Source organism: Dipteris shenzhenensis, chromosome 21 (assembly GCF_047967505.1).
Source record: "Dipteris shenzhenensis isolate YYH24624 ecotype China chromosome 21, Dip_SZ_1.0, whole genome shotgun sequence".
Taxonomy (NCBI): domain Eukaryota; kingdom Viridiplantae; phylum Streptophyta; class Polypodiopsida; order Gleicheniales; family Dipteridaceae; genus Dipteris; species Dipteris shenzhenensis.
The window spans coordinates 34432083-34576261 of record NC_141616.1 but is presented as its reverse complement, the minus strand read 5'-3'; the positions used below and the strand labels follow the sequence as shown (position 1 = coordinate 34576261).

The 144179-nt window shown below is 42.7% G+C and overlaps 2 protein-coding genes across 3 annotated transcripts; both read right to left on the bottom strand.

Annotated features, from left to right (window-relative positions):
• Positions 1-56954: 56954 nt before the first annotated feature.
• Positions 56955-104037, bottom strand: ATNUG2 (GTP-binding family protein). The gene is made up of 11 exons (XM_087392248.1): positions 103584-104037; positions 103144-103277; positions 102797-102926; positions 83873-84030; positions 83675-83776; positions 83439-83543; positions 59191-59319; positions 58811-58951; positions 58438-58538; positions 57831-57888; positions 56955-57700 (listed from the first exon to the last, which is right to left on the bottom strand). The coding sequence occupies exons 1-11, from the start codon at positions 103816-103818 to the stop codon at positions 57110-57112; spliced, it is 1884 nt and encodes a 627-aa protein (XP_087248374.1). The 5' UTR covers positions 103819-104037; the 3' UTR covers positions 56955-57109.
• Positions 104038-121026: 16989 nt separating this feature from the next.
• On the bottom strand, positions 121027-143658 carry LOC147888776 (eukaryotic translation initiation factor-like protein). 2 transcript variants are annotated; one of them, XM_087392252.1, is made up of 7 exons: positions 143350-143658; positions 142551-143261; positions 140297-142301; positions 139971-140209; positions 122345-122381; positions 122099-122175; positions 121027-121963 (listed from the first exon to the last, which is right to left on the bottom strand). In XM_087392252.1, exons 2-7 carry the CDS (start codon positions 142649-142651, stop codon positions 121294-121296), a joined length of 3129 nt encoding a protein of 1042 aa, XP_087248378.1. In that variant the 5' UTR covers positions 142652-143261; positions 143350-143658; the 3' UTR covers positions 121027-121293. The 2 variants fall into 2 exon arrangements, with proteins under 2 accessions (XP_087248378.1, XP_087248379.1); XM_087392253.1 differs by having other exon boundaries at positions 139971-140206.
• Positions 143659-144179: the final 521 nt, after the last annotated feature.

Here is a 144179-nt window from a genome sequence, read left to right as displayed (position 1 = left end):
ATCAATGGAATGAGGAAGCATCCTTTAGGCAATCTAGAAATTTCTACTAAGAGAATGAAAGGAGAACAAATCCATGGTTCTCATGACCAAGAAGCCACATCATCTAGGCCAATGCCAAAATGGTCAAAAAACATTCGTTTAGAAGGCAAAGGACATTGTCAAGGACATGAAACCTAGATGATATTGAGTGTGGCATATGTTAAAGAGCCTATTTATTTCATAAAGGTAGTGTAACCAGCCACAAGGATGAAGATACTTTACCTAATCTCTTTATTGTATGTATTTTGGGGTTACAGGTATATTATGTTTGTGTTAAGGATGCATCCCTTAATGGAAAACTACAACAAGAGATGTCTATGGAAAAATTTGAGCACTTAGTGTGCTGATTAAAGAAATAACTTTATCATCTCAAGTAAGATCCATAGACTTGGTACACCAAGATTGGATCATGTTGACCTTAAGGAGGGCTTGGAGACATAAGAGCATGAGATATGGGAGTATATTCTTCTTCATGACATTTAAGCAATATTTGATTTGAGGGAAGATTACACGTTGGCATTGATTTCCCAATCCTGCCATTTGGATTTTGAGATCATTGAGGAGGGTGACCCTTTCCACAGCATGGAATACAACTTCAACTCACAGGAATGTTCTATCCATGTGCTTTGATGAAGCTTAAAATGTATGGGAGACTATGACATCGATGACGAGACATTCATGAAGATTCAAAGCGACTTTAACTTTGACAAGATCGGAAAAAGGGAGGAGAAAAACATAGTACCAGAAGATATCATTGAGAGAAGCATCTTCCTTTGGAAGGACAAGGATCTAGAAGAAAATGAGAATATGAAGGTCAGTGATCTGACAAAGTACGGATCGTACTTAGCCTAATCTATCACTCAATGATCATAAACATCATGAAGGATTCAAACCATAGAAGAAATTCATGAGAGACACACGGTAGGCAACACTCAATCTATTCCAAATGTGTGTTCAACAATACATGATAGGTCTCTTATATAGAGAGTGCCCTTTGAATAGTCAATGCCTATGGGATCCTCTGATCCACATCTCTTATTATGCATATCCTCGATCCACATCTCCACATCATGCATTCCACATCCTAGCGTGGCTACTTTAATTCATTCCTATACCATACCTTAGCCTTTCATCTATGTGCTCATGGCACCATATCTCAACACCTCCCCTTGGTGCCATGATCCTTTGGCTAGTGCAAGGTGGTCAAATGTGAGTTTACATTCCATCACGTCCCCTTAGTGCATGCATTGATACTTAAGGTGGTCAAGTGTGGCTTTTACATGTCAATACCTCTCCTGGGTGCTTTCATAGCTACTCTTAGGTGGTCAGGCTTGATTTACAAACGTGTGGGCTGAAGGTGGTAAGGCTTTTGCTTCTCAATACATGTTGTCGATGTTGTTGTCTTCTTTGCTTGATGTAGCTTGATGCATGATGCTTTTTTTCTTCCATGTGCCTTAATTCTATATGTGTGGATGCCATGTTCTATGCTATGGTCATCTCATGCACTTGTGCTTTTGGCATGCTTTTTGCATTCATGCGTTGTTTTTCCATTTGTTGCAAAGATCTTACCATGAGCTTAATTTTGCTTCAATGGCAGTGTCTAATTGCATACAATGATTTTGACTTGACAATCACTTTTCCTTTTTGGAGTGTATGCAAATTCTTTCCGGATTGGAAGTTACGCCTTATCAAAGTTTTGATCGAGAAATGGCCCTTGATGATGTGGCACAAGTACTCACATGCTACAAATACACTGTTCTTAGTAAGGGCCTCTGTCCTCAGGTGGCACTTATCTTCTGGCATGTCTTCCATACCTTCATGACAAAGATTTAAAAACACAGCAAAAGCAAGGCTTACCTCCAATAGCCTGCATCCTTCATCATGAATATTGCAAACTACTTTGTATTTTTTTGGAAAGCTATCAAACCTCCTATTGATGGGAATCTAAAGCTTTTTGTCTTCTGTAATCAAATCCTTGGCATGAACATACAACTTCCTAGGTTACTTTCTGTTTCTCTGAAATTTCTTGAAATTCTGCTAGCTCGTCTATTGCTAAAAAATCTTTGTGGCTCTCAAAATTGTAGCATAATCGAGCTCTTTAATCCACATGTCATAAAACAAATGGTAATCATACTGAGCATCACACTTCTCAAGGAAATAAAAAAGTAACAAATTTGTAGGCTTTTGTACTTCTTTTAATGTCTTCCCCTTCAACGGCACTATTGTTTTTACAAAAGACATCCCTGGAACACTTGCTAGCTCGATTTGATCATTTCTCTCCTTCTTGCTTGAACTTCTCTCTCCCTGAAAAGGGAAAGATTGTCCTTGTAACCTTCTTTTCATCGACATAATTGGCAATTATTCCGGTAGCCCTTGCAATTTCAATAAGTTATACAAAACCAAGTTATAAAAAGCAATTTACTGTCTCTCTCCACAATCTAAATGAAACACTTTTCAATGAAGTTCTACAATCCAAGTTATAAAAGCAATTTACTATCTCTCTCCACAATCTAAATGAAGCACTAACAATAAAATTATGATTTCCATATCCACGAGAAGAAAGCTAAGTTCAACACATCACAGAAAATATAATAATGCATAGTCCATTTAAATGTTTACAACATTGTTGGAAGTTAATTTTATGAAAAGCATAAAGAAAGTATACTGGCTACATGCTTTCCGATTGTCAATTATTGATAGGAAATAGTAATCGGAAATACATTCTCTTTACAAAAAGTGCTACTTTTTAGAGCTCTTTTTGCCACTCTTGCTTGACTCTACCTTGTCTTTCTTCTTTTTCCCTTTCATTTTTGCCTCCACTTTATTTTTTCCATTTCCTTTTTCCTCGTCCTCTTCTTGCTTCATTTCCAAAGGTGTGTGTTTTTCTCGTGTGATCCAAAATTTCATCTCATCAATTGAATCTTCTAAATTGTCAGAATTTGAGACATAGAGGTCAACGCCATCTTGTGTGCTAGGGATGAGAAATGCTCCAAGCAGAGTTTTCATTTCAATAGGGGGGTCTGACAATATCTCTGTATTGGAGATATAGTTGTTCTAAATATGTTTTCAGATCCTCTTTGGTTGGAGCCATTGGAACCTATGAAAATGCATCGTAATGTTAAAAAACACATCAAAAAATGAATGGGACAGAAAGGGAGTGAGAGAAAGAGAGAAAGCACCTTGAGAACCTTCTACAGTAGGCCAAACTTGATCACACCCGTCATGGACCAGACGAACTGGATTCCTACTCTTCCTCTCTCTCTCTCTCTAGCTCTCACTCTACCTCTTTCTCTCTGCTTCACGAACCGGATTCCTACACTTATCCTCTCTCTCTCTCTCTCTCTCTCTCTCTCTCTCTCTCTCTCTCTCTCTCTCTCTCTCTCCCCCCCTCTCCCTCTCTCTCTCGCTCTCTCAATTTCTCTACATAAAACATTGGGAGGTATATTGTGAAAAAAACAAGCGTTACAGCTGAAGGAAAGTGATCCACAACATAAAGTATACAAAAAGTGAAATGAAGTATCGACCAAAAGTGATTGAGGATGACTGCCTCAAAGAGTGTGCTTCTTTCACTTTACATAATTGTATGTTCCCTCACTTTCTATCACTCTTGAAGGAGGGGCGACTCACTGTGCATCCCTCACTATCACTCCCTCACTTTCCTTCCAAGACGATGGCCAATTACTACGTGACTACATTTACTGAACTAAAATTCTATCTTAGATCCCTTTTATATGGACCCATGAGCAGAAAATCATTCGAGGAGGATATGTTATGAACATGGTTGCTTGATTTGGACTCGACAGAAGAGGTGAATATTTATAGCTTTCTTTTTCGCTTCATTGAATCATGTAACTCTTATGCTTACGAACTAAATTTTTGTACAGGATATGGCGGTGGCTAGAAGTTGTATTAGACAAAACACTGAAGATGAGAAAAGCCAGGGTGAAAAGAGGAGTTGTTGAATGCTTACAAGTCAGTGGAAGATTCAAAGCAGCTAGTGAGGAGAGTCTATGATGAGATTGCAGATGCCAATCTTGGTCATCTTGTGAATTTAAAGTACGCTTATTTTTACAAAGCTTATGCCATAGTAGGAACTTTGGAGGACATATGCTCTCTCTAATAGTGTAATAGACGAGTGATGGAAATATACTTCCATAGAGACTTGTGTTTTTCTAAAGTTGTAATAGACAAGAAATGGAAATACACTTCCACAAAGACTTTTCAGTTCTCTAATGTAACAGAGAAGGGATCAAAATATATTTCCCTCTCTCTTACATAGACTCTGTGTGTGTGTGTGTGTGTGTGTGTGTGTGTGTGTGTGTACAAAAGAAAGTGATTAGGAGGGTTGGGAGCTTCTCAACCATCCATATCGCTTTCTTCTGTACACTCTCCCCTCTCTCCACCTCCACCCCCCCCTCTCTCTCACTCCAGCTCTTTTCCACACACACCCCCCTCCTTCTGTGTGTGTGTGTATGTGTGTGTGTGTGTGTGTGTGTGTGTGTGTACAGCTAGATCCCCCCTCTTTCTCTGTCTCCCTCTGCTACTAGACCCCCCCTCTCTTTATCTATCTCCCTCTCTCTCTCTATCTTCCTCTCTAGCTAGATCAACCCTCTCTCTCTATCTCCCTCAGTAGCTAGATCCTCCCCCCTCTGTCTCTATCTCCCTCTCTCTCTATCTCCTCCAACTAGACCCCCCCTCTCTCTCTCTCTCCTCTCTCTCTATCTCCCTCGATCGAGCTAGATCCCCCCCCTCTCTCTCTATCTCCCTCTCTAGCTAGATCCCCCCCTCTCTCTCCCTCTCCCTCTCCCTTTCTTTCTATCTCCCTCTCCAACTAGATCCCCCCCTCTCTTTGTGTCCCTCTCTCTCTATCTCCCTCTCCAGCTAGATCGCCCCTCTCTCTATGTGTCCCTCTCTATCTGTCTCCCTCTCTAGCTAGATACCCCCCTCTCTCTATCTTCCTCTCTCTCTATCTCCCTCTCCAGCTAGATCCCCCTCTCTCTCTATGTGTCCCTCTCTAATCTGTCTCCCTCTCCAGCTAGATCCCCCTTCTCTCTCTATCTTCCTCTCTCTTTATCTCCCTTTCTAGCTAGATCCCCCCCTCCCCCCCCCCCCTCTCTCTCTCTCTCTCTCTCTCTCTCTCTCTCTCTCTCTGTCTCTCCCTCTTTAGCTAGATTCCCCCCTCTCTCTTTGTCTCCCCTCTCCATCTAGACCCCCCGCTCTCCCTATCTCGCTCTCTAGCTAGATTCCCCCCCCTCTCTCTCTCTGTCTCCCTCTCTCTCTATCTCCCTCTTTAGGTAGATCCCCCCCCCTCTGTGTCTGTGTACACAGAGTGTGTAAAAAGAAATTAATCTCTCTCTCTCTCTCTCTCTCTCTCTCTCTCTCTCTCTCTCTCTCTCTCTCTCTCTCTCTCTCTCTCTCTCTCTCCATATATCTCTATCTCTCTCTATCCATCTCCTTTTCCCACCCTCCCACCATGAGAGAGGACTGTGTGTGTGTATGAGTGTGTGTGTGCCTGCATGCGTGCATGTGTGTGTGCATGCATGCATGCATGCATGCGCGTTTGTGTGTGTGTGTGTGCGTGCGTGCGTGCACATGTGTAGTACACACACACAATCATGCCTTGTTGTAAAATGGTTACAAAAGGGCATTGGCTCTTTTCTCGAGCCTTGCCCTATTGTGTAAAATAGTTATTTCATGATATAATGTTCATAGTTTCACCCAAAAAAAAGTGTGTGTGTGTGTGTGTGTGAGTGTACACAGAGTGTGTACAAAAGAAAGTGATGAGGACGGTTGGGAATTTCCCAACCCTCCACATCTCTTTCTTTTGTACAAACCCTCTCCCTCTCCCTCCACATCTAACTCTCTCTTTCCTTCATGATTGTCTTATATTGAACAAAACCTGTCTTATATTGAATGAAACCTATACACAAGAATGTGAGAGAGAGAGAGAGAGAGTAACATCACATACACACACACAAACACACTGAGAGTTAGAGTGAGAGAGGGAGAGACAGTAGCATGACATACACACTGTGAAAGAGAGAGAGAGAGAGAGAGAGAGAGAGAGCTTTCTCTTCCATTGTGGCATGAAAACTCGACAACGGGTGTGGCATGATAGCATGACTCTCTCCAAGAAAGCTGAGGAAGATAGGATTAAAGCAAAACTCGTGACCATTTATTGAGATATCGAGTGCTCCACTCGTGATATGCCAGGGTGACCGTTGTGCATTTATGTCACCGACTTGTTAGCTGCAAATGCGATTGGTACACTGCCCATGAATAATAGCTGGATGACAACTATCCTTATGTACTCTAGTTCGTGGCTTAGTTAGTATGCCACCTTAGTTAGCTAACTTTGGTTTGAGACCCACATATAGGTTTCTTCTATTTCTTTGTACTAGAGTTCTTTTGGCTTTCACAACTAAGATGAGGAAAACTATTTTCAGCCTCCACCTTTGTGTGTATTCCCCCATTGTGTATGTGAGAAAGATGCAAGTGAGACTCCTTCCTTCTCTCCCACTATCTTCACATGGTATCAGAGCCTGGTTCGTGATAAGGAGCTCAAGAAAGCAAATCAAGTTCGTGGTGTCCTGGTAAAAGGACCAGTGTTGCTTTCCTTTTTCGAGTTTGGGAGTAAATCTCTGTAGGTAGCACAGCTGAAAAGTGCAAGAGTGCATTGTCACAGATTGAGACGCCCTTTGCGATGTAGCGAGAGGGCATTTTCTGATTCGAGGCCATTTCGCGGCCCATTTTAGAGGCAGAAGTTCTCCGCAAGCACTGAGAAAAAGGCCCTATTTTTACCGTGCGACCATTGCTCTGTAGGTCGGTGAAAAGTTGCCATAGAAATTGCATCATATGCTTATGCACAAAGATATTGGGAGTTAAAGAATCATCTTTATTGCATGTTCATGCAAAATTGTCACTAGGAAGTGACTGTGTGGTCAAATACCACTTTCGTCAGCTTTGCAGATTTGCCCTTGTGAGGCAGAACTTGTGGTTTTTTGCAGTGGCAGAATATTTTGCAGTGTTCTTAATGGCGTCTGATTCTCTTTCACAGATTGTCACTGAAAAGCTTGACAAGAACAACTTCCAAGCATGGAAGTTTAGAATGACGAATTTCCTTATGGGAAAAGGCTATTGGGAGTTCATTATAGGAAATGAAGAAGAACCAGTTCTTCCTAATGTTCCCAATCAACAAGAAATGCAGGCATTTAAAGGATGGCATGAGAGAGCCAGAAAAGTTATGTACTGGCTATCTATCAGTATTTCAAATTCTATGATTATGCATATTCAAGATGCAAGTACGCCAAAGGAGGCATGGAATACTTTGGCAAAAATGTATAGCACAAATACACAAGTCAAGAAAATGCAGCTCAAGCTGGACTTGCACAATGTGCAGAGAGAAAATATGAGCATCAATGACTACCACATGAAGGTGAAGAAAATTGCAGATGCACTTGCTTCCATTGGGTCGCCAGTGGAAGATGATGATTTAGTTTCTATGAACTTGAATGATCTAGGAAAGGATTATGCACAGTGCCGGACATCCATTGCCGTCCATGAAAAATTTCCTGATTTTGAGGAGTTGTTTGCTCTTCTAATTTCTAAAGAGCAGAGAAATGGTGGTGTATCTTCTTCAGGAGGAACTTCAAAAGAAACTATCTTCTACTCAAATGCTAGAAGAGGTAGAGGCAGAGGTAGAGCAGGCTGATCTGGAGGCCGTGGTAGAAATCAGAATATGCAATAAACTCAAGAAAACGAGTCCTGTGGAGGAGGACGTGGTAACTCTAGAGGTAGGGGGAGCCAAAGAGGTTGTGGTGGATGGCAGAGAGGCCAAAATGCAAGCAGCAATGTTGAATGCTACTACTATGGTAAAATGAGGACAAGGGACAAACAAGTGTAAGATGTCTTGTTGGTGGTTTGGGCATCTCTTACATTTACCATTTCCTTTGCCAATTGCCTCACCCCTATATTTGTCATCACTACCTTGTGAAGAATCAACCAAAGAAGGACTAACTACTTCTAAGGTGACCTCTATGTCTAAATTTTTTTAACCTCATTTTCCAAACAAATTTGCCATGTAAGTTAAATACTTGCTATTAGTGGTTCGATGCATTGCTACAATCTCAAGGTGAATACTTACTATTATTGGAGCACTACATTGGTATCATTTCTTCAAGATAGTCTTATGTCAAGATGGCTATTACCTATGTTTTTGGACCTTCAATATGCAGACATTGATATATTTGCTAGTACTAACGAACTTGGCCCACAATCTAGAGACATGTTGCATCATTATCATGGCATAGAAAATGATGACGAGTTACTATATATCTTTGAGGATTTACAATGTGAGGAGTAGGATGTGTGACATGTAGATATGTTTTGGAAATATGCATTTAGACTATGCTTTGAACTATGTTTTGAATTATGCATTTGGATATTGCCTCAATCCTACATGTTTCACTTATGAATAGCTATGCTTTTTGGATGTTATATAGTTTCAAAATTTGACTTGGTTATGAGTTTAAAGCCACAAAGGATTTACATGTTATATTGGCTCATTTGTTCATATTGAATGGGGCATATGGCTAAAGATTGCTATAAAAAACAGAATGACATCATGAATGGAAAATTGCAGCAAGGGAATTATGCATCTTCTAGTAGACAGGGTGATGACAGAAATGAGCATCTGTTTATGGTGCAGCACATGACTAATTTTGTGACAAGTGCAGAAGAAAGCAATGATGTGTGGTATGTTGACTCAGGTGCATCAAACCACATGACAGGTCATGCAGAATGGATGCAGGATGCAAGGAAAATAGAAAGACCAGGATTTGTGGAGACTAGTGATGATACTGCACATCCTATTATGTAGATTGGTAAAATTCCTTTGTCTATGCAGGATGGGAAAAAGAAATATCTGTCTGATGTATTTCATGTCCAAATATCACCAAGAACCTAGTTTCTATTGGTCAAATGGTTGAGCAGGGCTTGTAGGTCAGATTTAATCCTCATGGATGCTTTGTTGAGGATATGAAAAATAATGGTCGCTTGATAGCAAAAGGAAAGAAGAAGGGCAGGATGTTTACGTTGAATGTGGACATGCCTAAATTGAGTGCAGCAATGTTTGCATATGGGACTGGTGTAGTTGCAGATATTGATATCTGGCATAAACGCATTGGTCATGTTAATGTACAGCGTCTTAAATCAATGTAGGCCTAAAATATTATTGCAGGATTGCCTAAATTCAAGGTTGCAGAAATGCATAAGGTATGTGAATCTTGTCAATTTGGAAAACAGGAAAGGAAACCATTTCTTAGACATGTTCAAGAGAGTAAGAAGCCATTGGAATTAATCCACTCTAATGTGTGGACTACTAAAGCTGCATCTATTGGAGGCTATCATTATTTTGTCGCTTTTATTGATGACTACAACAGAAAAGTTTGGGTGTATTTTATGAAAAAGAAAAGTGAAGTGTTTGGGCATTTCAAAGCTTTTAAAGCTATGGTTGAAAAAGAAACAGGCCTGCAAATAAAATGCCTAAGGTCAGATGGAGGGGGAGAGTACCTCTCAAATGAGTTTGCAAGGTTCCTGCAGGAGCATGGCATAAAGCAGCAATATTCATTTAGTCATACCCCATAGCAAAATGGACTTGCAGAAAGGAAAAATAGGCATATTGAAGAGGTATCTTGGGCCATGCTAAATGAAAAAGACCTACCAGATTATTATTGGGCTGAAGCAGTTGCTACAGCAGTTTACATAATGAACAGGACTCCCACTGCAACAATACATGGCATGACGCCAGAGGAGATGTATACTGGTAGGAAACCAAATATTTCTCATTTGAAAATTTTTGGTTTCATTGCCTATGTTCATGTGCCAGATGAGTTGAGTTCCAAGAGTTGAGAAGTGCATCTTTATTGGTTATTCTCTGCAACAGATAGGGTATAGATGCTACAACCCTTCTACTCATAAGTTTATAGTGAGCAGAGATGTTGTTTTTTATGAGATGAGCAGCTGGTATAAACCAGTAAATGTGATTGATGATGTAGATGCACAAAATGGTAATGCTAAAGAGAATTCACAGTAGCAATCACAAAATATTAGTGGACCTATAGTGTCCTCTAGCAGTGGTTCACATACTTTGCCATGGACAAGCAGATTGAGATCAAGAGAATCTCCTCAAAGCAATGTAGATAGTGGTATGCAGGTATCACAAAAAGGAAAAGAGAAGGTAGATCAGCCCATGTTTGATGTGAATGTAGGTCACTCTTATGTGGATGGTGAATACAGTGGCTCAGAACAAAGCATTGATGATGAGTTGGGTATTCCTTCTGTTGTTACACCTGGAGTAAGGAAGACCAGGGATGTTTTGACAGCACTTGGAAGTGAGCCTATTTTGCACAGGTCTACCAGAGCCAGGTATCCTATGGATAGGCTGAAATATGATGGATTTATAGCCATTCACTATGCCTATATGGTCAAAGTGATACATGAACCAGAACCCACTTCTTTTGAGCAAGACATGGGAAAAGAAAAATGGGAGAAAGGCACGGATGAAGGAATGGATGCATTGGAAGCAAATGCTACATGGGAATCGGTGCCTTTGCCTAAAGACAAGAATGCAATTGGCTGTAAGTGGGTTTATAAGGTGAAGCACAATGCAAATGGTTCTTGAACAGATATAAGGCAAGATTAGTTATCAAGGGGTATGCACAGATATATGGCATTGATTATGAAGAAACATTCAGTCCGATTGCAAGGATGGCAACCGTAAGAGCAGTCATTGCTATGGCTGCATCAAACAGATGGTCTTTACATCAGATGGATGTAAAGAATGCCTTCTTGCATGGTGATTTGCAAGAAGAGGTCTTTATGGAGCAGCCACCCGGTTATGTTCATGCTGTTCATCCTGAGTTTGTTTGCAGGTTGAAGAAAGCCTTGTATGGCTTGAAGCAAGCACCTAGAGCATCGTCTGATAAGATAGGACAGTATCTTGTCACTATTGGCTTTGAAATTTCCAAGGCAGATTTCTCACTTCACGTGAGAAAAATAGAGAAAGGTATTATGTTGCTTGTCATTTATGTTGATGATTTGATCATCACATGTGATAGTGATGAAGATATCCTTCATGTGAAAATGCTATGGAAGCAGAAGTTTGAGATGAAGGATTTGGGAGAGCTGCATTATTTCTTGGGCATTGAGGTGATTAGATCACCAAGTGGGATACGGCTCTTGCAGAGGCAGTATGGATTGGACATGCTATCCAAATATGGGATGATAGGCTGTAAGCCTATTTCAGTTCCTTTGGAGTAGAATATGAAGCAAAGTACAGATGCAGGTGAGCTTCTGGAAGACCCTACTATGTACAAACGCATAGTAGGAAGTTTGATTTAAATGACTAAATTTACTAGGCCAGATTTGAACTATGCTGTTGGATTGGTAAGTCAGCTTATGCAGGCTCCAAGGAGACCACATTTGGATGTGGCTAGACACATACTCAGGTATGTGAAGTCCACATTGTAGTATGGACTATTTTATGAGACTGGGGTTCAGATACAATTGCATGGATACACTGATGCTGATTGGGCTGGTAGTATTTCTAATAGACGATCTACTAGTGGATATGTGTTCTCTTTTGGGAGTGCTGCAGTCACTTGGAGCAGTAAGAAACAGCCTACAGTTGCCTTGTCGAGCATAGAGGCTAAGTATAAGGGTGCAGCAATGGCTGCATGTGAGGTAGCTTGGTTGCATAAGCTACTTTATGATATGCATCAGTCTACAGATGGGCCATTTGTCATTTATTGTGACAACCTGAGCAGTATACACTTGGCAAATAACCCAGTCTATCATGCTAGAACAAAGCACATTGAGGTGCATTATCACTATGTGTGGGAGAAGGATTTACTAGGTCTTATTGATCTAGTTTATGTCAGCACAGAGGATCAGGTAGCTGACATATTCATGAAGGGCATTGGGCACAGATAAGCTGTGCAAGTTCAGAGACCTACTTGGTGTGCAGGAATTGGGATTGAGCTCGAGGGGGAGTGTTGAGATATCGAGCTCCACTCGTGATATGCCAGGGTGACCGTTGTGCATTTATGTCACTGACTTGTTAGCTGTAGATGCGGTTGGTACACTGCCCATGAATAATAGCTGGATGACAACTATCCTTATGTACTCTAGTTCGTGGCTCAGTTAGTATGCCACCTTAGTTAGCTGAGTTTGGTTTGAGACCCACATATAGGGTTCTTCTATTTCTTTATACTAGAGTTCTTTTGGCTTTCACAACTAAGAAGAGGAAAATTGTTTTCAGCCTCCACCTTTGTGTGTATTCCCCCATTGTGTATGTGAGAAAGCCGCAAGTGAGACTCCTTCCTTCTCTCCCACTATCTTTACACCATTAGCGGGTATAGGGTGACTTTTGGCACTACTTTTGAGGTGATACATTTCACACGTGCGATTATTAAATACAATTTAATAGACGCAAAAAATGAGGTGCACATACTATTTATATCTAATGACTCCTTGATTTTAGTCATGAAATCCGCCTCCTCTCCATCCATTCATGCAAGGAGCTTCTTGATTAGCATAACATCAATTTTAGTGACGAATTCCACTTCCTCTCCATCCATTCGCCGCCTACACCACGTGATTTTTGTTGGCTTCTAGGCTCTCTCTCTCTCTCTCTCTCTCTCTCTCTCTCTCTCTCTCTCTCTCTCTCTCTCTCTCTCTCTCCCCCTCTCTCCCTCTCTCTCTCTCTCTCTATATTCAAATGGGAGCAGGTCATTGGGGGGGAGGAGGAAGAGGAGGGGAGGAGAAGAAGAGGAGCAAGAGGGAGGTGAGGGGGAGGTGAAGGATGGGAGTGGAGAAATGGAAGGAGTAATATTCACTGTGGTATAGCAACATGGAATATAGAGAAGGAGCTACAACCATTATACAAGTAAGAGCTCATAAGGGATTTGCTCTTTAAGAGTGAAGAAGATGAAGAATATTGATTTGATAAGAGCACAAGGGACTGGCTCTTTAAGTACACGCTCTTTGGTTCTCGAGCTGTGTGTGTTTAAACAGTTAAGGTGCAATAGAGCTTAAAGGGGAGAGAGACACAGAGAGAGAGAGAGAGAGAGTAACATGTGTACAAAAGAACACGATTAAGAGGGTTGGGAAATTCCCAACCCTCCTAATCGCTTTCTTTTGTACACTCTATATGGTGTGTAGAGAGAGAGAGAGAAAGAGAAAGAGAGAGAGAGAGAGAGAGACGCACACACAAAGGGAGGGAGGGAAACACACACACACGCACACATACACACACAGACACATAGATAAAGGGAGGGAAAGAAACACACACAAACACACACACACACACACACACACACACACACACACAAAGAGAGAGAGAGAGAGAGAGAGAGAGAGAGAGATTAGGAGCACTGGGAATTTCTTAACCCTCCATATCGCTTTCTTTTGTACACTGTATATGGTGTGTAGAGAGAGAGGGAGAGAGAGGGGGGGAGAAAGAATTGGGAGAGAGAGAAGTGAGGGAGGGAGAATGAAGAGCGAGAGAAGTGAGAGAGATAGACAAATAGACAGAGAAGTGACAAACAAAGAAGTGAAAGACAAACAAACAAATAGAGAACTGAGAGAGGGTGAACTGAGAGGGAGAGAAGTGAGGGACAGACATAGAAATTAGAGAGGGAGAACTGAGAGGGAGAGAAGTGAGAGATAGACAAAGAGAGAGATAGATAGATAGACAAATAGACCAACAGACAGAGAAGTGACACAGAGAGACAACTGTGTGTGTGTGTTTTTAAAATAAAAAACCTTTTAACAACATGGCACACAAAGCTCAGATAAGGGCAGATAAACAATTATTTATTACATGGTTGTTCATACAAAGTGTAAAAAATTATAACACCGGTGTAGCCTTGACAAGCATCTTACTTATTGAAGAGGAGAATCTGCATACCTGCCACCATCCAACAAGAAAATATGATAAGAACCAAGTTAACCTCAGTTGGGAAGACAGGTGTCATAAACCCTCCTCCCTTGTTATTGAGGTCACAATAAACTAGAAGCTTAGTCATAAACTTATCCAGCATGATGTTTGAAGGGAATTTTTTGAAGGGCGATTATAAAGGGATAATGTAAAGGGAAATTCTAATGAAAAAAGTACAAGGAAAATTTGAGGGAATTTTATAAAGAGAGAAGGGGGAGAAAACATAAGAAGGAATGTAGAAGAAATCATGATTAAGGAGAAGGGGAAATAAAATGAGGAAATAGAGAAGGGGGAGGTGAAAATAGAGAAAGGCAAAGGAAAAGTATATATACATATATAGAAGGGGAACGCTATATGTATAGAGAAGGTTATATGTCTATAAAAAGAAAGGGGGGGGGGGGAAGAAGATATGAGGGTAGTGGAAATATAGAGAGAAATTATGTAGATATAGAGGGGGAGGGGGGGTTTAGAAAAATGAAGAGTGGGTTTTATGAATGAATTCGTCAGAGGGGGGAACTAAGAGGAGGAAATATAAGATCACTTTATAAAGGAACTTATTATAAATAAAGAGGGGGGATTAAAATTTAATGGAAAAAGAGAGACAAAGTGAAATTAAAAGATGAGGGTAAATATGATGCAAGGTGGGAACTAAAGAAAAAATTAGAAAGGGTTTTAGAAAAAAACATATATACGTAAGGGGAGGGGAAAGGGGGATGGTGGGGGTTGTTTTCCAAGTAATAATGTAAAAAAATAAATTAGAACTACAAAAGAGAGGGGGAGGGGTAACTATGAAAGGACTAAATAAAAAAGGAACCTGAGGATCCGGTAACGGATGGGGACACCATGCGAAGGAGAAAACGAGGTACGTGTCAGGGAAAGGAGTTGCAACCCAATGATAGGCACATGCGTAGTACATCTTAAGCAAGAAAAAATTAGAAAGGATTTTAGAAAAAAACATATATACGTAAGGGGAGGGGAAAGGGGGATGGTGGGGGTTGTTTTCCAAGTAATAATGTAAAAAAATAAATTAGAACTACAAAAGAGAGGGGGAGGGGTAACTATGAAAGGACTAAATAAAAAAGGAACCTGAGGATCCAGTAACTGATGGGGACACCATGCGAAGGAGAAAACGAGGTACGTGTCAGGGAAAGGAGTTGCAACCCAATGATAGGCACATGCGCAGTACATCTTAAGCAGCCACAGCAATGATGGCATCCACCGGTGATGGGTAGCATAGAGCAAGGGGGTAGATCTCCATTCAACCTACGTGGAGGTAGAGAGCAATTGTGCAACACTGAGGTTTTGACTATAAGAGAAAAACATGAGGTTGGAACCAATCTACCGGAGTTCCGTCAGTGGGGAAATCTAAGAAATATAACTTTGTGGTAGACTATAGGGGGGTTGCAGGGCAAGCGTAGAAAGTATGAGGGAGTGAAGAGTACTGTAGGTAGAGGAAAGAGGTCAGATTGTTCAGAGGGCCTACAGCTAGAGGTCTTCAGCCCATGGGATTTGACGCAGGTAAAGTAGGCTTAATATATAAGGGGGAGGGATGGTAAGTCAAGAGGTGAGTAAACATTGGGAGGCGGGGGCATTTGCCCTCATTCCACATAAAAATAAGTGCTGCTTGGACTAGCTACCAGGTAGCAAACACTAACTAGCTAGGACTAGCTACTCCGTGACCTAGCCACTCTGCCTAGACTGTCAGGTAGCAGACACTGACTATAGCAAAGCAATAGGAGAGAAGAGGGGGAGCTAGGTCCTTTAAATAGGAAAAAAGGGGGGGGTTAGTTGGGGGCAAGCGAATAAAATAATAGGCTGGTTTTTTGGAGACGCGTGCTGGCGGGAAAGGCGAGGTAACTACTAACTAGTCGATGGGTAGAGAGTGCGGGGAGGGGGACCTTTAATTAAGGTAGCTTAGCTAGTTTAAGTAATTTTTAAACCTTAGACATTAGCATAAAGAAATACCATTATTTTGTAAGTAGATTTTTAGCAAAAAATGGAGCGGTTTAGAAAAATAAATTTGAGACCAATTTGGAAAACATAAAATGAAAATTTAGAATATATAAAGTTTAAACAAAAAGGGAGGACAAAAATGGGACAGAGAGAGAGAGACTCAAAGCAATCAAAGATAGAGTAGGAAAAGTTACCAATATAGTTATCCTTGCAGGACTCGAGTAGGTTTTTCTTTTTATATATTGATTTAGACAACCACTTATTTTGAACACTATTCTCAATTCCTCTGTTGATTTGTAGCTTACTCAAAAAAAAGTTACATGAGGAGATTCAAGGTATGGTACATATCATGGACCTAGCTATCTCCTTCAAAATGAGGGATCCCACGGAGCCGGTGGACCAGCTTGCGAAGTAGTTCACATACTGCATTTTCAAATCTATGATACTAATTGTCATCCCTTACCATTCAGAGTAAGTGATTAGTAAGTATATTGCATAAGGAACTAGATTTTATTTTCAATCCACAAATGCTAATCTTTTCAACATTTGTCAAATGAAGTCGACATTGGAGTTTAGCTATAATACATCTGCCATCAAAAGGATGCTTCTACTTCAATTCAGTTACACATACTCATCGAGAGATCGATCTGTAAGTGAATTTTCAATGCTTGAAATAATTATTGTAATTTTTTAAAATAACAAATTATTTATTTTGTAGAAAGTTGTTCACACTCACATATGCAACTTGTAGTGGTCTAAAGAGACTATGCAATCGATTTTTGTGAAAAAAATTCATCTAAGTTGGGTGCAATTGGACCGCTGCACTTGGATGTAAGACATAAAATATTTTGCCCTCTCGGTACTTTTTAAAAATTAATTAGAATAATTTTAGGCTTACAAGCAACTAGATGGTTCATAGGCACCACAACAATACAATGCCCACTCTTGAGGATGGAGGGTCCTTATAAATACCAAGTACATTTTGGAGGCTTATTTGTCAAAAGATACAGTGGGTCCCGTAAGTACCATTATTGATGCATTTAAAATTTATACATAACATTAATCTTAACACAAGACTTGAAACTAAAGTTTTTTTTGTGTTCTGCAAATGATAAAAGAAAGCTATGATGATCAATTTGTGTTAAACTTCAGAGCTAGGATGATCGTAGATCTTCTTCAATATGCCTCCTCGTTACCACAAGAGAAAAGCAGGGAGGAGGAAAGCTCTAAGAAATTAGATGAGGGACAGAGCTCAAAATTGATGGAGGACCTCACTCTAGAGCAGGACGCGGACCCTTTGATAGGACTAAAGGACCCTAAGGCCCAACCTCAGATGCCTCCACAATCCACTGAACTTGGACATGAACTTGGACATGAGGACCCTCATCCAGCCCCTCAAACTACTGAGCTTAGACGTGAGGATTGTGAGCCCCTTCCCCATTCATTAACTAAGCTTGGACCTGAGAATCCTTTAACTACTTTAGAGCCTCCTAGTTGAGTTGAGGCACATTGTACTCTTGGAAGTCTGTAATGCATAATGACGTTTAATGAAATTCATCTATATATGAGACTCTAGTTTGTAATCCATAGAGCGAGAGAGGGAGAGAGAGAGAGAGAGAGAGAGAGAGAGAGAGAGAGAGAGAGAGAGAGAGAGAGAGAGAGAGTTGACTTATGAATATATGTATCTATTACAAACTTTTAATGACAAAATACCAACGAAACTAATTCTCCATTTTTGTTTGTAAATGATAAAAAATATAGTTACAATGCTGATTACGGCTGTAACTTTAGAGCTAAAACTATTGTAGAGCTTCTCTAATTCCAACAATACGAGCCTAGAAAGCTTCAACTACTGCGAAGGCAAGATCAAAACATGGAAGAGAAGGTGGTGGACAAGGAAAAGGCACAACAGAAGCTCCTTGGTCAACCTTCTTCATAGGATCATCCTAGGCATTGGATGCCAACTCTCGTCATAGCATCCAACATCGCTTGAATGGCAATGATTGTCTGAGAATCACCAGTCTGTTTGACATTATAATATATAATTTTTATCCATTGCCTCATAATTGTATACTATGTAAATAATCATTTTGTACCTGTAATCATGAATTTTGAATTATCTTAATAATTCCATTTGGGATATCTCTACACAGAATTCTCTTTTCCTTTTGCTGCTACAATACCCTATTCTAGGAAACATTTTGATGACAAACATTGATATCATCATAAGATATTATTTCATCAATAGTAGTTTCCATTTTTGAAAGGAGTGAATGGGCTTTTATTGTACTCTTACGGCTAGTAGCAAGGATCAATGTCCATTCTTTAATGCCTAGAGTGTCTAATAGTGTATTATTACCTAATTCCTTATCCACCAAGTCATGATTGATGACCTTCTGATGAATCTCTTTATTGTTGATAAGATCAAGAGTAGCTTGCATCATGGGACTAGGAATGGGGAGATTATCAAAGTATCCCAAGTCCAAAAGATCAGTGTGCTATTATAGAGCCATATGAGGAGTAATCACAAGATGTAGTGTTAGTCATATATTCTTACAATCAAGGTGACCAAGCCCTAATGGCAATATTTGTGTGTTGTGTTAAGATTATATTAGAACCCCTCAAGAAGGTCCAAGAATATATGCACCACACTTCATGAAATGATTATAAAAAAGAGGTATTTATAAAGAGTTGATGTAGCTGAATCCTTTTTTTTTTTGGATTGATTTACAAAAAAATATGTGGCAGGACCTTTGCACAAAGCCTCAACTAGCAACGCTAATACCTGCTGCCACCATCCAAAAAGTTAAAGTTAGGACCAAAACAAAAAGGGAAGATAGGTGTCGTAGCATTGCTGGACTTGTTATTGATGTCCAAAGTAATGGACAAGAATAAATCATAGAAAAAACACATGGATAGAGAAGTTCCTAAATCCTCATTCACATATGTTGCTTATAGTACAACTTTCCATACGTCAGAGCAAGAAGATCAATACCAAGATATGCCTTAAACCCTATGTGTGGAACCTTACATATATATGTCAAAGCATGTACATATACAAGAGTGTGCATATGTATATTAAAGAGAATGTACATATAAAATAGTGTACATATATAAGAGCACGTACATATAAAAACATCATGTACATAAATAAGAGCATGTACATATACTAGAATGTACATATGTACATATGAGAGAATGTACCTATAAAAGAATGCACATATATATGCTCACGTACGTATAAGATGTGTGTGTGTGCGCGCCTGCACGCGTGTGCATGTGCGTGCATGTGTGCATGTGCGTGTGTGCATGTGTGCGACACATACTAGCAGCAACAATCCCACAAGAGATGTAAGAGTTAGCAAGACACGACTAGCAAAGAAAACCTCACAAATGAGCTGCATGAGACACACCTGCATAAACTGTTAACGTCGCACTTTATGAGGATCTAAATAAATAAGGTTGCAAGACTATCCTGAAAACAAGGTGGCCGCCATGCAACAATGACAGTAAGGTATAGCATCCTAGCATGCCACAATCCTCCAAAATATGCGTAGCAAACAAGGAATCAAGACACGTAAAAAACCATTGAGAGTGTTGCTCTAAGACCACCGCGGAATACAGCTCCTACAATAACAATCCCAGAATGAACAAGGAGTAGATCAAAGCTTTCAAAATGCGATGCTGGTCTTTGCTAGTAAAATGATATCCCACGGGAAAATGCCAGGTGGTTGTGTGGAGGAGTGCACATCATGCCAGTGAAGTCCAGATCCGCTACAGTACGAAATAAGTTTTAGCCGTCCATTAGGAAGCATTGTGCATGCAGAGCTGCGCGTAGGCACAAAATCACGAGCCAATTTGCTTGAAACTCGAAGCAGCATTCGAGCAATCCCAAGGATAACTAGCCAAGATCCAAGGGCAGGAGGAAAGCAAGTGCGCAAACCCATATAGGTCCGCCTAATATCTGCCTCCATATGTTTACTAACGTAGAGAATAAGTGACCAATAGAGAACGACGCCTTAAAAACAAGAGCCAAAGCCACAAACCAGAGAGGCATCCATAGCTGAGTGAATCGTTCATGAACGTAACCGTAATAGAAGTCTTCACACATGCTCAGGGAATCCAGCATGGTAGAAGTACGGGGAATCAACCGGAGTCATTGACTGAAAGGTGACTAAGGAGCATACCTTAGAAGACGCCATAGGTAGCTGCACACTCCACACAGCGTAAGGGATATCCAAGAATGAAGCCAAGGTTGTAAGGCACCTTCAGAGTTTGGATTCCATGAAGAAGAGGTGCTCAGCAATCCAACATCAGCAATTGACGGTACAGCAACTCGTACAATCTGAGTGGAAGAGTTGCACTGCAAGCGCTAGCTAGTTTGGGAAGATGAAGGAGGATATTGAGGACCATATTTCCCAAGAAGAGAACTTACCAAATACATCCATAACCCACCGCTTCTCTATGCAGCAGCACATGGCCATCATTATGACCATTATTAGCTACATTAACTCAGATGTTAACCATTAGATAACTAGTATTAACCACCTTGGGAGATCAAAAGCCAAGATTGAATGATAACTAACATTGTTAACCATTGTGCCCATATTGAACGACCTTAGTCACATATTTAAGATTTGAAATAACCAATATGTAGCTACTATACCAACCAAAGTAAATTATTACAAATGTTAGCATGAATACTCTGATAAATACACGATTGGAAAAAAATTATACGAAGCCAGTCGAAACAACAATTAGCTACTACCAGGGCATAGTGTTTCTTTAGAGTAGTGGAATTTTATGTGGCCATGATATCATGCTTAATTACTCAAGTGAAAAGGGAAGAATCAATTCCACCATAGACCAGCAAATAACATGCAATCATCCCCAAAGTTGATAAAAAGACTAGAGAGAGAAATATTGGTTCTCTAGTAAAAGCATACAAATCCACACCAAAAAACCAAAAACATGAACTATCTCAATATCCATAGTAGGACAGCATCATGTAGCTTACTACCCACAGTACATTTATTTCCCATCACGAAAATAGTGTCGCTCAAAAGAGCCAGATGCCATTAGCATATCAACTTTCCATCAAGGAAGTAGTTCCCTGTCATAACCAACAAGTGGACCAAACACGGTAGCTGTGAGTACTTAGATGTCATTAGTATTTCACACTACATGGTAGTAATTAAAGATGTAATGATGCTCTGTGTGTGTGTGTATGTGTGTGTGTGTGTGTGTGTGTGTGTGTGTGTGTGTGTGTGTGTGTGTGTGTGTGTGTGTGTGTGTGTGTGTGTGTGTGTTTCAACCTATATTTCTCCTACTCTATTTTTCATCTCTTTCCAACATCCTTGATCCATTCAAAATCGCATACCTTTAATGTCTTTGAATCTATCATCTTTGTATTTCATTAACAACCTTCAATTTTTCTATTTAAATCTCTTTGTAGGAAACACACCCTCAAATCCCAAGTCCTACTGTTCCCCATTTTACTGGATCAAAGAATAATATATATCATTAGATTGGCATTGCAGCAAGTAAAGGTTCCATAATATTAGCAATTGAACATAATTTCGAAAGGGGGGTTCAAGATGTTCCAATTCCCCCACTATCAGTCCTTCTTCATTATAACAACCTTACACCATTAAATCTAATGAAAGGTGTTAAGGTAAAAATTAATGTCTTCCCCAAGGGCTTGTAAAATCACAGCAATAGTTATGCATGACTGAGTTGACTTAAAATTTCATGTTCATAATTGACTTATACAATGGACAATCTAATCCCAAAATTCTCAGTCTTAGTCAAAAGTTGCATCCAAAATATCTACTATTATCATAAGATGAATATATGCATCCATTTATTCCGCCAGTAGTATAAAGTGTGCCAGTGTCATCTTTAGCAAATGTCATCCGCAAATCTGGTTGAGAAGTGTGCCAACTCACCTGCATCCATCCACATGAAGGGCAAGTTAGAACAAAGACCATTCAATGTGGGACTGCAGGTCTCCATGCTAGCACACAGTTGTCATCCATGTCACATAACCTGATTAGCAATAATCCATATTTTGGCACTTGGTATTCCAAAATTAAATAATGAATAGATAGAAAATTTGGTCAAGGTATGTTCCTTAGTATTTCTCAATTGTTGTTTTTACTGGTATTGTGTAAGCAACATCATGTATTCAACTCAATAACATCTCTCAAACATAAATAATCATGATTATTACAACACAAAAGAGACTACTGTCATTCCTGTATCCAAATTATAATATTACAGTTGCATATATGGTACAGATCCCAACTAGTCTGATTCGTATTTCTTCAAGTTTTTGCATACAAGTGAGCATGGAGACAGTCAATATTGTCCCTGCTTTACACTACTAATCAGGGAAAAGGCAGCTCCGTATTTAGCTTGCATCTCAGTGCTTATCAGAAACCTTCATAAGAAAACTTATACTCAGTATAACAATTCCATGTACTGCTACTATCACCTAAACATCCCGATATCTATAGTCTCTTTTCCAAAAGAAGAATCAAGTGGGATCTACTGATTAAATTACTTAAAAAACAAATGGTACTGGTTGCAATCTGCCAAATCTATTTCGAAAAATATTGTGGCTAATGTACAAGGTGGGATATAGTGGGTCCCATTCCAATTGGGGGTGATAAATAGTTCTGGGGAAACGATCCTTCTGTGGTCCACCACATATCCTAGTAATCAAACATTTCCTTTGTTAGAAGCATCTCCTATCTGAGTTGACAATAGAACCAACAGCAAGCATCTATGAACGAATCTCTCGCCTAGTGTCTGAGGACAGATTTCCTTGTATGTTGTAGAAGTACTAAGCTAATGTGCATCTCATTCACAGCAATAAGAATATAGTGGCTCATGGGCCCCTCAATGTTCTCATAGAACCATGAATTCACTGGTTCACGAATCCTTCATGGTGCTATCACGTACTCCGACTTGTGATTTCTCTAGCTCATATGCTTCCGCATCATAGCAAGGGATGAGAAAAACGATGCATGAGCTCCATGGCTCAAAGGCCTTTCCTTGCTCAAGCCACAACGGATAGTTAAATGTAGTCAAGTTCAAATGAACGACTTGTATGCGCGGTCGGCACAGAAGAGATGCCACGGGCGTCTAAACCATCTTGGCCATGTAAACGGTCTGCATAGACCTTACTGGTGTATACGTTTACTACACCTTCTATTATACTCATGTATGAAGGCAAAGGATCATGTAGGCATGTTCTTCTTGATAATGTATTAATCTATTAGTGCAAGTGCTCTCGCATCTTTGCCTCGTCATCCTATACCACTATCGTTCGAGATGTTGAGTCTCTATTTCCTCTAAACACACATGAACCTTCAACTCGAGTGGAGCATTCTGGCTTCCCTGTGTCTCTCAAAGACACTCAGCCATTCCTTATTCTTAGTAGCAGATATACCAGCTACTTTTATCGAACGCGAGATATATAAGAAGGTCAACCATATAAAGAAAAAGCGAGTTCGCAGTTAGACCAGTTATGGCGGTGTCATGCACTTGAGAACGTGGGGCAATGGCCTTCAGGGTATAGATTCTTGGTCGCATTTTTAGGGGGTATAATTAAGAAGAGGGGTTAAATAATTTCTTATAAGAAAATATATATATAACAAGGGGGGGGATAATAGATCCATGTACTTAGATAACCCCACAACATAAAGAAGTAGTAGGTGAAATTTTAACTTTAAAGAGAGTGGGTTAACAAATTAATAAGAGTAAAATGTGTACTTAAAAAAGGTTCATAACAAGGAAAATAGCGGATGTAGACTATAGAGTTGATATTATGACTAATAAATTTCTAAAGAAAAAAGAATCAAATAAAGTAAAGGAAAGTGTAAGCGAAAAATTTTTTATCAAGAATATAATTGAGGATAAGGAGGGGGGGGAAGATTGGAAGAAAAAATAAAGGAAGTTCATCAATCATTTATACCATATATATATATATATGTGCACACATATATACATATCATGCCAATATATAAATAGAAACGGGAGGGGTATGGAAGGGGTGAAAAGATAATTAAATTTAAAGAAATTATATATTCTAAATGAAAGAAGAGGTTAAGGGTTAATTAAATTCACGGGTATGGAAGGGGCGAAAAGATAATTAAATTTAAAGAAATTATATATTCTAAATGAAAGAAGAGGTTAAGGGTTAATTAAATTCACATAATTATAAACAATCTAAGAAACATAATTATGAACTGTCTAAGAAAATATTAAAAGTTACTTGTATTATTAAGAAGCTTTCAAGGGGGGATTATTTTTTGTAACTCATAAGTGGGGAATGAGGGCAAGGGTATGGGGACCAATAATATATGGGTACCTATTCTACCAAAGAAATGGAATTTGTGTGTGTGGGTATGTGAAGTGTGTGTATGTGTGCATATGTTTGTAAGGTATGGAAAATGTGTGTGTGTGTGTGTGGCCCATGCCCAACCCAGAGGTAAGACCATGACAAAATATGAAGAGGGGAGAGGAGTAGAGTGGAGATGAGGAGAGAGGGCATAGCTAGAGAGCACACCACAAATGACTAACTGTACGACTAACTGTACACTAGATTTAGTTTGAAAAGATAGAATATATACAGGAGTGCAAATGGTGCTCAATGATGATGTGTTACACTGTGGGTCACATGTAGTGATGATGTGGCACTGTGCTTAGCAAGAGGTGTGCCAGTGGAGCCCTGTGCTGAGGTGGCAGGAGTGGTCACATGCAGTGACTGTGGAGCACTATGTGTACCTGTAGAGGTCCAGTGTGCCAGTTGATGATGTCATCAAGGTGATGTGGCACTGATGATGTGGCCTTGGTGATGTGTCCCTGATGATGTGGTAGTGGTGATGTGTCCCTAATGATATGGCAGTGAGTGGTGATGTGTGACGTGTCTGCTAATGTGGCGAAAGGATCAGATCTGATGACATGGTAGATCAGATGAGTTGATGATGTGGTAGCCTCACGGGGCTACTGACGTGGCAGCTGGTGAGGATAAGAGTGCCACGTGTGAAATTCTTAACCACACTTCTTTGTGGTGACCCAACCGCAGGTTAACATGACCCAAGGTTTAACTAATCAACCTTATCCAACTCCAATCTACCACGTGTTGACTTCTCAGCCAATCTTGACCACTGACCAATTAACCTAGGGTCAACTGCACCTGACCCTAGTTAAATTCTATCTTCCATGTGGCTTTCAAAGTGAAGAGCTTCACTATGTGCACGGGCTATGGCAAACGTGGAGAGGCGACGTTGTTAGAGGAAGAAGGTCAATTTGCTGCTGGGTAGTCTGCGTATGCGGGTCGATTTGCCCGTTTGCAGCTTGCGCCATTTTGTTTGGAGAGGCTTGGGAGCAGAGTCAATGGAGTCAGTCGAAGGTCGTTGTTATGTAGGTCATTGATGGCACACACGGAGGAGCCGCTGATTGTCTTTGTTGAAGGAGGCAACTCGCTTGAAGGCACAGTCCGTTGGTTGAGAGGCTATGCGTGAAGGGAGCTGCTGTTCGTGCTGAAGCTTGTTGGTGACCCGTGTTGAAGAGTTCACCTGGCATTGAAGGAGGTGATTGCCTTTGTTGTTTGGGGAGCCTGTCAACTGTGAGGTCCATTCGCTATCATAGAGCCTGTTGCTGGTCGTCGAGGAGCCCATAGAAGATGTATAGGCTGCTAGCAAGCAATCGCTCAAAGTTGGCTTGTGAGTTCTTGACTTTACTGCAGGGTCCGTTGCATGCGCTTGAGGATCGATTGGCTATAGATTGGCGTGTCTTTTGCTTTTGGGATAGCTGGTGTTGGAGAGAGCATTGGAAGCTTGTGGTGCCAGTTGCATGTAGGAAAGGCTATGCATGTCGATCGTTTGGCCGCCTTTGGAGATGCTTAAGCCTTTGAAGCCTATGAGCAATGCTATGGCACTATAGATCAAAGGAGTCGGTTGGAGCTATTGGAGAGATAGCATGATATTTCGAAAGAGCCGCTTGTGTTGCTATGCCGGGAGTCACGTAGGTGTTGACACTGCAGAAGTCGTTGGTGTTGCAGGGCTTCCAAGAGCTATGGAGTCCTTTTGAAGACTCATTGCTCTTGTTGGACTGGGATTAAGAGACCAGTCTTGACTCTCAACCCTTTCACTCTATCAAAAAAGCAGAGACTCTCTCAATATTTTAGAATGCAAAACACTCAACCTTTCTTTCTCTCCCTATCTCTCTCTTGCAATAAGAATGAACGGAATTCTTAGACATGTAATGAATGAAGTTCTCTCAATGGAAGAGAACACAAATCTCTCACAAACTCTCAAAGGAGATGAATGGAAATATCTCACCAAATGGACGGAAATTTTTTATCACTCAACGGAAGTGAAAGAACTCTCAATCTCACACACTTTCTCGCACTTTCAAGGATCACAATGCCTGAGCAGAAGGCAAGGGAGCTCTAATACCATGACAAAATATGAAGAGGGGAGAGGAGTAGAGTGGAGATGAGGAGAGAGGGCACAGCAAGAGAGCACACCACAAATGACTAACTGTACACTAGATTTAGTTTGAAAAGATAGAATATACACAAACCCATTTAGGGTTAGGGTTAGGGTTAGGATCTAACCCTTTCCTTATAGCACTCTATAAGGTTAATGCTATGCACATATGATTACATGATGGTGCTATGCACACGTGATCACATGATGTTGAGCGTGAACTCTCAACAGACCACATGGTGGAGAGTAAGCCCACCATGTGGAACTCACTCCCCACCTGATAGTAAGTGCCTTAAAAAATGGATCTCTATGATAAGTGTCAAAAGTGATATAAAAGCACGATGCCATTAGTAGATGAATAATCTAGCTTTTGGTACAAATGTTTTGGCACATAAAAAGTAATCATTAGTACCCAAAGGAAAGGGACTCAACATATTTCCAATGACAACAATTTAGCCATGCTTTAAAATCATCCTATGCTTATGAATTAATTGTATAGTACTAGCTCGACCAAAGGCTAGTTGGGAGATCAATGTGTGTGTTTAGATTTAATAATCCCATAAATAAATGAACCATACAATTAATTCAATCATTTGGATAACTATAAAGAGTTGCATATGATAAATGGATTGAAATTTTTAACAAAATTGGCATAACTTTTAACAATATTGCAATCCAAACAATTTTTTGGTAAGGACCTGAGCAGCATCTTTGGCAATAGAAAATTTCTTTATATTGAGTTTGCATATTTAAGAAAAGAATAACTACATAAGTGTCGAATCCATCAGGTAGTCCAAGCTCCGAGGTCAAGGTCCACTTACCTCCACCATCCAAACCAACCATTTGTTAGAACAATAAAGTTGAGTTTGTGTAGATAGGTAATGCCTGTATTCCCTAGCTTGTTATCACTTTACCTAAGAACTTCACCTATCCTTTCGAATTCTAAAAATGAATCAACTCTTAAAACAACTAGAAAGGGTTTTTTGTTCATAGAGAGAGGAGAATTGAGTAGAGTGATAAAATGTACTTAAAATGCTTGAATGGGAAATTTTTAATTAGAGAAAAAATCCAAGGGGGGTAGTCCACACCCTTAACAACTTTAATGGTGGATATTCCACACCCTTAGACAATAAGATTGGCATATATATTAACAACAAAAAAAAACAATGCATTACATGAATAAATGCACATCTAAGAAGTTTGAATAAATGGAGACAAACTTAATTTTAATCTAAAGCAAGTATGTATATATTAATCTAAAGTAAATTAATATACATTCTAGTACAACATTTAAATGAGTTGTTAATAAGTAAAACAATCAAGAAGGTATTAGTCTACTAGTAAAGTGCATGCAAGTATAAATTACTTCTTGATAATAATAAACATGAAGGGCATAAGCCAAAAAAAAGGAAAAAACTAAATAAATTGAATGAATAATTGACAATGGATAAAGTAATTAAAACACTATACAAGTAAAAGGGCCAAGATGATAGAAGTGTTAAGAAAATAAAAAATACATTAAATGAGAATGACAAAATAAATGTTAAAAGAAAAAGCTTGCATAAGGCATATAAATTATAATATATTTTATAATCTAGAACCAACATACATATCTATATGAAAACTTTAATCAAAAAGTTATTAAAAGAACACACGCGCTTTGTATATAAGCGATATATAAGGGAAATTTTTTCTGATTTATAAGCATATAAATCAACAATGAACCCAAAAAAGGTTACATTACATATACATATGTATGTTTAAGTATATACGCAAATATAAAAGAGTATATATATATAAGTATATAAGACGTATACTTAGATAAACCATAGTCAACAATATGGTCGACTTGGTAAAAAAACAAGTGATTGCCATGCAGCCATGGCACCAACACGTTGCAAAGAACGTTTCACACAATCAACACCAAGAAATGAAGAGCCGAGGCGCAACAAGCTAAGTGAGGCCACTATTGAGAGATCACGCTCAACATCATGTTATCATATGTGCATAGCACTAACCCAATAGAGTGCTATAAAGGAAAGGCTTAGATCCCTAACCCTAACCCTAAATGGGTTTGTATATATTCTACATTTTCGACTAAATGTAGTGTATAGTTACTGATTTGTGGTGTGCTCTCTAGCTGTGCCCTCTCTCCTCATCTCCACTCTTGTCCTCTTTCCTCTTGATATTTTGTCATGGTATCAGAGCTCCCTTGTCTTCCGCCGAGACATCACGATCCTTGAGAGAGCATGAGAGAGAGATTAAGAGATCGAGAGGTTCTCTTGAGTGATTCTTCTTTCATTCCAATGATGAAAGGTTTCCATTAAGTGATAGAGAAATTTTCGTCCATTTCCGTTCTATCATTGAGAGATTTGAGATTTTTTATGAGAGATTCATGAGTGATTTCTTTGTGAAGATTGAGGGATTTCAGTCCATTTTTCATTCTCTTGTCTTGAGAGTTGTGAGGCACAATTCCATTGAGTGGTTGTGAGAGAAACATTCTCCATTCATTTCATTCCTCTTTAAGCATTTCCATTCCTTCTTAAGATGTTCTTGTAGAGCTCCATTCACTCTCCGTTAACAGCTCAGAAAGTTTCTGATTCCGTCATTCCAAGCTTCTTCTAATTCAGATTAAGTGATCCATCCTCATTATCATTTTTTTCATGTCTTGAGGGGTTTTCTGGTAAGGTGAGAGAGAGAGAGAGAGAAAGAGAGTTTGTTCATCTTTCGGTTGTGACCACCCGACTCCTACAACAACCTAGCAGACACAGGCGACATCAACAAGACTCGACTCAAAAAGCAAAAGACCGTGACCTAAGCCATATAGATGGAGGTGGACACAGCGACCTATCAGCCAATAGCAAAGCCTATCAACAAACCTCCAAAGTGCATCTACTTGGCCTCTACAAGCTAGCAAGAAGCAACGCAACCCTACAGCCGGCAGACAAGCAAAGCGACCAGCAGCTTCAGCGATTCCAAGCAAACACCTAAGGACGGGCATCTAAGCGGACTCTACAGCAACCTCAGCTCTAACAAGACATAGCCGACTAAAGCAGCAAGCTCAAGCCCATGCAAAAGGTCTCCACAAGCAAGTGACCTCATGGGATAAGTAGCAGCACGGTGCTCCTAAAAGGCCCAACTACGCTGACGAACTACGAGCGACTACATCGCTGACGAGGTAAGACACTCACGGCGGGCAGTCCAGCAACAACCTTCAACAGCGCGAGCCAGCAAGCAACACCAACTATGAGCTACAGGCGACCCTCCAACAGCGCCTATCCTACAACAACAGGCAGCATTGAGAGCCAGGAGCTTGGACGCCGTCCAACAGTGCCCGCATGTAATGCCTCTGCTTCATCTACAAGCAAACAACACCTAAGCTGCAATGTATCCATCGGCCAACCTCTGCTTATCCTCCAACGTGAGCGACAATAGCTGCTCCACCCCCATCTACAACAGTTGTGCCATCTACAACAGCTGCGCCAACCGGCCGCTCCAACTGCACCATAGTTCTCCATCGAAATCTTCCAGATTTTGTCAGTTGACCCTTATCCCCTCACCCAAGGTCACAACAGTGACACGTGGCAAGATAGGGCACCTAGGGTTTGGTCACAATTTTGCCACGTGATAACCCAATCTGCCACATCAGCAGCCAGGTCACCCTAGCCACATCAGCTAGCCCAATCAATTGCCACATCAATAGGTTGACCAGTCAACATGACACATCAGCAACCACATCATCAATTGACCTTGGTCAACCTAACCTTGGGTTAGTCAACCTGCATGGTTGGATCAGCATGACCTTGGGTTAGTTCAGCCTATGCCACCTTAGCTGTCCAGTCAGCACTGACCCCCTGCAAGCACAGTTACCCCCTGCAAGGCACACGCTGTGCATTGTGCACCCCGTTGCCACATCATCACTACTCCACTGGCACATCCCTTGGTAGGCACACCCCTGCATGTGACCCTAAGTGCCACATCATCATTGAGATCTTTGCACCCTGTTTTTGCCCCTCCACCTAGATCAAGTAGTATCTCTTGATCTAGGAAGAATTTGAGGGCCCTCCAAAAAGAAAAATCGCTTGTTTTTTTGTGCCCTACATGCTCGTCACATCACGCATACATTTTGGTGCAAGTATCACTCACTTTTAACCCTCGCCACAACAAATCCACTTCCTACACGTACATCAGCCTCTACATTGATGCATCTGACCCAGCACATAAAAGGAACCAAAGAAAAGAAATTATTTGTTGTTCTTTCATCGATCGACGATTGGTATAGATGTAGATCAGAGTAGACTAGATTGCCATAGAGGAGACGCTTTGAATTTCTCCAAGTTGCCAATCAAGGCCATGTCCAAAATTCTTGACTAGTTCCTCCTCGGAGTCAATCCCTATGTTAGAGGCATTGCCGATTGTTCAGTGAGCAGCTAGCACATGATTTGATTTCACACACACATGCCATCATTGTAAAGCCAATTTGGCTATTTCACAACATTGTGCACTTTATTTCAACCTTGTAAAGCCTCTTGGCTATTCTCGGCATCATTTGCCACAAGCCTTGTAATTCAGATCGGATTATATATTGCAATTCTACCTTCACCAACAGTTCAGATCTCACTTGGTACAGTCAGTGTTTTGCAGTTGATTCAAACGATGCTTTTCACGCCACTTTGAGTACATTTCTTGCACCATGTCTACGACTAGCAACCTCAATCTGGAGGCATCTGCTAAGCTAGGCAACTCCAATTACAGCACATGGAAATATTAAATGTGGACCATTCTTCTACTTCAAGACAAATGGGAGTATGTCGATGGATCTACACCTAGACCATTGGACACTCCAGCCACAGTAGCTCTACTCCACCTGTTGTCACAGCACCAGTAGCTGGATTTACAGTGGGATCTCTAGCTACACCAACAGTTTCCGCACCTGTAGTAGATCCTACCATTGCCCGAGCATAGGCAGAATGGAATAAGAAAGACAAGTATGCATATCATCTGATCAAGTAGAATGTGCAAGATGTCATGCTAGGACGGCTCAACACTGTCAAGACATCAAAAGAAGCATGGGATATGTTCGCAGCTTTTTACGAGTCCAAGAACACTTTCAGGATTCTCACAGCAGTGAGAAACCAAATCAACTGGAGTTTTTGCAATAGCAGCGAAACCGGTCATGCTTACATACTCATAATCAAAGACTACAACAATCAACTCGCAGCAGCAGGAGAGACTAACTATGAATCTAGCAGAAATGGTTCAAGTCATCATGAATGTGGACTAGGAGAGGGATACAAGAATCTAGTCGAGAGTATTGCCATCCAACAGCAAATTCCGACACTGGAACAACTTCAATCAGTGTTACTTGGTAAAGAACTCAAGACTCAATCCATTCATGCACGCAAAGGGTTATTTGCCAAGTGTATACTGCTCATGTTGTCACAATAAATGACAACTGGCCCATCTATAGACTGATGCATATCATAAAGCAGCTTATGCAACCAAGCTGCCTCACATGTAGCCATTGCTACACCCCTGTATTCAGCCTCTGTGCTCGACAAGGCAACTGTAGGTTGTTTCTTGCTACTCCAAGTGACTGTAGCACTCCCAAAAGAAAACACATATCCACTGGTAGATCGTCTATCAGAAATACTACCAGCCCAATTAGCAGTGTATCCATGCAATTGTATCTCAACCCCAGTCTCATAAAATAGTCCATACTGCAATGTGGACTTCACATACCTCAGTATGCATCTAGCCGCATCCAAACGTTGTTTCCTTGGAGCCTGCATAAACTAACTTACCAACCCAACAGCATAGCTCAAATCTGGCCTAGTAATAGTCATATAAATGAAGTACAATTCAGGGTAGTATTCAAAGATACAAAGCCAAACTAGTTGCAAAAGGATTTGCACAGCAATATGGTCAGGATTATGATGAGACTTATGCTCCAGAAGCAAAGATGGATTCCATACGTTTCTTGATATCACTAGCGACACTCAACAGATGGAATGTGTATCAGCTCAATGTCAAGAATGCATTTCTCGTGGTTACCTAGATAAGGAAGTCTGCATGCAACAACCAGCAGGTTATCTTGAACCAGGAAACGAGAATCAAGTTTTCAATCTTAAGAAGAGTCTCTACAACTTAAAGCAAGCACCCAAAAGTTGGTATAGTAGAATCGATAAGTATTTTGCTGATCTGGGATACATGAAATCCAATGCAGATCATACTCTCTACTACAAAGTTCAAGGGAAAGACAGCACTATTGCACTTTTGTACGTAGATGATCTAATTGTGATAGGAACTAAGGATAGCTTCATTAGAAAGCTAAAACAAGACTTTTCTACAGAGTTCGACATGAAAGATCTTGGACTTATGCACTATTGTCTTGGAATTGAGTTCTGGAGAGATTCGGATAGCACCTTTATGAGTCAGCTCAAATATGTTGACAGTCTCCTGAAGAAGTTTCATATGGCAAATTGCAAGATTGCAGCCACTCATCCCATGGAGCAGAACTTGAAACTTAATAAAGATTCAGAAAAGCCTATAGTCAATGACAGGTACTACAGGCAACTTATCGGATCTCTTATATATTTGACTATCACAGGGCCAGATATTTGTTATGCAGTAAGTTCACTTGCATAATTTATGGCAAATCCAAAACAGTATCACTGGAATACAACCAAAAGAGTCTTGAGATACATCAAAGGTACAAGATAGTTTGGGATAGAATACAGAGGAAGTCATACAAGGTTGCATGGATACTATTTCAGTGACTATGTCAGAGATCATGAGACCAGGAGATCCACACAAGGATATGCATTTTTCCTTGGTCAAGGTGCTATATCATGGTTGTCAAACAAACATCCAACTACTTCTTTGTCTTCGACTGAAGCAAAATATACATTAGGGGAGAATTGGGGTCTCCAAAGGACCCCCCATTAGTGTTCCCTAATTTCAAGGGATTAGTGAGGTATTTGAGGTGTACCAATGGGAGTGCTCCTTTTTGTGGGGCAATGCCATGTTGAGGTGGAGGGTGGGCAAACCTGCAAAAACCCCTATTGGCTACTCCTCTTACATTGGGGACCACTCAAACCATCCCCCCCCTCAACCCATGCTTGACCCTTCTCCCATATGCACCTCCCCCAAATAAACCTACAAGTCATTCAAGAGGCGGCGAGCCCTTTTGGGCAAATTTTTTCCCCCTCTTAGCTTGTTACAAGCCTGCCCCCTCCTCTTCTCTGGTCCAGCTCCATTCTCCCTCCATTTTTCAAATGTGGGAAGTAATTTGGCATCTTCTCTGCCCCCTCTTACACTGGTCCAATGTGTTTCTCCCTCTCCAGCACCTCCTATAGCAGCTGCTCATTCTCTCTCCATTCCTAGCTATAGCACCTCCTACAACAGCAGCTGCTCATCCCCCTCTGCTCTTTCTCCCTCCATTCCTACCTACAGTACCTCCTGTAGTGGCTGCTCATCCCCCTCTGCTCTTTCTCCCTCCATTCCTAGCTACACCACCTCCTGGAGTAGTTGCTCATCCCCCTCTGCTCTTTCTCCCTCCATTCCTAGCTACAGCACCTCTTGGAGCTTCTCTCAACCTTCAGTTGCACCCTCTATACCTTCTCCCTCTCTCTCCCTCTATCAGAGCTACTCTCTCCCTCCAAGCTGCACTTTCTAGTCCACTATTGCTGTTGTGACCTCTGTACAAGCATGGTGAGGAGACCATACATGTACTCTATGTCCCACAGGAGTAAAAATGCAATGGGTGAATGGGTGCCTTGCATCTACAGCTTGAATGATTGGATAGTCATGAGAGGATCTGCCAAGGGTCCACATAAGCTTCCCAAGAGCAAGAGAGGTGATCTTTTGCATGAATGGAAGGGCCGCATCATGAAGTTCAAGCTTGGGAAGACAGGATGGCTTGCAAAGGTGCAACACATCTACATGGGGAAGGACATGTGCCTTCCTCCATCAAGCAATCAATCGACAATACCATTGCATTGTAAGTTTGCATTTTGTGTAAGATTTTCAAGTGTAATGAGTCAGTTTGAAATTGTATTTTGAAATAGAACCAGTGTAATGAGTCAGTTTGAAATTGTATTTTGAGATAGCACTTGTGCATAGCAAATGTATTTCCTTCGGACTTTGAGGAGTGGGAACCAGTTGAGTGCTTCTTAGGTAAGTTTATTGCTACCATTCATGATGAGGATTTAGGAAGTTTACAACAAAGTCCATCGAGGTAGCATATTAAGTTACAACAAAGTCCATCAAGGTAGCATATTATATGTATATAAAATATCAATTTTCTTCAATCTCTACCTAGTCTAGTTGATTCATAGGTTGTGCCTCATGTTCAAAGAAACCTGAGTGATTTTCAAGTCATTGCTTGCATTCAACATTTATGTTCTATGTCGATTACAATATGAGTTGTTTGGGCAATATATTGTGGCAAATGCATGTTGGAGAGAAGTCTTCTACTTTGAAACATAGAAATATCTACTGGTATAATGCCAAGTACATTACTCCAAGGATGCATCGGGCTATGGCCATCTTCAATGCATTGCAACACCACAACTTGAAGACATGGATTGCAGCATGGTGGACACAAGAACAATGCAATCATACAACGAAAAGATTGCAAAGGATGTGGGCATGGCCATGAAGTTTACATTTGGCTCTAAATGGGTGAGGTTGTCTTGGTTTATGCCTCTACACATTTTTTCTTGTTTTTTTCATAATATCTAGATGCACAGAAACAAAAGCATGTGGTCATGCAAGTGCCTACATGAGAATGCCCTTGAGTAATTGCTTGGGGTGAATTGGGAAAGCAGGTCAGGTGAACAAAAGGGTGATCTATTTCAATGCCATGTATGTAAGGACAATGCGGTTGTCAAGTACCACTTCTCTTGCCAAATGTTATATTTTGCTTTCCAATATAGGCACTAGAAGAAAACAGGTGACAATTGGCTCCCCCTTGACTCTAACAAGGATGATGATAATACAGGGGTAAGTTTATGTATTGGTTCTCATTTAAGAGATGTCAAGAATGTGACTGTCACATCACAGTGGACTCTCAAGGATGTGCAGGAACGCCTATTGGTCATGGAGGATGGCATGTCTGAGTCCTTTCACTTTACCTTAAATGGGTGAAAAGGTAGGAAAGCATGCAAAGAAGCTCATGCATAGTGCCACTTTTATCCCTCCTGCAATATTCAAGATTGTAAACAATGTGGGGTGGAACAATTGTGGATTTTAACATTTTCCAATTAATAGTGGTGCAATTAATTTTGATGTTTTGAATGGTTTTGTTTCATGTCAATGTCAAGTTTTTCCCAAAAATTTTATAATTCTTTTTATTTTTATATTTAGAACATTTGGGTATATATAGGTTATGAAGTTACTTTAGTTTCAAAGTTTCACTATCATCGCCATAGTTCTCCTAGCTACCAAACTACCATGGATTTTGCTAGGTCTACCTTCCACGATTTCATCTCCCATACTCCATTAATTGATAGAGAGGAGGAGTTATTTCCAGTCTTTGATAAGAGCATAGATGTCCCAGGCACCTACTTGGGATCCCGAGATGATTTTGAAGACCTCATCAAGTACATGCAAGACTACATCACGAGTTTTGCATATCAACTTGATGAGTCTACAAAAAGATGGGTCCCAATTGATTATTTGAAGTACTGGTTCAATCAAGAACCCAGGTTCATGAAGCGTTTAGATTGCTTTTGAGCCCAACTCACACCCCTAGGGTTTAGGGAGGTGGACACTGATGACCTCCTAGCATGTGGAGTCATCGAAAAGACACGAAATAGGTTCCTATCCTAGGAAATGACCTTTATTTTCCTTCTCCAAGAGGGACAAATGGAAGAAGCCTCGACCTCAAGCCCTGACCTTGCCCCTGCCCTTTCCAATCCTCTTATTTCTATAGATGAGCCCAACATCTACAATGAAGAGCCCATAGATGAAGAAGCTGAGGAGCAAGAAGCTGCATTATCCCTAGAAGTTCTCCAGCGACCTCCTAAACCCCATTCTACTTCTCAAATTCCATCCACCTCGGGCACCACCTCTGTTGACCCCGCAACAATGATATGGTTTCTTGCTCCCCTTCTTGTCGATCGAGAATAATACCTCTTTCTCCATGACATAGAGGTTATGTTTGGTCTCCGAGAGGATGAAGCTCTTGGTGTCCTGTGTGGATATGAGGTGGACACGACTATGCAAGAACCTAAATTTTTGGGAGCAGATGATTCAATAGAAGAGGCTCTTGCATTGACACTGGCCCAAATCAAAGATGCATAGACATCAATCTACTCCAACCTACCTGATGTTCCAGAAGAAGCCTCCACATCTCAGTCCAGATAGCAGGAGTCCTCTGGGTCCATCCTCATTAACAAAGAGGAAGGGATTGAGCATGACTTCTCCATAGTGGTAAGAAACTATGAGCTTTGAATTTCTTCTCTCTTGGTATACTTTTACTTTAACGGAATTCTAGTGCAATGTTGGACTGTTGCAGGAGGCATTTGAGGTCGACCTATTCTCATCTCGGCAATGCCTTGTTCGCAATAGCTTCGACCGAGATCACTCACTGGCACATTACCTTGGCCAAGAAAAAGGGCGCTTTGTGGTTATCCACAAAAAGTTTTGTGCACATGGAACTTATGACCTTCTGAAGTACAAAGCCTTGTCACGAGTGATTGGTCATGCTGACATCAATCGCAATGCTGACAAGGTCATTTTGGTGAACCGCATGGCTGCCCTCAATGCCTTTGGAACCAATTTTCAAGGTATGGCATTGACGGCAGGTGCAGCCATGTCCTTGGCCAGCCAACGACAATAGCGTTGACTCTCTATCAACTAGGTTTAGAGCTAGGAGTGTATTTGGGAATTCAAAGCCCGATGTTCTCAGCGTTTTAGAGAAGAGAGAAAGGCTCTGAGGCCTTATTGTATAGAAATTTAATTTTATATGAATACAGATATAGTTTTTATACAGTGCCCCATTTTGTGTTCTTTTACAAAATTTATTTTATACTGTCATTGTATTTTGTAACTTTAATTGTTGTTGGCATTAATATTTTCATTCACTATCCTGTTCAAAAGCATGCTATTAGATAAATATTTGCGCTATAATGGTCAATTCTAAGCAATCCAGTAAGAATCTCACCGCGCGATAGAAGGGAAATGTGTTCAGCATCATGCAGGGAGCCCAGAAATGCCAAAATCTATGTATGCACCATAGAAGATTTTGGCATTTCTAGGCTCCCCGCACGATGCCGAACACATTTGCCTTCTACGCCACAGTGAAAAAGCATCATTTGACCACTCAAATTCACATTGAACTTGCATAAACTGATGGAAAGCATCATGCAACATGTATAATAACATGGGAATAGTAATAGAACATAAAAATATATTTTATTCATTGGCCTCAAAGGGTAGAGATTTACAAAATGATTCAGGTTACACCAAATGAACCTAAACAACATCTAGGGCCTAAGGGAGGAATCGGAGAGGATGCGCTTCGTGAGTGCAAGTTCCTTGTCCATCACTGTTACTCTTTTGGCATGGATAGCACATAAGTTCGCGTCTTTAAGAATACCTACTATCATCTACTTCGTTGCCTCCTGAATTGCTCCCATTGCGCCTAAAGTGAAAGGCACATCATCCTTGTAATGCTGTGCTATTTCACATACAACACGCTGGAAGGGTGCATGGGGAATGAAATTGTCCACAGTGATTTAGAACTTGCGGATCTCCTGAAGTGCTTTCACACCTAATTTTTTGCACCTCTTAATCTTTGGGGGACCCTGCACTGGACTCTGGACATGGCCCCATGGCTGCTTGTCTGCTTTAAACTTCTTTCACCTCTCCTCCCTTGCAACCACCTCTTCAAACTCTTCCTATGTCTGGTGGGTACTTCGAGGTGGCTTGTCGTGCCTAGGGGTCTTCTTTGTCCTTGGTCTCTTTTCCTTTTCATGAGGCTGTGAGACTCTTCCTATGTCTGGTGGGTACTTCGAGGTGGCTTGTCGTGCCTAGGGGTCTTCTTTGTCCTTGGTCTCTTTTCCTTTTCATGAGGCTGTGAGACAACAGGCTGAGGCTCTTGCTCAGGTCGTACTAGAGGCTCGTCATATGTGATAATATCGAGGCACAGAGGTTGATGGTGCTCTTCCATGCGGTCTACTTGGTTGGAGGATTGGGGCCAAGGTTTATTATATCTGTGAGCCTACCAAATACTTCCTTTTGTTGTGGCCCCTGTAATCTCTCCATCTCCTCTCTTTGCCTTTCTTGCTCCCCTTGTTGGTCTAGATGCTCCATGCCAAGACCCCACAGAGGAGGGAGGGGCAATTGATCATGATTGACTGGACTATTTTTCCCTTCTTGGGAGACCTCTCTACTTGCATGATTAGTTGTGTGGAAGGACTGAGAGGACCCTTGATCATGCTTGGACCCCTGATCATGCTTGGATCCTTCATCGTGCTAGGATTCCTCATGGTGCTGAGATCCCTAGGATCCCCCATGAGAGTTAGATGGTGGGGACTCGCGTTGCTTGGACTCCTGATGATGATGAAGACCGCCTTTAGAACCCTGCTGATCATTGCCCTCTTGGCCACTGGAGCTTATAGTGTGTTTGGAGGCCATGGGTAGTGTCTAAATGGCATCTAGTGGGTCTAGCAGTTTGTTTAACTCATACCATAGAAATGAGGGATTTTAGGGTTTTGGAGTGCTTTATATAGTCTTTTTTAAAGTGACTTTAGAGTTTTTCTTTTAAATTAGGGTTTTTTGAGTGCACCCCCTCCCCCCCAGCCTTTTGTCGCTACTTCGGTAATACTTAATCTTCACCACCCTCCCTCCCAACCCACTCACCCCTCTGCCCTGTCATGTTGCACATGCAATTTTACAATTTCCAAACAAATTTGTGAATTTTGGAATCTATAATTGACTTAAAATAGTGTTAACTTTTTGGAATCTATAATGGACTTAAAATTTGTGAATTTTGGAATCTATAATTGACTTAAAATAGTGTTAACTTTTTTCATCAAACATTTTATATTTGGGGCTCTCTTAGGACCCAATGCCTCCCCTTTCTGACTCTACATTGCAACCAAAGCGCAACCCCTTGGCTCCCTATTGAGGACTTAGCACATCTCCTTGTATTCTTGACATGTTGAACCGCTTTTGCGAGACTTGAGACCTCTACCTTATCGCGCTTGAGAGTCCTGGCCTCTAGACATCTATAAAACCAGTTGAACATTTTGTGTAGTGCATTGCTTCACGTGATACCACCCCCATGCCTTGTATTCTTGAAGTATGCTCCCTTTGCTCTGTAGTATGATTTCTCCATTCCTTGAGTATTCCAAATGGACAGAGGGCCCCATTGCTCCACAAACCATGGTGCATGTGCGTAAAGAATATGCTGTAAAGAAAAACATTGTATTAGAAACATAAACTGACTCAAGTTTAAAGCACAAAATTTCAACCTAAGGAGGATTACCATGTAATGTGTAATATGTGACTCCCCCCATGCTTATACCATCAATGATATGAATTCTCCCAATGCTGTCCTAAATCTCTCATAATAATAAAGCTCACCTGTTTGACCTTGTCTAAGCAACTTTATAAATGCATCAAGCTTTGTCCACAGTTTTGCTCTCAAAGTAGCAATTCACGGATGTGAAGCATGATTTGTAGTGCACTCACACAAAGCTTTCCAGTACTCCCAACCTAGGGTGCTTCGAACCAATCTATGTTTTTCTTTATCAGCATTGTGGTTGGACAAGATCCTCCTTGCCTTTCCTCCACCCATGGACACTTTAGCAAGAAGATTTTGTGTCTTTTCTGATTGTTTCTTGTCCTGCTTAAGCTTCACATTGCCTCCATGAAGTCCCATTAGTGAGAGTAGTTCTTCAGCTTTTGCAATGCATTGTGTAGATACTTGCTGTGGCCTCAAATTTCAAGCATAAACTAGATGGAGATAGACTAACTTATCAAGTATATGCAGTTCAGCATGCAAAGTACACACGTGTACCCGCTCCAATGGAATTGGTAGAATGGGGTCCCACTTAGGATCCTTTTTGTGATGATCAAGGGCTGCACTTTGGTTGCAAGAAAGGATGCCATTTTCCCATTGTAGGCTTCCCTTTTGCATCTTCTGAGAGTGGGTGTAATACAAGCATGTCCATTTTGCATCTGCACCTGTATCACAACCATACAAGCACTTGAGGGTCTTCAAATCACCAACTAGATGCCATTCAACTTGAAACGTTCCATGCCCATCCACTATTAATGTTTGCCTTGCCTCTTGTCTTTGAATAATCGACGAGATGCCGGTTCTCTCCAAAACCCACTTCAATGTCTTGTGGCACTCCTTTGGGGCCTCAAAGGCTGCAAGCCACCATATGTCCTTCTTAGATTGGACTGAGAAACCCTGCTTAACTTCCTCATCCCCTTGAGCAAAACGCAAGGCATCATTCATAATACAAATGCTCACCCTCTCTAGCTTGTGCTCTTTTACCAAAACTGAGCTTCATCCATTTTTATAACAAATACTAGCTTGCCATCTGTACAATGATCCTCCACAGCAGACTTGAAAATTTTAAAAATAGAATTGTAAGCTTCATGACTTACACCAGCAGCATCACAAGCTCCAAGCACCTCTTTGCTTGCACGAGGCCCTTGAAATCCTTCATTACCTCTCTAGCAACTTGTTTACGTAGCCCTTTTTGTCTAGGGTCCTTCAACACTTCCACGACATCACTTGGCTTTATTAAACTTCTTATAACATATGAAGGATCACGATCATCCATTTTTATTGTTCCCATCACATCCTCCATGAAATTCCTAAAGTAGAGTACAAATGAGTCTTAGTGGAAACAATGCAACACCACAAATATTTTGGAGTAAGAAATTTCATTGAAAATTTGGGGAACTAACTTGCAGCCTGTATTCTCCTCTTTCGGGCACCACTGTTGGTTGACAATGCATTTATAGATTGCAATTGTCTTTTCCTCTCCTTCAGTCCCAAAGGTGTTCCCTTCAACTTTTGTACTCATTCTATCGACTTCTCTCATTCCTTCTCCACAGCATGTTGAACTTGGCCATAAATAGACCTTTCCAAATCATGTTTACTTTCAGCGAGCTTCTGGATTGATTCTTCCAATTCATGTCGCTCCAAGTCCAGTGCATGTGCTTTGTCACTGAGTTCTTTGTTTTGCAATTAGAGATCCTGCATACTATTATGCATTACCACAATAGTAATATTTCCCAAATGTGCAAGTTCTTCTACTTGGGCTCTCTGCACCTCGCTTGCTTGCATAGCCAATGTCTGAGAATGGTTCAATCGATTGTAATAATCGAGCAATCCAGCATGTCCCTTGCCAACAAATCGAACAACATCATGCACTGTATGAAAAGGAGGACTCTTTTGGGTGGCAGGGTCTAAAGGATACAAGTTTCCATCCACCCAAAGGTCAAGATGCTTCTCCCCTTGCAATCAAAGACTGTGGAGCACACTTTGAGGAGTTCCACTATATCCCAAAGAGCGTGTGCATGCATATTCTGCCTCCAGTTGTAGGTTCACATGGTACTTGTTGGATATGTCCTCGAATGGTGCCATGAGTACTCAAAGAGAGGCATCAATGATGCACACTAAAATGTAGGGAAGAGCTGGCAAAGATGGAGCAGTGAGAGGGAGAGAATAGCAAGGAAGAGGGAGGAGGAGAAGTAGATGAGGGCAAGAGGAAGACAAGGAGGAGAGTAGGGTGACAGGTGTAGAAGGGAGGGAAGGAGCTGCTGCAAAAGGGAGGAGGAGGGGAGAGATGCTACAGGAGGGAGAAGGAGGGGAGAGATTTTGCAAGAGGAGGAGCAGAGGAGAGGGCGCCTGGGCGGTGGGAGAAGGAGGGGAGAGGAAAGAGGGAGGAGGAGCTAGAAGGAGGAGGAGGAGGAGGGGAGAGGGAGGAGGGAGGAGGAGGAGCAAGACAGAGGAGGGGAGAGGAAGAGGGAGGGGGAGGGAGCAAGAGGGAGAGGGAGAAGGAGGGAGGGAGGGAGGGAGGGAGGGAGGAGGGAGGGAGAGAGAGGGAGGGAGAGAGAGAGAGAGAGAGGGAGGGAGGGAGGGAGGGAGAGAGAGGGAGGGAGGCAGATTCGAAATTTGAAGAGAGAGAGAGAGAGAGAGAGAGAGAGAGAGAGAGAGAGAGAGAGAGAGAGAGAGAGAGAGAGAGAGAGAGAGAGAGAGAGAGGGAAGGAGGGAGATTCGAAATTTGAAATTCGAATTTCAAAAAGTGGCCCCCTCCCCTCATTGATAGGGGGAGAGGTGGGCTCAAATGTGGGCTTAACCCACCTAGGTTGGGTTGGTTAGGCCGCTTTGGGACCCTCCAAGCCCCTTGCATTAGCCCACTAAGCATTCCCTAATCCATTCCTTATGAGGCCCTTTTGAGACCCCAATTCTCCCCTAATGGAGCACTCACTACAAGTGCATGTGAGGCTATATGGCTCAAAAGACTATTGTCAGAAACAGATTACTTTGATGAGTCAAAGCCAACAACAATATACTGTGATAATCAATTGGCTCAAGCATTGGCCAAGAATCAGGATATCACTCTAGGACAAAGCACACTGATGTCACAAAGCACTTCATCAAAGAAAGAGTGTTACTTGGTGACATCACACTGCCGTACTATGATAGCAAAGAGAATGTTGCAGACATCTTTACCAAACCACTCAGTAAAGAGATTTTCGAGAAACACCGATAAGCTCTTGGTTTGATCCATAGGAAGGACATTCCCATTAAAGAGGTGTGATGGAATGTAATGCTCAGTCCTTCTTCGATTCCCCATAATTATCATCTTGAGGGAAGGTCTACTTCATGATGTTGATTTCTCAACATCAAGTGATCATATGTGTATATCACTAACCCAATAGAGTGCTATAAAGGAAAGGGTTAGATGCCCTAAATGGGTTTGTATATATTCTACATTTTCAACTAAATCTAGTGTACAGTTAGTCATTTGTGGTGTGCTCTCTAGCTATGCCCTCTCTCCTCATCTCCACTCTTCTCCTCTCCCCTCTTCATATTTTGTCAGGCACAATGTGACAAATCATGGAGCCATAGAAACTCGATAAAAACCAATTACAGTTGGAAGGAGAGGTCCATTCAAGGGGAGAAGAACTCTGAATTCCACGTTCAAGAACAAAGAATATCTTTGAGGCTTGTGCCATACCGAGAAGTAGAGATACAAAAAAAGGGACTACGAGATCTTTGCTTGTAGGGAGACAAGAAGGTAAGCATAGAAGGCAAAGCGCGAAAAGACCCAAAGAAGTGGAGATAACATGAAAGTTGGGCTACTGAGCAATAAACGTAAATAAGGAACCAAAGGGAAAATGGAAGCGGAAACAAATACAAGGAAGAAACGGAATCACAACTTTACTTAGTTGCATGTTAGTTCAAAGGCAACGACCGAGAGAGAAGAGAAACCAAGCATAAGGCAACCTAAGGGTGGTTGACGAGCTCCATAACAGGTTCACACAGTGAACAAGAAAGGGAAGAGGAGTCTCAATAGAATGAATCAATGAATGTGGCTCAAGCATAAGGAAAAAATGTACCAAGTAAAGTTGTGAGCAAAGATCAGAGGAAGGAAACTTGTAGAAGCAAAGTAGAGTAGCAAAGGCCATCGGAATCAAGGAGTCAAGTTGGCAAAACCAAATCCTAACGATGTCAACCCGAGTAAGGTGCAACACAGTAGAGAGATATAAAGTATTGTACAGGTAAAGCAACTAATGTAAGTACGAAAAGCAAATGAAAATAAGAAACAATGTTGCAAGGATTGTGGGTGGACCTTAACAATAGAGGTGACTATGATAAAAGGCTAGCGACCAAGAGAATAGGTTGGTGGAATGTTGTGCCAGAGGTAGGTGATGAAGCAAGAGAAGATGACGTCATAAAGAAGATGAAAAGGAGTAAGGGAGGGTAGGATATATAGTAAGGGGAGGGTTACAAAGAAAAATCACCACGTAAGAATGTGAGTGGTGGTGTGAAAGGGATTTTTAGGGTTCACTTAAGATGGTTTTAGTGCTTGTAGTGCATTTAGGGGGTTTAGGGGTTTGTTTGAATAAGTTTAGGAAGGCTTTTATTGATCGCAATCAAAAGGATGGTAAAAAGAATTATTTAGAGAGGTTTAAGAAGAATAAAGAGGATAATATATATATATGAGGTTGTTAAGTAAAACTAAATTAATGTAAAAGAACAAGTGCCATTAATTTAGGGATAATAAGTTAAATTAAGTGCCAACCATTAAGAAAAAAGCCAATCAATTAAAAGAAAAGCTTACCAAACTTCACAAAGGTTACAAAAGCAAGGGGTTAGATATATAAAAAGTATGATTCTTTAAAACATTACCTTTAAAATAACAAGAAAACTTAAAGCTAGTCCCATAATTAGGGGGTAGTCGAGTTGTACATATTATTAAGAGGGGTGCGTGTGTATCTAGGGGGGTAGTCAAGTAGTAGTTAATGTGGCATCTCTACTATTGATTTTGAAACTTATTTGCATCGAGAACATGCATTGAAAGAGAGAAATGTTGTAAGAATTCAGGTTGAAGCAACATCGATAATATTAGAGTCCAATAGTATCAATTAACTACTTTATTGTATCGAATAAACAATCACTAGGGCTGTGTTGATAACGTAGGACACCGTCAATTGAGTGCTGGTTTTCAATACTAGGTGCAAGATCTAGGCCTGTAGTAGTTGCTACAAGAATCATAACATCATCATCGAATTGAGTTGTCATTTCAACATTTGGGTCAAAGCGGTAAGGGTGTATAGAACTTCCATCATACAAGATCCGTAATGGGGTCAATACGTTTTCAATGCTACATTGCATACATATGTTTCCGACTGCAGATGGCCACACTTGAATTGGTCTTTGAAGGAACTTTGAAAGCCATGCAATGACAAATCTATATCCCCAAAGACCACCGTGTGATATTGGAACACTCATTCGTGTAAGGTATTCATCATGACCTCTAAACAACTGTGGACTATAACAATCCAAAATTTGTTTCGAACTTGCACAACAATGATCAGCACACAATAAACTATTTCAACACATATTTGGATTTTAGCTTCATACGTGAACAACATGGAGTTACAACACATCTTGTTTTTCAAAAGGTATGCAATGACTGCGTTAAATAAATAATCATTTGATGTGTAACCATAATGCATGACACGGCTTAAGTTCTATTTGTGCAAGATGTTATCAATTGATTTGTTTGGGTCTATTGTTGTTGTTTTGAATGCCAGGCTCACCTTTTCTTTCTTAAAAGAGAAAAAAACTGTCAACAGGGCTACCTTTACAAGTTTTAAATGACTCACTTTGATGTCCTTCTGGAAGCCATGCATAGCTTAGTAAATCAAATAGAAAATAACTAAAACAATGAAGGTTTTATAAATGATATCTCTTAGACCAGTAGTTATATGCACATTGTATTAATTATTATATCTCCTAGATTAGTAGTAGTTATATGCAAATTGTATTATAAATTATATCTCCTGGACTAGTAGTTATATGCAAAGTGTTGATGGCAACTTTCCTTTTTCTTTGCTTTATTTGACTTTCTTTTTCCTTTTATAGTCTCAGTAAACAACAATCTTTTCACCGGTAGGCATAAAGCCTGTTAGGCAGGCATGAAGCCCATTTGGTAGGCTGGCATAAAGCCCATTTGGTAGGCATAAAGCCCGTTTGGCTGGCATAAAGCCTTTTCAACAGGCAAACATGTGCACTGGCTTTGCAAACGCCTTTTTTTCTCCAAGCGAACCGACTTTTCTAGCAAACGGCTTTTTGGATTGCAATTTTTTTCCTTTTTTCCAAACAATAGCTTTAGTAGCATACTCACCCTGAGCTTCTGAATTTTGCAAGGCACATTTGTCTTGAGGACCTATTATTGGTACATAGGAAACCAGTACATTCCAAAATCATCATCACTTAGGACTATTCAAAAGTGCACTTAATCGTACATTGATAGTTAAATCCCATGCGTTATCTAAGGAAACCCTTTCAAAAAATCATGAAGCAGATGGTACCAAAATGCTCTCTATAACGGAATATTTAATGAAAGAGAACGGGTACATTCATTAACCAGCTTTGTACGAATCCCATGTGCCATTTGAGCAAACCCTTACAGGGATACCCCAAAGCAGATGGGATACACAAAAGCAGAGTACAACAAAAACATTCCACAATTCTTTGTTTTTATATATATGAAAATCTAGAAAAAGGACAGCATCACTGACCAGCATCTATGAATTCCATGTGCCATTTCAGCAAACCTTTGCAGAGCTACCCCAAATAAGATGAAAACATGCACACTTTTGAATGCATAGGAGTATTTTCAAAAAATCGATTGGAAGAAAATCAAGACCATCATCACTTAGGAGTATTTAAAAGTGCACTCAACCATACATATACAATAATGCTTAAATTACGTGTGCCATCTGAGCAAACCCTATCAGGAATACCCCAAAGTAGATAGGACTAGCACTCTCTCTCTCTCTCTCTCTCTCTCTCTCTCTAATGAAACATTTAATGAAAGAGAATGGGCACATTCATTGACCAACCATACATATACAATAACGCTCAAATCCCATGTGCCATCTGAGCAAACCCTTCTGGGAATTCCCCAAAGCAGATAGGACTAGCGCACACTCACTAATGAAACATTTAATAAAAACGAATAGGTGGGATGCATAGAAGCAGAGTACATTCCACAATGTTCTCATATATGAAATCGAATGTATAGAAGCAAGCCTTGCTCCAGACAGAAAGCGTTTTCGCAAAGTGCAAAGGATAAATTCAATTCATAACATTCACTTCAAGGCCTTGGGCTCTAACAAGCATACTTTTCACTGGTTTTGTTTATCTAACCAGCCTTTCAATGACACTAAATGGAAATCTCCAAGCATTGAAATCACAAGAAAATACAAATTTGAATCATGAATGAAAACCGTAGCTATATACGGAATAAATCATAGTACCCTCGAAATCCCGAACTCACAACTTGGTCCTCAACAAAAGAGGACGCAGATCAATGTGACAAGCCTTGTACTAGGATGACTAAGGTGCTCACCAACTATAGGTGAATTACCGTTCATCCAAGTGTCTTACACTTTGATGCCACTGACTCCATATCATTGTTGTTCAAGGCAATCTTGGATGGGCCTATATGCAGCAATCAGCTTATGTTGCAATTGAGGATGTTTATAGCTTTCAAGAACTAGCTTTCCTAATTCCATTGGCAAGTAAATCGAGCGGGGTGCATCTATCACTCGCAGCTCTCATAGTCATTTCAGTTTTCCCATTGTGGTCAGAATCTAGAGAAAAAACAAAATCAAACATAGTAGCCAAAAACACGCTATTCCTCAACCCAATACTATCAATCCCAAGTAGCTTTGTATGGCAATTTAGACGGGAAACACCAAAGGGCTTTGCTGGCTATGCAAAAGGTTCTATCATACCAGTAGCCAAGGAATTGTGCAACAAGCCAACGAGGGAATCCATAATAATAATTAATAAAGCGTAAGTTCCTGAGTGAAGAGGTTGGCCAACAACGGTCGAGGAGGAAGCAAAAGAGGTCGCGCACCAAGTGTCAACCCCTTCCCAACGTTTAAGCAAAGCTCATCGGTTCCAGTGGTAATGCAAGGAAAAGGTGAAAGAGACGAAGGGTTGGCCACGAAGGGATGGCCAAGAAGGGGGAGTCAAGTCAACTCCAAAAGCAAGTAAACAGTTTGGAGGAAGAAGAACGGGGAGTAGTAGTCACCATAATGCAGGGTGTAGAGGAATAAAAGAAGGTGGCGATCCGTCATGAAGCACTTTAAGTGGCGACCTGCCATGAAGATCGACCGAGACAATCCATCAGAAGAGCAGTGTGGGGAGAAAAGAAGAACAACAATGAGGGAGCTGAAGGCAAGGCGAATCAGAGAAATGAGGAGCAGAGAAATAAAGAATCCATAGCGGAGGTGCACAAGAAGAAGAGGGAGTAAGCAGACCACCCTCCACGCATGCCATTCTTTAAGTGCAAGGCCATACAACAACGAAAGGGTGTTAGACAAGGTGGAAACAAGGCTACACGGCACGGCCATTAAAGAGTTTATGGGACAAGGAGAGAAGATTTATAACGTGCAACAAGATAAAGGAAAGCGTAAGGCAAAAAATTCAAGGAGACAAGAAACCTCAATAGCAAACGTGTAAGTTGGTGGGAGGGCAATGATAAGGGAAACTTGGGTTAGGTAAAGTAGGATTAGGGGTAGGGGTAGGTTGGAGTTAGGCAAGAAAGTGTTAGAAGCAGGTTAGAAGAGTGGGAAGTTTATGTTACTAGGGGTTGCTCTTAATAATTTAGAGGGTTTTTCTTAAAAAGTAACAAATAAGGGGGTGTTAAAGGGGCAAAGTAACAAATAAGGGGGTGTTAAAGGGGGGTTATTAAAGGTTTTGGGGAGAAGGGGGGGGGGAAGGGTTTCGCCCAATTAAGGAGGGTTTTTCCTAATATATAAAATGAACAAATTAAAGAGGGGGGGGAATTACAATCGATGAGGGATTAGTTAGAGGGGATGAAAAAGGGTAGAAAAAGAAGGTAATAAAAAAGAGGGGGTTTGAAATGTAAATAGTAAAAGTAACTAAAAACTTAATACAGATATATATATCTTAAATAGAGTCAAATAATGAATTTATAAATGGGTACTAGGGGGTTTAGGATAACACTTACGTATTAAAAAACGGGGCTTATTAGGTAAAGAAAAAAGAGAGAGAGGGAGGATTTTTTAATTGAAAAATTAAACAGGGATTGTTTGGGGGGAAAAGTTGGGGGAATAAAGTCAAGGAAAAAAGTAACACTAAAAAAGGAGTATTTCCACCGTAAATAATAAAAGTAAATAAAAAAGGTTAATATACCTATATGTGTGTGTGTGTGTGTGTGTGTAACTTCATAAATGGGGACTAGGGGGTTTAGAGTAACACTTAAGCAATGAACAAAGGGGTTAGTAGGTAAAGAAATATGAGAAAAGAAGAAGGGGGGGGGGTTGTAAGACTCTTGCAAATTGGATATGTGTGTGTGTGTCTGCACATGTGTACATGCATGCGTGTGTGTGTGTGTGTGAGATTGGGAGTTTAGGAGGGGGAAAGTTTTGTGGTCATCATGAGTGTGTATGTATAGGACATGGGAAATGTGTGTATGTGTGCACACGTGTGTGTGTGCATGTGTGTGTGCGTGTGCATGTGCGTGTGCGTGTGTGTGTGCATGTGCGTGTGCATGTGCATGTGTGTGCGCATGTGCGTGTGCGTGTGTACGCATGCGTGCACACGTGCGTGCATGTGTGTGTGTGTGTGTGTGTGTGTGTGTGTGTGTGTGTGTGTGAGTGAGAGAGAGAGAGAGAGAGAGAGAGAGAGAGAGAGATTGGGAGTTTAGGAGGGAGAAAGTTTTGTGGGCATCATGAGTGTGTATGTATAGGACATGGGAAATGTGTGTGTGTGTGTGTGTGTGTGTGTGTGTGTGTGTGTGTGTGTGTGTGTGTGTGTGTGTGTGTGTGTGTATGTGTCTGTGTGTCTGTGTGTGTTTGTGTGTGTCTGTGTGTGTGTGTGTGTGTGTGTGTGTGTGTGTGTGTGTGTGTGTGTGTGAGAGAGAGAGAGAGAGAGAGAAAGAGATTGGGAGTTTAGGAGGGGGAAAGTTTTGTGGGCATCATGAGTGTGTATGTATATGACATCGGAAGTGTGTGTGTGTGTGTGTGTGTGTGTGTGTGTGTGTGTGTGTGTGTGTGTGTGTGTGTCCACCTTTGCCCAAGTAGGGAGCAACACACTAGGTGAGACATTAGGTCACCACCTATTATGATGACCTACTATCTACCCAAAAAGGAAAGAAGTTTATGTAAGTCGAACTTAAGGAGAAGAAAGGAGTTGGAGAAGATGTAGTCATGAATGATTTTTTTGAACTTTGTGGGGGAGGAAGTGATTGTCTTTACATATGTCAATAAGAAAGGCAATGTGAAGAAAGGCCTCAAATTCATCAGAACTAAAGTTAAGAATCAGGAGGATGAAGGTTAGGCATACTTTATAGGAAGGGGATAGAGGATGGTTGCTCTAATGAGAACAACGGTGGGAAACTCAAGGAGTTTTTTCTTCCAAATGAATATAGAAGAATTTTCCCCAAGGAAGGGAGGAGAGAGAGAGATATTTGTGTTTAGGAAAGTGGTGGAGAGCAGATTTTGATTTGTGTTGACAAAGGAAGAAGATAAGCTACATTTAAGAGAGATGATATGTGGTGGATAAATGGTTATCATTGAGTGATATATAGGGGTGAAGAAACTTAGTAATGATGGGGTTATTAAGAAGAGGATATCATTGGCATATCAGAAGGTGAGAAGAAAGAGTAAAGGAAATGGGGATAGCCAAGTCGTCCAATTTTTTAGTGAATTTGAATCTGAAAGAAGTAAGATAAAGGTGGCACCAAAGCGGTGAACAAGAGAAGCCCATAAGGATACCTTTAGTGTGGATCCAACAATGGGATCCAACTTGTATGATACATGAGTTAAGAAGGAGGTGGTTGTAACTAAGAATAGTGTCAAAATGGTAGAGTTTTTTAACATCATCTCTTTTAGTAAGCTAGAGGCTAACGTTTTTAAGAAAGAAGCCATTGAAACCTACTTTAGAAGCAAGGTTGCAAAATTAATTGAGAGATTCCATGAGGCTACAACTACCATGGTGTGGAATAGCTTCATAGAATTAGTTATATTGGCAAAGTAAAGGGAGTGGATTTCTTGGGACAAGTTGATGAGGAAATGTAGGTTTGAATCAATGCCCCAGAGAATGTTAGTGTTAACATTGAGGAAGTTTTTGTAAGTGGCATGTAGTTTATCTCCTTCAATAGAGACGTTTTTTAATTCTTTAAGTCGTGAAGCTATGAGCTTAGTAAGTGAGGAGAAAAATAGTTATGAGCATTTGTAAGCCAACAAAAATTGTGTTTATGTGCCTTATAGGTACATATGAGATAAGGGAGGTTATTGAAGTTATGAGAATGATTAAGAGAATCACGGGTGCTAGAAATGGATTTGAGTGTTACAAACAGCGGTTTATGTATTCAAATGAGGGTAAGATTTTGTACTAAGAATTTGCAAAGGATAATGGGATTTTGAGAAGATTTGTCAAAGCCATTGATGAGCATGTGGTTTGAAAGCCAATTTACTTCATTGAGGACTATCTTATTTTCTAAGATGGATTTAAGGAATCTATCCTAGAAGAATTGGGAGGGTTGCGCAAGTGTGGTTCAAATTCAAGGCAGGGCAAACGCTCTAGAAAGTTTGTATAAGTGATTGAAGGGCAAAAATCGGATCTGAAGGGTGATGGGAATGTGGTTGAGGCCATATTGTATGTGAGAATGGAGAAATGGGTGACTAAAAAATTTTGGTTCCGAGGTACAAACGTGAAGTTGATCTTCAAATGATTTGAGGAAAGGTTTAAATCTTTTAGGGGAGGTACAAAGACACGTGGTGTTAAAAGTTTTAGCTCTAGGAATGTAAGTTTGGGTTTGTAGAGAAGGTCTCTAAGTTGTGGAGTGTATTTCTAGTAGCTAAAGGAGAAGGAGTCAAAAGTTTGGATAGTGCCAGAACAAGTGCTAAAATGTAAACAAGTGTGTCTCTATAAAGAAATGTAGGGGGAATTTTGGTTATGATTTTGTTAGCATAGAGAACATGAAAGTACTTCAAATTATTTTCCTTTGGAGAAGGTTGAAACTAAAATAAACATTGTTGAGAGATTTAGTGGTTTGAGCGTGTCTGAAGGAGTAACTTGCAAAAACCAAGAAGCTAGAGAAGATCAATGTTTGTCCCAATCGATGGAGAAGTGCGAGATATCATCATCCTTAGGTGCTTTCTCCTTAGGGGCAGAAGTGACAAAAGAGTCTAGTTGTTGGGAGGCTTTAACATATGAGAGGTAAGAGAGGGATTATTGAAAGGAGTTGAAGGGGAGGTTTTTGGCAATTTGGGGGAGCATTTTGGAGGAGATCTGAGTCTTCTTTTGGGGGAAGGGGGGGGAGGAGGGGTCGGTTTATATGTAGAGGAGAAGGAGAGGATTTAGAGGGCTAGAGAGGGTCCAAGGAGGTTAAGACAGGAGGAAGGAAGGGAAAAGTTAACAAAAGGCGGACTTACTATTTCAAGAACCAAGATTCTGAAGTGGTAGAAGGTGATGAGGGAGAAAACGACCTCTTTGGGCAATTTGGGGATCCAATCTAGGAAAGCCAAAAAACTTGGCTTGTAAGGAACCGATGGGGAAGAAGGTGTCAAGGTGGTTGAGCATGTACCAGATGACATGATCAAGCTAGAGAATGGAAGACTTATAGGACATATTTATATTTTTTATGAGAAAAATGCATTTGATATAGGGTCGAAAGACATTCCAACAATTTTAAACATAGGAATTATCATCTTTGTTTGAGGTGCCGGGGCCATTTCCATTGGCACCTTTTGAACAGAAGAAGATTTCTTTGGTGAGGCTACACTTGGAGTGGTCAATGGATTTCAACAAACAATGGATGATGAAGAAGTACTTAGATTTTAGATGTTGTCAACCATAATAAGCATCTTTCTTGCATTGTTCAACCTCTTTAGAGGGAAGGTTGCCAATGAGAGCAAGGGATTGTCTAGGCACCAAATTTTGTGATTGATGGAGTGAGCTTCTATTTCAATATGTCTCGGGGAGAGGAGAAGCACACAAGAAGTAAAGTTTCTCAGTTCTCTACTATCTAAGGGTTTAGGAGGTTGTGCAAGAGATTGGGAAAGGGTTTCAAAAGAGGCTTTGTCATCAGGAGACAGAAAATTGAGGTTGATGAAACTGTGAACATTGTTGTTGGGGGGGGCGAGACCAGTAGGGATAGGGAGAGGAAAAGCACCATTGAGAATGAGGATGTCGTTGGCAAGACTAGGGATGACATAATGATACTCATTTAGAGAATTAGTATCATTAAGGTCAATGGCAGTGAGATTGGAGGCAACTCTCTATAGCCTAGCATGGGCACCATCACTAACACTACTATGAGAGAACTTCAGGAGTTTAATCTAGTCTTTGAGAGAAAGTGTTTTGATAAGTAGAGGAGTACTTGTAGTAAGCGCTTCAAGATCATGCGTTCTAATAAATGCAAAGAACTCAGATTATTCAAAGCAGGTAAGCACCACTTGGAAGGCGGGATAGGGAGCCAGAAGCGGGTTATTGAGAGATTTTGATTGGAGTGAGATGTCCCAAGAATGTTTCTAAAAAGAGAGGAAAAGAGATTAGAAACAATAATAATAAGATAGTGAAAGGAGTTAGGAAGCCCAAAAGAGGCTTTTATGACTTAAGTGTACTATGTGCAACTATCCATGCAAGGGAAAGAGCATGTGTGTGGAAGACTTTACAAAACCTCTTTCCATAGTGAAATGAAAACAATTGTGGAAATAGATGATGGATTCAAAAGAGAAAACTGTAGTGTTAATATGTAGGTAATCTTGCCTACTAATGTTTATACAAAAAAACTAGCAATAGGTAAGAAGTCTTCTACTAAAGCTCACTAAATGCATAATTGCACAAAAAGGTTGAGCTTTGACAAGTCATAGCAAACATCACCTTTATTGAATAGGGGAGTCTGCATACCTGCCACCATCCAACAAGAAAGACATGGTGAGAACTAGCTTAAGCCTTAGTTGGGAAGACATGTGCCATAAACACCCCTCCCTTGTTATCGAGATCACAATAAAAATCAACACTTGACTATAAACATTCAAACCTTTAAAGAAATAATTGTGTAGTTGACTAGAGTAAGTGTGTGTATAAAGGAAGGCAATTGTATTAAAGACAAAGAAATTTGAAGCATGATAGAGGGAATTTATATTAAGAAAAAAAGGGGAGAAGGGGTTAATGCTAATGAAGAAACTAAACGTTAGGTTAGTATTTGAGCTATCTAGAGTTTTTGCTAATAGTATATAAGACAATGAAGTGTAATATAATGTAGAACATTAAAAATTTTAATGGTCGTGGGAGAAAAATAAAGTTTAAAACCCCAAATTATAAGACATAGAAGGTGCGGCGGGTAAGCCTTGGAGACATTAATTAGAAGGGTTAGAGTGAAAAATAGGGAGAGGGCCATGTTAAAATTTGACAAATGAAATTTAATGGAAAATTAATAACATTAAATGTAAGGGGGGAGGGGGATATAAAGGTAAAATATAGCGTTAGGACTATAGAAGGTGGGGAGAGTAAAAGAGAGTATTAGATATTGTAATTAAAAAGATTAAAAGGGTTAGGAGGGGTGGTAAAAATAAAGGTTAAGGGGAAAAGAAATAAAAAGTAGCATTAAAGAAAGGAGAAAAAGAGAGGACGGGGGGGGGGGGGGGGTGGAGAAACTAGGCATAATAGTACCTGAGAATCCATGGTCAAGGGTGTGCAACGCCATGAAAAGTTAGAGGTGAGAAGGTGATGAAGGGAAGGAGAGCACAGGGTAGGTAAGAAGATGGAGTGGCAGAGAGTGAGTAGACAAGGCTATCGGGAGAGCAAAGGAGAGGGAGCACCATAGAGAGATGGGAGCAGTCACTAGGCAATGATGAGCGAGGCAACAAATCGAACGAGATCGCGTAGATGGGTATCTAGAGAGCCATAGGTAGCAGATGGGTTGGAGCCACGAAGAGCGATAGATAGCAAAGTGTAGTGGGTAATGGTAGTGCTAGCGCAACTGTGTTCAGCGAGTAGCCAGAGAGCAGTAGTAAGCAGTCGAGTTGGATCTACGGCAAGCGTAGGAGAGGCAGAGGTTTAAATAGTTAGCAATTTTGGGCTAGTCAGTAGTCGGGGGGGATAATGCAAAGAAACAAGTGAGTGCAAGTACTCATGAGCACTGCCTTCAATTGGTTTTATCAAAGGAAAACAATTATCAAGATGAATGAATGATTAATTTGCAACACCTATGATGGAAGCCTGTGTATAGGAAAGTTCAAATGATTTGCAAACTCAGAGAGAGAGAGAGAGAGAGAGAGAGAGAGAGAACCAAAATAGTAGGGGGCCATGTGGCAAAAAATGGTGTGGGACACTTTTTTAAGAAAAGTGTAATGATAGCGCTGCCTGGAAGGCAGTGCTAACAAATAGTCAGGGGGAGTCAGTCAGGCAGAATAGTTAGGCTAGTTGGGGAGTGTAGTTAGGGAAAAGTTGGGGAGAGTAATTAGGGGGTATAATAAGAATTTAGAGAGAAAATTAAAGAGGGGGGGTGGAGAGAGAACAAGATAGAGAGAGGAAAAATAGAGAGAGAGAGAGAGGGGGGGTGGGGAGGGAGGGGGCACTGGTTTGGAAAGTGAGAGAGAGATACAAGGAGACTAAGGAGAGAGGAAAAATAGGGATAAGAAATAGATATGTTTTTAGGACTTTCCCTTCTAGTGGTAGCATGCTCACTCAGCTAGTAAGATAGGGTAGGAGATTTTAACCGTGATTCCTAGCTCTTCAATTAGAAACTTCTCTCTCCGCACTTTTCCATGGGCCTTTCAGCCTTGGAGCCCAAGCTTAACAAAATGATGGTCTGCGTGAGTGTATTGTATAGAGGATTTTGCATTTCCATATGTTGTACTTTTTACATTTGCTTTGAAGGCTGAAATTTTTCTTTATTCGCCCTAAGATCCTTCTCTCTACACAGATGTTCCAGTTGTGGTTGTTTATGAATTGTAGACCCAGGCACCTATAGGGCTGTACCGCCTCCAAGTCCTCTCTCAAATGTGAAAGAGGATTGTATGTGTCTTTTCTCTATGATCATAACCTTGGTCTTTGTGATGTTTACTTGCATTTGGATAATCTACAAAATTCAAGTAAAGCATCCAAAGGCCTTTATAGTCCATGTTCATCCTTTAGAAAAAGGACCACGTCGTCTTCATATAGCAGCAAGAGGAGTGTGTAGCTTTCAATTCATGACCTTAAAATATTAAATCACATTTAAAAATGCAAAAGGCCTAGTAGCTTGGATTGCCTCTAGAACTTCTAGATCAATTTGAGAATGCTTGTTACACAAGTTGACCAAGACCTCCAAGATTTTTATGCCATTCGGGCTCAACTTGATGTCAAGGATGTTATTTCCAATGTTTGTTTGGATCTTCTTGTTTCACCTTTCGAAAAACATACAGCCCTATATGAGATGACTGTGTTGTTATCTATGAGTATAAAGGAACTTTAATGGCTTCCCATTTTCAAAACTCAATGTTGTGCAAGACAGAAGATTCTGTGAAGTTTCTAGGCTTCTCCATCTACAACAACAACAAAATTAGTCAGAGACTTGTGGTCAAAGGTAAACGAGGACATGTGTTAAATATAGGTCTTGTCATATCAAAAAGAGGAGTCACATCTAACAAAAAGGAAAAACACTGATCGATAAAATTACTGAAAGAGAGAGTCTGAAAAGATGAGATGTGCACAAATGTGAGACTGAGACATGGAAACAAGCCACCAAAAAAAAAGAGTGGCGCACATGAAATTACTAGTAATTTGGAGCAAGACGAAGCTGATGGAAATGGAGGAGTGAAACCCCTTCCAGCTAAGCTATATAAGATTGTAACGTCGACAAAACTACACTAAGCATCACATTTTTTGTTTCTTTCTTTGTGGTTCGATGGCTCCTGTGTCTGGCCTATTGACAGCAGGCCCTGCTACGAGGTCAATACCCATTTCAGATTGTACACTCTTCAAAACATCCTCCCATGTCAAATTTTCATCTTCATCACTATCTTCTTCGTTTTCATTTTCATCAGTATTGCCAACACTAAATGACTTCACTTTTTCTGACTCAGTAACAACAAGGTTACCAATTTCAGCCACGTCATCAGTTCCCTTTGCACTCCTGCCTTCTTGATCTGCCAAATCGTCTGAAGTTTTTATCCCTTCATCTTCTTCATTGAAAAAATCCTTCTGTACAGGCACATGCTTTAGTTGCTGTTTTTTAATAACATTGTCAATGGCAGCAAGCACAGAAGAATCCTTTTGTTCATGATTCGGTTCCGTCAAACTCTCCTCCTTATTTTCTGCTTTCATGCCTACCGTCGAATGTTTACCATCCTTCATATTTTGATGACCCTGATCTAGCCGTGGTGGCGGAGTAAAGAAGGGAATCCTGCCCCTCTGCCAATCATGAAGTACCATTTTTGCTGCAGTGATAACGTCTGGCTCTCCACCCTGCAATTAAAGAAATCATGCAATCATTGTCAAAAAATATTTACACACAGTATAATCCTGAACCAAACAAAATGGATAACCATGTCGTAACAAGAAGATTTCAGTGGGCATAGCTGCTAAGAGTGCCTACCTTCAAAAGCTTGCCTGTCTGCTTGCATAATTGGGTCAGAAAATCATTGTCGTCAGTCCTGCAGAAACCATACCGAAGCTAGATGCATCCATAAGGAGGTCAAATCTTAATGTCCACCATGCCATCATAAATAAATTATGCACAGTATCTTCTTTTTTCAAGCTCTCTCAAAAACCTTCAAACCATAGAATCGAACAAGCCTCCCACTGCAGCATCATAGCAGTGAAGCACAGAAAGACAAACTCTATTTCTATCACGCTAAAGAATGAAACAATTAATAAAAATACCAGGCTGAAATTGACAAGCATGACTCCAGAGTAGAAGTAATGCTATCAACGCAAAACAAATCCAGCAAAATACTAACACAAAATGCCTGCTCCGACTTTTGTGATACAAAAAGACCTGCGTATAGGACTTTATTTATGTACAAGGGAGGAGAAGTTCCAACATATCATCTTATTTAAGTAAATCATCACAAAAGATTTAATCCCTTTAATTGATCCCAAATAAAGCATACAGCCAAACCGGGACTTCAAGTTCAAAGAGGTACACCAAATATTTGTGAGGCAGAAAACAATGCTTAAAATACTAAGACAAAAGAGTTTACCAATCTTGAATTTTGTAAGCCCTCGTCAGGTATTCCTTTTTCACACGGCTCAAAACCTCTCTAATATGTTCCGTAGGATCCTCTAGGTTTCCCACCCTGACCTGAAAGCACTCATCTGCTAAATACATTGATGGGGGGCTTTTAACACAAAACAAAAACTCCTCTTGAAATAAATTTTGCAAGTGGAAGTGTATTACATGAAATTAGAAACATTTGCTGGTTTATCAGCAACATTTTCTGAAAAGACGATAAAAACAACTCATGCTGGAAAACCATTTAAGTACTGCAGACCTTTCTTCTTGCACAACCTCTTTTCAAAATAGAGCAAAGATGGGACAATATGTCAGAAAGAAGTAAGGCAGAGAAATAATACCACCCCTTTCAACACAATGTCGGTTTCAGAATCATTATTCTGATATACGACGCCTGGACAATCAATAAGAAAAATCCTCTTCGTCAATGTGATGTATTGCCATACTTTTGTCTCACCAGGTATAGGAGCCACCTTGCAAACCTGTTTACAGCACAGCTTGAGAACTAAACAGGAGTTTGTTTAAAACTGACATGCGTCAAATAAAACATTGAGAGAACGACACAATGTCAAGTTTTCCCTATAAGAGATGAAAGCAAAGGAACTATCTTGCTTAACAGAAAGCTTTTTTCGGCCCGAAAACAAGAGGCCAAAAATGGGACGATACAAGGACATGACACCATAAATAAAGTGGTCTGTGAAAGAAAGGGAATCGATCATACTTTCTTAGTGCGTAGAGTATTGATCACAGATGATTTCCCAACATTTGGATACCCAATAAATCCAACAGAGATTGCTTGTTTGTCACTCTTCAGGCGAGCTAGCTGTCGTAACAAGGACAGAAGTGACCCCTGGAAACATTTATCAGAAAACACCATGACAAAACAGGTTTACACCCCTCTAATAAGACAAAATAATGTTCCTATTATTTACAATCGACGTGTTAATTGGCATACATTAGAGCAAGGTTGCTTTTAAAGATTACAAACCCAATAGTGCCAAACATTAGAGGCGTGCCATTAGGATGATTAGCATAGAAACAATCCTCTAGACGTTGCACATGTACTTGAAAAACCAAAATGAGGTCAACTTTTTAAGAGGCTTTATTTTATGTTAATGAGTCTGTATATATACCTTTGTAAGACTAGAATATATCCAATCTTACAAATTTAAACTTTTTGTTGTTCTAAAATCCAAAAATCTACACAGAAAATAAAAGAGAAAATGAAAGAGAAGAAAAAAGAGGTAAAGACATACTTAGCAAGCAAAGCAACACTTATGTCGTCATCGGCGCCCAAGCATTAGGAGCTATATTGGGTTTCTAAAGACCCGGAGTCTCTTGGGCAAACCCAGTTCTTACTAAAATACATCAAATGAACAAAAGATAAAGAAAACAAGAAATAAAGAAGAATGGAAGAAGGTGACTAAGCAAAAATAATGAGTCTGTATATATGGTTAATATTCATTATTACAAGTTTAAGGAGAGCACAATTACATAATGAGGAAGTGTGTGGCACACACCCTAATTTATGTAATTGTGAGGCTTGTTAGAGGGAAGAATTGAACCTACTATAATTAAGAAAACTCATTCCTACTATAATTAAGAAAACCCGTGGGGTAATGACATTGTGATCTAGATAATTGGTGATTTTGTACAAGAAAAATAAGTCTGAAAAGAAACATAAATGCATACTGGACTTGACTCTTCACAGTTTTTTACACGATCCCTTCCCAATGCCAATGAAAGTTCTCATCAAAAGACAGCCTTATGACCAAACTTTGAAAGGATCTGGTGTAATATCAAACTTAGCATCCTAATCCAACTAGAGTATTAAGAATAGATGATTCCTGAACAAGAACATAAACTAAGCCTATTTCTATCCAAAATTGTTCAATCAAAAGCCCAAGTATGGAACCACAACCCCACAGGACCAGGTCAGAAGGACCCAACTTCAACACTTCAAGATGAGATGGGCCAAAATCCACTCAAACCCCATTCAAGATTCTAGAGATGACCACCTCTCCTTCCAAAGAATAGCTATTCCAAGCAAAGCAAAATCGACCAAAAAACAGGAATAAAATCTCTCTCTCTCTCTCTCTCTCTCATGCAGGAATGAAAGAAAGAATTTACAGAATGAATGAATTATTTAAAACATTTATTTTTTTCCCCCCAAAAAAAAATAATTAATCCTACAAAGATGCAAAATTACATTCTTAACTTAGAAAGCACATGCATACTCAATCTAACTCTCCTTTGAAACTAAAAGAAAAAGGGGCTATTCAGCTCTCTGCTTTTTGTTTTCAGCTCAAGTTCAATCATTCTAAACATGCCTAAGGCCGATACACCCTTGATTATCCCAAGGGGAAAACATAATTGTTACTCGTCAATAGTTGACACATCCCAGCACTCCTGAAACCCCTCATCTGCAAAACAACCACACACAACATCAGATCTGAGCAGGCTGCTCACCACCCAACCATGACATCTACGGGATGTGATCCCGAATCAGAAGATGTCCCCTCCGAGCCACGAGCTGAGCTACTGGCACGAACCCCCAATCAGATCCAAACCAGCCTGGTGTCCCATACCACCAGGTGGCGCTGTGAAGCCCTGGATCTGCCACTGGGCCTTGGGCTACGCTAAGATGCAGGCGCGCGTCCGCGACTCAATCCAGGAACAGACCTGGCACCTGGGAACGAAACTTGCTCCCAACTACTCACTGAGAACTGAACCCCTGGGCCCCTTTTATAGACTCGGGCCCCGGCGCCAAAAATAGCGAAGACCTATAAATAGTTCGTACCCTTGCCACTCAACCCGAGAATCAAGCCTGCCTAGCTCTAAGCCTCCCCAGGCTAACCTGAGCTAGTTCTGTGTACCCAGTACACGTCAGATACCAATCTGTGCACATGTAAATAGTTCGTACCCTTGCCACTCAACCCGAGAATCAAGCCTGCCTAGCTCTAAGCCTCCCCAGGCTAACCTGAGCTAGTTCTGTGTACACGTCAGATACCAATCCGTGCACATGACATACTCCCCCTCCTCTAAGAACTCACTCCTGAGTTCGCTAAGAAATCTGGAAATGTTCTTTGGAGGTTTTGTAATGTCTCCCATGTTGCATCCTCCTCAACACGATCCTTCCACTTAATCTTGTATTCCGTGATAGTACGATTACGAATCTGTCTTTCACGAAATTCAAGAATACACTCAGGTTTGTGAGGAATAAAAGTCAAATCTGTAACTTCTATAATCTCATGAGGAGAAACAAGTTGATCATCTGCACCCAAAACTTCTTTCAGTCTACTGACATGAAAGACTGGATGTACTTTAACATCAGGAGGCAATTCGAGTCGATATGCAACTGGTCCAATTCTTTTAATGACCTTGAAAGGACCACAGTATCTGGGGGATAATTTCGGAACCAAACCAGTACTTAGGCTCTTGGATTCCTTCGGAATTCGCAAATATACCATCATTCCTTCAGAGAACTCTCTAGGTGAACGATGTCTATTAGCATAAACTCTGTCCCGATCTTGGGCACTTCTAATAGACTCCTTGGCAAACTGCAACATTTCCTGCATATCTAGCAAGAAGTTCTTAGCAGCATCATTTTGAATCCCTTTTAATCCAACCATAACTGGTGACTTAGGTTGAAACCCGTACATAAGCATAAAAGGACTATAACCCGTACTAGAATGCTTTGCACTGTTATAAGCAAATTCAATCATAGGTAGATAATCTTCCCATGAAGACTGTCTCTTAGATACATATGCCCGAAGCATGTCTTCAACCAACTGGTTGACCTTTTCTGTACTGCCATCGGATTGTGCATGATCCGAGGAACTCATACTTAGAGTAGTTTCCAACTTCTCAAACACAAGTGTCCAAAAGTTACTTGTAAACTTTGAGTCCCTGTCACTGACTATGTCAGATGGCAAACCATACAGCTTAAACAAGTGGTCCACAAACTCGTGAGCCAGCTGAACAGCTGAAATAGTTGTTCTAGTAGGTAAGAATCTAGCCATTTTTGTCAAACGGTCGACTATGACCCAAATGGAGTCATGACCCTTGCGCGTTCGAGGCAAACCAGTAATAAAATCCATGGAAATACTTTCCCATTTATTACCTGGAATCTGTAATGGCTGTAATAAACCCGCGCTTCTAAGGCGTTCTGCCTTAGTAACCTGACAAACCCGGCAACCTACTACATAGTTCTCAATAAATGCACGCATCTTAGGCCAATAAAAGGTATGCTTCACAAGAGACAGAGTCCTATGTATACCCGGATGTCCAACACTAGGAGCATCATGACACTCCCAGAGAATCTTGGATTTAAGGTCCAGAACATCAGGCACACAAATCTTTTCATTCCGGAACAGCAAGCCGTTCCTAATCATCCACTGATCTCCCGCCGCCTGTACCGTAGGTGGCACAATCCCTGAGTCCTGGTCAACCATGGAGCTCCCATCCTCGACTCTCTGCCAATAAGAACTGAAATGACTATCAGTTGCGTATAGCCCTCTCAAGGATTGAAATAGGTCTGAGGATATTTCCGTAAATGACAAAGCATTTACAAACTTAACTCGACTTAAGGCATCTGCTACACTATTCAACGAACCGTTACGATAACGTATTTCAAAATCAAAATCTTGCATTAATTCTTCCCATCTAGCTTTCCTGCCTCTCAATTCTGATCCATCACACACATACTTAATTGACTGATGATCAGTCAATACAAGGAACTTCGAACCATACAAGTAGTGTCTCCAAACCTTAAGAGCATACACTACAGCATAAAGTTCCTTCTCGAGTGTGGGCCAACGATATTGAGTGTCGTCTAGCTTCTTACTCTCGAAAGCTACAGATCTGCCCTCTTGGAATAGAGCTGCCCCAATCGCATAATCGCTCGCATCGGCCTCTAAAACATAAGGCCGGGTAGGATCGGGTAATGCAAGAACAGGTGCTTCCTTGATAGAAAACTTCAAGGTTTCAAAAGCCTTGTTCATTGCATCATTCCAAGAGATCGGCTGGGTAGATCTGCGTCCACGACCTTTCAATATGTTTGTCAGGGGTGCCGTGATATGTGAATAATCACGCACAGACTTCCGTAGAAATACCGTAAATCCTAGGGAAGAACGAAGTTGTTTCACAGTCTGAGGGATAGGCCATTCTAAAACCTTCTGGATACGATCCAGATCAATGCTAATACCTTCAGAAGAAATCCTGTGTCCTAAGTAAATGATCTCCTTCATAAAGAAGTCACATTTACTCATCTTAGCATAGAGCTTATGCTGTCTTAGAACAACTAAGACAACCCGGAGGTGTCCAATGTGATCCTCAAGCGTTTTACTATATACCAAGATGTCATCTAAGAACACTACAACAAATTTGCCCAGAAAATCCCTGAACAAATCATTCATCATCTGCTGAAAAGTAGCACGAGCATTGGTCAAACCAAAAGGTAATACGAGGAACTCGTAATGACCATACCTAGTTCGGAATGCGGTCCTATCTATGTGTTTAGCATAGATACGGATTTGGTGATAACCCGTCCGCAAATCAATCTTAGTGAAGTACTTCGCTCCGACCAAACGGTCTATCAAATCATCGGAACGAGGTAGAGGGTATCGATTCTTAATTGTCACTTTATTTAATCGTTTATAATCTATACACATTCTCCAGGAAGAATCTTTCTTCTTTCTTAGGAGGACAAGTGCACCCCAAGGTGATTTACTTGGGCGTATATAGCCCATATTCAGGTAATCCTGTAGCTGGGTAGCTAACTCATCCTCCTCTACCTGGCTCATCCTATAAGGTGGTACACTGATAGGTTGAGCCCCTGGGACTAAGTCTATGCGATGATCTACTGCCCGTTCTGGAGGTAAACCTTCCGGCAGTTGAGCTGGGAATACGTCCTTAAAATTATCTAACAACATTCTCAATTCACGGTGTTCAAATACACTTAATTTATTTTTGTTAATTACAGAAACAACAAATGAAGAAAGTGGAATCAAAACACACTGATAGACATCATAATGAGAATTGTTTAATTTATTCCGAAGCTGCATCGCAGATACAATAGGCCCCTGAGAAGAGGGAATTTTATCACACTGAATACAAAATTGGGTGTCCTTATCTACAAAAGAAAGCGTATGCTCCGTCCATCCGATCTGAATATTGTGGGTTTTAAACCACTCTATCCCGATCAACAAGTCTACATGCTCCAGATGCATAACATGACATGTAAGAGCTCCCGTGTAGGCCTGAATCCGGATAGGAAGCGCTTCAACCTTGCGATCCCAAAACTGCTTCCCAGCTGGAAGCTGCACCTCATAGGTGTGGTCGCTAGGTACTGTGGACAACCCCATCTTCTGCACAAATTTGTAATTAACAAAATTGTGAGAGCTGCCCGGATCAAAGAGAATGTGAATCTGTTGGTCCCTAACTTCTCCATAAACTCGGAAAAGATCATGGGAACCAAAGAACGAAGTATTGAAAGTACAATTATAAGAGAGTGGGCAGGTAATGACATTTACTGAAATACATGTCATCGCGACTTGGTTCGCTCCCTTGGCTGCGGTACGTGGATCCGCCTGGAGCTTCGGTCCTAGCACCAACTTTTGGTTCTTCCGCTTAGGACACTCATTCTTTGTGTGGCCCCGCTCCTCGCAATAGAAGCATCGTCCTTCTTTCTTGAGCCTCAGAGTGCGAAGGAAACGGGCTTTACCATTCTTGGCTGGAGTCAAGTTTTTCTTGGAGGCGTTGTCCGTAGACTTCGTCTCCCCAATATCAGTCGTATGTCGTCCAAGATATTCTTCTTTTGAACAAATCTATTTGGGTGTCAAATAATGTTGATTTGGGTGTCATGACCTCAGCTAAGATCTTGTAGATTGTGTTGAGTAACATGATCAGCCACTATTGTCATGTGCACGGATTGGTATCTAACGTGTACTGGGTACACAGAACTAGCTCAGGTTAGCCTGGGGAGGCTTAGAGCTAGGCAGGCTTGATTCTCGGGTTGAGTGGCAAGGGTACGAACTATTTACATGTGCACGGATTGGTATCTGACGTGTACTGGGTACACAGAACTAGCTCAGGTTAGCCTGGGGAGGCTTAGAGCTAGGCAGGCTTGATTCTCGGGTTGAGTGGCAAGGGTACGAACTATTTATAGGTCTTCGCTATTTTTGGCGTCGGGGCCCGAGTCTATAAAAGGGACCCAGGGGTTCAGTTCTCAGTGAGCAGTTGGGAGCAAGTTTCGTTCCCAGGTGCCAGGTCTGTTCCTGGATTGAGTCACAGACGCGCGCCTGCATCTTAGCGTAGCCCAAGGCCCAGTGTCAGATCCAGGGCTTCACAGCCCCACCTGGTGGTATGGGACACCAGGCTGGTTTGGATCTGATTGGGGGTTCGTGCCAGTAGCTCAGCTCGTGGCTCGGAGGGGACATCTTCTGATTCGGGATCGCATCCCGTAGATGTCATGGTTGGGTGGTGAGCAGCCTGCTCAGATCTGATGTTGTGTGTGGTTGTTTTGCAGATCAGGGGTTCAGGAGTGCTGGGATGTGTCAGTTGGTATCAGAGCCAGCTCCTGAGGTAGGAACTTCTGACGCGGGAATTTTTGACGGATTTTTCCTCCAGGTATGCCCTAAATTTCGAAATCTGTTGCTGCGTTTTTTGCTGGGTACCTGGGATAGGAGGGGTGGACAGATATCAGGGAAAAGGAAGAAGAAAAGGAGGGAGAGAATTCGAGATCCCTGAAAAGGCCTGTAAGAGAAGGCTGTAGGAAGTGGAGAGAGAGCAGAAAGGTAGGAGAGAGAGGCGAAAAGGCTGCAAGGGAGGCGTAGAGGTGACGCCCAGGGCAGTACGGTAACAGGCGGGTGCAAGGAGAGGCTCAAAGGGCAGCGAACAGGGCTGTGTACAGCCTGCGTAGAGGGCTGTGTGCAGCCTGCGCAGAGGGTGCTTTTTTCAAAAAAGCACCCCCTCTAAAGCTAGGGGAGCTTGGCCTTTTTTGGAAGCAGAGCTTCCAAATAAGGCTGCCCTGCCCCCTATATAGATGGGGCAGGGTACCAGCCTACCCACAGCCTAGCCTAGAGCCTTGAAGCAGCCCCTCGAATCACGAGCCAGCCTGCGCCAGCCTGCATCATCTGTACACTGCTCGCACCCAGCTCTGCTTCTGCACCGTACAGCCTGCGTCAGCCGTACACTGCTCGCGCCAGCTCTGCTTCTGCACCGTACAGCCTGCATCAGCCGTACACTGCTTGCGTCAGCAGCCGTACACTGCTCGCTCCCGTACGGTACCTGCAGTAGCGAACCCTGCGTCAGCACCCCCTGCTCCGAGCCGGTACCCGCAGACTGTACGGACGCCGTACAGTCCACGTCAGCATCTGTACGGCCCCCGTCAGAACCTGTACGGCCTGCGTCAGCAGACCGTACAGCCACATCAGCAGCACGGTTGCTGCAGGATTTCGTACGTGCATCCGGTAGCGGGTTCAGCGAGGTCCCGGGATTTGTGGGCTTCCGGTTCGCCAGTTTCCAGCATCTCCTTCCATCGGCATCTCTTGGGACGGGTTTCCTCTGCTCCATTCTCCTTTGCGCTTCGTTTCAGTCAGTTATTTCTCTCAGTTCGTATTCAAATCAGATTTCAGTCATGTCTGATGCTGCAAATCCCGAGTTCACCATGGGAGAGCAGGATTTGGATTACACTCCTGTGGGAGAGGAGGATCAGGGTCTCTATGATGACCTGATAACCAAAAAGGCCTTCAGTGAATTTACGACTGCTCTAGATGGAAAATTTGAGCAGGTCAATGCAAATCAATCGGGGTTGACACAGCAACTCCAGGGAATTCAAGCAACTCTCACCCTTCTGGCTAGCACTCTGCAGGCACTCACACATGTGGATGCCATGGCTTCAGTGCTAGGCCCGAATATAACTTCAAACCCTTTTCCGGGCGACCAAAAGTCGAGAACAAAGGAGGTAGTTTACACTTGGTTACACAAGTGGCAGGTACACTTCCAATTCCACCCATACCCAGATGAGAAGAAGATCCAGCTTGCAGCAGGGTTCATGTCAGGTAAAGCCTTGCTATGGTGGAAGGAACTCCAGCCTAAGCCCGATACATGGACAGATTTTGAAGGGGTCTTCAGGAAGGAGTTCCTGAAGAAGGAGGATGATTACGATATCGTTGGCAAGCTCAAAGCCCTCAATATGTCAAAATTAAACTTGACCTTTGAAGTTTATCTTCAAAGATTTCGGGATCTGCAAACCAGGGCCACTAAGATGGATCCAGTGACCTTGTTAGGTTTCTTCATGGATGGTTTGCCAGACTCCTACAAGTTGCAGATAAAGAACAACAAATGCACAACGTTGCAGGAGGCCATGACTTATGCGCGCATATATGATGATACCATGGCCAATACCAAAGCAACCACAGTTACCGACATGAGTGGAAAGAACAAACGCAAAATTTCCCTTTCCACGAGGCCACGAATTGGGTGCACTAAGTTGATTCAGGCTCTCACGCTGATCCTCCCAAATTTCAAGAAGATGCAGAGTTGATTGGGCCTTTATGAAAGGCACTATGTTTGCATGGACTTCTCAATAAGCCTTTGTTTGCTGAAGTTAAAATAAATCGTGGATAGTTCAATAAACACGTGGATTGAATGCATGGCTTTGCATGGAGTGTTGGTGGATGTGCACTTTGCATGGGAGATAGATTTGGGGCTTAGCCTTGAAGATGTGTAAGCATAAGATCCTCCAACAAGCCTCGTAGGGATGCTGTAAGAAATCCTAGATTTACTATATTTAGAAATGTGCTAAGGAACAGAAAGGAGACTGAAATAGCAGAGAACAAGAAATAATTGTATTGCTTGAGTGTCTGTAGTGTAGCTGTAGTGTGTCATCCATACAATTGGGCCTCTCTTATATAGAGAGTGAAGAGTCACACATGAAAAGGTGTGTACTCCAAAGTGTATGTGCATGAAGAGGTGTGTACCCCTTGTGAAGGGTGTGACCCTTGATGAGAGGGTACATTACAATAGGAATGTATCTTCAATAGAATGTCTCTTGTGAAGGGTTGTGCCTCATAGGAAGTGTCCCGTTGAAAGGGCATACCCTTCCACAAGTGTCCATTCATCAAACCATCCATAAGTCTAGATATAGAGAAAGGAATACGTCACAGATCGTGACATCCCCTCCCACTCAAAAGAAGACCCTGGTGGAGATAATGAACTGATGTAGAAAATATCACGGTAAATTTTAAAAATACTGCTGTAAAATGTCAGGGTACTACTGTAAGTCTTCATCAGATTGCCAAGTAGCGTCGGAGTCGTCCAGATCTCGCCAAAGAACAAGGAATTCTGTGATAAGTCGATGTCGAGTCTCTCGCTGTCAATGGTTCAAAATACGCTCAGGAATAAGGAGAACATAATCGTCTTCCATTTTTGGGGCATAATCACCTGCAGGAGGAACTGCTTCATCGCTTGGAATGTACGTCTTTAGCCAAGAAATATGAAATGTCGGATGAATTTTACCCCATGATGGTGGTAATTCCAATTTGTAACTTAAAGGTGAATTTTTCTTGACGATCCGGAAAGGTCCATAGTATCTTGGTCGCAACTTAGGAAACACACACTTAACTGTCTTATAGCGATGTGGGGCTACAAATAATAGCACCATGTCACCAATGTCAAATTCCAGGTGACGTCTATGTTTGTTGGCAGACCGTTGATATTGCTCTTGCGCTTTTCGCATATGATCCCTGACTTGGAGTAGAATGTCTTGCATTTCTTGAACCAGTTGATCAGCTAGGGCCACTCGATGTTGAAGTACAAAATTCATTGGTACAATCGGAGTGTGTCCATAAGCTGCTTGGAATGGAGTCATGCTGATGGCACTATGGAAAGAGTTATTATAAGCAAACTCAAGGAGTGGTAGATACTCTTCCCAAGCTGCTAGGCGTGACTGAATATAATGTCGAAGCATTTCTTCCAAAACTTGGTTGACTCTTTCACTCTGGCCATCTGATTTTGGGTGGTAGGCTGAACTGAACAGTAGAGTTGTTCCCAAAGATTCGAACAGTGAAATCCAAAAGTGGCTGGTAAACTTAGGATCTCTGTCGGATATGATATTCTTGGGCAATCCATGGTGTCGGAAGATGTGTTGTATGAAGAGTTTGGCGATGTCCGGAGCCTGTGCACTGCTTTAAAAAGCAACAAAGTGTGCCATTTTGGACAATCGATCAACAATTACCATAATCTGAGTGTTACCTCGGGAGGATCGTGGTAGTGTTGTAATGAAATCCATGGAAATACTTTCCCACCTTTCAGTTGGAACTGGAAGAGGCTGAAGAAGTCATGTTGCAAGTCGTCGGCTTGCTTTCATTTGTTGACAAGATAAGCAAGATGTAACCATTTTGATGACGTCGCTTTTCATCTGAGGCCAGTAGTATGTTACACTGAGTAACCTATAAGTCTTGTTGATGCATGGATGGGCAGCATAAGGAACTACATGATGCTCTTTTAACAAAAGACGTCGAACATCCTTGTCATGTGGTACACAGACGCGATCTTGATAGTACAGAAGGTCGTCCGTATAAGAATAGGATGAGAAAATCTTCTGTTCGAAAGTCGAAGGTTGATCTTTTGAAAGAACTTGTACTGCTGTGCCGAAGTCTTTATCATTGAAATACTTCCCTTTGAATGAATTCGAAACATCCACAGATAATGTAGAGATTACCATAGCTGATGCTAGAGTTACCCTGCTGAGAGCGTCTGGAACTACATTGCGTAGTCCTGGAATGTACTCAATGGTCATGTGAAAGTTGGCCAGAAACTCAACCCAGCGTGCTTGTCGAGCGTTCATGACTGGCTGAGTAAAGATATACTTTAGAGAGTGATGGTCTGTCTTAACCACCGAGTCGGCTCCCATGAGATAATGTTTCCAAGAGCGATAAGCATGTACAACGGCAAGAAACTCCTTATCATAAACCGGGTATCGGGTTTGGATATCAGAATGTTTATGGTTGTCAAAAGCAATAACTCTGCCTTCTTGCATCAAGACTGCTCCTGTAGCGATGTCGGAAGCGTCGGTCATGACCTCAAATGAAAGGTTTGGGTCAGCAATAGCCATAACTGGTGTGGTAGTGAGTGCTTGCTTAGGTTGTTGTAAACTATACTCTGTTTCGGGAAGCCACTGAAAAACTGTTGTGCTTTTCAATAATTCGGACATAGGAGCTGCGATTTCGGAAAACTGATAGACCTTTGTATGATAGAAGTTTGCCAATCCGAGAAAAGAGCGGACATCATGAACATTCTTAGGAGTAGGCCAGTTTCGGATTACCTCGACCTTCTTGGGATCCACAGAGATGCCTTGAGCTGAAATAACATGTCCCAAATATTCGAGTTGGGTCTTGAAGAACTCACTCCTCGCAATGTTGATGTAGAGAGAATTTACGCGGAGAACTTCAAAAACTTGATGAAGATGTTGTTTGTGCTCATGTAGGGATCTGCTGAAAACGAGGATGTCATCGAGGTAAACGACGACGAACTTATCGAGGAAAGGCCTAAAGATGTCGTTCATTAGTGTCATGAATGTGGCCGGGGAATTGCTTAACCCAAAAGGCATGACCAAACATTCATAGTGTCCATACTTTGTTCGAAAAGCTGTCTTGTACTCATCGCCTTCTCGTATGCGAATTTGATGATAACCTGAACGAAGATCAATCTTTGAGAATTGTGTTGCGTGTAGAAGTTGATCGTAGAGGTCATCGATGCGAGGCAATGGACACTTGTTTTTTACAGTGAGCTTGTTGAGGGCTCGGTAGTCGATGCAGAGGCGCACTGACTTATTCTTTTTTTCCACAAGTAGTACAGGAGATCCGAAAGGGCTGCGACTAGGCCGAATGTGACCTTTGTCGAGTAGTTCGGTCACCTGTCTTTGGATTTCTTCATTTTGAGTGTAAGAAACCCGATAAGGAGGTTTCGACGGTGGATTACTTCCGGGAATAAGTTCGATCCGGTGATCCACTGGTCGTCGAGGTGGTAACTGCTTTGGCAATTCCTATAAAAATATCCAGGTAGGGCTGGAAAAAAGATTGGTTGAGGTATTCAGGAGGATCCTTTGTTGGTGTCTCCTCTACTGCCGTAACCAACAGAAGTAAAGTCTTTACTTGACGTTTACGAACCCACTTCTTTACTTGTAGGGCAGAGGCAACTAGGATTGAAGGAGAGTCCCTTAAACCAGTTAGCTCTATAAGTTTTTCTTGGTGGACAAACGGGATAGTATGGCTGCGAAAACTGATTGATAGATCATAGTCGTAGAGCCACTGTTGTCCAACTATGACATCGTACCGAGAAAGAGGCATGATGTCGAAGTTCAACTTGTCCGTATAATTTTGGATGCGAAAAGACAAGTTTTTGATCCTGGTGTTGCACAAGAAGGTAGTTCCATTTGCGAGTTCAATCTGATAGTCCATGAGACTAGGACTGGTGGTCAACCGAAGTTTGTCGACCATAGAACTAGCTAGGAAGTTACGAGAGCAGCCACTGTCGATGAGGATAGTGACCGTTGTTCCACGAGTCGATCCTTGAACACAAAGTACTTGAGTGGTCAAGGAAGGTTCGGGATTGCTGGCAAGGCTCAGGTGGATGGTATTTGCCATTCGAACAGCTTTGCCTTTCTTGTCTTGTGCTGGGGTAGCATCTTCTGTTTGGGAAGTGCTAGGTTCCATATTGGAATTTTGCTTTGGTCGCTTGGGACAATCGAACCATCTATGGTTGCCTCTGCAGATGGTACAAAGTTCTTTTGTGATGGAGTTGTTCTTCTTGTCAGTGGCCGCACCTTTATGTTGGAGATGTCAGTGATGACTTTGTGAAGAAGAAGAGGCGCAATCCTTGGAGGAGTACTTCTGTTGGAATCCAGCATACAATTTCTGAGACTTCTAGGGATCTTGAGACTGTCGCTGGCCTTGATTACCGGAGTTTTTTCGAAACCTGGTGTTATCTTGAGGACGAGCACCTTTGGCCATAGTAGAGTTCTGTGTGCGATTAGCACTCTGCTTCCCTGTGTTTTGAAAATCTGTAATGCGCTATGCGTAAGCAATAGCACCAGCTGTGGTGGTGATTTTTGCTTTAAGGACATCAATACGTAACGAGGGATTTAGGCCTGAGATGAAAGCATGAAGGCGATCATCCTCAGTTAAACCATCAATCTCCAGCACCAATGTGGTGAACTGAGAGATGTAGGAAGACAGGGAGCCTGTTTGCTCCAACTCTCAGAGTTTTGAACGTGCTTGGAAGTCCGCATTGGCAGGTATGAACTGCTTACGGAGCACGTGTTCAAAACGTTCCCAAGTTAACACACTTTTGCCGTCCTTTAAGCGTCTTTGCCACCATAGGAAAGCTGTATCCTTAAGGAGGGAGGCTGCCAAGGCGATCTTTTTAACTTCAGTGAGGTCAATAGTATCAAAGTACATGCGCAATTTTGCGAGCCATTGGTCAACTGTTCGGCGATTTGGTTGACCAGTGTAGGCTTCCGGAAGTTTAATGTCAAGTCTTTTAGTTTTGGAAGCTTGGAGTAAACGGTAGAGAGCACGGAGTTCAGTGTTTTCTACCTTAGGTGGGAATGAATCCGCATAGTCGTCTAGTTGCGTCACGTCATCCTCTATATGTGTGGTACTGCGAGAATCTTGGAGTTGTTGGACTTTTCGGACCAAGTCGGAGATGCTGTCCTGAAGCTAGGAAATTTGAAGTTGCAGTAGTGTTTCGCCTTGTATGTTGGCTTCAGGGGTCTTTTTTGGACTTGATTCTTTGATCTCTGGAGAGGCTGCACGCGAGCGTTGCGACATATCTGAGGTCCTGGAAGAAGATTCGGGCTGCTCCCTGAGGTTGCTCATGTTGGAGGGGGTAGGCGAGGCAGGATGGAACCACCCGTGGAAATCTGGTAAAGGAGGTCCTGTCTGAGGTAACACTGGTGATGCCGAAATGGGTGTTACTGCTCGTGAGAGTACAAGAGTAGGTTGCAGAGTCCACGGATCTGAGAAGGGATAAGGAGCTGCTGTCGGAAGTGGAGGATATCCAGGAGAAGGAGTGCCTTCAAAGTGTAAATACGGTCTTGGGGAAGGTACAACCTGTATAGGAGGATATCTGGGAGCTGAAGGAGGTGGAGAGTACCCTGAAGATGCCGAAGGTGAGGGGTAAATTTCTCTCCAAAGATGGACAGCAAACTCTTGAGGAATATCGGGTTCTGGGTATCTTCCTGTCTCGTGGAACACAACGTGGACTGTGCTGAGGAAGTAATGTAACTGAGGTGCCTCACGCAGAAGGTATAGGATGTGGTCCAAATCACTAGGAGGGCACGTGACACAGAAGACCCACGATGCCAAAGCTCCGAAATGGGCTGGTTGTGCAATCTGAACACGATATTGTGTGGTAGATGATGCCTGAGGTGTGGCCGGGTGAATTATCAGGGGTTTCCATGCTTTAAGGGAGCGTCTTTCATTTGCTGTAATTGGATAATGACAAGAGAATCCTTAAAAGTAGAATGGAAATAATCCACCTAGCATTGATGTAATCTGCCAATTTGTTGCGTAGAAAAGGCCTGCAGATTTCTGTCCGGAGGTCCTTGTTGCAGTGGGTTGCGAGGAGCAGATCTGGGCCTGGCTGGTCCGGATTGGAAAACAGGAACAGGGCGCATTTAGCAGGCTGTCTTCTTCGCGAGAGGAGGGCTGAACTGCTGCTGATCTGGCAGGTAATGTAGCGCAACAAAGGGGGGGGCAGGCTGTCTATGACGAAACAGGCTGCAGATGTCCAATGCTGGATCGCAATAAAGACTGGCGAAACAAAGGGGGGGGAGGGCAGGCTGTCAATGGCGAAACAGGCTGCAGGCTGGATTGCGATAAAAGGCGTCAAAGGCTGCAGGCTGGATCACGATGGAGGCTGGCGAAACCAGGCTGCAGGCTTTGCAGGGACTGGCGCTGATCTGGCACTGCAGGCTGGCAGGGAAACAGGGCCGAAAAACTGGCGAGGGCAGGGGCTGCACATGGCGAGGGGGCAGAGCAGCAAAATGGCGAGGGCAGGGGCTGCGCAAGGAGGCCAACCTGTTTGACGAAATAACTGTACGGGCGTTGAAATTGGATCGTCCCTTTTGTCTTTTCGTTTGTGCTGCCTTAGGTTGGGTGGTTGCCCAAAAAAATTAAAGGGTGGGTTTATTTAACCCTTGGGTATCTAGGGTAGACCTAAGGTTTGGGGCTGGGTTTTCCTTTTTAACCCCTCTAGGTACCCTTTTTATAAGTGCTTGGTGCCAAAAGGTGTGCCTATTCGAAGGGGTGTGACCCTTGGAATAGGTGCACCTTTTCATGAAGGGGTGTGTCCCTGTTTTTAAAAGGGGTGTCCCCACATGAAGAGGTGTGTCCTTTTTTCCACGATGGGGTGTGTCCCTTGGGTGAGGAGTCAAGACTCTTGATCAAAAGGTGTGTCCGCTGGTGGAAAAGGTGCGTTCCTTGGTTTTGGGACAGCCCAAGCACATGAAAAGACACGATCTTTGTCGTGTCCATTCACATCAACTCGTGATGTGTGGGAGATGGAGAGGCCATTGATGACTTTAGGCAGGGTTGATGCTAAAAATTTTTACGCTCATTCTCTCCATCTCTTCCATGCACAATGTGCACAGATATCCTTCTAGCGGAAAGAGATGTATCAGATAGGCGCTAGAAGGTGGGGGGCATTTCCTACAGGCAGGAGCAAAATTTGCTCTGATACCACTGTAAGAAATCCTAGATTTACTATATTTAGAAATGTGCTAAGGAACAGAAAGGAGACTGAAATAGCAGAGAACAAGGAATAATTGTATTGCTTGAGTGTCTGTAGTGTAGCTGTACTGTGTCATCCATACAATGCCTCTCTTATATAGAGAGTGAAGAGTCACACATGAAAAGGTGTGTACTCCAAAGTGTATGAGCATGAAGAGGTGTGTACCCCTTGTGAAGGGTGTGACCCTTGATGAGAGGGTACATTACAATAGGAATGTCTCTTCAATAAAATGTCTCTTGCGAAGGGTTGTGCCTCATAGGAAGTGTCCCGTCGAAAGGGCATACCCTTCCACAAGTGTCCATTCATCAAACCATCCATAAGTCTAGATATAGAGAAAGGAAAACGTCACAGATCGTGAGAGATGCAGAGGAACCTCTATGAGGTTCTATGACAGCCCTCATTCATTATCACGTGGAGCAGCCCTCAAGACAGCAGACAGGAGCAGCAAAGGGGGAGCCTTAGGCCTACATTCTTGAGGACAAGGTGACCTAGGAGAAGCTGCAGAGTGAGCTAGAGTGGCTGCCCACCTAGGCTGGCTTCCGGACGGCAAGGTGGAAGGGATCTAGATAGAGAGTCTACATATGCTCGAGGTGGAGCACGCGGGCTTAGAGACGTAGAAGTGCATGGCTTGTAGTTGAAGAACCTTTTGGTAATGTATCCTGTCCTAGTTTCTGGACGGACAGAAATATAAAGTGTTGCTTCTATATTTGTCTCTGAGCATTGTCTATTTACTGGCTTGCACATCAATGCACGTAAGTTAAGAAGTTTGTGATTCAACACCCCACATCACACTGTGTGAGCTCCTCGGCATTACTATTAGTCTGTGCGTACCCTCTGTTGGGTCATTTCTAACACTTCCTTGATCGGAGGTTGGTTCACAATGGAGACCAGAATTTGGTGAGGCTCATGCGGTGCGTGTTGCTCTAACCGCAGTCTGCCTTGTGAAAATTGCAAGCGTTTATCAATGTAGGAGAAGGGTTAAACTAGTGATCCTCTCAAAGTCTTAGTCCGACAGCTAGCAAATTGGAAGGAGCATCCCTAGTAGGCCTACCTCCTGGGAACGCAAGAAGTATCGAAGGGCTTCCACTACAAAAGGGGGCCAATTGATAGTCCTATCTCATTGAGCGTGTGAGGGAGAAGGCTGAAGAAACTATACAGAGTTCTACACACGCATGCGATTAACTAGAAGAAACTCAGAAGGAACCCGAATGCTGCAAATAGAAGGAAGCTTGAAAACTTGGAATACTTTCTTATTTCATATGGGAGAAAATACTCAGAGAACTACATAGAGGAACCTCTGCATTCCTACCGGGCTTGTTGGAGGATCCTAAGCTTACAAGAACATCTTCAAGGCTAACAAGAGAAGCTGCTAACAAGCTCATGCTACTATTGCTCACCACGACGATGGGCCATTGCTTAATCTCAGAAGGACGAGTCGTAGCCGACTTTGTAGATCCACAAATCATGCAAGAATCACGAGCACTAGCTAGGAGTAGCCGAGATGATCACACCCATAAAACCCGGAAGAGATAAACGCCAAATTTGCCTCCCATACAAAGTCGACGTCCACCATAACACACCATGCAAAGCCATGCATTCAATTGACGTGTTTATTGACCTATCCATGACTTATCTCTAACCCATGCTGAAGGTCTCCTTTCTCCAACACACCCCTCAAACTGAAGTAGGGGTAAAGGTTCATGAACATTGATAAAAAAGTATCCGACAAACTTTGAGAGCACAAAAGCAAGAGTTTCCACCAAACACCTAGGTCAACAAGTTGCCTCAGAATAGCTCTCATCCTGCTCAAGTGCTCTAGCAATGATACATTATTAGACATTTTGAGACTAAAAACTCTAGACCGGAACCGATTAAAGTCTCCACCATGGTCCAATTCTCACATGAAGACCTCGTCTGGTCTAGATGGTGAATGAACTTTTCAACGAGATCTCTCCCCAAGATGCCAAGAGCTTTCTCATTACGATTCTCTCACTGTGCGACCTTGTCAAGTGAATCTTGAGCAGTCGGTTTTCTCTCCATTCCAACAACAGCTAACTAGAGCCCTTTCTCCATAAAATAAGCGAACATTCAATTGCCAGGCGGGAAAGTTTGCACCAGTGAAAGTCATGAGCTTGGACGATTCAGCCTTGTTTCCATCTCTGGATCAGCAGCTCTTATACCAACCGAAGAAACTAAACAGAGTTATACAATTAGCTAGAAACTCGGAATGGAACCAATGCTGTGAATATACTACTTTATTATTGCATGTGGGAGAAAATGCTGTTAGAAAGGACCCAACAGAGGGTACACACAGCGGAAGACTAATAGAATAGCCCAGGAGCTCACACTGTGGTGTGGGGTGTGGAATCACAAACTTCTTAAACTTAAGTACATAGAATAGATGTGCAGACTCATCAATAGACAATGAACCAGCCAGATAGAGAAACCACCAAAATAATATATTTCCGTCCAAAGCTATGGACACAATACAAAAGAGATAGATGCAGAGTCCCACCAATGGTGTGGTCCTCTGCTCTTACCACAAGGGTCCTTCTCCTATCTGCCGGTTATCTCTAGACTCGAGCCCGCATGCTCCACCTTGAGCGTAAGTAGACTTTCTGTCCAAAGATCTTCTCCACCTTGCTGTCTGGAAACCAGCCTAGGTGAGCTGCCACTCAACCTCAGTCTGCAGCTCCTTCAGGGTCACCTTCACCTCCTATGGATAGGCCCAAGGTTAGCCTGCTTGCTGCTCAAGGCTGCTGTCAGAGGGCTGCTCCAGATGATGAGTTATGAGGGCACAAAGGCCCTCCTTATATCGGGCACAAGGCCCTCCAGATCCAACCTACCAGCCAGCCCTAATTGGACCGACTGGCTGGTCTGTAGCAGCCCTAACCAACCGACCAGATGGTTGGCTGCTTGGCTGCCTATCCAGCCCTATTTAGGGCCCTTTGCCAGCCCTTTGTTCCATGCAGGGCCCAGCCCCTTTGGACTGCTTACCCCGCCACCTGCCAGCCCTGTTTGCAGGCCATAGACCTGCCCAATACCTGCTGCAACAGTGCGACTCCATGCTGCTACTGATCCGCCTCTGCTCAGCCCTTGTCCGGACCCTGGCGCACCCTGCACACCTTCCGTACACTGCCCTGCAGCAGCCTGTACTGATCCGTACAGTGGTTGTACCCTTTCTCTGGGCATACCTTGCCCTAGGTCTCCCTCCCCCATGCTCTCCTCATTTGGTGGCTTTCAGATGGGGAGGTGACCTTTCCAACACCCCCTCTTACCGACACATCTTGGCCAAATGCCAACACGTCGATGACGATGCTCCAGTAACTCCCTGATCGTAGTCCTCTGGATCATTTCGGTGTCAATCTTTTCCTGACTTTTCATCCAATGGCTCCTGCTCCACCAAGTTTGGTTCCGCTTCCACACACCATCCTGCTACACACGTCCATCTTTGGTAGCGCCTCCTGGCACCACCTCCTTCAGTCACGTTCCTCCCTTCGAACTCGAGCAATCCAACCATCGTGATCTTCTAGTTGTCCCCCTCATAATGAGTAAACAACCTGGAGTCTTCCAGGCACCATGCTCTGAGGGTCTGTTTCAACCCGTCCTTCCTTTGGCAAGGTCTGCAACCAATGAATATTTCCAGATAACCTAGACCATGAACTCTCGCCAAGTTCTCAAGCAGGTCCTTTTCTGGCTTCAGTACTCTTTGTCCATCACCTTCTAGCAATCTACGTCCGAGATTTAAAGAAGCACCAATACCTTCCCTTCTGCCTTCGAAGAAGGCCAATTCCTTCCAATCTCAAATCTCCTCAGAAGAATGAAGAGCAGAGTCTCTCCACAGCATGCTATAAAGGCTTAAATGCAAAATACTAGACTAGTGTACTGCCTGTGTGTTTGCTCTGAAAGCAAACCCTATACCTCATTGAGGCACCCACCAAGAGCCTGTGTAATCGTGTATTGTCCCCTTCTAAAGTACAGCATCCATCTGACCATGAGAACCCAGGGCCCTCCATGGAATCCACCCTCGTGTTAGTGTCAACAGCCACGCACCTGGAAGGTACCAAGCGCTCCATGCTGTCCTTCACCTTCACAAAGGCATCTGACTCCTTGTCGACCCACATCTCTATGTCAAACATCCTCACTATGATTTCTTGGTCAACATATCTAACCTCAGTATCACTCGGTGATGTCACCAGGAACAACTCTTTGATTACCACATTTGCTTTGGCCTCTCCCTCTAAATCTGAGTCGAACTCCTTTTTGTTTTTCCAATCCGCCTTTTTCTTTCTACAGTCCTTTGCAAAATGTCCTAGCGTATCACAATAGAAGCACTTCTTCTTCTGCTTCATCTTCGAAGTCTCCTCATCGTCAAAGTCGTCTTTCTTAGACTTGCCACCGTTAGGCTTGCCCTTTCCTTTGCCAACGTAATCCTTCGCTAGCATTGCCTTGTCGTCTTTGTCTTCATTGTAGAGCTTCTCCCGAGCTTCCTCATGTAGTAATGGACCCAACTCCTCAAACGTCAGAGGTTTGGTCCTCTCTCCTGCTGTCACAGTCGTAACAAAGCTCTTGAAACTCTAAGGTAGTCTCCTCGTACCATCAAGGCCAAATGGCATGAGTCTGTCTTCTGACCAACTGCTGCCAGCTGATCCCTCGCCACCTTGACCTTCATAAAGTGGCTATGTACCGTATCTCCTTCTTCCATATCAAGATTGTAGAGTTGATGTTGAAGAAGCAAAATCCGAGAGGTGTTGTCCGTCTCGTATAGATCCTTCAGAGTGACCCACGCCTCTACTGACATCTCAGCCATCTGGATATGTGGAAGAATAGAGTCTGCCATAGTCCCTATGATTAATGCCAGGGCATGGGCATCTCTGTCTTCCCGAGCTTCGAGCTCCTCTCCTGCCATGAATATCTTCCCTTGCCTATCCACTACGTCCTCTGGCTTCGCCTCCACTCCCGTTGTTAGTTTCCATAGCTTCCGAGCCACTAAATGACTCCGGATCTTCACTTTCCAGATCGGGTAGTTGGTCCCGTCCAGTTTCCCAGACTGTCCAAAGTTAGGGATAGTGAATGAGAGAAAACTGGGGGAGGAGCAAGGGAGAGCAGGGGCTGAAGAGGCTGTAGAGGTCGACATCTCTGCTGTTTATACCACACAGCAAAGTCAACCAAATTCAATTTTCAGTAGACTAGAACTTTGAATGCACCTGACTGAACCTGAGTCACCCTCCTTCTCGCAAGGGCACAATCCTCCAGTCGTGGAAGTCGATTCCCAAGAGCGTCTAAGTCAGGGTCGTCCTTCAGCAAGGTCCCTGCCTTCAGGTTCCCACACCTAAGAGCCTCCTACTTAGGCTCTGATACAATGTTAGAAATGACTTAACAGAGAGTACGCACAGTGGAAGACTGATAGAATAGCCCAGGAGCTCACACAGTGTGGTGTGGGGTGTGGAATCACAAACTTTTTAAATTTATGTGCATAGAATAGATGTGCAGACTCATCAATAGACAATGAACCAGCCAGATAGAGAAACCACCAAAATAATATATTTCCGTCCAAAGCTATGGACACAATACAAAAGAGATAGATGCAGAGTCCCACCAATGGTGTGGTCACCACAAGGTCCTCCTCCTATCTGCCGGCTATCTCTAGACTCGAGCCCGCATGCTCCACCTTGAGCGTAAGTAGACTTTCTGTCCAAAGATCTTCTCCACCTTGCTGTCTGGAAACCAGCCTCGGTGGGCTGCCACTCAAGCTCAGTATGCAGCTCCTTCAGGGTCACCTTCACCTCCTATGGATAGGCCCAAGGTTAGCCTGCTTGCTGCTCATGTCTGCTGTCAGAGGGCTGCTCCAGATGATGAGTTATGAGGGCACAAAGGCCCTCTTTATATAGGGCACAAGGCCCTCCAGAACCAACCGACCAGCCAGCCCTAATTGGGCCGACTGGCTGGTCTGTAGCAGCCCTAACCAACCGACCAGATGGTTGGCTGCTTGGCTGCCTATCCAGCCCTATTTAGGGCCCTTTGCCAGCCCTTTGTTCCATGCAGGGCCCAGCCCCTTTGGACTGCTTACCCTGCCACCTGCCAGCCCTGTTTGCAGGCCATAGACCTGCCCAATACCTGCTGCAACGGTGCAACTCCATGCTGCTACTGATCCGCCTCTGCTCAGCCCTTGTCCGGACCCTGGCGCACCCTGCACACCGTCCGTACACTGCCCTGCAGCAGCCCGTACTGATCCGTACAGTGGCTGTCCCCTTTCTCTGGACATACGTTGCCCTAGGTCTCCCTCCCCCCTGCTCTCCTCATTTGGGGGCTTACAGATGGGGAGGTGACCTTTCCAACAGGCTGGAGGCCCTCCTTTTATAGGCCCCAAGGGGGCTCGCAAAAACCGACCAGCCTGCACCAAACTGGCTGACCAGACTGGCCAACCAGTCTGTGGCTGGTCCAGCCCTATTAGGGCTCACAAACCAGGGCCTTTTGGGCCCACTCTTCTAGGGCCTTGGCCCTCCAATCAAGGCAAGGGCCCAGCCTATATGAAGGCAGGTCCCTGCCTCATGGCAGCCTCCTTTGCTGCTCCAACAGGCCTGATCCAGTCCCGTACTGCTCCGTACAGTTGCACGCCACCTGTCCCGGGTCTGCACACCCTCTGTACTGCTCCGTACAGTTGCGCTACCTATCCGCCTCTATTCGGGGCCTGTTCCAGCCCATGCAGACAGCCCTTGAAGAGCCTCTGAAAGGCTTCTGTGCTGCCCACATGACAGTTCATGTGCTGCCCATGTGGCAAGTCCTTTCCCTGTGAGGTGCTGCCCATATGGCAGCCCCCTCCCTTATCTTTTCTGCCTAGGTTCACCCCCCATGCTCTCCTCATATTGGGGCTTACAGATGGGAAGGTGACCATTCCAACATATTTCTTCTTGTTGAAGGCCTCCCTTAGGTCCTTAGCAGGAGCAGATAAGGAGAGGTGGGATATGCCCTTGTTGCATGGTAGGGGACTTAGACACGAATTGCTATTGCCTATGGATCTGCCCCATCGCGCAAAAGATCTGGCCGTGCATGCTTCAGATTGTCAACAGGCAGATTGACGGTTATCCACATGGGGCATGGCAGCGAGGCTAACAAAGGGGCAGTATGCCTTTTGTTAGAAAACAAAAGTGCAGGTTGCTTCCTATAGGTAGCACTCCCACGGCGGAAGATTACGTACACATTTGCCCAGAAATCACACATTGCTAGCTCAAATCTTACTCCTTTCCTTAATGTGTACACACGTGAATATAGAAGATAGACATCAACTTAGATCCTTGAATAGTGCAACAATGGAGTAGAACAGTAGATCATATATTAAGGATAGCTTCAAACAAATGGACAAAACCTGATACAAAAGGGTGTGCTCAGTGTGCCACCATCTAACAGATAAGCTATTGCCTAGATGTGGACCCCTAGCCACTCAGAACTGTCATCTACCTCCTCCTGGCAACTTAGCTCTGTCAGCCTGTGTGCTCTCTTAGAGCTTCAGTGGGCAGAGTAGTGATGCAATTCTGGACACTCCTTGCTGCTTCTGCAGGCTAATGCTCCACCAACCTCTGATCTGCTTACAATCCTGAGATCTTGTAAACCCTCAAACGTTGCAGCCTAGTGATGGGAAAGTAGTAGGTTTGTCCTGCTACTACCCTTGTCAAGATTTGGCTTGACGCTGAGAGAGGTGCGAGCATTTCTGCAAGGCTAGAGCAGCAAACACTTTTAAGACATCATGGATCGATAAATCCGCGTCTCCAGGTAGCTCACTCTTTATATTGTTCTCAAGTTTTTAACACAACCTTTTTCTTTGTTCTTTTTTCTTCTTCTTTTTTTTTCTATTTTTTTTTTGTTGGGGGGGGGGGGGGGGGGGGGGGGGGCGCAGGGGACAGACATACATGCATAAACATCCATTATACTAAGGTATATGCAATGCGTTTCTGCCAGAACTCTGCAGGTGAAGGGCAGGCTTAATCATGACACAGGCTAGCAATTAAGGAGAAGGCTAATAAATAATAATAATATCTTTCAAAAGCCTTTCAATAGTGCCAATAGAGAAGGATATGAATTCGCATGTTAGACAAATAATACCAACTGCAAGCAAGAATTGGAAAACAAATTAGACAAATAATACCAACTGCAAGCAAGAATTGGAAAACAAACCTTGCCAAAGGGATTTGTCACACTTGCATGGAATGCAAGTGTTGGATACTCCCGCGAAAGAACATGAAGCCATCCTTTTGTGGCCCAAGCTGGTACAAGATCACACTGTGGAACCAGAACATAGTGAAATCGCTCAAAAAGCATGCCAGTATCTACCAGGCCTCGAAATATTAAAAGAAAAGAAATCTTTTCATCACTCTCAAAGCATATGACGAATATGAAAAAGAGGAACCAACCTTATTCAACAAAAAAACTAGGTGCTTGTGCTTGCTGTTTTCTTTCAAGTGCTTCTCAAGATGATGGCATCTAGTGCCCTGAGGATCTCTTGCATCCAAGACCTTCATCAGAAAGAACATTTTCCATCACCAAACAACCGTATTGCTAACAAGCGGAAAAGAATCTTCAGTACAGAGGACTCAGATTTAAAATAGTACCTGAACCACCACATCGGAGGAGTCTATTACTTTATAGAGCTCACCCCAAATGCGCTTGCTTTGGCCCTTGTCAAACATTGTATGCCGAACCTGTTGACGGGACCCATCATCATTCTCACCTAGTCCAACCTGTATACTTCCTTGGTCCCCAAATTTTTCTGTGAGACAGAAAGCTCAACCATTAATGTGCAAAAAAGCTGGAGCAATGAAACATTTCGGGCAAATGCCAATTGTGTGCAGACAGCCTCAGTTAAAATCTGCCAAGAAGTCACGTGTTGGGCTTCAAGAAGATTATATCCCTGTGTATTCCTCTAAAAAGAGAAACATGGCAAAGAGCTGAAGGTGAGACAGCTGCAAATGGCATTGTAGATTAAAAAAGGTTGAGACTGTGTGCCTGGGGCATCTGGCTGATAGTACCTAGTAGGCATGCTCAAGAACAGCTGTTGACAATCACTCTTCCCAAGGACGACGACCCTACTCAACGGAGTCAGCCACTACATACTTTTCTTGCACCTATCATGGAACCCCCGTGCTTCTAATTATTGAAGCATGAGTGGCATAGTTATGGTATCATCTAGATAGTGGTCAATCATTGGTGCATCTGCTGCTGTACCTTCACTTCCTCACGTGTCTCCCACCTCCTTGTGGCTCATTCATCTGCTGGAGGAGAAGACACGTGTGTACAGGCATGCACACGTGTGTGTGTGTGTGTGTGTGTGTGTGTGTGTGTGTGTGTGTGTGTACCCTTAGCGTCAAATACAAGGCGTTGCAAAGTCATGAGTTCGAGGTTGTTAGATATACAAGGGTCCGTCGAGTGATTTTTGAAATTTCCAAGTCATTGTCACCTAGAGTTAGGGATATGTGCAGTGTAAGATCAGGGCCAGAGTCAGGTTAGGTTAGGGTTGTGCTACTTTATAAAAAGCTTGTATCAAGTATTTGGAGTTTGCCGTGTCATTTTCACATTGACCCTCTTGAATTGAGAGATGTTTGTGAAAGATACTAGAGAAATACATTACTTTTCATATTTATTCTGGTTTGCTCTTCTCTCTCTACCTAGATCTTGGTGATGAGAGAAGAAACCTTGGGAAGGAGCCCACATGGACATACCCTGAAAGGGTGGCGAACCCTTGCTATGTACACCTTCCACGTGCAAGACTCAGCATTTGGAGCAGCAACTGCTTTAGTCAGCAGGCACCAAGGTGGTACTCGTGTGGCCATTTAGCCTCAATTTCTGAAAACACCTCAGAACTTCAGAAAAACAAGAAGCAACTCTTTCCATGAGCAAAGGAAACTGCATACCAGCTGAAATCAGGACTGTGGTTGTCCATTAACAGCAGCAAATCAGTAAAACCTGCAATGGTCGGATTTCCACACCCCTGGCAGCAGCTAGCGCTGCAACCCCTCCTACAGCAAGAATCTCAAGCGTGACATAGGTGGGGCACACCACAGCAAGGCAGTAAAGTCAGCCGGCAGACAAAGCTCGGGTCAAGAGCCTTTGGCCACATCTAGCCCTCATAGGGGGTGAACTGGAGGCAGCCTAAGAATGCATAGGCCCTCATAGGCCAGATCCTAGCCCCCATAGGGGGTGAAGTGGAGGCAGCCTAAGAATACATAGGCCCTCATCTATGCCCATGAGCAGTGGGAAGCATCAATTAAACAGCTACTTGAAGCAGACCTTGGGGCAATAGTTGGGCATCCAGCCCACTCCTCCCAGCAGCTCAGTCCACACAGCAGATCAGCCCCTGTGGGTCGACAGTTCATTTGTAGCACTTGTGCAGTCCTTTGGAGAAGCTAGTTGGGCATTCCACCCACCCCAGCCAGCAGCATGTACCCATAAGCAACATATAGCAGGCAGCTGGGGCATCCAGCCCTTAACACTCAACAGTCCTGAGGCACTTTCAACAGCAGCAGATAGGCGTCTTCATGAAGGGCACAGGCACTAATTAGATATCCGCATGGAGGTCTACGCTCAACAGATCAGAGAGAGGAATCTTCATCTAGCCAAGGGGTGCAGCACAGCCATATAGAAGGCTCTTGGAGATGACCCGGCCAGTAGGAGTACAATAAAGCTACTTTAAAGTTTATCCATGAAGCCTAAGGTTAGCCAGTACCAGGCCAATAAGTATGAGCCAGGGGCTCCGAGGGTTGGAGCCTCCCTTGAGGCTTGGACGTAGACCTATTGGCCAAAGAGTGGCAGCTAAAGGAAGGAGCATGCGGTATAGGACGCATGTTCTAACCTCAAGGCTGGCTGGCTTCCTGCAACAGTCTAGATCCCAGGCTCGGAGGGTGATACTTTATACTGGATCAATGGCTGGGAGGTGAGCTGATAGCTCGACCCCTAAGGAATGTCTTGCTGGATTGTCCCATGGTCTTGAGGACGATCGACTTGTTTCAAACATGGTGACTATCAACAGTCCAAAGGCTCTTTACCCCTGATATCTCCAGCAAAAGAGTCACAAGGCAGGCCGGCAACAACCAAAGGCAAGGAACTGTAGTGCATAAGGAAACAATGGAAAGGACCTTCAGCCAGCCAATTATTAGTACAACAAGCCCGCTACCGATCAGCTCCCTGGACTTGCTCTTATTGCAATCTTCGGACCACCAGCTCACTGCAAGAATGCCTCTAATGTGTGCTGCGTCCGAAGGGGATGCGAGAGGGAAATGGAAAACAATAAGAGAAAAAGAAGGGAAGGGAATGTCAGGGTGTGTGTGTGTCAGAAAATTACCCAACAGAGGGTACGCAAAGCGGAATGATAGTATTGCCCAGGAGCTCACACAGTGTGGTGTGGGGTGTGGAATCACATACTTCTTAACTTATGTGCATAGATGTGCAAGACAGTAAATAGACAATGCTCAGAGACAAGTATAGAAGCAACTCTTTATATTTCCGTCCGTCCACAAAGTAGAACAGGATACAATACCAAAAGGTTCTCCTACCAGATGTCAAGCACTTCTAGATCTCTGAGCCCGCGTGCTCCACCTCGAGCAAATGTAGACTCTCTGTCTAGAGTGTTCTTCTCCACCTTACTGCCTGAGAATCAGCCTAGGTGGGCAGCACCTTGCTAGCTCAGTCTGCAGCTCTCTGTAGGTCTTCTTCACCTCCTGAGAGTAGGTCCAAGAATGCCTTAACTGCTGCTCCTGTCTGCTGCAGGTTTGCTGCTCCAGAAGATGTATATTGATGATCACAACACCTCACTGCCCTAGAAGACAGCCAAGGTCCAGCCTCTAGGGAACTCAGCCTGCAGCACACTTTCCACTCTCCTTCACCCCCAGTGTGAGGCCCAAGGGAGTGGCTTCTGGCTGCTCCTGTCTGCTCCTGCTCTTGCTGAATGTTGGATGAATTATGAGGCCCAAGGCCTCTCCTTTTATAGGCCCAAGGCCTGGTCAAAATAGCCGACTCAATATGGGGATGAACCGACCCCCTCTGGCCGACTTGGTTGGCTGGCCCAACCCTAACCAGCTGACCTGCTGGTCGGCCTGGTTGGCTGGCTCAACCAGCCCTATATAAGGGCCCTAGCCAGGCCCTTTTTGGGCTGCTGCTAGGCTGCCCTTTGCTGCTGCTGGAGACCCTATTGCAGGCTGTACACCTGCCATGCTGCAGCCCTTTGCCGGCACCATGTCCTGCCCGTACACGTCCGTACTATTGCTGACGTCATCACACCTTTTTACCTGGGACACCCCGCCATGTCTGCTGTTCCAGATCCACCTCTTCCAGGCCAGATCCTGATGCTGAATGCCTCGCCATCTGCTCCTGTTGTTGGTGCCATCTGTTGCAGCCACCTTGACTACAGGTGTGTTCCCTCTGCTTGCTGCCCACATGGCAGCCTGTGTGCTGCCCATGTGGCAACCCCCTCACTGAATAGCACCCACATGGCAGCCAGGATGCTGCCATGTGGTACTCCCTCAAACCCTAGGTTCACCCCCCCCCCATGCTCTCCTCATATGGAGGCTTACAGATGGAGAGGTGACCTTTCCAACAGTGCGTGTGTGTTTGGGAAGGGGGGGGGGAGGAGGGGGAGGCACTCATGAGGCATTGTAGGAGAGAAAGGTAAAGAAGGAACTAGAGGAGAGGTCAGGCATCGACTGGCATTAAATCTATCGCAACTATAGTTGCCAAAATTTAGGAGTGTCAAATCCTAGCTAGAACCCCTATCATCTGCATCGGAGCCATACCGCTTTTGCATGTTGCAATGCAAGCATTCGGGTACTCTAGCTCCATCAAAGAGTCCTGCTAGCCTGAAACAATACCCCGAAGTTAATCTCCAAGTGTCTCCACACGTGTTGAAATCTCCTCCCTAATCTAAATCACAAAAGCCACTGAGAATGTCCCCTCAAGCCATATCTAAGTGCTTTAGAGCACGTATAGCAGCCAGCCAATGGTTCTCCCTTGGTTCTATTGACATCTGGCTCAGCAAATCAATTGCAAAGCTGATGTCACATCTCATATTAGATAGGTAAATGAGGCTGTCAATCGACCTGTAATACCCATTGGTGGGGAAGGGTCCTCCTTGGATAACTTAGCACATACTTCCATGGGCATTGCATCTAGTCTGCATCCTCCGTCCTGTATGACTCCAAAATCTCTCTACAGTGTTTCTGTTGTGAGGAAAAATTCCATCGCTGACTTGTTGTGCCTCAATCTCAAGAAGATAATGCAACAAACCTTTTGCATCCCTAAGAGTGCCGTACAGAGTCTGCCCACCTTGTTCCCCAATATTTGAAGCTTGAGATACTGTTCCACATAACGCTCCTCTCCTCCTCCATTATTCAAAAATATTGACTCAAAAATATAGACTTCACATCCATTGAAGTTATTGGCCATTTTTTATGCATAGCGAGTGCAAGAACCATTTTGATGGTGGTCAAGCATTAAGGTGATTGTCACGGGGGCGTGAAATTCTAAGTACTTTAATGTACTACAAGACCGTGACAACTTTGGTTTTAAAAGTCCAAGCATGGGTTTAATAATGTGTAATTAAACGCGGCATGGTGCCTAGCACATAAGCGTAATTAATCCCTAGGCCCAAAAGCATTCCAAGGAATTAAAAGAGTGGTTGTTGAGAAATGATGATGTGGCATTTTTAATGGGCCCCCTAGAGAGCCATGTACCTTCAGTGGCCCCCCTAGAGTTCCAGGTGGCTCTAGTGCCTTCTACATGCTCCTTTGCCATTCCTAGACCTTCCTGGGCCTTCTAAACTTCACATGTGTGGTTTTCTCTCTCATCTTCTCCCTTTGTTGAGATTTTCGACTGGTTTTTCAGCCTCCTTCAGCTGAATTCCGTTTTTCTTCATAACTCCTCACCCGTTTGGATTCCTCGACTTCCGTTTGGCCCGATGGCTTCCCCTCTGCCTCCCCTTCGTGGTGATATGCTTTTTCCTCCGTGCGTTTGGTAGAACGGGCAGAGCTGAGCACTTCTTTTGCTGGTCGAATTTGCAAAAGTGGCTTTTTCTCGACCTTTTTGCTTCTACCGCCTCATGGGCCTCTCCTCTTGCAAAGCTATAGCTTTCTGTTGAATTTCAAGTGGTCCTACGCGCTGGTTGACTGGTTTTTCTCAGTTTTGGAGGACTTTCCGGCGATAAAACTTCTCCAAAACCTTCTCAATGGAGCCCAAGAACTCCCATTTCTTCACGACAAAAGTGCTTCTTTTTGCATTTTTCAGTGGAATTCTTGCTGGTCGGCTCTTGTAAATGCTCTTTCTTCATGCTTTTGCACTCCTCTTTGGCTGAGAATGCAATTGGGCATTGGCTACTATGTCCTCTTGGCAATTGAGGACTTGGTTCGAGTTTTCAGGGCTTGGTGAGTTGTGATTTTGCTGTTGCAATTTCTTTTTGCCAAAAGCTATTGGTTGGCCTCGTGTGCCGCCTCTTTCTTGGCTCATAGGTGCCCAGGCAGTGCTACATGAGTCATTCTTTGGTTGGGTACTTTGCTGATTTTATTTTGGAGCTTTGAAAAGCTTTGTGAATGCCATCTGGAAACCACTCAAAGAGAGTGCAGCTGGGGTGCAGTGTGATTGCATCTGGACAACCAATGGAATTGCACTCGAAAAAGAGAATGCCTTTGGATTGAGCCTATGGGTTCAGTGCACTTATGTGATGGTGTTCTATGCTTGAAATCCTTGCGAAGGCTTAGTAAATTGGGGCTGCGTGCTCAGTTGCAGGGAAGGTCTCCCAAATGCAACTTGTAATCATTTCACTGTGAAATATAAAGAAATACCGAAAGGGGCGCCACGGTGTTTGGGGCCAATCGGGTGCACTTGTCTATGTTTGTTGAGCAGGGGCATTCTAGCCTCCATCCCTTTTTCAGTGGTTTTGTTTGTGAACAAATGGGTAAATGCCAAATGGTGATCATGCAATGGTTAATGGTTATGATATATGCTTTGTGAGCTGTAAATAAGTGCTGAAGTGATTAAAGATTTAGTTCCACTGCCCTCTGAGTGATTAGAGGCCGGTTTCATTGGTTCCATTGCCGAGATACCACACACTTTCTCAAGAGGTGGGCCTCAGTAGTTTGGTGGAAGGATATCTTTGCTGCACTTTTTGATAGCTGAATATTACAACCATAAACATGGTACCCATGAGCAAGAGAGCTCCACAACTCCTCAAAGGAGAAGGCAGGAAAGCCTTAATGATCCAGCTAGTGTACAGCTGCAAGGAGCACAACAAATGCCTTTTTAGCAGGCCACACATGAAGCTACAACTGAGCTCAACGGTGATACTAGTTCTAGCAGTGAGTCAGATGATGCTACTATGTTGAATGCACAGCTTGCAAGTGCAGTGACTGCTTTGACTCAGCTAGCTCGAAATTTGGCTCAGATTGTGCAAACAAATGCCAAGAAGAAGAAGAAATCAAGAAAGCACAAGCACAGAAAGAGTGAGTACACACATGCATCAGCTTCTCATGGCGGACCGCACACTCATGCATCAGTTTCCCATGAGGGACAGCCATCAAAAATGACTCAGAAAGTGACTTCCAAGAGAGAGGAATCACCCAAAAGAGCACTTGAGAAAGAGGTACAAAAAGTACAGCTAGTGCAACAGTATGAGCAGCCAGCACAAGGCCTTGGTTTGGGTACTTCTACTCCTCAAAATAATAATGTGCAGTCCATAAATGTGGCTCAACCACCTCAGCCATATTTGAGGCAGCAACCTGAATATTTTGGTACGGATTCTATCTTTGATGCTATGTTGATTTCACTGCCAATTGGGCATAGAAGGCAAGCCATGTATGACAATGTGGGAATGCAGCCAGGCATGCAAGCCACAGCATATGCTCCCATGCCTAATGTTCAGCCAAGCATGGCTCTCCCTAGTGAAGGGAATGCTGCAAATATACAGCCATCTTTGGGACAGCCAATATCAAATGTATATAAAGAATTTAAGGACGGTGGTTCTCATGTCAAGTTTGATACATATAATGGAGTACAAGACAGGTACAAAGCCCTCACATTCCTTCAACAGTTTGATGCTGCATTTCTTGGGGGTTTGTTTACAGAAGCATCCAAGATGAGGAAGGTCACCACATTTTTGAAAGGCAATGCACTTAAGTGGTACACCAACCTTATGCTTCATGGAGATCATAGTTGCACGAAACGCACGTTTCGTGACAGGAAACGGAAACGGCGAAACGGAAACGCCGTTTCGTCAAGAAACGACGTTTCGTTTTTGCTGTTTTTTCCAAAAACCCTAAAAACGGGTTTTCTCTGTTTTCTTTCAAATTTCGCCGCGGCCTGCTCCGTTTTTCGCCGCCTCCCGAGTCCCGCTTTCTTTCAGCCTCCTTCCAGAATCCAGCCTCCTTCCAGCATCCTTCAAGCTCTCTCCATCCCATCCTTTGCTCTTGGACCTGCCCTCACCTCCATCCGTCTCTGAGCTCTCTCCATCCTCTTCATCCTTTGCTCCATCTTCTCCATCCTTGGCAGCCTGCTCTCCTGACTCCATCCCTCCATCCTTCTTCTCTCCATCCTCTCTTTAATCTTACCTTCTACCTCTCCATCCTCCTCCTCTCCATTCTCCTTCACTTCTACCTCTCCATCCTCTCCATCCTCTTTTACCTCTATCTCTCCATCCTCCTTCTACAGTCTACCTCCCATCCTTTCTCACAAGTCACTTGTGACCTCTCCATCCTCCTTCTCACCTCTCCATCCTCCTCAATGCCGAGAGATGCTTATTGGGTCCATGTCTCCCTCCTGGATAGTTATAAAGGAGGCGGTGGCTCCAAGAAGTGGAGATGCAACTATTGCGGCATAAGCAAGACGGGGTCTGTCACACGGGTGAAAGACCATCTAGCAGGTGTTCCCTGCAAGGATGTAGGACCTTGTGAGTTCGTGCCTACTGCAGTGAAAGGTGGCCTAGCAGAATGGAAGCGTGCGCGTATGGCAGCCTTGGCTGCAAAAAGTGGAGGACAAGGGCTGCAAGATGAAGAAGAGGCTGCTGACACTGAGCCATTGGATGATGCCAGCACATTGGGTTCTGCAAAGAGAAGTAGAGGGGCATCAACTACATCGAGCGCAGGTCCTAGTGCCACAAGAACACCCTTGCCACATGGATCAATTAGTGTGGATGCTAGTGCGGGGAAAAGAGGATCACTGCAAAGGTCTAGCATTCAAGCACGCTTGCAAAAGCAAGCAGTGAAGGAGGCCACTAGTGAGCTCACAAAGCTCTTCATACAATGTGCAATACCCTTTCATGTGGCGAAGACTACACGATGGAGGAAGGCCATGAGAGCCGTAAGCCGCATTGGGTATGAATGGGAAGGGCCTACATATGAGGCCTTGCAGACAAGAGAGCTAAGAAGAGAGAGGGAATGTGTGGAAGACCAAATAAAGCCCTTGAAAGAGACTTGGAAAAAATATGGATGCACACTCTTATGTGATGGATGGTCAGATGCACGCAAGAGGAATGTGTACAATATTTTAGTATCTTCTTGCAAGGGAACCATGTTCTTGAGAGCCATAGACGCTTCCACTGCAGGTACAGTGATTACAGGGCTGTATATTTGGGAGCATTTACGGGCAGCCATTATGGAGATAGGTGTTGAGTATGTGGTGCAGGTGGTGACAGATAATGGCAGCAATTGTGTGTCAATGGGTGCCATGTTAGAAGATGAGTTCCCTAAGATTGTGTGGACACCCTGTGCCTCACATTGCCATGATCTTTTGATCGAGGACCTAGGGAAGATACCTTGGATTGATGCCATCTTCTCCACAGACCGCAGTATCCTGAAGTTTGTCACGAAGAGACCCAAAGTCCTCAGCATCTATCGGGCTTACAGTGACCTTGAGCTATTGAAACCTCCAACCACAAGGTTTGCTTACATGTTCATAGTGGTGGAGAGGCTTGTGCGAGTGCGCCAGAGCTTGTTGAGCACGGTTGTGTCTCGGGAGTGGGGAGATTGGGATGATAGAGGCCAAGCAAAGTCTATCAAATTTTTTCGCATGATCATGGATGAGTCTTGGTGGAATGAGGCGGAGGCATTAATCAAATCGATTAATCCTATCTACACGGTGCTTTGCATCACAGACATGGAGGGAAGCACATTAGGGCTCTTGTACGAGTTTATGGACAAGATTGGAGAGGCCCTCAACAGAAACACTTCCCTATCGCCTGATAAGTAAGACTTTTTACTTTTGTAATATGTATAATTATTGCAGTTACTAAATGGCAATTTGTTATCATGAAGCCTGGAATTTTCAGATATATATTATGTATGTACTATTATCTATAGTCTATGAATTTTGCATGCATAATGCATTCTAATTTCTTGTGGCATGATTTAGGGTTGAGTCCATCCGTGCTATATGGAATAAGCGGTGGAATTGGTTCCACCGCCCAATCCATGCGGTGGCACATGTATTGCATCCACTCTGGCGCAGTCAAGAGCAATATGAGAATGACGAGTTGGAGGAGGGGATGCAACAGTATCTACAAAATTGGACGGGTGGTGACTTGGAGATGCAACGAAGACTGGAGGATGAACTTCTATTGTTCCGCAATCATAGCCTCTCCTTTGGTCGACCTACAGCTAGGCTCCGAGAGACACAGTTGCAACCTGTCTCCTGGTGGGAGAAATATGGCAACTGTACTCCTACTTTGGTAAGAGTCTAAGAGACAAGTTCCAACGCCACTAGTTGGAGCTTAGTCGTTAAGTAATTTGAAGTTTTATCTACTACAAATATGTTTAAAGTTATCAAGTTCCTGATACTTATCTCGGCTTAATTGGCTTATGGCAGAAACGCCTTGCTATACGTGTTCTCTCACAGGACTGCAGTTCCGGTCCTTGTGAGAGGAACTGGAGCACTTGGGCCCTCTTTCACACAAAGAAGAGGAACAGATTGAGCACGGCTCAATTGGAGCGGTTGGTGTTTTGTCATTGCAACCTCCGTCTCCTTGAGTTCACCGCCGGCTGCCCCGAACCTCGCCAAGTGAATGTAGACAAGGTGGACGTGGAGAAGATGGAGGTCATACCAGATATCCCACGGGAAGAGCTGGACATATACACCATGTTGTATGAGGAGCTGTCAGCACCAGCACACCACACACGATCATACACTCAACCATCTGGAGATGGTGCTAGTACTTCAGTTGCATCCGATGGTCCTGATCCTGATGTTGATGATTCTTCTTCAGACAGTGACACAGATGCCTCGAACTTATCTGAGGACGCAGAGGATGACGATGACGAGGAGGCCATGGATGATGCAGATGATCAGTAGTCCTGCTGTTTTTTTATATCATCCATGAGTGCTTTTATTTTGAGTCTTGCATGACTCATGAGTCATGAGTCATGAATCATGATCATGAAATTTGTGGACCATGAATCATGATCATCTATGGAGTCTGGACATTGAATACTTTCAAGTTTCAAGTTTCAAGTTTCAAGTTTCAAGTTTCAACTTGTGTGCTAAGTTTAAACTTTAAGTACTTCAAACTTCTAAATTTCAGATTCTTGTAATGCCAAACTTGTTAGTCATGACTCATGATACATGTTGATTTCAGATTATTGAAGCATCATTCAAGAATTTAGAATCATAGAGGCATGAATCATGAATGATGCATTGATGCTTGAAGGCTGAAGCCTGAAGCTTCAGCCTTCAAGTATAGATAATTGTAATTTGTATTATGTATGATTTGCACTCTATTGATAATTATATTATGTATAAAAAATAAATTTTTATACATAAATTGTATCATATTGCCGTTTCTTCCGTTTCCGTTTCGGCGGGGCCCAGAAACTCCGTTTCTTCCGTTTCTTCCGTTTCTTCCGTTTCGGCTGGTAACTATGATGGAGATGCACCTGCTACTTGGCTGGAATTTAAGCAAGTGTTCTCTTCTCCTTGGCTTACTCCAACTTTTGAAGTTGAAGTACTTTCACACTGGCATGACTTGTCATACAAACTTTGCAAGAATCTTGATGATTACACCAAAAGGTTTTGGGATGTTTTGCTGCCATTGAGCTCTTACAGGCATGTTTCTTTGAAAGAGCAAATAGAGAGGTACTGTTGTGGATTGCCTGGTGAGCTACGTGATTATTGCATCAAAACCAAGGTGGGTTCTATGACTCAATTAATTGAGAATGCAAGGACAGCATATGCATGGATGCAGGAGAAGAATTTGGGCTTTATGGACAGCAAGAAAGAAGACAACAAACGGGCTGCCAAACACCAGGATAAGGACATCAAATCTGAAAATAAAAATTATGGCAAACGACCGTTTCAAAAGGGAGGAAAAGCCCAATTCAAAGCTGGTCAAAGGCGTGGACAGCCTAATAAACAGCCCCGTACCAAGTTATCTGATGAAGAGAAAAAGTCACTCATGGAGCAAAACAAATGTTTTATATGCAAAGGAGAGGGACACCGCTCTTATGATTGCCCATCCAAGAAAAGAGACAGGTCAGATGATGATAAGAATGGTGATAAACAGGCTGATCGGAAGGGCAAAAGGCCTAAACCTTCCACAGGACTTCTTCCATATGTGATTGGGAGTTTGCCACATGCACATGATGAAGAAGAAACGAAAAAGACTGAGATGTGCAGAGCATGGGGAAAAATCAGAAATCAGAATTGTTTGTTTTTCTTTGATTCTGGGGCAAAGGCGAATTTCATAACTCCTGATATGGCAGGAAGGCTTGGCATCAAGCCTGAGGAAATGCATGTGTGATATGGCCAACCCTGAACTCAACACACCTGTCACTCCTATCATTGGCAAGTTGAGGATGCATATCCAGGGATATCAGGATGCAGAGGACTTCTATATTATGCATTTGCCAGAGTGTGATGCTTTGCTTGGGATGCCTTGGATGTACAGGGTGGGGGCTGATGTGCAGATGAGAAACAAGAAGATTTCTTTAACTCATAGAGGCAAAAATCATGTACTTGATGTAAAGTTGAAAGGGGAGTCCATCCCTGTAGTTTCAGCTTCTTGTATTTCCAATGTAATAAAGCGTCATATTTCAGCGTACTTGATTTTTGTCAAAAAGGACAGCCAACCAGTTCAGAAAGGCTCTACTCTTTCTGCTTTAGATAGAGAAAGGGCTGCTTTTATTTCAGATTTTCAGGATTGTTTCTCAGATGCACTTCCTCAAGAATTACCTCCCAAGAGGCCGGAGGATCATCAAATTGATATAATTCCTAAAAGCTCACTGCCTAATATACCTCCCTATCGTGTCAGTAAGGCACAACAGGAAGAGATAATGTCACAAGTGAAGGAACTCTTGGAAAAGAAATTAATACAGCCAAGTAATTCTCCTTACTGTTCCCCTGTGTTGCTTGTGCAAAAGAAGATGGCAGTTGGAGAATGTGTATTGATTATAGGGCTTTGAATAAAGTCACAATTAAGAACCGTTTTCCAATTCCACGCATTGATGATATATTGGATTGGTTGGAAGGTTCCTCAATGTTCAGTCGTATTGACCTTAAAAGTGGATACCATCAGATAAGGATACGGCCTGAAGATGTCTACAAGACTGCCTTCCGCACTTCATTTGGCTTATATGAGTTCCTTGTGATGCCTTTTGGTTTGACTAATGCACCTGCCACTTTCAATAGAATGACAGACATAATTTTTAGAGCACACAGAAAGTTTGTGGGCACTTTCTTCGATGGCATCATTGTGTTCTCTAAAAATGAGCAAGAGCACAGGAAACACCTCACTATTGTGTTTCAAGAGTTGAAAAGACACAAGCTATTAATAAACACCAAGAAAAGTGAGTTCTTTATGCATGAGATTCATTTTCTTGGTCATATAGTATCAAAGGATGGAGTCAAGATGGATCCTGCAAAAGTTGAGGCCATAAGGAGTTGGCCAATTTTGAAAAATCTGCATGAAGTCAGAAGCTTTCTTGGGTTGTGTTCATACTATCGGAGGTTTATAAAGTACTTTGCAGAAATTGCTTCTCCCTTGCATGCTTTACAAAAGAAAGCTGTACTGTTTCGGTGGGGACCAAAGGAAAATGCAGCTTTTGAAGAGCTGAAGCAAAAGTTGTGTTCTCAACCCATTATTATCTTGCCAAATCTTGCAAAACCCTTTGTTGTAACTTGTGATGCATGTGGGAACAGCATAAGAGGCACTTTGATGCAGGATGGCAGAGTGGTTGCATATGAGAGTAGAGTTCTCAAAGATGCTGAATTGTACTTGCAAACATACAAGAAGGAAATGTTAGCAGTGATACATGCTTTGACCACATGGAAACATTACCTTCTTGGAGCTGATTTTTATGTGCAGACAGATCATCAGTCACTTAGATATTTTCTCACGGAGAGAAAATTATCTGAAAAGCACATGAGATGGGCTAACTTCCTCTCAATGTTTCATTTTCAAATTGTACATGTGCCGGGTAACAAAAATGTTGTGGCTGATGCACTTTCCAGGAAACCACAACCTGAAGCAATCTCCAAGAAATCCAGTGTTTCAGCAGTGAGCATTGCTTACAACAATGTGTTAGATGTGATGAAAGATCAATATGTTAATGATGCTGATTTTTCAACTATTTATGATCAGCTTTCTAATGGTCAAAGGCATGATCACTATATGTTGAAAGAGGGTTTCGTTTTGATGCATGGACGACTTTGTGTCACTGATCAGATGCGACAAAAAGTTATAATGGAAAGTCATGCTCCTCCATATGCAGGACATAGGGGAATTACAGCAACAATTACAGCAGTGGAGCAATACTTTTATTGGCCATCTTTGAGGAAAGATGTGGAAGAATATGTGAGAACATGCATGGTTTGTCAGAAAGTAAAGTTTGATAAGCAGAAGGCACCTGGGTTGTTACACCCTTTGCCAATTCCGGATAGACCATGGCAAAGCATAGCTATGGATTTTGTGTTTGATCTTCCACGTACTCCTATTGGACATGATGGATTGTGGACAATAATTTGCAGGTTTAGCAAACAAGCCCACTTTGTGCCAGTAAGAAAGAAAATTACAGCAGATCAAATGGCCAAATTATTTCTGCAGCATGTCTTCAAGTATCATGGGATGCCTGAATCCATAATCAGTGATAGAGATCCGAGGATGACCAGCCTCTTTTGGAGAGGGCTGTTTGAAAATATGGGCACTACGCTGAATTTTTCGTCATCTTTTCACCCTCAATCTGATGGACAATCGGAGCAGGAAAACTCTACCATCTTGGATATGTTTAAATGCTATGTCTCAGACCACAAAAGCAAATGGTAGCATTATTTGCCTTTGCTGGAATATGCTTACAATAATACGGTACACACATCCACAGGTAAAGCACCTTTTGAAATAGTGGAAGGTGCCAGGAAGATACCTCCCATTTTGCATACAAAAGAGAAAATCTTCGAAGCTGATCGTTTTGTGAAAAGCCTTGAAGAGGCTTACAAGAAGATCAAATATGCCTTGCAAAGAAGTCAGGACAAGCAGAAAAGAGCAGCAGATAAGCACCACAGGGAATTGGTTTTCACAGGAGGTGATTGGGTTTTGCTGCGTTTTCAAAAGGCAAGGCTTAAAAATAAGAAAGGCAAGGAAAGGTTGTACTCAAAGCTGAACATGCGTTACTATGGTCCTTTCCAGGTTTCTGAAAAGATAAACGAGGTAGTTTACAAGCTGAAGTTGCCTCCGCATTTGAAGATACATAATGCCTTTCATGTGAGCTTATTAAAGCAATATCATGGAGATACTCGCGAGGATTTACCTGATGAGATGCAGCCTGAAGTCGAAGAAGAGGATGAACTTCTGGTCCCAAAGCAGATTCTGGCACACAAAGATAGAAAGCTCAAGGGTAAAGTTATCCGTCGCTACTTGGTAAAATTTCAAAATTACCCATCACTTGATGCAAAATGGATGGAGGAAGGTGAACTGGCAGATTCACCTAGGATATTGCAGCTTTACCTTGATGCTTTCCAATTAGAGCCGACTGCGGTCCGGGCTCCTACAAGTAGTTCAGCAGAGCGAGCGTCTGGAGCATTACCTGGTATTCGAGAGGGGGGTAGCACCTCCACTCCCTCAGTACAGACGGGCTCACCGTGATTTCATGAGGTCGCTTGATGACACTGTATCTTTCATCCGAGATACTGAGCTGATAGTATCTCTGTTGTGAGACTTCATGATATTGATGCATCTTGACTATTGATCGCCAAGGATCACATAGACTTTGAGGAGTGTATATGGATGGATGCATGCCTCTCCTAGCCATATTTTCACTGTCTCTGTATACTATAGCTGCGGCTTTCTTGTATACTCTTTTATGCTATATTTCATGCTCACTCCTGTGTTTTGGGGCAGCAAACTGTGGTTTGCTGTTTCAAGAGAGGGGTATGTCACGAGGGCGTGAAATTCTAAGTACTTTAATGTACTACAAGACCGTGACAACTTAGCATGGGCTTCATAATGTGTAATTAAACGCAGCATGGTGCCTAGCACATAAGCGTAATTAAGCCCTAGGTCCAAAGGCATTCCAAGGAATTAAAAGAGTGGTTGTTGGGAAATGATGATGTGGCATTTTTAATGGACCCCCTAGAGAGCCATGTACCTTCAGTGGCCCCCCTAGAGTTGCAGGTGGCTCTAGTGCCTTCTACATGCTCCTTTGCCATTCCTAGACCTTCCTGGGCCTTCTAAACTTCACATGTGTGGTTTTCTCTCTCATCTTCTCCCTTTGTTGAGATTTTCGACTGGTTTTTCAGCCTACATCAGCTGAATTCCGTTTTTCTTCATAACTCCTCACCCGTTTGGATTCCTCGACTTCCGTTTGGCCCGATGGCTTCCCCTCTGCCTCCCCTTCGTAGTGATATGCTTTTCCCTCCGTGCGTTTGGTAGAACGGGCAGAGCTGAGCACTTCTTTTGCTGGTCGAATTTGCAAAAATGGCTTTTTCTCGACCTTTTTGCTTCTACCGCCTCCTGGGCCTCTCCTCTTGCAAAGCTACAGCTTTCTGTTGAATTTCAAGTGGTCCCACGCGCTGGTTGACTGGTTTTTATCAGTTTTGGAGGACTTTCCGGCGATGAAACTTCTCCAAAACCTTCTCAATGCATTCCTCTCTGAAGCACGCTTCTTTTGAGCCCAAGAACTCCCATTTCTTCGCGACAAAAGTGCTTCTTTTCGCATTTTTCAGTGGAATTCTTGCTGGTCGGCTATTGTAAATGTTCTTTCTTCATGCTTTTGCACTCCTCTTTGGCTGAGAATGCAATTGGGCATTGGCTACTATGTCCTCTTGGCGATTGAGGACTTGGTTCGAGTTTTCAGGGCTTGGTGAGTTGTGATTTTGCTGTTGCAATTTCTTTTTGCCATAAGCTATTGGTTGGCCTCGTGTGCCGCCTCTTTCTTGGCTCATAGGTGCCCAGGCAGTGCTACATGAGTCATTCTTTGGTTGGGTACTTTGCTGATTTTATTTTGGAGCTTTGAAAAGCTTTGTGAATGCCATCTGGAAACCACTCAAAGAGAGTGCAGCGGGTGCAGTGTGATTGCATCTGGACAACCAATGGAATTGCACTCGAAAAAGAGAATGCCTTTGGATTGAGCCTATGGGTTCAGTGCACTTATGTGATGGTGTTCTATGCTTGAAAGCCTTGCGAAGGCTTAGTGAATTGGGGCTGCGTGCTCAGTTGCAGGGAAGGTCTCCCAGATGCAACTTGTAATCATTTCACTGTGAAATATAAAGAAATACCGAAAGAGGCGCCACGGTGTTTGGGGCCAATCGGGTTGCACTTGTCTATGTTTGTTGAGCAGGAACCTCCATCCCTTTTTCAGTGGTTTTGTTTGTGAACAAATGGGTAAATGCCAAATGGTGATCATGCAATGGTTGATGGTTGTGATATATGCTTTGTGAGCTGTAAATAAGTGCTGAAGTGATTAAAGGTTTAGTTCCACTGCCCTCTGAGTGATTAGAGGCCGGTTTCATTGATAGCATGGCTGGTCACCTTACAAAGATCCACGATCTTTGGTTGGTCATCTTACAAAGATCCAGGATCTTTGAGAGCAGCTCCTAAAGATTGATGAAGCCATTTCTCAGAACGAACTGATGTCTAAAATATTGTCAGCATTGCCAGATTCTACCTGAAATTTCACACTTCTCTTACTTTATCTTTGAGGGGTAATGCACAGCCCCTACAATTTGAGGACTTACTGGGTTGCTGTTGCGGGAAGAGCAAACAAGAAAGAATAAATCCCCCTCAATGCATAGCAATGTTCAGGCATTTGTTGCCCAAACTACTCGGCATGGATCGAGAGGTTATGGCATGATTGGTTGTTCAATTGTTAAATTTGGAGTTACTCAGAAATTAAGGTGGAGCATCTATAGCTGCCACATGACATTAATAGATTACTAATCCCATCCATGTTGCTATGTGCGGTTGGTCCAGAAAACTATACAAAGCTGCATGAGGCATCCTGCACAACGTATTGCATGGCTCTAATACCAAGAAGGATTCCTCCAGGCCAAGTAGGCAGGTAAGTAGCATTTACTCCCCTCTTGCTCTGTTTCTGCCCACTCGCACAAACTTTGTGTACTTCAATCACATCTCCAATATATGCATTTCTATCAGTCCTCTACATTTCTGAAATTTGATTTGAGCGACAAACATGCTTGCACAGCTTTAAACTAGTTGTCACACTTTTGTATGACCAGTAAAGGCTTTTTGAGACTGCTTGTGTTTCACGTTGTTGCACAATCTCGACCTTATAATATATGTGCTCATGCTTCTCATGCGTGGGTAAAATAGGCTCTGAAAACAAACCTAAGGATTGATTGATCTTCTAGCTCTCAACATAACCATCCATCAACGAGGACTTTATGAATATATGCAACCAATGGTGAATGAGGCCCTAAACCCTGATTACAAAGCCTGTGAGATCCTGGACAACTTTCATGCAGACTGGGGTATAACCTCTAGAGCTCACATGGCAGACTTGTTGGCCTACAAACATGCCAGCATTATGAGGTGACTTGTATGCTTGCCACTGTTTCAGTGGATTCCAAACTCAATCCCACCTGTTGTTGCAAATGGAAACTTATCACGCATATTTATCTTGTCAAAGAGAGAGACAGAGAGAGAACCAACAACATGCTAAAAGGTATCGTGTGAAAGAAAAATCACAAAAACCTCAACTTTTACTTCCTGACACTCACACATATAGTTAAAAACAACTAGTTCATCGTACAAACTTATCCACAAACACAGAGACAGATGTGCTTTTATATAAAAGTCTTTGTATATTCTTGGAAGGCTCTGGAGCTGGAAGAACAGACCCAGTCATGCTGAAGATTAACTTTCGTTTAGTATCTCCCGCATGAAGAGTTCCAAGGAAAAAAATTTGCTGGCTTCTGAATATTCTGAGACTAAGCTGACATCACTACCCCCAAGCATGCCTGTATGCCGGCATTTAGTACAGAGACTATTAATTCACCAATCTAAAATTTAAGAATGAAGATTTAAGATCTACAGCAGTAACAGCATGGTACAAACAACAAACCCTGTCCAACAGAAGCTTTCTGGAAGAGATCATCATAATCCTCGATGTCCAGTTTTGGGCGCCTCCGCTTTCTCTTTGGACCAAATGTATCTTCAAACTTCTCCGTATCTAAAAGGTGGACCCTTGCTTGCTGTAGTAAATCCAACAGAGGCCAAATAGAGTTAAGCGACCAGAGAACATCTTTGCTTTTATTTTCCAATCCTATTAGTAAGAAATCGCTTGTGCTCACCATTCTCAATGTATCCATTAAGTAATTCCAGTAAAACGTGGAAGTAAAGTTGCAGATAAAGACAGAGAGAAGCTATGCTATGTCATTATAAGGGCTATAACATATCCAATCCTCATACCTTCTGATGATCATCCAATAGAGAAAGCGGTAATTTCTTTTCCTTCAAGATGACAGTATAGGAATCTGACATCCGAGCTCTCATGTCCTCGCGAAACCTATCCAGTTCCTTCTGATTAACAACTCTCGTATTCCCTGAAAATTATAAAGACGTGAGATCGAATCTCTCATATAAATGCCGAAAACAAAAGCTAAGCTATCTTCCTGTTTCTCCCTCTACACCACCTTTCAACCCAAAACAAGAAAGACGTATGGGAGTTTATTTCTGCCTAATGTGGTCTCTTTTTATAAAACCAGTGAGGTGTTGCATTCAATTCACCATTACGAGCGCCCATTAAGGCGGCAAAAATGCAATACCGTAGGATAAAACAGTAACGTTCAGTTTAAAGCAAGCAGAGGCGGAAAACGAGAAGGATAAGAACACGCATTCAAAGGTTTTACCAAACCATCGGCGATCCGGCTGAATGCGAGTGGAGGGCATCTCTCGAGACTGCAGGTCGTGGTGTAATATCCGGCCTTTGCTGTTACGAACAGGCCGCGAATTGTACATGCTAAGCCGACGCACGGTGGCAGAGCTGCGGAGATTGTCGCTCTTCTTGCCATCGCGCCGTTCCTGATCCAGAGAATGTTTGGGCTTTCCTTTGGAGGGGGGTGCTTTAGTTTTGTGCTTGCCCATGGCAGCTCTAATGTAGAGAAATTGGTGTTCTCGTCTACAAGGGATGGATTAGAGCAATATTCTAAGCTGCAGATAGCGTCCTGCCCACAACCCAACAAAGGCCTGAACACAAATTTCTCTTCTTGTCCTGGAGATAGCGTCCTGCCCACAACCCAACAACGGCCCTCAACACAAATTTCTCTTCTCGTCTGCAATGGATGGATTAGAGCACGAAGATGGCGTCCTAATTGTGAGATTAAGCTTTACTACTAAGCGTGTTTACAGAGTAAGGATGTTTACTTAGGGCCTGTTTCCACGCCCCGCGGTGTGAGCACCCTCTGGGTTCACGCGAGCAGGTGGCGGTGGCCTTGCGTGCCTCACAACCCTGGCTAATCCATTTTGCCACCCTGAGGTGCTCCTTGCCCTCGAGCCTCCCTTCACTTTGCTTTCCCAGCCTCCAGACCCTCCTCTTGCAAACTCTACTTCGTGGAAACTAGAAGGTGAGTGGCCATTTTACCACACTTCCCCTAACCGCCATCACACCTAATTATTGTGGGAAGCATGCCCAAAGAGCGGCTAAAACGTGAGGGTGTGTATGTGACAGTCCTAAGTTCGAGCCTCGAGAGCAACTTAGAATTCTATGTTGACACCGTTGGCACTTTCAATTCTTACAGACGAGCTTTGGGGTACTACAGGTGTTTACAGACTTAGCAAGGATCATGGACGGGCAAGATTGCCCAGTCCATGCTCTAGGATTGGATTAGCATGCTTCCTCATGCTTACGAGAGTGGATTTGCTTGAAGATGCATGCTAATTGGATCCCCAAGATCACATTAGTGTGCATCCTCATGCTAATCCAATCCTTAGGGATCATATTAGCAGGATGAGTGTTAATCTGATGCATCTTCATGCTGATCCGATCCCTGTAGCACTAAACCAACTCCACGGATCCAATTTGTATGAGTCTATATGAAATAAGGACAACATGGGAATCACCTAGGTTTAGATTTGAGGCATGCAGTGATGAGGCGTTGGCCTAAACCAACAAAACACAAAGTAACAAACCGAGCCTATAGTGGATCATACATATGAGTTTGTCGGTGTTGACAAGTCTCACTAGAGCTTGAAGATGAGGGTGGAAACAAGGGTCGTGCAAGGGCACAAGAAGTTGAAGTCAAGGGTAGAGATATGAGGGTGGCTTTGCTTGACTAAGAAAAAAGGAACCTCAGGGAACCTTATCTAAGGTCAAGATAGCTTGCCACATGTGACAAAATTAAACACAAGACTGCCAAAGCAGCTTTGTAAAGCATAACTCAGTCATTAACTTAGAATCATTACAAGATGTCTTACAAGCTACATATCAAAGTCATGGAAAGACCAAAGTCTTTGCTCAAGGCCACTCTTCTAGCTTTTATCTAGAGCCACAACAAAGAATCACATTTTCAAAGATCCTTCAGTCATCATAGACCTAAAAATTTGCATTTGACAAGAAAAGCGCAACGAGAGTTCTTTTGTTAGGAAGAGGCTATAGTGGATAGATTAGTAAAAAAATCACTCTTGTTCAAAAAATCATTACAAGGAAAGAAGAAAAAAACAGCAAAATAAAGAATCATCTGGCCTTTATGGCAGCAACTTTGATTCTGAGAGAACCGAAATAAGGAAAGAAGTTGACTATAAAAGGTTGCTAAAAATTGTTCGCTTCAATGTTTCTAAGAAGACGGTGCTAAAAGACCTAATGTAAAGTAAAAAAATGACAATGGAATACATTTGAACAATAGCCTATTTGATATCACAAGCTTTAGAGGCAAGTTATAACAAGTTGAAACAACCGATAAACAAGGGCTTTTGACCAACTTCAAGCAACCTCCAATAACAAAGCCCCTATGTTACTTTGAAAGAGAGGACTAAATTATTGCTTTAGTGATCAGGATATTTTCAATTACAATGATGCGCTGGCTCAGTTGCAATCTAAAGTTGATACTCGATGTTTAGCAGTTGCAAAGGCATCATCCAAGATCTACTGAATCAAGTTATTCCTTGCCTTTTTCCTATTAAAGAAGAAGTTCTTTGAACACTCCTCGACTCATATCATCTCTGAAGATCCTTGTAGTAGACGGCGCTATGGGACAAAGCAAGGTAGCTTTATGGGACAAGATAAGGCGACAAAGAACCGTAACTCTATCAAAGTTAGCTGAGCCTATGGTAGCAAGTAGAGGGATCGGATTCTGAGCGAGAGTCACATGATAATGGCTCCAATCATCAATCATCCAAACTTGAAGAAGAGTCAAACGACAATGGATCTAACGAGTAATGATCTAAACTTGAGGGAGACATGTATCAAATGAATGTAGGATCCACAAAAGCAAAAACAATTACAAGGTCCAACATGATGTAATGGTACCTAGCCCTTTTTTAGGAGGAGGTGCAAATGATTGTCAATGCAATGTACCAAGGCAACACACATGTGTAGAGTGCAACCTTTGAGTCAGTTGTCTATGATCATTGATTTTGGCTAAGTAATAGAAGAATAGTAGTTCCCAGCATACATCTCTCTCTCTCTATTCATCACTTCCCTTCTAAGTTGTGCATTTTCCCTTGCCCCCATCCTACATATTCATTGTGCCTTGATTTGCCTCATTTGTTGAAGAGTGAACACCACACTGGTCATCTGGAAACATCAATTACCTTGCACGCCCAAAATGAAACAAAGGGTAACAAGACCAATCAAAGCACTAGCACATAGTATGAATGGGAGTTGAGACACCAATTTCAATCACCCAGTTGGGTTCCAAATAGTTAATCTTGGGAACTAGCACAAGAGCTTAATTTGGGAACTAAGGAAAACCCTTGCATGTTATCGTCACTGCATATTTACTTGGTGATCAACTCCAAGTAGACAAAGAGTTGTTTCTATAATACAAGGATGGTTTATCCCAGAATTATATAGATCTATGGGGAGTTCCACAAGAGATCTATTAGCATCAGATTTTGCTCATACCAAATGCCAAGCACAAAGCTGAATTACACCAAGCAAGTCAAGGCCCAACTTGACAAGCTAATTCAAGTGGTTTCATTTATGTGATTGATAGAATTGATTCGTTGTTTCCTAATGTGGTGGCACCCCACAAAGGATGGCAAACTCTGTGTTTGTGTGGATTATAGAAAACTAAATCCCCAAATAGAAATGTATCCATTCCCAATCCCATTTACAGATGGACTTTTGGATGAAGTTATATGCCACAAGATGTACTCGTGGCATGTACTCATTTATGGATGGTTACAATGGCTATGATCAGATATCTATAGGACCAAGTTACATGCCACGAGATGTATTCGTATATGGATGGTGACAATGGCTATAATCAAATACCCTATTGCCCATGAGGGCCAGTCCGTATTTACTATAGAATGGGGTGTGTATACTACCAAATTCATGCCATTTGGGTTGTAGCACACACCATCAACTTTCCAAAGATTCACATTCACCAGCCCTTAACATGGTCACTTTGTGGGAACATTAGAAGTACCCACTTCCATCCCTTTGTTCAATATCCATTAATCAACATAGGCTTTGATATCATGGGTTATTCTTCTGCTCATAAACTAGAAGCAGGCAAGCATGTTCATATTAATAATGGCCATCCCCATCCCCATCTACGCTATGAGTGGTATGCCGCCTCCCAAATCTTCTTTGCCTTCTTGATTCCTAACTTGATAGCTTATTCATTGCAATCTTGATTTATTGTTGAGCCCTTGTTGCACTCATTATTGGTTATTGGAATTTGGACTCTACTTCGATGGGTTCCTCGTTTGGAGACACACAATCCCTTTCCTACCAGCGATTCTCTTCATTCTATTGTTATTCTCATAGTCATTTGACTTCATAGATTGCTTTGTGCTCTTGCACATGGTACTTGTTTTTGCCACTTCTTGGACTATGTGAATCTCTACTTCTTGGTCGATGTGGATCTGTATGTCTTTGTCCCTTGGTGGCATGATTGCTTCTAAGCCATATGACATGGGACTAGAGTGTGCTTTTTTGTGACCTTGAATACCATTAGGTAGGACCATAGTGCTAATTGGAGCTTTGTGATCCCAATCAATTCAGTGCTCATTCACTATTTTGTGTGGAAAATCCTTTTGAGTATCTTGTGGGTTGCTTTGGTCTAACCATTTGCACACAAACAATATGTTGTTGATTTCCTGTGCTAAATGAGGAATTCCTTCAGCAAGACATCATGATTGAATTGATGAAGTGAACAATTGGTCAAACATGATATCAATGCAAATCTAGATATGACATTCTCGTACAAGAATATTGTGTTGCTTCGAGTTGTGTTGTTCCTAAGTGCTTTTGCTTTGGCCCATTTGGTAATATAATTTGTTGCCACCATGATGTATTTGTGGTGGCCTAAATGCATGTCCATATTGAATTTCCTGACGACATCCAATCCTCATTTGTGGAAAGGTTCCCATGGGTAGGTTAGTTGCAATGGTATCTAGTCTTAGAAGGTTGGCCTCCAATTTGTTGACATGCAACATAGGTTTTGCAATGCTTTGAGACATTTACGTTGATGGTACTCCGCCATAATTTGCACTTGGGATTCTTTTTACCATGATCAGTGGAAAAATGATGACTAGCTACCCCTCGATGGACTTCATACATGATGATTGCTCTTTTGGGTGGAAAGGCGCATCGCGCTAAAGCACTATGTACCCCCTTTTTGGTACAAGCAACCGCCTATGAGTGAAAGTTTCCAAGATTTAAGTGCAATACTTTTCCATTCATCTCTACTTGCATCTTAAAGGAATGTCACCATCAAGAGATATTGACTAATCTCTTCATGCTTGCCTTCATACATTAACACTATGAACATACTAGCATTGGGAGACTGCTAGATTTCTTATCTTTGGTGTGAGACAAGCAATCAACTCCACAATGTGACGAACTAGGCTTGTGGACAATCTTGCAGTTGAATTCTTGGAGCAATAGCATCCATCGCATCAATCATTATGTCATGATTATTTTGTTGATCAAGTATAGCAATGTCTGATGATCCACATAGAAGACGAATGGAGTGTTGATAGTGCCAAACAATTTTGGACACAGTACATTATCCTCATTTGATCATCGAGTAGTTCATCTCCATCAATGAGAACATTTGGCTTGCATGGTAGACCGAGAAATCCAAGTCCCTTTGGACTGGGCTAAGATGGAACAAATCGCCATCCCTAATGTATCCACATTAGGGATGGAACAAATAAGATGGAACAAATCGCCATCCCTAATGTATCCACATGCACATGGATAGATTCTAGTTTGGCTTTAAAAGGATCAATGCTTTTTTTGCAATTGATTGCAATACTTAGAATGCTTCACTTCAAGCTTCACTACATTCAAACTTTATATGTACTCTTGTTAGCTAATGAAGAGGTTTGGCTATGATTGTTCAGACTTCTTGATGAAGCCTTAGTAGAAGTTAAAGAAGCCCAAGAATGAGTGCACTTGTTTGGCATTATTTGGTCCCTTATGGAATCGATCTGAGATTTTTTTATCATGATGCATTCACTAGAAATTGTATGTCCCAAAATGAGCACACACCTCATGTGACTATGGAATTTGGCATCAATCATGGGCACTTCTCCATCCAAGGTCACCATTTCAATCACCTCAATACTTAACATGAGGGGAGTGGCCATGAGTAATGAGATAATACTTTGAAAGAATCATAGTGGAAATCAAGTTACAGTCGTTGGGCAATGGAGATCACCACGTTTAGTTCTCCCTAGGTTGCATTGATTTGTTTCTACTTTGCGACTCCTTTGAGTTTATTTTGCTCCCAAATTCCTTGTTGGCATCCATCATTCTTTCATTTGGTCCCATTGATTGGTCATTCATTGGCTATCGATCTCATGACTCCCCTATTTTGATGAGGGGTTCTTTGTGCTTGATGTCATAGCTTATTTTTTTGGCTAGTTTTGCTTCTTCTTTCTAGAAAAACCTTACTTTGATGAGGGGTTCTTTGTGCTTGATGTCATAGCTTATTTTTTTGGCTAGTTTTGTTTCTTCTTTCTAGAAAAGCCTTTCTTTGTTGTCTTCTTTAAGCTCATCTAAACCGCTCCTTGTGACCTTATGGGCCAACTTTGCATTCACCTTTATTACCATCATACCAGTTGTTAGTGCACAATCATCTTGATTGCATGCCTTTTGGAGCATTCGAGTTGTTTCTTTCACAATCAACATTCACTCTTTTGGTGTCCTTCCTTGCCATTAAAGTAGGATGCCATGTTAGTACTCTTCGACCAGTCCCCTTGGAAGGTCTTTTTGTGTTCTATTCCACTTATAGCATAAATAACATCAAACAGTGACATGGGTAAACTTTCATCATGATTTGAAAAAGTTGAAGGTGAGGACTATGGTTAAATTTTAATAGGAATTTCTCTACTACATTGAATTATGTAGCTACTACTAAACATGGTCGATATGTTGCTTTGTATTTCTGGGCATAGTATTTCAATTTGAATTCGTTCTAGGCATTATGAAGTAGATTACCATCTTGCAAAATGAAGTGTGAGTTGATGGGAGGTGAGTGCTATGCAGATTGCAATGAGAGTGGATGAAGCACCAAATGAAAAGCCAATAAACAAGTCACTTGGAACGAATCAAAACAAGTAAAGACAACAGAATGAAAGTACTCAAGATTAAAAAATGATAGAATATTTCTTTATATTTAGACCTTTGCTTAGTATTGTGGCACTAGAGATTCAGTGCACTCATGAAATAGGTTGTAGATCTATATTGCTTTGAATTATGAGATATAGTGCATCTTTTATTACTAGTCCTTTCAATTTTTGAAATGGACAACGATTTTGCGCTCAACTTAGGATCTTTCAATTGTGTCCAACAGTGTATTTTGGTGGTTGGCTACCATTTCACAAATCTTATGTGCCTCTGTGATTTGGACTCTTCTTTTCCATGCCTACTTGATGTTTAGAGGAATTTTGAGGGACATTTGTGATGCCAACTCCCTTGTCTTCATGATATAGAGCCTAGATTGTAGGCTATAGGCAAGATCTAGTGTCAAGTTCGATGGGCATTGAGGGCTAGCCAAATTCTCTCTGCTCAATCTTAGTGAGATTGAAAACCAAACTTTGCTTGTGTTCTCTCAACCTTTTGATTCATTTGGTACTCCATAAGAAGCTCGTGGACTTCTTTAGTCACCTTCATTTGCTCCTTTCCCCCACCTCTCATGCCTAACTTGGGATCTTCATCTCTCTTGAAATTTGGATAGATGGGTTATGTTGGCCTTGCCAAGAGTTGTAGCAGTTCTTCCACATTTGCCTACAATCTATACTTTTGTTGATGAATTCCTTCAAAAATGGTTAGCATGTTGCTAGAGCACTTAGCTTGGATGTCAATGAGAAATTGGAAGTTTGTCCGAGGCTTGGTCAATATAGGCTTCCAAAGTCTACACAAGGTTGACACCTTCCCTTTTTACCCTATCCAAGATTGATCATTGTATCTTTAGCCTGGTGTTTTCTTTGTCGAGTTGTATGTTTCAAATTTTTATTACCTCCTTAAGTGCCTTGACTTCGTGCTTTGTTTCATCTAATTGGAAAATTTTTTGGGCTTTCTGCTCTCCCATGCAAGCAAGCTTGAAGTTCTCTTGGATGTTGCACAAGATATTGATGGATTGTATAATGCCAAATCCATATTCATAATAATATATTTTTACATTGGCCTCATTAGGAGATCCAACATCAATTTCTGACAGGGTAGTCAAGGGTTTTGAGTGTAGCTTCCATTGGTCGAGTTTAAAATTATTTTGATGGAGAGTTGCTTACTTCACCTTACTCCAGCTATTAGGTTCTTTCTTTATTCTCTTTTGGTCATTCAATTTTTTTCTCCTGAGAAGGTTTCGGCTATGGATGTGGATGTGGTTGTGGCTATGGTTGTGGTTATGGTAATGCTTCTTCTATTTGCTCTACTGGCTCAAATTTTTATAGGCTTTAGGGCCTTACAGATTCAAAGAGTTTGTCCAACATGTTTATCATTTCGACTAGTGGTGGTGGCTAGCTGAGTTTCTCTACTTGATCTTGGATAAGTGAAGCTTTGCCTAAACCTACGCTCATGTTATTTCCTTCAAAGCTTTTTGAACCAATACCTTGGGGATGTAAGTGTCTATGATCCAACTAAATTTTCTTCAAAAGGAACTAGAAGTAGTTCTTTGCTTTCGAGTCCTTATCCTAACTCATGGCATAGCCTTGGCCCTACAAGCAAGCTCCCTCTAGGTAGAGGTCATCACACTTGGATATGGAAGGCTTTGAGGGGAGTGATCTCCTTGCACTAGTAGCTTGAAGGTTGCATCCACTTTAGCCTCACCAATGGTGATATTTTGGCCCCTCACTTAGAAGGTCTTTGTGGAACACTTATAGGTATTAATTGCTTCGAGTACCACTACTCAATCAAAATGAGGCTTCATGGGAGATCATGAAATGTTGTAGCCCTATGAGATGTAGCCAATTGTCAATCACTACCACCAGCTACCAACATCCTTTCAAGGGAGGATGGATTTCTTGCTAGTCACACTCGGATCTCTTTATAGCTGGTGCATCGATCTTATATGGACCCTTTTACTTTGAAGGTGCTTGCCATTCATTTGTTTGTTGTGCAGTTTTTGGGAGATTTCTAACATGGGGAGTTCGGGCATGGTAGAGGTAAGAGAGCTTCAAAGGTTCAAGAGTTCTTCTAGGCTTCAAAAGTTTGGGCACGATAGAGGTAAGAGAGCTTCTAGGCTTCAATCTTGGACAATCCATCCAAGTATTTCTATAGGGTTCCTTCTTTGTGTAAAACCTCAACCCTTAGACTCATCACAAGGAATTCCACTAGTTCCACTAATTCTAGATCGAATGCCACCTAGAATGGAGTAATTCATCTTGTAGAATCTTCAATCCATATGAGGGACTTGACTATTTGCACACATATTTCATTGATCAATTGAGTATATTAATTTTGTTTCCACATTACAAATCTTTCTTAACATCTTTATCCACCTTGATCTCAATGCCTTTTCTTCACCAATCGTATGCTTTTTAAAGTTCAATGTGGGTGAATAGTACTGGCCACACCTTGTAAAAGGGGAATGTATGTAAGGGAAGGAATGAGGGTTGTCTTGACTAATGCAAATCTATAGTGGGCGTATAGTGTTTGGCTAAAGAGCTGATTGTACTATTGTTTATTCTATCATTCACCTGTCTTGAGTACTTCCATTTTATTGTATTTACTTCTTTCCATTCATTTCAAGTTTAGGCTTGTATTCCTTTTCAATTTGAGCTTGTATGTGAAAATGCAAGCAAGACTTTTCTTTCTTTCTTCCTTGCATACTCATGTGTGTGTGTGTGTGTGTGTGTGTGTGTGTGTACACGTATGTATGCATTTGTGTGTGTGTGCGCGCGCATGCACGCATAAGTTTTATGGGTGTGCTACAATATTGGTATCGCTAATCTCATATGAATGCACCTTCAAAACCTTGAAGAAAGTATGGAACCGACGATCTCAATTGGGATTCATCTGGTGAGGCAATAGCATATGTTATTTGTTTAATTATATCCTTCTCTACTTGCTAATAAGTCCAAGACCGTTTTTATTTAACATATGTTAGACTTTCAAATAGAGAAGGAGCAGCTACAAGACTACTCGGTGGAAAAATCTTGTGTTGCAACGTAATGACATGTCCTAGCCTGTAATAGCAAAGATAACCTCTTCACCTTTACTTCCTCTACTATGTAGATAGGGTCCTTTAAATTTCCCATAGATGTGCACAATGATTTCATGTAGTATGCACAAGCCCATGTGTGAGGTTTCCCATAAAATTGAATGGAATACAAAAAGTAGATGTCGACCATATACAAATGTGCTTACTTCTCCAAAACTTGTTCAACAGATAGGTTGCTATACAAATGGTGTAAAATGCGTTAACCCAGCACCATTCTAGTCGGCCATAGTCAAGATAAGAAATAGGCCAAACTCAAAAATCACACAATGCATACATATTTCTGATCGTCACAAAGCAAGTCACCATACCTGGATGCAAACTGTGTATGTTGACAGTGTTTAGCAGGGTAGCATCTCTATGTGACAGTCTTGACCTTGTCTAGCCAGGAAGGAAACCTTGCATATTTCTAGAGTATATCCATCAACAAAAGACATTGCATGTTCGTAGAGTATATCCATCAACAAAAGATGTTGCACTATGCGTAAGCCTTTGAGGCTACCACGGTTCATATAAATACTTTGTTCAACCGGTGTTGCTAGAGAAACAGTGTATACCAACAAATCCCTCCATCTAGAACCATTCCCTCAATCATTAGGGCCATCCTTGTTGTCAAGCAAGGAGATTAATTCTCACCACAATTGTATGGTATGCTACCATTCTATCCATATAAATAGTTATCCAAGTTGGTTTTCCACCAAGACGACCATTCAAATCCATGTTGAAACATTTGATATTTTCTCAATATCATTACTTGACCTGCTTTACGTCCTCATGCTTGTGTCCTTAGCTCTTTCCATTGTGCTACTGAATATGATGAAGTATGCTGCATCTTATATCAATCGCACCTTGCAAACCTCCAATTTGAAAAGTATCCCAAGCACACATCAATTCTACAGCCTCTCAATCATTGTACAATGTATAAACTCATCATACAGGCATATAAGCCTAACAAAAATGAATATACCAACAAGAAATCAATTCCAATCTTCTAAGAGTATAATCTTGCAATTGTGTTCCCTCGACTACACTTTAAACGTGGCATCACATCCCATAGTCGGCTGCCTCACCAACTATCAAGTCCATTAATGGGAAAACAAGGTTAGTCCATCTCCATAAAATAAAACCGACTACTTGACTTCATCCACACATTGTGGTTTATGTCAAATGAGGGTCAAATGGCATCCCATTAATTTTAATTTTAGGCATCCCTTACTCCCATTCATAATCTTGAGCCATCCCTTAGGAACTTTCATCACATATATTGCTTAAGATAACTTCAAGTATGCCACATGTCCCACACTATTTATGACCTCCAATCATAGCTACATTACATGTATCCCCATAGTGATAAATGTGGATATTATCATCCCACCTTTGGGCATTTTTGCCTTGAACTATTGTTGATGGCCATTTTTTTTAATGAAAATATTTTTTGTATTCATGCTATCATTTCAAGATAATATCATGTATGATCGCTCATCATTTGTCCATGATATGGGGTCATAACCAAGTACTAATGATATCGACCCCATGTCTCTCAAGCCAGTGGAAAACATGCCCTCACGCAACTATATAATGAATAATCATAAACGGAAGTATATCCATGTACTAAATGCTATATCAAGAATATATACACAGAAGCGTCTCCGTAATGGATTTTCAACATGGCTCGTCAGGTATGCATCATATTCAAAGTTATCACTCGAACATCTATGGTACATGTCATTGTGCATGTACCCACATAGCAATCACACGTGTGTATGTGCGTGTGTGTGTGTGTGTGTGTGCACGCTTGTGTGTGTGTGAGAGCATGTGCGTGTGCATGTACGTGTGCCTATGTGCATGGGTACATGTGTGCATGTGCGTGCATGTGTGTGTGTGTGTGTGTGTGTGTGTGTGTGTGTGTGTGAGAGAGAGAGAGAGAGAGAGAGATGCACACATAAGTAAAGTAGCTATACACTATTGAAATCGTGAAGAAAAATGGTTTATATTGAAATGCATTCATACGATTAGGTTCCTTAGTCCACATAGTTCTCTGCAAACACACATGCAATTAGAACAAGGCAATTTATACATTCTATTATCCCTCTTCGATTTCATTGGATAACTAGAGGGTGCTCTACAAAATGCTTTTAGACATTTTGGTAGTAGAAAATGCTAAGATGATGTTAAAAAGAGTCAAATTCTCCAACAGAATTTGCTATTGTGGCGATCCCAATAGAAAAGTGCTACTATGAAGATCAACATGTTATCCTCGTCTGAAGTCTCAATGGGATAATGAACCTCTATAATGTAGCCTCAGATGGATTTAGTAATTGCTTATGCTAGACCATAAGAAATATGGTGTTATCTGTCTAATGATTGCTATTGTTGTTGTCCTCCATGAATGAATGTATACATTTGACTTGGGATCAATGGTTGAGTTCCTTTGGACAAGCATCGTGTGCTTGAATGTTGATGTTTTTGAATGAATGTTTCATTGGCATTACTTGAGAAGAGCTACTTTGGTGTGGAATTTTGATCGACTTGTGTTGTTTTATCTACATAACATACATTGTGAACTTTCATCTAATACTCGAATTACATGTCACAATTTTTTTTTGAAACCAATAGTGTACATCAATCTATTCCATAGTTCTCTCCATGAATTTTAAATGCACTTAGTCTTTAAGTTGCAATATTCGATTCATGTTAAAGTAATGATCGACTTTGATTCTCTTTGATGTTGACATGAATGTTGGCACTTTGAAAAGTGGGCAATATAGAATCTCTTTCCATTTAAATTCATTGCTAGCATTTTTATTATCTTGTTGTCATATGTTGATGAGAAAGTGAGGTGATGAAAAAGTGTGTGGTTGCAAATACAGTATCTTTGATTTGGATTAACGTTATTCCACACCTTGTCTACTCTAGGAGTTAAAAAAGATGAAGGAAAATACCTATCACCACATGCAAGAAAGAGATGCAAAGCAATTTACAGCCACAAGTCAGAAAGAGTAAGACACCTAGTTGAGAGGCTCACATACAATGGTTTTATGAAAATGCACTATTTACATGGTATTCAATTTTGTAAAATATTTATTGATTGCATTCTCAAACTTTTAAGTTGGATATTCCTCAGTTTCACATATCTAGATGACTTCTGTGTCTCTATCAATTACTTGATTGCTATCTCCAAGAGAATCCACTTGAATTATTGAAACTTTTTTTATTCACATCTTGAAAAGTGATAAGCTTGACTGTAACACAATATAGTTGACTCACATTCAATTGATTCCATATTGGTTTTTTAAAATAATTGTCATTTGTATATTCCACATCTATCAGGCCATATTGGTAAATTTTGAAAATTTGTTTTGGTTTTTGAATGGCTTTTGCATAATGCTCTTTGCACTTTGGACTGAAGTTGTAAATTGGTTGCATTATGAAAATGCATTTATACTCTCATCATTTGTACTCACTCTTCTATCTAGCATCTTTTTCTCAATCATGTGTGATTAATTTCCCATGTCCATTGATCTTGCACAACATATTAATTGATTGGTTTGTGCCATAAGTGAATCCATTTGTGATAAAATCATCTATCTCGTGGTCCTCATAGTGTGCATGATTGAAAACGTCTTTGTTGACTCCTCTTGAAAATTGTACTTCTATAATTATATCAAGACTTTCTCTAATGATAGCTTACCTTTTTCCCCTAATTAGACAATGTTGACTTGTTTCGTGTTCGTAATTTCTCCATTTGTTTCTATGTCTCCATTAGCTATTGTGTTCTTAAAGTTGCACTAATTATCAAAGTGTAGCTTGTCAAAATACATATCGCAAGGGATCTCTAAACAAATTTGTTTTCTAAAATTGTTTTTTTTGTGGACCTTTGGTTGGGCATGAACACTTCTAAGTGCAAATCTGTCATGACTTGAAATTGATTATCCACCTAACTAAATGTTGCCATCTAATGCAAGGTTGTTGGACTACTTCTAAGTTGATTTCACTTGTGTTTAACTGTTTTTTGAACTTTATCCCATTGTCATAAGTAAAAGTCTATGTTTCATATGAAAACTCTTCCCATACTTCATCAAATTATGATAGAATTTGATGTTATTGTATTCCTTGTAGTGACCTATCTTCACTCATTGTGTTTCATCCATTCCTAAGTTTAGGACTCGTATTTTATCTATCCATGCTTCCCCATTTGTTGATTCCAATACTATGTGCAAGAGGATTACACAATTTGATGGTGCGTCCTATAGAAACTAGTGGTCATGATGATGCTCAATTCTAAAGGCTTACCCATTCTTTTGCAAGAGGTGTTCCCTATCAGATGCTCACTGTAACTAATGGTGGTGCTTCCACTCGAAGGCTTACCCAACTTCTCTTAAGTGTATATTGGGGACCCTATTCTAGACCTTGACCAGTGCTACAAGGGATACTTCCATACTTTTTCATTGGCTTCTTTGGTCAAAGAATTCACCTAGTATTGGGGTCTAATTCGTATTTGCTAGATGTTTGCTAAAATTCCTTTTTACATTTGCATGACCTTTAATTGACTAGAACCCCACCAATGGAAAGCTTCCTTTATGAGCTTGATCTTTTCAATGTACAACTTGTCTCTTTTAATAAACGGTCGGGACAAATAATGCAGGGAAAGTTGCTTCTTCCATTCGTCTAGCGTTTAAGTCGAGCCCCACCAAAGGCCTAGAGATCTAGGTTGTGTCCATCTTGAAGCATCGGTGAGACAACAAGAGGAGGTTGGCCTCTCTTCTTTAAATGATTAGTAAAAGCATGAATAATGGCACCCAAGCGATTAGCGCTTGGATTCTCCGATTGGGAGCCAATCCTATTTGTGGTTAGAATGGCGTGGCGGACCAACAACAAAACCTTGAGCATTTTGTTAGCTCCTCCATCCTCATTGTTTAAGTCACCCTCCATCGTTTGCTTGAACCTTCTTGAAGGAGGAGTTGTGCAACAATGTCTACTCCACCTTTAACTCTTCAATCACGAGTTGCACTTTTGCAACATCTCCCTTCTTGGGGAGCTTTTAAGTGTGGAACGAACAAGGAAAGAGTGATGGATGAGTGCCACAAAGAGAAACCCCAGTAACAAACAACGTACTTGTAGAAAAGCCAATAGCTCGCTTAAGATAAACTTTTGCACACAAATAGGTCCCTCCGATTTAAAAAGAATTTAAAAATGTAGTAATTAATGCAACAAAAGATGGGGGTAGGGTAGAAAAGGCAAGAGGGATAAAGAGGAGAGAGATTGACTTATCATACCTATACTCTGACTCTTTCACAACATTTGGCCTAGTGGTAAGACATTGCGTGTGCCTTGGAGTCCCTTCTTGCAAGAAGTTTTAAAGCTCTCTCTTTGACCTTAGCTTAATTGGGGTAATCCACCCGATGAATCAATTGAATTTATTTATTAAACAACAAAGGCCTTTTCAATTACCTTTATCAAGCAATTGATATGCATGGAATACTTTGTTTTTAAGAGCCTTTAGAGTGCCTAACAAATCATTAAATTTCTTTATGAAAAATAAACACACTTTTGTAAGCCTAGACTATATCCAATCATACAAAAGTAGATTTTTTTGTTCTTCTAAAGTCCAAAATCTATATAGAAAATAAAAGAGGTAACAAACACTTTCTGAAAAACAAAAGGAAGACATACTTAGCAAGCAAAGCAACACTTATGTCATCATCAATGCCCAAGCATAAGCAGCTACACTAGGTTTCTAAAGACCTACAGAGTCTCTTGGGCAAACCCAATGCTTACTAAAATATGTCAAATAAAGGCCTTTTCAATCACCTTTCACCTAAGGTTACATGCATGGAATAATTTGATGACCTTAGAATAGGTAGATTGAAGTATAGATGAACACACTAATGGAGGGATTAGGTGAGCGCCATTAGCTGGATATGAACACAATGACCAAAGAAAAGGATAAGCTCTCAACCCTTTGCTACTAGGGAATTCCTATTTTTTGAAAAATATATCTACACTTACACCTTATAACCCACTACCTAATGACATATACTAGAACCTCATGAGACTTGACTCAAACGAATGTGGCATTGCCTTGCTTAGTATAAGATGGTCCCAACTAGTATTTCATGAACCAAGATGGACTCACACCGATATGAACACAATCACCAAATAAAAGGATGAGCTATCAACCCTTTGCTAACAAGGGATGCTAATTTTTTGAAGAATGTATTTGCATTTCAATCTTGTAATCCCACTACCTAATGACTTATACTGAACATCATGAGACCTGACTCAAACCAATGTGGCAATTGCCTTGCTTAGTATAAGATAGTCCCAGCAATTATTTCATGGACCAAGGACTCACACCACTGCTACCTTGGTACCTTCGTCTACAGATTCGCAATAGAGGATCAAAACCCCACCACATTGCCTTCAATAATTCATAACTAATGTTAGGATCACGCCAATCTCATTTGGCTAAATTTCTCCTCAGAGTTGGAATGGAAAGTTACCAATCAAAGTAGTTTAACTTTACATTCATTCCTAGGAAGAAGTCAAATAGCCCGTTTTGTAACTCTCCACTACCATTTTACAAACAAAGCTGCACTCTCACATTCATCTCAAGACTTTTTCTGAACCTGGAATGACCACTATTGTGGTCATGATGGACGATGATCTGATCGACATGTACATACATGTAATACAATTATTGTGGACACGCTCAAAGGCTATCGACATTCTTACTGTTCCTAATGATCTGTTCTAGTTCTTCGAAGCTTACAAGTGCAGAGATGCGTTTTCTTCACTAGTTGTGGTACAACCTGTGACTCATGGATTACTTGAGGCAATTCAACATGAGAAATATTTCCATATTGATATTTACTGAGAGTCTGCATCATTAGACATTGTGAATGCTCCACTAATCTAAAAATCTGGCACCCCGTTTGACTTTTTCAGACAGCAGATTCAATGCATTTGGCACGGTGCCTGTCTCACAGCCTGTTCTTGCCATTCATGATACACATGCATACCATTGCAACCTAGTTCACAATTGCATTGCCCCGAAGCTGACAATTGCATTGCCCCATAGCTGACAATTGCATTGCCAAAAGCTGGCATTGCAAAAACTCGTTATTAGGCGTTCAAACCGAGTCCATGCAGACCTTGTTGCCTGACAATTAGCATCGTGCTAGTGGTAATTTGGTGTTGGAATTTCATCACTGAGAATCAAACCACCAAATTCCAACAGCCTCTTGCACAACAGTCAAAGCTACATGTGTGAGCACCTGAAACCCTGATCATCCTATTTTGTGTGCATGCCTTAACCATAGCTACAACTCAACATTTAAAAAGTTCCGTCAACACAGCAATCTAAGACACCCCTACCACAAAACATCCAGTCGGTCCAAATTAGTCACTAAAAAAAGAGGAAACAGAAAAAATGACATTGCAAAAAAAAGGCCCTTTTGATTTAAAAACAGACGACAATGTGTTCAGGCACATAATGAGGGGGAAAAATCAAGGCAGTCCAGTTCTTATCAAGCACTCTATGAATTGAGTAAATCCTTGTTTGTTAAAAGAACACTGCAATAAAACACACTTGAAACAATGTGCATCTTCCTCTAATACCGTCCAGCATCTAATGGTGTACCTTTTTTATAGCAAAGCCAGAAGAACTTCATGGAAGGCCATAAGACTAAAATCTAGTCCAAAGCATCCCGTATTGTTGGCATCAATAGCCAGTCATGCGCCTATGCCCCCCACTGTGGACACCAGAAGCATAAACATCCCGAAGACCAGGCATTGGAGCCTCTGTCAGACGAGAAAATGGTATGTCTTTTGGAGAGGTCCCGTAAGACCCGGATGGCTCATAACCGAATCCAAAGCCAGCCCCTGGGCTTCGTGGTATTGGTGAACCCTGGCTTGGTACTCCTCGTGCAGAGCCCCCTGAACCTGAACCTAAGGAGGTGGATCGGGAAAAGGCATGTGCAAGTTCTGCAGCTGATGATGCGCCTCGAAGTCCAGGCCCACGTGAAGAATGCTGTCCCGTACCACCCACAGAAATGGGACTTCGAGGACCAAAAGACGAGCTCAAGCTCTCAGATGGGCGTCTCCAACTGTCCTGTTTGTCTACATCCAGCCTGTCAGACTCCCTTCTCTCTTGAAGATGCTGATATTCTGCCTGCCTGTTCTCTTTTCTCTCCTGATCAAACCAACTTTCTTTCCGACCACGGCTTTCATTGCGCTCCAACCGACCACTTCCGTGCTTGTCCAACCGCCTACTATTTCCACCCTCATAATGCTCCAAGCCTCTTCCATCCAGTTTTTGTTCCTCAATTTTATCTTGCTTTTCTTGTTCTCCACCATTGACCCGATGCCCCATGCTGGAGGGACGGAGTCCACTACAATCACACAAAGAAGCCAGGAGGTGAAAATTTTACAATGATGGAAGATAAATGGAGCTTAGCCTGCGGCCTTCCACTCCAGAATAAGTAGGGACTTTCAAGCATATGGCCCCATCTGACCCAATTTCGTACCTCACTTGTGTAGCCAGACTGGGAGCATGATCCACACCAACAATTACAGACTCATCCACACCACGATCCTTTAGAACCTGTTATTACAAAGAGTAAGCTTCCATAATAAGCAACAGTACGCTGGAAAGAAAATTTATGTGTTAGAGCAAGTCATTAAAGTGAGCCTCATCAATTCCAATGTTGGTAATAATTCTCTTGACAATTTAAAAAGAACCAACTCTTAGTAGCTTAAGGTGAAATGCATACCAATTCTCGGGGTCGAGCACCACCAAAAACTGACATCCTGAAAACCAAAACAGGAGGTAAGTTCTGAAATAATATGGTGTAATTCTACCATTTGCACATTTCTTCAAATCTCTATGCAAGTGCCACGACTGTGCTGCACTTACATCTAGCTTTGATCAGAATAATTATTAACACATCCAAAAAAATGCCGAAGATCAACTCAACACCACCTGCTAATATTTAAGATAATTTGTAGATCTAGATACATGTGCCAAACCGTGAGAGCCTACATGCTTATTGAATGAGCTTCAGGAACATAAAATTTTGAAAACCAAAATTGAAAGTATATAAACATTGCTTACCCCTGTTAAGGTGCTCTGACACTAAATAGTCACCTCTTCAATTTTAAGCGATACTTATTCAGGTGATTGGGAAGCTACCCCTAGAGAGAGTACATTTAGAAAGCTACCCTATACGGAAACATGGTTATTTTCTAGCTTATTATTTCTCGCTCTGCGAAATAATAGTCGAGATATAAAATTAGGACAGACAATGGAAGTAAACAAGGAGACTAAAGGCTTTTGAGCAAGGAGAGCTGACGAACAGTATGGATGGGCCTACAGATTGCGGATGTCAAGATTCGGATCCTGAATGTTTATGCACCTACAAGCCAACGGCAGAGAGCCCCCTTTTGGTGACAGCTTGCGCAGTGTTTACCAGATAGTGACTCTTGGATCATTGGAGGAGACTTCAATAATTTGGAGTTTGCAGAGGACCAACTTGGGGGCGCTTCCTTTTCCACAATGCCTCCCACTACTAGGGGCAATCGGGAGCAGTTCATTTCCTCCATCAGTGGTCGGGACCAAGATTCAAGGGAGCCTCCGACACTTCCTTGGCCAGCATCGCCTTGTGGACTCCTTGACAGGTTGGATAGGGAAGAAGGCTCTTATTCAAGGAGAGAAAAATGTTTCTCCCCTTGAATAAGCGCTTTCTCCCTTTATGAAAAACCTCTCTCTAGGACTCCCCTTTATGGATAATTCACATTATCCTAGCTTCAGAAGTCTGGACTTTACAGACATAGAATATATTTGTTAGGACCTCATCTCAATATTCTCAAAATAAGAACTAAGATTATGCAACCTATGAGACAAGCACGAATTGATGAGATACCTAGATACTTTGAGCTTCAAGGGAGATCACATTGCTTGCTTACTCACGCATACCTACATGTGAGACGTGCCCTTAACTACCTTGATCCATGATGGGCCACACCCCTTGTATTTGAGGTGACAAGTCACTCTACACTTGTGAGACCAAATGCTAAGCATGGCCCCCAACAACGACAATACTAAAAATTCTTCGCAAAAGGAGCCTACAAAGAATCCGGGGGCTGCCAAATCAAGACCTTGAGCCACCACAAGAGATTGGACAACTCCAACCCCATCACATTGCCGCATCATAATGCTATGCTGTTCGTCCCACACAGACGACTTGGGGGCAATAACAACGAATTTCAAACATGTTCCAGAGGCACCAAGACTCCCCAAAAGACCCCAATTAGTCCCACATGAAGCTCAAATTGCACACAATAGGAATAACTAATGAGCATGACGTGGATTGCACTCTTTAGTTTGAGTTTGAATCTAAAATCTTAACATGTACCCTTCTATAAGAAAAAGAGATTTGATAAAAAGCCTTTCTTTAAATCTAAAAATGGTTTTGTTTCACAAAAGACACATTCTTCTTCGAAGCGAACGGTGGAAATTTTCCAAAGAAAGAAATAAGGTGTTTCAAGTGCAACAAGGTGGGACACATAGCCATTGAGTGTCCCGAAAGAAAGAAGACCCCGACGGCGAAAGTGCACATGATTGACGACGAAGCAACCAAGCAAGAGAAAGGTAAGTATAATTGCCATGCTCTTCTAAAGATGAAAGGTTTCATTAATGGCAAAGAAGAAGTTATTCTGCATGACGATGGAAGTTATGTTTGAATTGTGATAGGTTGCTCCAAAAGATGTTGCTTGCACCAAATACCATGCCTGCATCAAGAGATGTTTTGAGGCATCTTTTTAGTAGCGGTCATTACTGTGGGACTATGATTTCTTGAGCATACCTTATGCAGATCACTCTGGTTGCAGTCTGCGCTCATTCGTGGTATGCATTGGGTTGCAGTGGATGATTTATAGGCCATTTGGATGCATTACGGTCCTTATTGGATGCGCTGATAGGCCCAAATTGCCTTGTGGGATGTTATTTTTTATGGACACTTTGCACATGGATGCTATTTTATGCTGAGGGACAACTTTGACACATTGCAGGTGATGCACTGATAGTGCTATGCTCTCTTGGATGAGATATTACCTTCCCTTCTACATCATCCCTCAAGATCTTTCTAGCGTACTACACACCTCTAGGTCCCCTTCCCCCTTCCAAACAAAGAATTTCTCACACAATGTAATCTACCTTTGTTTCATAGCCATCCTTCATAGATACATCCCGAGGACATGGGTCTATATTGCCATAGATTGTCATCCCTACCTCTTGTGTAGGATGGGACATGAAGGCAAACCTAGGTGAAACCAAAGTGATTCTCTTCAATACCAATGAGGCACAGCTCCGGCATGATTCATTAGCCTTGTAAGGGAGCTGGTGGGGATGGTCAAGGCATAAATATACATGGGATGCATCTTTGAATAAAACCAACAATGCATGCATGCTTGATTAGAGAGCTTGCATCATAGGGGAGACTGACGCGACAATGCTTCTCGACACATTTCCAACATGTCAATAAAAAATCCCATCTTTATAGCTACCTACTCCATCTAGCAATCCTATAAGCAAGATCCTGTCGGCAAAGGATGAGTAGATAGGCTTCCAACAGTGGCTGCAGATCGTGCTGCTCTCCCGCATCATCCCAAGAATGAGGTAAGCTCTGAACGATATCATACATGCAAGGTTTGCAATGAGACCCTTAAATATAGACACCTCATTCAAGTGGTTAATACTTCAACCAAGCTAGACAATGTGGCCTAGCAAGTGCTAACAAACAAGAGGATACCACAAACTCTTTCATGGTGTACTTGTTAGAAAAGAGAACTCTCACACAACGGGTATCCCGCAAGGGAAGACTGATAGTTGGTCAAGGAATTATGCAATTGCTGCATTGGATCCCTCTCTAAAAAAGGAATGCAGCCTAGAGAAAATTACCTCTACAAATAGAACATAACTAAGAGCTAAGGAGACAATGGGCTTTGGAGCTCCCCTAGGTAGCCCTCTTTTCATATTGTCACTTGACTACAAATTATTGTCTCTATAATTTCTAAGAACTCTGAAGCTAAAAGTTTAATAAGTGACGAGTTAAATGTTTCAATCCTATGTCATAGGCAAGGGAGGATATATTAGTACAATAACATATGCTCCCATACATACATATTCACACACCCACACATCACTTGAGCATCCATGTATACCTTTAGGTCTTCATAACGAGTCTGTACTAGTTCTCCACATGTGAACGGAAGATTGAATCGTGACAAAGGCTAACGACGTGAAGGATAGACTCAACCGTGACAAAGGCTAGAATGCTAGTCAAAAAGTAGTCCAGACTTCATATTCTCTTATTCAAGCTACAAGTGTTTATGAAGATACTACGATTTCATTTTAATCTCTCCCAAACAAGCATTTCTAAGCAATGCTTACACAATCTAGCTAATAGGGCAATGCACCACTTAGGTAGAAAGAATACACAAGGTGAAATTCACATTTACACTAATATGACGAGAACATAGATGTAGATGAATACAAGAACTTCCCAAACTCATCCTTTGAAAATAGAGCGCACACACGATGTCATCAATGCCTAACGGTGAGAGAAGACCATATTATAAGAATATGCTTTCACGGCATACAAATCAAGTCAAGTTAAGGCCGGGTTAGGCATGTGAAGGTCTCCAAGGGCATGTGATGTCTTCTAAATCGCATGATCTTATTGTGAGGGAAAGAGGGGGGGTGGAACGGTAGGAGACCGTCGACACTGGGGAGTGTGGGTGTGTAAGAATGTGTTGAGCCACACCACAAACTCAAAGGTTTTATTAGGATTAGGTATTCACCCTATGACTATCTTAGGACAGTCATAGCAGTCGTAACATTTAAAGGGTGGCAATGTGCCTTTACCCCAACAACCTCCCACCTAAAGGCCAATGTGCCTAAAGGGGAGAAAAGAATAAAAATTACAGCAATATACAGTCACTGTATACAAGACCATAAAATAAGAATGGTCTCAACCTAATCCCATGATGCGGCAACAATGTGCAAACCGCTCTGTAGGCAAGCTCTTAGTGAGCAAATCTGCAGGATTATCATCAGTATGCACCTTCACAAGCTCAAGCCGCTTGTCTTCCAGTACCTCCCTGATGAAATGGTATTTCACATCTATGTGCTTGGTCTTCTGATGAAAGACCGGATTCTTTGCCAACATGATAGCACTCTGACTATCACAATGCAAAACTGGCATATCTCCTGTAATGCCCAAATCTCCCACCAGCCGAGTAAGCCATATTGCTTCCTTGCAAGCCTCAGTGGTTGCAATATATTCAGCTTCAGTGGTTGACAGTGCAATGCATTTCTGCAACCGAGACACCCATGATATAGGACCTCCTGCAAATGTGAAAATATAACCGGTAGTAGACTTCCGGTTATCTGCATTCCTTGCATAGTCTGAATCTGTAAAACCATGCACCAATGCAATCTGTAAAACCTCATGGAGATCTCCGTGAAGAAAAGCAGTCTTCACATCCATCTGACATAAATCCATGTCCTCATGAGCAACAAGAGCTAACATGGCTCTCAAAGTAGTCATCTTGACTACAGGGGAAAAGATCTCATCAAAGTCAATGCCCTTCTCCTGCTTAAATCCCTTGGCAACCAATCTGGCCTTATACCTTGGTAAAGCATTTGAATCCACTTTGACTTTGTAAACCCACTTGCATGGCAAAACCTTTCTGCCTGCAGGTAGCTGCACCAAGTCCCATGTATCATTTTGAAGTAGGGAGTCCATTTCTGATTGCATGGCTTTCTCCCACTTCCTTTTCTCTGTTCTTCCCATAGCTTCCCTGAAGCTCGAAGGCTCACCACAATCTGTCAGCGTGATAAAATCAGCCACATTGTTGGCTCCTGGAACAAACCTGTCAGGAGGACGTTGTACACGGTTGCTCCTCCGAACAAAGTGATCCGTATTAGGCTGCTGTCCAGCCTGTTCGTCAAGCATGACGGGTGGTTGTACCACCATATTTGGCTGTCCTATAGCGCCATTTGCTGGCATATCCAGTGGTGCATCATTGGCAAAATTGTCTGGCTGATTTTCAGCCTGTATACCCTCTTGAACAGGGTTATTTACAGCATCCTGCTGCTGCATATTAATGGGCATTCTTTGCTGTCCAACATCATCATATACAACCCTCCTGTATTCCACAAGTTGCATGGGTTCTCTGTGTACACGATCCTCTTTAAAGATGACGTCATTGCTGCGTATAATCTTCCGTTTGACGGGATCCCATAACCTGTACCCCATTTCACCTTCATCGCCGTATCCCATAAAGATGCATCTGAAAGACTTTGGTTCCAGTTTGGTGCGCAGTTCTTTGCGTACATGAGCAAAGCACTCGCAGCCAAACACACGTAAGTGCTTATATGAAGGTGGCTTGCCAGACCACACCTCCTCTGGCACTTTCAACTCCAAAGCCTTGTTCGGTGACCTGTTAATTAGGTGAACTGCTGTTTGCACGGCTTCTGCCCAAAAGCCATGGGGCAATGCAGCATAAGACAGCATACATCGAACTTTCTCCTGGATAGTCCAATTCATTCGCTCACTCACACCATTTTGAGATGGATTATGAGGGGCTGTGAGTTCCTGTTTAATGCCCTTAGCTTCGCATAACTATACAAAAGCATGTGACACATACTCACCCCCATTATCGGATCTGAGGCATTTCAACCTGCATCCTGTCCGATTCTCAACCTGAGCGACAAACTTCTTGAAAGCATCTAAGGCATCGCTCTTATGCTTCAAGAAATAGACCCACACTTTGCGTGTGGCATCATCAATAAAATTAATGAAATACTTTGCACCCCCTAGTGATAGCTGTGGCATCTCACACAAATCAGTGTGCACTAGATCAAGCGGTGCTCTATTCTGGGGAGTTCTCCTCTTATGAGGAGTCATAGAATGCTTTCTAAAAATGCAATCATCACAAGTAGGCAAATCTGAAAATGAAAGAGACGGCAGATAACCCAAACGTGACAGTTCTTGCTTTAACGGACATGTGTCCCAACCGGCTATGCCACAATGAAACTAAAAGCCCCTTGATCAATACCTGTACCAAGTGATAAACACCCTCAACAATGAGGTAGCATACAAAATTCAGCGCTCTCCTGGCACTTTCACCTGACAATGTAATGCATAAACTGCCTGTGTGCACAGTAGCAACACACATCCCAACGTACAAACACCGAAAAGAAAGTCTTTTGAGCACTGTCAACGATGGACAGTTATGGACCGAGTAAACTCAATGCGCCTTGGCCAAGCGTGGCTCAACTGAGATTTTCTAAGTGCCGTACACAAATTGTGACCTGAAAAGAAATGTCACTGATACACTGCGGAAAACGAGACCAATGTGGGCACCCTGGCTCCACACTGCCCCAAGGCATACACTACATACACTTCCAGGCAAAAGCCCTTTGTAATAGTCACCCGAAAACTGAGATTTTCACTCAGTGTAAGCATAAAAGCCCTCTGCAAATCAAGGCATCTGACCTTCCCGAAAAAAAATAACTGTGCAACCACCACACACTGTGGCACTAGTCACCTCAAGCACGAGGGACACGAGTGTACTTGCTGTACCTCAAACACACAGTTTTAAAACTGAATTCCGGGAATGCATCAAGAAAAAAAAACCTCGTTGTACTTCTGTACCTGCGTGTACTTGCAAGTACCACGGAAAAGAGCAGAGTGCTCTCACTTTTTCCTTCTTCCCCAAACAAAGTCTGTTTGTGCCTGTGCAGCTGTACCTTCTGTACCTGCGAGGGCACGGATCCCCAAAAAAATGTCAAAATTCTCAATAAAAAATTGCACTCGAACCTTGGCTGAGAGTACAGCCGGTACGGCTGTACCTGTACGTGCATGCGTCCCGAGGACGCTGCTGAACAGGAGATCTGTGCGTGGCCGGTTTGTGCACGGCTGTTCACAGCCCGCTGATGGAGGTCGGCTGCCTGTGTGCAGCCGGCTGCTGCTGGTCACACAACCCGGCAGCTAACAGCTGCACTGCCGGCTGCCTGTCGCGGCTGGTCGCCCTGCAGCCGATTGGCTGCTTGGCTGGCTGAAATGGTAGCAGCTAGCAGCAGCTAGCTGCTGCTGCAGCTATAGCTGCTCGTGCACCTGCTGCGCGCGGCTGGTCGCGCACCTGCTGCGCGCGGCTGCTGCTGCTTTGAGCAGCGATTGCGAGCTGAAAGAGCTCGCCCTGCTTGCTGCTGCCGCCCTGAAGCACACGTGCGTGCTCGCTGCTGCCTACACCGAAAGGGGAAACGCTGGAAGAGAGGGGATGGGTAGACCGGAGTGAGAGGGAGAGGGTGGCTCTGATACCACTTGTGAGGGAAAGAGGGGGGGTGGAACGGTAGGAGACCGTCGACACTGGGGAGTGTGGGTGTGTAAGAATGTGTTGAGCCACACCACAAACTCAAAGGTTTTATTAGGATTAGGTATTCACCCTATGACTGTCTTAAGACAGTCATAGCAGTCGTAACATTTAAAGGGTGGCAATGTGCCTTTACCCCAACACTTATATCCCTAATGGGAGAGCAAACCAGCGCTACACCCATCTAACCACATATATATCCGAACACCCACATATACTTGAGCATCCATTTATACAAAGATCTTAGTACTACATTTCTATCAACACCCCAAAGGTGAAGGTCTAGACTCAACCAGGCCAAAGGTTGCACTAGAGAAGAATGCTTATCAAAAAGCACTCCACATTCTCTTTATTCAAGCTACCACCTCTTGTGAAGACCATAAGATTTCGTTTTAGTCTTTCCCTTATGAGCGTCTATACATAAAAGATGCTAAGACGATCTAGCACGTGAGCAACACCAGAGTTAAAATAGAAAGAATTTATCACAATATCAGCTATAACATGAATGAAAACTTTGCAACCTTGAATTTGCATGTCTGCTAATACGGCAAGAACATATATCCAAATTAGTATAGAAACATGTTTGTACTTCTCCCAAGAAATAAAGAGAAATTTTTAAAATTGACTTTGATCAAAGAAAGTTGACCTCGATCAGCAAGCTGCAACATGAATGAAAACTTCACAACGTTGAATTTGCATGTCTACTAATACAACAAGAACATATATCCAAAGTAGTAGAGTACCATGTTTACACTGCTCCCAAGAAATAAAGATGAATTTTGACTTTGGTCAAAGAAAATTGACCTCGATTAACTAGCAAAAGTTTACTTTCCTTTGCCTTGCATTGGTTAGATAACATTGTGGCAACACCCACAAGGAACTAGGATTAGTCCAAGAACTAGAATGCATGCATTCGGCACAACTCTAACTAGTTAAAGTGTAGGATATTGTTTGTGCAAGGTGCAGGACTTTGGAGAGAGCTAAATTCCCCCACTTTTTAAGGGGAAAAGCACAAGGCAAGTGGCACCCTAAGTTATGAAGGGCCCACTCAATGAAGAAAAGTGCCTACATTTTGAAAAAAGCCCAACATTTAGAGAAAGCTCGACTTTCTAGAGAAAAGCACCTACTTTAGGCAAGAAAAGCGAGCCCAATTTTTAAAAAGCACATGCTTTCTCGTAGGCTGGCCTAGTCTATAAAATAAGGGCCTTTAGGCTGAGAAAGCTTGACTTTCTAGAGAAAAGCACCTACCTAGGGAAGAAAAGCGAGCCCAATTTTTAGAAAGCATATACTTTCTAGTTGGCTGGCCTAGTCTATAAAATAAGGGCCTTTAGAAGTTGTATTGAGAATTTGCCCAACTCTGCTCCCACGTGAGCCCCTTGTACAAATAAAGATGTTCGAGGGGGGGGGCTCAGCCCTTATTTTTGACCCCTAGTGCTGGTTTTGTTGCGAGTGCCTTTGTGGCAAACCCTTTGTGGCTATCTATGATGCATTGTAATGAGCAACAAGGCCAGTAGGGATGTGCTCTAGTAGTTGATGAGCTTGAGTGACTTTTGTGAAGATTTATGAGTTGATTTTCGTCTCAGTTCTTTGTCGATTCAGTAGCTTTTTCCATACAACGGTTATCATTAGCATGCATGTCTAGGGTTACCATACAACGGTGGCCAAGCATCCCAATCGTGAAGAAACACAGAAGTAAACGAGGTCGTAGGGAGAGCTCTCTCGGCTTGCTAGCAAAAGCAAATTTTCTCAATCCACAAAGGTTGTGAACATGGACACCTCCAAGAATGACAAGCACGGGGCTATTCCGGTGACCTTCAATGGGAAGGACTTCGCATCGTGACACTTGGCTACACGATTTCTCTTCATGCAGAAAGGGTCTGTAAAGCATAGTCTCTCACACAAAAAAGAAACCGACCAATCTAGGAGCAAAAAGACGAGAAGGCGTTGGGAAACTTGGAGCACTCGGATCGGAGTATTTGACATCTGGCACCTGGATGTCAAGGCAAGTGCAGCTGAGAGTTGGCAAACATTGGAGGCTCTTTTTGTAGTACGTATGAAACATTCGAAGTCCAACCTCAAACAAGATCTCTTCGCCCTTCAAATGAAAAACTCCGAAGCATTGGCAAATCGCACAAGCTGTTCTAAGACAGTTGAGGGATCTAGGAGCGAGGGTAGAAGATGAGGATAAGAAGGCTATCTTGCTTAGAAGTTTACTTACGGAGCAGTATGGTATAACTGTTCGAATATTGAGGCTCAATGATGATATGGATTTTTTGGATTGCGTGGGGGTGCTCTTGAGTGAGGAGAAACGCAATAGCCTAACATGGTTTGATAACAGGGTGTATGCAGCCAGTGATCAAAAGAAGAGGTCAACATGAGACACACGAAAGTGTAACTATTGTGGCAAGGAAGGACATATAGAAAAGTATTGCTATACAAAGCAATGTGATGAGGTGCTAAAACCGACCAAGGATAAAGCAATGGCAGTGGAAGATCAAGGAACGAGTAATGTCACCATGTTGGCCAAGGTTAATCATCTCAATGATCAGGATTATGCTTTCTGATCATGCTCTTTGTGAGCAGTCTCGTTTGACTCTTAGTGGGCAGTCGATGTTTGATGTAGAGCTCTTTGTGAGCATTATGTGTTAGCTCTTTGTGAGCATAGTTGCTCTTTCTGAGCACTTGTAGGAGAATGTTTGTTTTGTCTTACACAACATCATATTCGTCCTCATTTCGACTGAGGGGGGGATTGTTGGGTTAGTAGACTCATCCTCATGCGGTTAGAGTACTAGATTGGACGTGTCTATCCATGTGGACTCCATGCATGCAGTGAATTACGCAGAAAAAGGTTGAGGTGGGTTGCCTTCATTCCACTAGTCTCCAGAGGCAATGATGAGGGTCGACCTTTGCGGTTTTAGAGAGAGCACACAACTCTTGGCTACTCTACACAGCCAAGGACAGGAGGATTGCGAGCTGGTGACTACGAGGAGAGGCGCCTTTCATCAATCGATCGTGTTGATGCTTTACAATAGTTGAGCAGGTCGACTATGTGAGTGAGTTGTAGTAGTGTGTTGCGAGTGCCTTTGTGGCTATCGTTGATAGCATTGTAATGAGCAACAAGCCCAATAGGATGCGCTCTAGCAATTGAGGCATAAAGCCAACAAGTTCTTCTTCTCTCTCTCTCCCCCTCTCACATCTTCTCTCTCAGACTTGGATGCATAAATCTACATAGTGCTTTTGAACATGACATCCCTAGGACAAAATCAACAAAGAATCAACCCATTGCTAGCACTTCTTCACACTAAGTTCCCAAAGATGCACATGTTGAGCTTTGAGATGCTAGGATGCACTTTGCGTGATAGTTCTACTACGAATCTGTCTATCACAAAATTCAAGAATACTCTCAGGTTCGTGTGGAATAAAAGTCAAATCTGTAACTTCTATTATTTCTTGAGGAGAAACAAGTTAATCATCCACATCCAGTAACTCTTTCAATCTACTGACATGAAATATTGCATGTACTTTAACATCAGGAGGCAATTCTAGTCTATATGCAACTGGTCCAATTCTTTTAATAACCTTGAACGGACCATAGTATCTGAGGGATAACTTCGGAACCAAACCAATACTTAGGCTCTTGGATTCCTTGGGAATTCGCAAATATACCAGGTGAACGATGTCTATTAGCATAAAATCTATCCCCATCTTGGGCACTTCTAATAGACTCCTTGGCAAACTGCAACATTTCTTGCATGTCTTGCAAGAAGGTCTTTGCAGCATCATTTTGGATTCCCTTTAACCCAACCATAACTGGTGACTTAGGTTGAAACCCGTACATAAGCATAAAAGGACTGTATCCAGTACTCGAATGCTTTGCACTGTTATAAGCAAATTCTATCATAGGTAGATAATCTTCCCATGAAGACTATCTCTTAGAAACATATGCCCGAAGCATATCTTCAACCAATTGGTTGACCTTCTCTGTACTGCCATCAGATTGTGCATGATCTGAGGAACTCATACTTAGAGTAGTTTCTAACTTCTCATGACATAGCATTTACAAACTTGACTCGATTTAAGGCATCCACCACACTATTCAACGAACCCTTGCGATAACGTATTCCAAAATCAAAATCTTGCATTAATTCTGCCCATCTAGCCTTCCGTCACCTGAATTCAAACCCATCACACACATACTTGATTGACTGGTCATCGGTCAATACAAGAAACTTCGAATTATACAAGTAGTGTCTCCAAACCTTCAGAGCATAAACAACTGAATAGAGTTTTTTTTCTGGTGTGGGCCAACGATATTAGGTGTTGTCTAGCCTCTTACTCTGAAAAGCTACTGGTCTGCCCTCTTGGAATAAAGCTGCCCAAAACATAAGGCCGAGTAAGATCGAGTATTGCAAGTATGGGTGCTTCCTTGATAGTTAACTTCAAAGTTTCAAAAGTCTTGTTCAATGCAACATTCCAAGAGATCGACTAAGTAGACCTGCATGCACGACCTTTCAATATGTTTGTCAAGGGTGCCATGATGTGTGAATAATCACGCACAGACTTCTGTAGAAATACCATGAATCCTATGAAAGAAGGAAGTTGTTTCACAGTCTGAGGGATAGGCTATTCTAAAACCTTCTGAATACGATCCAAATCAATGCTAATACCTTCAGAAGAAATCTTATGTCCTAAGTAAATGATCTCCTTCATAAAGAAGTCACATTTACTCATCTTGGCATAGAGCTTATGCTGTTGTAGAATAACTAAGACAATCCGGAGATGTCCTATGTGATCCTCTAGCGTTTGACATTTACAAAAATACCTGTCATCGAAACTTGATTAGCTCCCTTAGCTTTGGTACCTGGATCCGCATGGAGCTTTGGTCCCGACACTTGCTTCTGGTTCTTGCCCTTAGGACAATCATTCCTAGTGTGGCCCCACTCCTCGCATATGAAGCAACATCCTTTCTTCTTTAACTTCAAGGTACAAAGGAAACGAACACAACCATTCTTCGCCTGAGTCGAATGTTTCTTGGAGGCGTTGTCTAAAGACTTGGACTCCCCAATACCAGTGGTAGATTGAAAGAACTTCCTCGCGTTCTTCCCACCTGTGTCGGCAACTCTGGTTCCCTTTGCATTGGCCATGGTATCATCATAGATGCGTGCGTAATTCATGACCTCTTGCAAAGAGATACACTTGTTCTTAATCTGTAACTTGTACGAGTCAGCCAAACCATCCACAAAGAAACCTAACAAGGTCACTTGGTCCATCTTTGTAGCTCTTGTCTGCAAATCCCGAAACCTCTGTAGATAAACCTCAAAAGTCAGATTCAGCTTGGACATATCGAGGGCTTTAAGCTTACCTACAATATCGTAATCTTCCTCCTCCTTCAGAAACTCTTTCTTAAAAACCCCTTCGAATTCTATCCATGTTGCAGGCTTGGGTCGGACTTCCTTTCATCACAATAAAGCCTTTCCTGACATAAACCCTGCTGCAAGCTGTATTTTCTTGTCATCCGGATAAGGGTGAAACTGGAAGTGTACTTGCCACTTGTGCAACCAAATGTCAACAACCTCCTTGGTACGAGACTTCCGATCTCCGAGAAAAGAATCTGGAGTGATGTTCGGACCTAACACTGAAGCCATGGCATCCATATGCATGAGCACCTGAACAGTGCTAGTCAAAAGTGTGAGTGTAGTCTGAATCCCTTGGAGTTGCTATGTCAACCCCGTTTGATTCGTGTCAACCTACTCAAACTTTTCATCAAGAGGAGTGGTGAATTCACTGAAGACTGTTTTCGTAATCAGATCATCGGAGAGAACCTAGTCATCCTCCGCATGGTAGTTCATATCTTGGTCTCCCATCACAAGCTCGGGGTCTACAGAATCAGCCATAACTGAATTGAATCTGATGAAGAAAATAGGCTGAGAGAAGAGACGGAACAGGTGGTCTCGAAACTAGGAGGCTGGAACAGAGAGAAAAGCTGACGAAATAGAGGGGGATGAGAGAAAGAGGTTGGCTGGACCAAGGAGAAGGAACCCAGATCCTAACTATGTCGTACTGATATCTGAAGCAGGCAGTACCTGAGAGTAGAATCGACAAGAGGGGCGTGGAGGGGTAGAGACTTGCGCACAGGTCACGAGAAGGGGAGGAGCTGCTGCTGCACTATGCTCTAGAATAGGTGGGCGAAGCTTTTAGAGAGCTCAGCTTTCAAAATAGCCCACCCCCCTAAGTTGGAGGGGTGGTGCTTTTTTTAGCATCCGGGCCCCCCGAATCAGCTTAGCCTTGCCCACCACATGGCACACCCCACAACTCACCCTTGGCTGCGAACTGCTCCCGTGAACTGTTCCAGCCTATGGCGCTCTCCTGGTCTCTGCTCAGCCCTACCATACCTGGGTTCAATGGAAGCTCTACCGACGATCAGCCCATCGCTTCTCTCCTACAATCGCTTCTCTCCTGCAATCGCTCTCCCTGCAATCATTCTCTGCCCCTCCAAGCTACACCTCGCGCTCTCTCTCACCTAACGCCTCAGTTCAACGTCAAATTCACTCACTCTCTGCCTTCTCCTACCTTTTTCTCCTAATCTAAACCTCTTCCCTTAACCGATGAACCAATCAAGCACCGTTAGAGTGAACATGAATTTCAAAATTAGGGCATACCTGGACGAAAACATCGTCCAAAATGTTCACAACAGAAGTTCCTACCTCAGGAGTTGGCTCTGATACCAACTGACACGACCCCAGTACTCCTAAAACCTCTGATCTACAAGCAAACACAAGAACACACCAAACGTGAAGAAACTGAGCATGCTGCTCACCACCCAACCATGACATCTACGGGATGCCATCCCGAATCAGGAGATGTTCCCTCTGAGCCACGAGCTGAGCTCCTGGCGCGAACTCCCAACCAGATCCTAACCAGCCTGGTGTCCCATACCACCAGGTGGTGCTGTGAAGCCTAGGGTCTGCTGTTGGGCCTTGGGCTACGCTATGATGCAGGCGCGTGTCCGCGACTCAATCCAGGATAAGACCTAGCACCTCAGAACAAGACTTGCTCCCATCGGGTATCTGAGAACTGAACCTCTAGGCCCCTTATATAGACTCGGGCCCCATGCGCCAAAAATAGCGAAGACCTCTAGCTGGTTCGTACCGTTGCCACTCAACCCGAGAATCAAGCCTACCTAGCTCTAAGCCTCCCCAGGCTACCTGAGCTAGTCTAATACACGTCAGATACCAATCCATGCACATGACAAAGAGAGATGGCAGATGAATGCAAGGTGAATAGAGAATGCTACGTGAGATTCACAACAAAAGGGTGATACCCTTTCATTAATGTCCCTTGAGATCACTCAAGTTCCATCTTTCCATTTACACCTACCCTTATCCTATGACCCATGCATCTACCATTCAATGCACCTTAATGCACCCTTTCCTTCCAATTGCCCCTAGGACCTAGACACGTGTGTGCATATCTTTATTAATAAAACAAGTATCACATGTCCCAATTTGATGCCGTCTGAAGCAACGGCTCCAGCTCAACTAGTCCTATCTACTTGGACAATCCACCGCCATAAAAAATCGATCGGTGTCCATCATAAATACATATACATATTACACCATTGGCGTATAATATATAATAATGTTTTAATGTCCACTAATCATGGATTAGTGATTTCTCTTCTCATGACACCTAAGCCCAATGGCCACCTTCTAATTATGCTGTAGTCCACTTAAGACACTTATGCACCTAGGATTGGTACTAATTGTCCTAGCTGTTCTAATTGGGCACTACTAGGCCTTAGGGTCTCTTCAACCCCACTACTCGAAGACCACTATCTTACTCCTATGTTCATAATGTAAGGATCCTCCCTTAGGGTCAATACTACATTACACTATTAATGATGTAACAAGTAGAGTAATACTAAACACTCCTTAATAATTTGCGCTTGCCCCTTCATTACAAAGAGGCTGACATTTGGGTAGCAACATCATGGGCCGACAGAACCGTAGTGTATCATGTATGGAGAGGTACAAACCCTCGTAGATGGAGGGATAACATAGGTGGCATTTTATCCTCCGGAAGGAGGAATGGCTGAGCCCAACAAAAGGGTAATTGATGGCTAGGCCAAGGGCTTGTGTAGTCTAGTCTATGTTTAGCCAAATCTGATCCATATAGCCAGGTTAGTGGGCCTACGCGGTCAGCCCTCTGACTAATTTGGTAGGCATTACAGATTGCAGGTCAGGCTTAGTAAGGGGCAGGTTGGCCCTGGTTCGAGGGCTGTCAGCTAGCCAAGTGGTGGATTGAGCTGTCCCCTCCTCATCTATAGATAGGGAACGAATTCCCCAAGATATTCCACAAAAGCCATTGAAGCTCCTCTTCTGAGCATACAACTAGAAGGGAGTGCGAGGCAGAGGTTGTAAACCAGCGCTACCCTCAAATTCTGCATGTGCTCCTGGTTTCCGAGTATTGAATCTTGTTTGTTTGTGGAGGTAGTAGACAATGTGATGCAAGCCCACATTTTTTGTCAAGCTCATTTTTATTGACCTTCTTCTATTCAATGTCAAGGTGGTAGCATTGCATTAAAGCCAATCACCTCTTTTACTTGTGTAACATGCAACGGTTATTTGATCATGTAATCACAGCAAGACCACCTTTAAACCTTTAGCGAGTAATTAGAGTTATGCACCATAGAGAGCAAGCAGAGATGAATGTAGAGAGAGTATAGAGACGACAACTGATTGGGTCCTTGTACCCATCGAGGGCCCCCTCCCCCAATCAGGGGAGAATTCGCTTTAATACTTGGAGAACTGAAAAGTACAAATAACACTCTTCGAGAGAGCACAGAAATGCGCTTCTGAAAAGTACACTGCACACGTATTGCATATACCTAGATGAATCCAAGAACACATATTGCATACCCAACAACCTGAGATGCAACTCCCAAGACCTTGATGCTGTCCACACTGACGATGTAGGGCACTTCTGCAAGACACGGAAGAGGCTTGTGCTGTCCACCGGAATGCAGGGTTACTGCGTAAGTGAGAGAGTGAAAGCTGAGAGCAATCGAAGCTGAGATATGACTGAGAGATAGAGCTGAGAAGTGAGCTGTGCAATCTGCAAAAGAGAAATTCAAAGAACTGATGAAACAGTACCCAAACCTTACTCCGTTTGCTGGTCCAAATCCCCAACTGTTGTGCTGCATAGCCACCTTCCAGAAAGGCTGAACTGCCCCTTTATATAGGGGGCTGTGCGCTGAGCCAACCAGCCCCAAACTGGCCGACTTCTAGTCCGACGGGAGGGGCACGAGGCAGCCCTTCCCCAGCCCATTCCCCTTTGATGGGAGCTCATTGGCTCAGCCATGAGCGGGCCCTTCTGGGCTCCTATCCTAGGCTTCCTAGAACCCTAAGATGGAAACACTAACCTACTGTTCTCCAATGGGTACTAGTGAACAAGGACTAATTGTCTGACTTGACCTAAGATTGAGAGATTGACTTACGTAACTCGTGCCTGATTGTCTCTGGACAAGGGCTCACAATGGGGTCATGGCATACGACAAAATACCCCAATGCAGAAGTAAAAGAGAAAAGCATACGCAAGAGAAAGAGACGAGAGGATCCAGAAGAGGACTTCTGCCCATTCAAGCAGGCGGGAGTGTCATGACGAAAAATCACTAATGCATGATTAGAAGACATTAAAACATTATTATATATTATACGCCAATGGTGTAACATGTATATGTATTTATGATGGACACCGACCGTTTAAACTTATGCACCAGTACCCAAGCATCAGCTGCCATCTGGGTTTCGAATGATTCTAGAATCCCTTGGCTACAATTGCATCTTTATTGATCCTAGATGAGTATTATGTCTACCATCCATTGGCACGAGTAGAATTTGAGAGAGATTGCTATCACAGTTCTAGAAATATGAGCGCTTGCAAGAGGGTGTTGGGGCTTACCTTTCCTTGACAGACCCACTCTCTGGCACAACTTCAGCAGGCTGCGAACGAGGTTTTAGATTTAGTTTTGGCCGCTCAACGGTTCGGTTTGTGTCCTCTTCATTGTCATTAAGCCCTGCACCAGCACTGATATTTACAGCTGCACTCGCAGGCATGACAGCAGCTGGTATTTCTGAAGAAATGGCACCACTAGCTTGGCTCATGTCCGAATCTCCTTGCATATCCCCAGATCCGCCCTGCTTCACAGATGCCAACAGTTTACTTCAGAAGTTTAACTGTGGGACATAGAAATTTAGAAAAATCCATAACCAGCTTCAAGCACCAACCTGAAGAGAGCCATTCCCAGATTCCACTTCAAGCGGTTTTGTTCGAGGAAGAAGTTTAAGCTTTGGCCTCTCATTGGGAACGCTTTTCCCTTCAGACTCCAAAGAAGCACCAGACGGTAAAGGACTTGCCGGTCCAACAGTCTCACTGAAATTCGCGTTACGAACACCACGAGGAGTCTGGAATCGTCCACCCTCCATAGGTAGGGCCCGGTCCAAATCAACAGCGAATGTTCCTTTGTTCCTTTCATTGACATAAGCTGCCTTCGGAATATCAGACACATATGGACTCTTGGGAGCTTCAGGAGGAATGTAATCCCTGCCAGAAATGTAGCCATGGGGTTGTTGCCCACCTTCATCATGATAGCCATATGCACCATGGCCACCCTCAGAATATGCACCTCTTCTGCCTTCAGAGTGATATGACCCAGTACCATCATTTCGAGGATAGGAAACATGGCCAGTCTCAGCGTCCATCCTGCGGTCAATACTAATGAAAATTCTCCTTCCCAAGTCAGACACAGAACCTCTGCTAGCATCCCCATGAATTCCAGTCATTCCATCCACATACGCTCCCCTAGTAGGAGCAACTACCGCCATCCATCCAGAATTGGATTGTGAAGAATAACCTGGCTCAACATAAGAACCAGCTTCATTGCCACCAAATCTAGAAGAATCTCTTAGACTTGTTGGAGGGCCTGGTTCAACATATGCACCACCTTCAGACCAAACATTCCTAGGAGAATCTCTGTGTCCTGCATTTGCCCTCCATCCAATCTCACCATAGCCTTGCCTGGTGTTCTCTTCTGTGTATCTGCCAAGTTCAGGATCAGACAAGCTGCCCTGGCCTGGCTCTAGAAACCTTGCTCTATGGTCTGTTAAATCATTGCTAGCATCTAGTAAGGTCTTCCCCCTCACTTCTCCATACTGCTCTCTTCTGGTGTCAAGAAAGCTCCTTTGCCCCATGTCTAGAGGACTCGCCCTCGAAGAAGCTGAATGAATTCCACTACCACGTTCTGTGTACCCACTTCTTGCATGCTCATTGTAGCTGCTTCTTATAGTGTCCTCGTACACTCCTTGGCTCAAATCTGATGGATACCGGCCATCCACAATATCATTGACTGGATCTGACCCGCTGGGGACCCCTCTTCCTCCTCCATAAGAGCGACCCTGTGGTTGCATGTATTCAGCTACAGGTTCCCGTGGCTGTTCAACTGCAGGTGGTGAGATCCGTGGGTTCCACCTACCAGAGGAAACCTTTTCCAATGCACTTGCCTGTGCAATTCTCGAGGCCGCGGCCTGGGCTCGCACAGTCCCCAGTAGATCATTTGCAGCCACTTCAGCAGAGTAGCTTCTATTCAGTTCCCCTTCTCTCCGGGCAGCCCAGACATTCTGCACTCCAGATCCAGAGGGTTGCTGAGGAGATCCAATATTCTGCCTCCATGGAGTCGCTTCCTGCAGCTGCTGAGCTCCAGACTTCATGTGTTGAGACTGATAGTAACCAGGATGTTCTTGAGGTACAGGGGAATGAGGTGGCAGGGAATCCTGGGCATAAGTGGAGGTGGCCTGTGAACGGTGATAATGATCCTGAGGTTGTGATTTTGGTGGAGGACCCACAGGAATCAAGCCAAACTCTTCATGAACATAGCCATCCGTCCTGGAATCAAGGTACTTAGAAGAATTGTAGCTCCCCCTATTGTCCAAACTGTATCTATCGGGAGGCCGTTCATACCCAGTTTGCCGCTGTTCATATATTTGTTCTTCAAAAGATTCCACACCTTGCCCTCGTCGATTGCGACTGTCTACTGGTTTTCGTTCATCTTCATCATAGTTTCTTCCAATGTTGGCAGGGTTAGGAAAGTATAAAGCTTTATCTTCAAACGTTCGTGAACCATTTGCAGATCCCTGTCGTAGAAAGCCACCTCTTTCCCCTCCATAACCCCTGTTAAGAGAAGAACCCATCCAACCACCTGAGTTTGGCCTGTCGTGGCTGCTTCGCTCAACAGTCCTGCAAACGAATCACACGATTCAAAAAAGCTGCATACTCAGAGAACGAGAGAGTTCGGTTCATCAAACTCTCATCACTCTAGACTGAACGTATAAATAATGATATTTAATAGGGAGAAAGGGGAACTGGGAACGAAGATTTCTGTATTTTTCTTTTTCTTGGGAGGGGACAGGTGGGCACAGAGGGGGGAAAGAGGGATTGTGTCGCATGATAACATGAAAAATTTAAGTTCATCAGTCGAATACTTACATTCCAGGGGCGGAAGGAAGCGGTAAATCTGACGGAATTGAACCACCATGGAAATCTTTTAAGGTCATGGTTGAGCCAGAGAAAGCTTTCTTTTTCGACATGGCCCAAGGCCTTGACCTGTACAAATAAGACAAACCAAGAACCGGAAAGTCGAGTATTCAACGAGGCTTTAAGAAACGTTCACCCCGGAATTGAATAGCCGTTCTGTGATTCCCGACACCGCCAGCTAGTGATCAAGACGCTCCAGGCCAACTCGCCTCAATGGCAAATGTTCAGCTATTCTAGCCCTAGGTCACCACACCAAAAAGTCTCCAGAGAACGTTCATAGACACTCGAACCTTGTAACGCATAAGCGTTCACCCAGCAGAGGCTATACAACGCTTCCGGGAGCCAAGATAATCAAAAGTCGCTGAATCCGACTACAGCCCTGAAAGGAGCATTAACATGTTTCAATGCATTCCCTTGAGAAGGTGATATATGGACCAACGGTGAGCGGTATGAGCTTGATGAGGGAATAAATAGGGAAGCAGCAACAGTTTGACAGGATCCAATCTCGAAATGTAGAAGCCTGCAATCAGAAGATATCAAGAACAGCCCCAAAGAATATTTCAGGGCAGCGCCAGTCTCTTTTACTTTGAAGAATCCTTTGGACCGCTCAAAAGAGCAGGCGCTCTCGGTAGGCACACCGGTCCGATTCCAAAACACAGTTATCTGTCAGGAACAACAGCATTGGTACAAGAACAACGAAGCCACACTTTTCAGTACCGAAAGAAGGGGGGAGGAGAGAGAGAAGGCCAACCGATTCAAAAACAGGAGCGGTCGGTCGCTTGTGTTGAGAACGTTTGCTGCTGCCGGGGAACGATCTGTGAGAGATCTTCGAAATATTGGGCCGATCTGCGGAGTGGAAAAAAGCGAGTGAACGGAAATCTGCGAGGGAGAAACGAAATCTGGGATGAGGAATAGAAGTAAAAAGGGGGAGGGTGACGGGAAGAGAGGGGGAGGAGAAGCTATGGAAGAGGGAGAAGGCAGGGGAAGAGGAGCAGCTATGGAGCTTGGAAACCCTAAGCTATGGCGGAAGACGAAGAACAAGACCCTAAAAATCTAAGCCAGATCTGATTTTGCACAAGATGACAACACTAGCCTAGTAGAACCTCTCATTCACACGTGTGCTTCTCCCTAGCATACCCAGTGCACACTTACTGCGGCCCGACCATAGTAGCAACTTGGCATGGACTTCTGTGCATTCGAGTCGGCTCCACACCACTGAGAGGGTGGTGGAGCAGTAGCTACCAGACACACGAGTAGCATGGATCAGCGAAGAGAGAGACGACATCGTCCTGCCCAAGCGAGTCCACACACACAACACGGAGAGCAACCAGAGCATGCATGATCGCGGTCCGACCGCTTGAGACGAACCGCCACTCTTGATATAGCTCTTCAGATATAGAGGTCGAGGAGACCACGCCTTCCGCCACAACAAGAGACAACCCCACAGACACCAATCCACGATATCTTTGAACCCATCGGAGAGCCACCACGGTGCCGGCTTTCAGATATTAAGTCTCAGCTCTCTAGTTTTGTTTTTGAGATTTTGAGCTATACAGCTTACAAGTAACCTGGCTAGCGACC

Bases quoted from the DNA above. Each gene is read 5' to 3' on its own strand.
- ATNUG2 (XM_087392248.1), bottom strand. From the start codon at position 103,818: ATGGGCAAGCACAAAACTAAAGCACCCCCCTCCAAAGGAAAGCCCAAA. The intron at 83,777-83,872 runs GTACTATTTTAA...TTTCTGATGAAG, and splicing joins CCTCCGATGTGGTGGTTCAG to GTCTTGGATGCAAGAGATCC. The intron at 59,320-83,438 runs GTTTGTTTTCCA...AAATGTTTCCAG, and splicing joins TGACAAATCCCTTTGGCAAG to GGGTCACTTCTGTCCTTGTT.
- LOC147888776 (XM_087392252.1), bottom strand. From the start codon at position 142,651: ATGTCGAAAAAGAAAGCTTTCTCTGGCTCAACCATGACCTTAAAAGAT. The intron at 140,210-140,296 runs GTTGGTGCTTGA...GCATCTGTGAAG, and splicing joins CTGGGAATGGCTCTCTTCAG to CAGGGCGGATCTGGGGATAT. The intron at 121,964-122,098 runs GTACGAAATTGG...GTGTGATTGTAG, and splicing joins AGTCTGGCTACACAAGTGAG to TGGACTCCGTCCCTCCAGCA.